At 45.4% G+C, this 136,968-nt stretch overlaps 64 non-coding genes and 3 pseudogenes across 64 annotated transcripts; 47 read left to right on the top strand and 20 right to left on the bottom strand.

The window, feature by feature from the left end:
• The first annotated feature begins 40,754 nt into the window (after positions 1–40,754).
• LOC135020326 (U1 spliceosomal RNA) lies at positions 40,755–40,919 on the top strand. Its single transcript, XR_010217763.1, has one exon. It is a non-coding gene; the product is annotated as a U1 spliceosomal RNA (small nuclear RNA).
• Positions 40,920–73,538: 32,619 nt separating this feature from the next.
• TRNAR-CCU (transfer RNA arginine (anticodon CCU)) lies at positions 73,539–73,612 on the bottom strand. The gene has a single exon. It is a non-coding gene; the product is annotated as a tRNA-Arg (tRNA).
• Positions 73,613–78,215: 4,603 nt separating this feature from the next.
• TRNAR-CCU (transfer RNA arginine (anticodon CCU)) lies at positions 78,216–78,289 on the bottom strand. The gene has a single exon. It is a non-coding gene; the product is annotated as a tRNA-Arg (tRNA).
• Positions 78,290–84,059: 5,770 nt separating this feature from the next.
• Positions 84,060–84,133, bottom strand: TRNAR-CCU (transfer RNA arginine (anticodon CCU)). The gene has a single exon. It is a non-coding gene; the product is annotated as a tRNA-Arg (tRNA).
• A 6,421-nt stretch (positions 84,134–90,554) lies between these two features.
• Positions 90,555–90,718, bottom strand: LOC135020323 (U1 spliceosomal RNA). The gene has a single exon (XR_010217760.1). It is a non-coding gene; the product is annotated as a U1 spliceosomal RNA (small nuclear RNA).
• Positions 90,719–91,389: 671 nt separating this feature from the next.
• On the bottom strand, positions 91,390–91,552 carry LOC135020306 (U1 spliceosomal RNA). Its single transcript, XR_010217748.1, has one exon. It is a non-coding gene; the product is annotated as a U1 spliceosomal RNA (small nuclear RNA).
• Positions 91,553–91,704: 152 nt separating this feature from the next.
• On the bottom strand, positions 91,705–91,868 carry LOC135020341 (U1 spliceosomal RNA). The gene has a single exon (XR_010217777.1). It is a non-coding gene; the product is annotated as a U1 spliceosomal RNA (small nuclear RNA).
• Positions 91,869–92,538: 670 nt separating this feature from the next.
• Positions 92,539–92,701, bottom strand: LOC135020302 (U1 spliceosomal RNA). Its single transcript, XR_010217744.1, has one exon. It is a non-coding gene; the product is annotated as a U1 spliceosomal RNA (small nuclear RNA).
• Positions 92,702–92,853: 152 nt separating this feature from the next.
• LOC135020265 (U1 spliceosomal RNA) lies at positions 92,854–93,017 on the bottom strand. Its single transcript, XR_010217708.1, has one exon. It is a non-coding gene; the product is annotated as a U1 spliceosomal RNA (small nuclear RNA).
• Positions 93,018–93,713: 696 nt separating this feature from the next.
• LOC135020312 (U1 spliceosomal RNA) lies at positions 93,714–93,855 on the bottom strand (annotated as a pseudogene).
• Positions 93,856–94,007: 152 nt separating this feature from the next.
• LOC135020259 (U1 spliceosomal RNA) lies at positions 94,008–94,171 on the bottom strand. Its single transcript, XR_010217703.1, has one exon. It is a non-coding gene; the product is annotated as a U1 spliceosomal RNA (small nuclear RNA).
• Positions 94,172–94,842: 671 nt separating this feature from the next.
• LOC135020272 (U1 spliceosomal RNA) lies at positions 94,843–95,005 on the bottom strand. Its single transcript, XR_010217715.1, has one exon. It is a non-coding gene; the product is annotated as a U1 spliceosomal RNA (small nuclear RNA).
• A 152-nt stretch (positions 95,006–95,157) lies between these two features.
• On the bottom strand, positions 95,158–95,321 carry LOC135020266 (U1 spliceosomal RNA). Its single transcript, XR_010217709.1, has one exon. It is a non-coding gene; the product is annotated as a U1 spliceosomal RNA (small nuclear RNA).
• A 671-nt stretch (positions 95,322–95,992) lies between these two features.
• On the bottom strand, positions 95,993–96,155 carry LOC135020269 (U1 spliceosomal RNA). Its single transcript, XR_010217712.1, has one exon. It is a non-coding gene; the product is annotated as a U1 spliceosomal RNA (small nuclear RNA).
• Positions 96,156–96,307: 152 nt separating this feature from the next.
• LOC135020343 (U1 spliceosomal RNA) lies at positions 96,308–96,471 on the bottom strand. Its single transcript, XR_010217779.1, has one exon. It is a non-coding gene; the product is annotated as a U1 spliceosomal RNA (small nuclear RNA).
• A 671-nt stretch (positions 96,472–97,142) lies between these two features.
• On the bottom strand, positions 97,143–97,305 carry LOC135020271 (U1 spliceosomal RNA). Its single transcript, XR_010217714.1, has one exon. It is a non-coding gene; the product is annotated as a U1 spliceosomal RNA (small nuclear RNA).
• A 152-nt stretch (positions 97,306–97,457) lies between these two features.
• LOC135020267 (U1 spliceosomal RNA) lies at positions 97,458–97,621 on the bottom strand. Its single transcript, XR_010217710.1, has one exon. It is a non-coding gene; the product is annotated as a U1 spliceosomal RNA (small nuclear RNA).
• A 671-nt stretch (positions 97,622–98,292) lies between these two features.
• On the bottom strand, positions 98,293–98,455 carry LOC135020313 (U1 spliceosomal RNA). Its single transcript, XR_010217752.1, has one exon. It is a non-coding gene; the product is annotated as a U1 spliceosomal RNA (small nuclear RNA).
• Positions 98,456–98,608: 153 nt separating this feature from the next.
• Positions 98,609–98,772, bottom strand: LOC135020335 (U1 spliceosomal RNA). The gene has a single exon (XR_010217771.1). It is a non-coding gene; the product is annotated as a U1 spliceosomal RNA (small nuclear RNA).
• Positions 98,773–99,443: 671 nt separating this feature from the next.
• Positions 99,444–99,606, bottom strand: LOC135020310 (U1 spliceosomal RNA). Its single transcript, XR_010217750.1, has one exon. It is a non-coding gene; the product is annotated as a U1 spliceosomal RNA (small nuclear RNA).
• Positions 99,607–99,758: 152 nt separating this feature from the next.
• LOC135020263 (U1 spliceosomal RNA) lies at positions 99,759–99,922 on the bottom strand. The gene has a single exon (XR_010217707.1). It is a non-coding gene; the product is annotated as a U1 spliceosomal RNA (small nuclear RNA).
• Positions 99,923–102,677: 2,755 nt separating this feature from the next.
• LOC135020315 (U1 spliceosomal RNA) lies at positions 102,678–102,841 on the top strand. The gene has a single exon (XR_010217753.1). It is a non-coding gene; the product is annotated as a U1 spliceosomal RNA (small nuclear RNA).
• A 671-nt stretch (positions 102,842–103,512) lies between these two features.
• On the top strand, positions 103,513–103,676 carry LOC135020327 (U1 spliceosomal RNA). Its single transcript, XR_010217764.1, has one exon. It is a non-coding gene; the product is annotated as a U1 spliceosomal RNA (small nuclear RNA).
• A 152-nt stretch (positions 103,677–103,828) lies between these two features.
• LOC135020285 (U1 spliceosomal RNA) lies at positions 103,829–103,991 on the top strand. Its single transcript, XR_010217728.1, has one exon. It is a non-coding gene; the product is annotated as a U1 spliceosomal RNA (small nuclear RNA).
• Positions 103,992–106,618: 2,627 nt separating this feature from the next.
• On the top strand, positions 106,619–106,782 carry LOC135020262 (U1 spliceosomal RNA). The gene has a single exon (XR_010217706.1). It is a non-coding gene; the product is annotated as a U1 spliceosomal RNA (small nuclear RNA).
• A 152-nt stretch (positions 106,783–106,934) lies between these two features.
• LOC135020311 (U1 spliceosomal RNA) lies at positions 106,935–107,097 on the top strand. Its single transcript, XR_010217751.1, has one exon. It is a non-coding gene; the product is annotated as a U1 spliceosomal RNA (small nuclear RNA).
• Positions 107,098–107,768: 671 nt separating this feature from the next.
• Positions 107,769–107,932, top strand: LOC135020340 (U1 spliceosomal RNA). Its single transcript, XR_010217776.1, has one exon. It is a non-coding gene; the product is annotated as a U1 spliceosomal RNA (small nuclear RNA).
• Positions 107,933–108,084: 152 nt separating this feature from the next.
• Positions 108,085–108,247, top strand: LOC135020303 (U1 spliceosomal RNA). Its single transcript, XR_010217745.1, has one exon. It is a non-coding gene; the product is annotated as a U1 spliceosomal RNA (small nuclear RNA).
• A 320-nt stretch (positions 108,248–108,567) lies between these two features.
• LOC135020270 (U1 spliceosomal RNA) lies at positions 108,568–108,731 on the top strand. Its single transcript, XR_010217713.1, has one exon. It is a non-coding gene; the product is annotated as a U1 spliceosomal RNA (small nuclear RNA).
• Positions 108,732–108,883: 152 nt separating this feature from the next.
• Positions 108,884–109,046, top strand: LOC135020299 (U1 spliceosomal RNA). The gene has a single exon (XR_010217742.1). It is a non-coding gene; the product is annotated as a U1 spliceosomal RNA (small nuclear RNA).
• Positions 109,047–109,717: 671 nt separating this feature from the next.
• Positions 109,718–109,881, top strand: LOC135020256 (U1 spliceosomal RNA). The gene has a single exon (XR_010217700.1). It is a non-coding gene; the product is annotated as a U1 spliceosomal RNA (small nuclear RNA).
• A 152-nt stretch (positions 109,882–110,033) lies between these two features.
• Positions 110,034–110,196, top strand: LOC135020298 (U1 spliceosomal RNA). Its single transcript, XR_010217741.1, has one exon. It is a non-coding gene; the product is annotated as a U1 spliceosomal RNA (small nuclear RNA).
• Positions 110,197–110,867: 671 nt separating this feature from the next.
• LOC135020258 (U1 spliceosomal RNA) lies at positions 110,868–111,031 on the top strand. Its single transcript, XR_010217702.1, has one exon. It is a non-coding gene; the product is annotated as a U1 spliceosomal RNA (small nuclear RNA).
• Positions 111,032–111,183: 152 nt separating this feature from the next.
• Positions 111,184–111,346, top strand: LOC135020297 (U1 spliceosomal RNA). The gene has a single exon (XR_010217740.1). It is a non-coding gene; the product is annotated as a U1 spliceosomal RNA (small nuclear RNA).
• Positions 111,347–112,017: 671 nt separating this feature from the next.
• Positions 112,018–112,181, top strand: LOC135020349 (U1 spliceosomal RNA). The gene has a single exon (XR_010217785.1). It is a non-coding gene; the product is annotated as a U1 spliceosomal RNA (small nuclear RNA).
• Positions 112,182–112,333: 152 nt separating this feature from the next.
• On the top strand, positions 112,334–112,496 carry LOC135020291 (U1 spliceosomal RNA). The gene has a single exon (XR_010217734.1). It is a non-coding gene; the product is annotated as a U1 spliceosomal RNA (small nuclear RNA).
• Positions 112,497–113,169: 673 nt separating this feature from the next.
• LOC135020329 (U1 spliceosomal RNA) lies at positions 113,170–113,333 on the top strand. The gene has a single exon (XR_010217766.1). It is a non-coding gene; the product is annotated as a U1 spliceosomal RNA (small nuclear RNA).
• Positions 113,334–113,485: 152 nt separating this feature from the next.
• LOC135020290 (U1 spliceosomal RNA) lies at positions 113,486–113,648 on the top strand. Its single transcript, XR_010217733.1, has one exon. It is a non-coding gene; the product is annotated as a U1 spliceosomal RNA (small nuclear RNA).
• A 671-nt stretch (positions 113,649–114,319) lies between these two features.
• Positions 114,320–114,483, top strand: LOC135020255 (U1 spliceosomal RNA). Its single transcript, XR_010217699.1, has one exon. It is a non-coding gene; the product is annotated as a U1 spliceosomal RNA (small nuclear RNA).
• Positions 114,484–114,634: 151 nt separating this feature from the next.
• Positions 114,635–114,797, top strand: LOC135020305 (U1 spliceosomal RNA). The gene has a single exon (XR_010217747.1). It is a non-coding gene; the product is annotated as a U1 spliceosomal RNA (small nuclear RNA).
• A 669-nt stretch (positions 114,798–115,466) lies between these two features.
• Positions 115,467–115,630, top strand: LOC135020254 (U1 spliceosomal RNA). Its single transcript, XR_010217698.1, has one exon. It is a non-coding gene; the product is annotated as a U1 spliceosomal RNA (small nuclear RNA).
• A 152-nt stretch (positions 115,631–115,782) lies between these two features.
• Positions 115,783–115,945, top strand: LOC135020282 (U1 spliceosomal RNA). The gene has a single exon (XR_010217725.1). It is a non-coding gene; the product is annotated as a U1 spliceosomal RNA (small nuclear RNA).
• Positions 115,946–116,616: 671 nt separating this feature from the next.
• On the top strand, positions 116,617–116,780 carry LOC135020348 (U1 spliceosomal RNA). The gene has a single exon (XR_010217784.1). It is a non-coding gene; the product is annotated as a U1 spliceosomal RNA (small nuclear RNA).
• A 152-nt stretch (positions 116,781–116,932) lies between these two features.
• On the top strand, positions 116,933–117,095 carry LOC135020295 (U1 spliceosomal RNA). The gene has a single exon (XR_010217738.1). It is a non-coding gene; the product is annotated as a U1 spliceosomal RNA (small nuclear RNA).
• Positions 117,096–117,769: 674 nt separating this feature from the next.
• Positions 117,770–117,933, top strand: LOC135020328 (U1 spliceosomal RNA). Its single transcript, XR_010217765.1, has one exon. It is a non-coding gene; the product is annotated as a U1 spliceosomal RNA (small nuclear RNA).
• Positions 117,934–118,085: 152 nt separating this feature from the next.
• On the top strand, positions 118,086–118,248 carry LOC135020283 (U1 spliceosomal RNA). Its single transcript, XR_010217726.1, has one exon. It is a non-coding gene; the product is annotated as a U1 spliceosomal RNA (small nuclear RNA).
• Positions 118,249–118,919: 671 nt separating this feature from the next.
• Positions 118,920–119,083, top strand: LOC135020261 (U1 spliceosomal RNA). The gene has a single exon (XR_010217705.1). It is a non-coding gene; the product is annotated as a U1 spliceosomal RNA (small nuclear RNA).
• Positions 119,084–119,235: 152 nt separating this feature from the next.
• On the top strand, positions 119,236–119,398 carry LOC135020289 (U1 spliceosomal RNA). The gene has a single exon (XR_010217732.1). It is a non-coding gene; the product is annotated as a U1 spliceosomal RNA (small nuclear RNA).
• Positions 119,399–120,069: 671 nt separating this feature from the next.
• LOC135020253 (U1 spliceosomal RNA) lies at positions 120,070–120,233 on the top strand. Its single transcript, XR_010217697.1, has one exon. It is a non-coding gene; the product is annotated as a U1 spliceosomal RNA (small nuclear RNA).
• A 152-nt stretch (positions 120,234–120,385) lies between these two features.
• LOC135020288 (U1 spliceosomal RNA) lies at positions 120,386–120,548 on the top strand. The gene has a single exon (XR_010217731.1). It is a non-coding gene; the product is annotated as a U1 spliceosomal RNA (small nuclear RNA).
• A 671-nt stretch (positions 120,549–121,219) lies between these two features.
• LOC135020252 (U1 spliceosomal RNA) lies at positions 121,220–121,383 on the top strand. Its single transcript, XR_010217696.1, has one exon. It is a non-coding gene; the product is annotated as a U1 spliceosomal RNA (small nuclear RNA).
• Positions 121,384–121,535: 152 nt separating this feature from the next.
• Positions 121,536–121,698, top strand: LOC135020287 (U1 spliceosomal RNA). The gene has a single exon (XR_010217730.1). It is a non-coding gene; the product is annotated as a U1 spliceosomal RNA (small nuclear RNA).
• Positions 121,699–122,367: 669 nt separating this feature from the next.
• Positions 122,368–122,531, top strand: LOC135020334 (U1 spliceosomal RNA). The gene has a single exon (XR_010217770.1). It is a non-coding gene; the product is annotated as a U1 spliceosomal RNA (small nuclear RNA).
• A 152-nt stretch (positions 122,532–122,683) lies between these two features.
• LOC135020281 (U1 spliceosomal RNA) lies at positions 122,684–122,846 on the top strand. The gene has a single exon (XR_010217724.1). It is a non-coding gene; the product is annotated as a U1 spliceosomal RNA (small nuclear RNA).
• A 671-nt stretch (positions 122,847–123,517) lies between these two features.
• On the top strand, positions 123,518–123,681 carry LOC135020260 (U1 spliceosomal RNA). Its single transcript, XR_010217704.1, has one exon. It is a non-coding gene; the product is annotated as a U1 spliceosomal RNA (small nuclear RNA).
• A 152-nt stretch (positions 123,682–123,833) lies between these two features.
• On the top strand, positions 123,834–123,996 carry LOC135020279 (U1 spliceosomal RNA). Its single transcript, XR_010217722.1, has one exon. It is a non-coding gene; the product is annotated as a U1 spliceosomal RNA (small nuclear RNA).
• Positions 123,997–124,666: 670 nt separating this feature from the next.
• On the top strand, positions 124,667–124,830 carry LOC135020339 (U1 spliceosomal RNA). Its single transcript, XR_010217775.1, has one exon. It is a non-coding gene; the product is annotated as a U1 spliceosomal RNA (small nuclear RNA).
• A 152-nt stretch (positions 124,831–124,982) lies between these two features.
• Positions 124,983–125,145, top strand: LOC135020304 (U1 spliceosomal RNA). Its single transcript, XR_010217746.1, has one exon. It is a non-coding gene; the product is annotated as a U1 spliceosomal RNA (small nuclear RNA).
• A 663-nt stretch (positions 125,146–125,808) lies between these two features.
• On the top strand, positions 125,809–125,972 carry LOC135020331 (U1 spliceosomal RNA). Its single transcript, XR_010217768.1, has one exon. It is a non-coding gene; the product is annotated as a U1 spliceosomal RNA (small nuclear RNA).
• A 152-nt stretch (positions 125,973–126,124) lies between these two features.
• LOC135020307 (U1 spliceosomal RNA) lies at positions 126,125–126,269 on the top strand (annotated as a pseudogene).
• A 689-nt stretch (positions 126,270–126,958) lies between these two features.
• On the top strand, positions 126,959–127,122 carry LOC135020338 (U1 spliceosomal RNA). Its single transcript, XR_010217774.1, has one exon. It is a non-coding gene; the product is annotated as a U1 spliceosomal RNA (small nuclear RNA).
• A 152-nt stretch (positions 127,123–127,274) lies between these two features.
• LOC135020292 (U1 spliceosomal RNA) lies at positions 127,275–127,437 on the top strand. Its single transcript, XR_010217735.1, has one exon. It is a non-coding gene; the product is annotated as a U1 spliceosomal RNA (small nuclear RNA).
• Positions 127,438–128,108: 671 nt separating this feature from the next.
• LOC135020322 (U1 spliceosomal RNA) lies at positions 128,109–128,272 on the top strand. Its single transcript, XR_010217759.1, has one exon. It is a non-coding gene; the product is annotated as a U1 spliceosomal RNA (small nuclear RNA).
• Positions 128,273–128,424: 152 nt separating this feature from the next.
• On the top strand, positions 128,425–128,587 carry LOC135020277 (U1 spliceosomal RNA). Its single transcript, XR_010217720.1, has one exon. It is a non-coding gene; the product is annotated as a U1 spliceosomal RNA (small nuclear RNA).
• Positions 128,588–129,258: 671 nt separating this feature from the next.
• Positions 129,259–129,422, top strand: LOC135020347 (U1 spliceosomal RNA). The gene has a single exon (XR_010217783.1). It is a non-coding gene; the product is annotated as a U1 spliceosomal RNA (small nuclear RNA).
• Positions 129,423–129,574: 152 nt separating this feature from the next.
• LOC135020280 (U1 spliceosomal RNA) lies at positions 129,575–129,737 on the top strand. Its single transcript, XR_010217723.1, has one exon. It is a non-coding gene; the product is annotated as a U1 spliceosomal RNA (small nuclear RNA).
• Positions 129,738–130,408: 671 nt separating this feature from the next.
• LOC135020314 (U1 spliceosomal RNA) lies at positions 130,409–130,540 on the top strand (annotated as a pseudogene).
• The last annotated feature ends 6,428 nt before the right edge of the window (positions 130,541–136,968 follow it).

The raw sequence follows: 136,968 nt of genomic DNA, 5'->3' as shown, positions 1-136,968 counted from the left end.
ATAGGTTTGAATCCTGGGTATGGTAGTTTGAGGTGTTATTCAATAAAGTGTGTTTATATATTAGTCACACATGGCTTACTTGTACAAATGGCATGTCACCAGTTAGTGCTGACTGCTGATATGCCATTTGCACAAGCAAGCCATGTGTGACTGTATATGCATTTAAGGAGGGCCCCGCGGCAATACCACAAACCATTGAGTGTCAAGTATACTAGATATATCTTCATATCTCATGTGCTTTCTCTGAGACCAATCTTGTTATGCCCCTTCCCCACGAGGCATGCGCCTTTTGTCCATATTGCAAAAATAGTGGGGGGGGGGGCATATAATTCTCTGTCACAGGGCACTAAAAAGTCTAGTTATGGCTCTGGTATGCATTATGTAATCTGGCAGACCATCTCTCCAACACTGGCTGATTGGAATAGAAATCCGGTTATCTATGTGAGCAAATGACCATCAACGATTTACTCTCAAACACTAGAAAATGGACAAAAATGGTCCCCTAAACAAATTGGTTAAATTTTGGGTTTAACCAATTTGTGTAATGACCATTTTTGACCACTTTTCTAGTGTTTGGGAGCAAATGGTTAATCGACATTTGCTCCTATACATTACCAGATTTTTATTCCATCCATCCAGACTGGATAGATAGCCTGACAGATAATTGTGTAGTGTATGCCCAGGATAACTGTCAGTTATGCTTTCTTTTATGATGGCACACAAATGGGTGGGCAGATCCAGGGCAAGCACTGCCCACTCATGCATAGTTGTCAACTGATGTGAAGTTCCAGGGGGCAATCTCAGTTATAAATAAAAGTATCTGGAAATTGTCCCTAGTTTAATAAAAAAAAAAAAAAAATTGATCAACTCCATTTATTTAGTATGATATTCCAGGTGATAGGATGCCAGCAGTCAGAATAACATGCTTTATTAAATAACACATCTCAAACTACAATACCCAGGATTCAAACCTATAACCTGTTGAATTCTAATCAAACACCCTACCCATTGAGCTATTTGATCTTGCATAAAAATTGTGAACATTATATGAAGCTATTGGTACTTTGCAAAAAAAAAGTATCAGCATTGCAACGCAGCAGATCCATGCAGTTTGCAGCCACACACTACATGTATCTGCTCAGCCACAATGCTGATTATTTCTTCACAAAGTACAAGGTGAGCTCCAAATAGAATTCTCTATCTTAGAATTATACCTTTCTATGCCAAACCTAGAAGTCGGGGCCCCCACCCTGGGATCCCCCAGAGGGAGGCCCGCCCCGTCATGCGGCAGGCTTGTCCGTTTTGGAAGCAGGCTGACGGGCAGCCCAGGCTTGCTTCAGTCTGGGCTTGGCAGGTCTGGAAGCATGAGCTTGCTTTGGGTATGCCTGACCATGGGTACGCTTTACCTGGAGGATGAAAGGGCCAAGGAAAAGTACTTTTAGCCTTCTGCGTGGTAGGAGTCATACTAGGTAGGCAAGTTGTTTTAGCAGTAGCCAGATCAGCTACAATCTTATTGAGGTCTTCTCCAAAGAGAGTGTCTCCCTTGAAAGGAAGCACCTCCAGGGTTTTCTTGGAATCCATATCCACCGACCAGGATCTCAACCAGCTGTATAAAGTATTACCTTGGAACTGGCTCTCCACTCCCCATTATCTGGTTATCATGACTTCCTCCGCCAGTTTCCAGACTCGCTTGCTGAAGCTCGGCCACTTCTTCCTAGCAGCAGGCTCCTGGATCACTGGGCAGCAGAGGTGCTTGGGAGCCGGATGGGGGAGGAGCAATAAGGCAGGCAGCCTTTGACACACACACACACACACACACACACACACACACACACACAAAAAAGAACATATCCCAGTTTAACATAACGCTATGTGGTGCAAGGTATGGAGCTGGTCACTTGTATCAGACCTCTGACATTTGCCTTTTCACCCATATTGCATACTTTTTCTTGCAGGTTGTGTCTTAATTCAAGAAGTGTTCTAAGTACTTCAGCTTAGTATCTTTACTGGCCCCTCTTTACCCCACACTACATAACTGACCCCTCTATACCCTACACTACATCACTGACCTTTCTATAACCATCACTGCATTACTGACCCCTCTTTACAGTACACTGACCTCTATATACCTGCTAGTACATCCCTGATGCCTCTATTCCCTACGCCACATCCCTGATGCCTCTATTCCCTACGCCACATCCCTGACGCCTCTATTCCCTACGCCACATCCCTGATGCCTCTATTCCCTACGCCACATCCCTGACGCCTCCATTTCCTACGCCACATCCCTGACTCCTCTATTCCCTACGCCACATCCCTGACGCCTCTATTCCCTACGCCACATCCCTGACGCCTCTATTCCCTACGCCACATCCCTGACGCCTCTATTCCCTACGCCACATCCCTGACGCCTCTATTCCCTACGCCACATCCCTGACGCCTCTATTCCCTACGCCACATCCCTGACGCCTCTATTCCCTACGCCACATCCCTGACGCCTCTATTCCCTACGCTACATCCCTGACGCCTCTATTCCCTACGCTACATCCCTGACGCCTCTATACAGTACAATGCATTACTGATCCCTCTAGACCATACATCCTCATTACATCAGAGAGTTAGTGAAACACTGGAAAAAATAAGGGTATAAGTGGACTACAGAAACTGATGCTCTAAACAAAGGAGAGAGAGAGTAAAGCACAAGGGAAAGTGGGCAATTGGAACACCATAGAGAGAGGAGAGATAGAAATGCCTGAAAAAGTAAAGGGGGTTGGGTATGGCATCCGGCGCTCGGGATTCCAGAGGTCACATGATCCCCAATCCTAATACTAACCCTCTGGGGGGGTGGCGGATAGGGCTAACCCTCAGGGGGTGGCAGCTAGGGCTACCCCCCCCTCCTAGTGCCTTCCCTTACACCACCTCCCCTGGTCCGACTCCTAACCCTCCCTCCAATACTCACCTTCGGGATGTTGGCTGTCTGTGTGCCGGCACCAGTCTCCCAAGTGGTGTCAGGATTCCAACATCGGTCAAATGACCGCCGGTATACCGTCTGCCAGGATGGTAAATGTATCCTGAGGACGGGTAGTGAGTGTGGAGGGATAGGTGGTTCAGTAAAATGTAACGGCTCAAACTGCGATCATTCACTGATAAATTTATTTATAGCTCTCCCTTTTTAACCATTGCATTTATAAAAGCAATGTTTTTTAAACTTTTAAATAAAGCTTGTTAGCATCCCCAGCACACTGTATATGCTGGGAGATGTAGTTCTCAATATGAAAACATTTAATTACTGTATGAACTCTAATCCCCGAACTGAAACCTGGATGGTGCTCCTGGCAAGTGACATCCTGGCCAAGGGGTAGATACGCCCCTGAGGGTCAGGGCCAGCAACAGAAATCTTGGGCCCCAGTACACTGATATCTCTGGGGCCCCCTTAAGCCCCCCTTAACTTGGCAGAGGGATCTTTAAAAAAAAAATGGAGCCTTTGACTCGGACCGTCAGTGAGGCCGGCAGGTGGTTTTCATACTGGGCTATCCAGCTCTTCGGTGGCGGTGGCAGGGACATTCAGAAAAGGGCCAGCACAGCAACATGCATAATAATGGCAATACAGTATGGACCACAGGGACTGGACAAAGTGATGGGGTAAAAGGAGGGGGGAGGGTTTAGTTGGCCTGTTGACACTGAAGCATACTTACGACTGCAAGGGATATAGGACTCTTGAGTTCACGGGCCAATTTCATGGCAGTCTCGGATAGGAGGGCATTGTGGATTCACCAAGGGAATGCTGATGCTGACTCCAAGAAGAAAGGGAGTCTCTTCCCTATGAAGGTGAAGCCTTGTTTGGCGACGGCCTAGTTAATTTGATCTCGGCAGCTCCCGCAGGTAAGTCAACCTTCTTGCCCTATGTTCCCTCTCAACGGATGAAGACGCATCATTATCTACCGCAGTCATTTTGGCCCAATAGATATGCAAGAAGTTAAGATTCCCCTTTCTTTGCAGGTAGAGGAAGGAGAAGGAAGAGGTCTGTAGCCTCTTCAAGATCGCAGGAGCAGAGATTGTCCTCTGCTTCTGCCAAATCCACTGCATGACGCTGGGGCTTTCTTGCAGGAGCCCACACCAGTGGGGGCACGTCTAATGTCACAACTGAGGGCCTGAGCTGACGGGAGGCAGCCTCAGTTGTAGGGGCTGAGATGTAACGGAACCTGGGAGGTTGTATCAGACCCCTAGACATGTAAGTAACATGTAGAATAACTGCCCGAAGGCGTGACCACGACAACCAGGATAAAAGTCAATGATGTTTATTATGACATGCTCTGTAACACAGCAGCAAATAAGAAAACATAAAACTCAGCAGGGAAATAATACAGTTCCTGGGTACTACAGGGTGGCAAGTGCCACAGGGCTCTGGTAGTATGAGATAGTTCTTATAATCTTCTAGTTGGAAAGTCCTTACCAGGCCCGACTGTAGCAATGGAGATAGCCCAGGATCGTACCAGCTGGTGTTCCAGGAAGAGCTGGGCTGCTGTGGATAAAACGGCTGCTGTGGATACTGGCTGGAACCAGACTGATGTTGGCACGGAGTGGATACTGGCTGGAACCAGTTAAATAATAAATGTAGCTTGAGAGCGATGAAATATGAAATGATATATGGAGCTTGAGAGCGGTGAAATAATAATACCGGTGATAAATGGTAATCTGTAGAAAAGGGTACCGGCACTTTAAGAAGAGCTGACCTCTGCTGGAAGCTGATTGCTGTAAGCAGGTGGATCTATGGCTTGAAGCAGATGAATCCAAGAGGATAGGAGAGTCAGGCTACACCGCAGGTGGAATGCTGGTGCGGGTCTCTTTAGTGGAGGTTTGGAGATAGGAACTGGAACCTGGAAAACAACCACAGGAGAGAGACAAACTGGAACTAGGTTTGACAACCAAAGCACTGACGCCTTCCTTGCTCAGGCACAGATTACTTATACCTGCAGCAAGGAAGGGATTGGCTAGGCAATTATGCAGATTAACATTGCAAACAGCAGATTGGTGGAAATGAACAGATGACAGAATCCAAGATGGCTGCGCCCATGCAGACACTTGGAGGGAAGTTTGGTTTGTAATCCATGTGGGAATTAAAACAGTAATGGCGGCGCCGGCCACAGGAGACAGGAGACGCCAGACTGATAAGTGCACATTTAACCACGCGGGCACAGCGGAGGCCGCGGGAGACGCCATTCCGGATGTAACAGGCGTTGCGGTGACCGCGTCTCAGAGTGACAGGAGAGGAGGCAGGAATGTGGACATCAGTATAACAGATGGGATCCGGTCCTGGAACGCTGAGCCAGCCTTAGGAGGCATCTGAAGGGTAAGTAATGGCGTCCAGATACCCGGATCGTGACATCTAAAACTCTTCATTCAGTTCTGGATTCATTCGGACCTGGACTCGTGGGTTTTACAAATAGTGTCCCAAGGGTACAAACTGGGGTTTCAAGACGTTCCCCCTCACCGATTGTTCAAATTGGCCTTAGTCAGCAGGGAGAAGGTTTTTATTCAAGCCTCTTCGTGGTCCCGAAGCCGGACGGCTCAGTCAGACCAATCTAAAATCTGAAATCCCTCAATTTCTTCCTAAAGAAATTCAATTTCAAGATGGAATCTCTCAGGGTAGTGATCTCCAGTCCGGAGGAAAGAGATTTCATGGTTTTGGTAGACATAAAGGATGCCTACTTACATGTTCCCATTTAGCCACTGCATCAAGCTACCTAAGGTTTGCAATTCAGGATTGTCATTACCAATTTCAGACATTGCCGTTTGGTCTGTCCACGGCTCCGAGGATTTTCACCAGGGTGATGGCGGAAATGATGGTTCTCCTTCGCAAACAAGGAGTCACAATTATCCCGTACTTGGATGATCTCCTGATAAAGGCGAGATCCAGGGACCAGTTGGTGCAAAACATTGCACTCTCCCTGACAGTTCTTCAACAACATGGTTGGCTCCTACACTTGCCAAAATCGCAGTTGGTCCCAATGACGCGGTAGTTGTTTTTGGGAGTCATACTGGACACAGAAGAGGTTTTCTTCCAGGGGAAAGGCTATGGAGATCCAGAGTCTGGTCAAACAAATTCTGAAACCAGCAAGAGTGTTAATCCATCAATGCATTCGGTTGCTGGGGAAGATGGTTGTGGCCTACGAGGCCATTCAGTTTGGCAGGTTCCATGCCAGAGTGTTCCAGTGGGACCTGTTGGACAAGTGGTCCGGATCCCACCTACACATGCACCGGAGGATAATCCTGTCTTCCAAGACCAGAATCTCACTCCATTGGTGGCTGCACAGTTCTCACCTCCTAGAGGGGCGATGGTTCGGGATCCAGCACTGGATCCTAGGGACCACGGATGCAACCCTCCGAGGCTGGGGAGCAGTCACACAGGGGGAAAACGTCCAAGGAAGATGGTCAAGTCGGGAAAGTTGTCTCCACATAAATGTTCTGGAGTTAAGGGCCATTTAATAACTGCAGACACAGTACACACTGGGACGGGTGCCCAGCATCCTCTACAGACTAAGAGAAAAGGATTTACCGGTAGGTATTAAAATCCTAGTTTCTCTAACGTCCTAGAGGATGCTGGGGACTCCGTAAGGACCATGGGGATAGACGGGCTCCGCAGAGTTCATGATCTTCACTGAGGTAACGCACAGCACTGCAGCTGTGCGCCATTGCTCCCATACACCTCACATACTCCGGTCACTGTAAGGGTGCAGGGCGCAGGGGGGGCACCCTGGGCAGCAATATAAACCTCTTTTTGGCAAAAATATAACATATATACAGCTGGGCACTGTATATATGTATGAGCCCCCGCCAATTTTACAGTTTAAGCGGGACAGAAGCCCGCCGCTGAGGGGGCGGGGCTTCTCCCTCAGCACTCACCAGCGCCATTTTTTCTCCACAGCACTGCTGAGAGGAAGCTCCCCGGACTCTCCCCTGCTTATACCACGGTAGAGAAGATGGTTGAAAAGAGGGGGGCACAAAATTCGGCGCAAATTACATACAGCAGCGCTACTGGACAAACATTAAGTTACTGTGTTATTCCTGGGTTATATAGCGCTGGGGTGTGTGCTGGCATACTCTCTCTCTGTCTCTCCAAAGGGCCTTGTGGGGAAACTGTCTTCAGAAAAAGCATTCCCTGTGTGTGTGGTGTGTCGGTACACGTGTGTCGACATGTCTGAGGAAGAAGGCTATATTAGAGAGGAGCGGGAGCAAATGAATGTGGTGTCCTCGCTGACACCTGATTGGATGGATATGTGGAATGCTTTAAATGCTAGTGTAAACTCATTGTACAAAAGATTAGACAAGGCTGAAGCTTTGGGACAGTCACGGTCTCAACCCATGCCTGATCCTATGTTGCAGGGACTGTCAGGGTCTCATAAGCGCCCACTATCCCAGATTGTTGACACAGATACCGACATGGATTCTGACTCCAGTGTCGATTACGATGATGCAAAGTTACAGCCAAAATTGGCAAAATCCATTCGATATATGATTATGGCAATAAAAGATGTTTTGCACATCACAGAGGAACCCCCTGTCCCTGACAAGAGGGTACATATGTACAAGGGAAAGAAGCCTGAGGTAACCTTTGAGGGGGTCACACGAGCTGAACGAGTTATGTGAAAAAGCTTGGGAATCTCCAGATAAAAGACTGCAGATTTCCAAAAGGATTCTTATGGCGTATCCTTTTCCATCAACTGATAGGTTACGATGGAAATCCTCCCCTAGGATGGACAAAGCATTAACACGCACAGCTACAGTTGGAAAATCAAATTTTTACCTTATGTTCCCTCACAGCATAAGAAAGCTCCGCATTATCAAATGCAGTCCTTTCGGTCACAAAGAAACAAGAAAGTGCGAGGTGCGTCCTTTCTTGCCAGAGGTAGGGGCAGAGGAATAAAGCTGCACAACACAGCTAGTTCCCAGGAACAGAAGTCCTCCCCGGCCTCTACAAAATCTATTTCATGACGCTGGGGCTCCACTGGCAGAGTCCGGCCCATGTGATGTCATGCAGCTGCTCTGACCACACCTCCTGTTTCTCCGTTGCCGACCCCATTTTGAAACCGTGCCCCCGCACCGCTCCATCTCCGACTTGGAAATGGAGTGTTGTTGACCCCCCTCCCCCCCCCCCCCACCCCCTTCACCGATTCACGGGCTGAGGCGATCGCATTATCTGCGGGGTGCCGCAGAAAATGCATGCGGATGCGTATGCTCTTAGCAGTTTTTGCAGTTGGATTGCGATCCAACCTGAATCAGGCCCCATTACCTATCACAATGCACTGCGGGTAGTACAAAATGGGGTTAATATAGGAGAAAAAACCCCAGAGCTGTGCTCCTTAACTGTCCCTGGTGGCTAGTGGAGCGGCTGCCCAGTAATCAGTGTCCACGCCAGTGCGCACACGGCCCGCCCCCATCAGCGGCCTCGTGATCCCGGAGGGTGGTGTGTGTGTGACTGACCTTAGGAAGAAACCGGAGCCTCCGCTGCAGTGACCCAGCAACCGGGGCACGGGAGTATACTGCGCCACTGGGAGTGATGGAGCTGCAGTAAAGAAGTCTATTAGACCTAGCCTGCTGCAGCCCTTGTAGATTCTTATAAAAAAAGTTCTTCTTTTCTTGCCAAAATTAATAGCTAAGAATAGGCTGCCTGAGGCAGCCCCCTGTTAAGTGGCCTGCTACTGAAGGCACCAACTACAAACTGAGCTCCCTGTTCATTGAAGCGAGGTTATAGAGGAGGGGGCGCTGAGCATCTTGGGAACAGTCAAAAGCTTTGAGCCTGTTGGTGCCTCAGATCAAGATCCTACTCTACACCCCAATGTGAATCCTTGTGGAGTCCAGTGTACCCCACAGAAGAAATTAATGTGTCACACCCATTGGCAGCAACATTAGAATAGCTGCTGATGGGCACAATTGAGAAAGGAAGGGGGGGAAAACATTTGAATCCAGCACATATATGTAATTTGAATATGTAATTTGTACCTTCCTACTTTAAAATGTAATGGATGAACCTCACCCTGTGAGAACTATCTTCATGATCAAGAGATCTCATATGCAAGATAAGTATGTGTTGGGATAGGGCTGTGGAGGGCGGCTGCTCGGGCACACCCCTGTCAAGTTAAGGAGATTCAACTGAGGCAGCACAAGGGAACTCTCATCTGGGGACAACAACTGCAGGGAGAACACATTTTCAGACGAATGTGGGAGGGCAGAAGGCTGCCTAATACTGAAGCACCCCCAAACAACAAACCAAATGCAACAACTAGTGCAAGCATTCCTGGGGGAAGGCCTGCAGCAGATGGATTTGCATATGGTGATGTCATCCAAGCAGTGGGCATAGTTGGCTGCAACCCTCGTCTGCATATGAAAAGAGAAAAGGGTCACGCAGGGCATGGCGGCCTTTGTGGGGTTGCGCTTGGATGACACCTAAATCGCTTTATACACCCCCATCAGTGTGGGCTCATGTTGGCCATGCCCCAGCCCCTGAAGCATTCAAGCTGATTTCTTGCAGCAGCTGGACCCAGTAACAGCTCCAGAGTTGCTCTACAAGACAAGTAAAAGGGTGTGAGCCCTGCAGCACCACCTGTACTTTGCATACACACATATATAGGACAGCATCTCTTATATGCCCCAGGGTCAATAAAATAGTATCCTTATCTATGGTATCCATCCCCTCAGATAAGGTAACCGTCCATGCCGCTACAGCACTACACACCCAGGCCGACGCAATTGCCGGTCTGAGTAAGGTACCTGAATGTGTATAAATGGACTTCAGGGTAATCTCCTGTTTGTGGTCAGCAGACTCTTTGAGGGTAGCCGTATACTTGGACGGGAGGGCTACCTTCTTGGATAAGCGTGTTAATGCTTTGTCCACCCTAGGGGAGGATTCCCATCGTAACCTATCCATTGATGGGAAAGGATACGCCATAAGAATCCTTTTGGAAATCTGCAGTCTTTTATCTGGAGATTCCCAAGCTTTTTCACATAACTCGTTCAGCTCGTGTGACCCCCTCAAAGGTTACCTCAGGCTTTTTTCCCTTGTACATATGTAACCCTACCCTCAATACCTTGAACGAGAGCTGTCTATGTATTCTATTAAAGGATGGTTACCTAATAGCTGTGCCTCCACTCAAGCTATGTGTAGTATTTAACTACCGTTAAGGCTTGCTTGAGTAAGCCTGATCTCTATCCTTAGGGGATGATTCCCTTATATCATAGATATATTATCTAATATACCTGTCTCTTTCTTCCAGGATCTTCAGATCAACTTCCAGACGGACCAGACACACATGGAAAGTATAACACTTTAATGACCAGCACCAAATGGATTAAGTATACATTAACATTTCATCAATTACACATTCCCCTTTAAGTCATTAATCCATGCTAACCCCCTGTCAATTAGGCCTATACACAGTACCTGCATGCAATACAACAAATCCTTTTTCTTTTCAAGACACCCTTAGGTGTTAGAGTGACCCGGGTACTCTTAATATGATAGTGCACTATAAGGGCCCATAAACTTCCTAAAAATAACAGCAGTTAATAGTTAATACAGAATGTCTGACACTATGTTTTAGTATCAACTATCAGTTCTCCCTTCAGTTAAAGAGAAAGATGTTTGGCTCAGTCTACTTATGGTAGCGATTACTTTCTCCTATAAGGTTACTTATAGTTCCTCCTTGGCAGATAACAGAAAGTATCTATTTAGCTCATAGATAGTAACATCAACAGTTGATTACCAAGGAATCTGTATCCTTTCCTCAGTAAAAATGTTACCGTAGTTGTCCAGTATTAAACTAAACTCCTAAGAAGCTGGTATGATAAACCTTTGTTCTGCTGCGTCCTTGTGTCCATTTGAAGTAGCTGATGCTTTCTATATTTCAGAGCATATATAGCTTTTCGATTCCTGTATGCCTCAAATTATTGTTGTCTCTTAGGATGAGTCTATATTAAATATATCTGCAAAAGATGGTTTCTCTTATCATAGTCACAGCGAGCTCAAATCCTTTAACTTTAAAACTTATAGTCTCTTACGTGTCAGTCCTTCTTACGGGTTCACGAATATACATATAACACAGTTGTATTAAATGGCCACAAGTTAGTCCTTGAATCGGGATGATATTCTAATCCTTTGTGGCTAAGAGGCTTTAACATCCATCCAATGTCACTGTAGTATGGCTACCTTTTAATGTCCTTGACTCTAATTCTGCTAATTCAGGGGCATAAATACACACATTAGGTGGCAGCTTTAGGGTGTTACTTTCTATTTAGCGCTGCGGAACAATGTCTCTGGCTCTCCTTTGACTGATGTGATGCTGATATATGGGGGAGCTTTAAAACTATTTATGAAGCGTTAAACAGTTCAAGTTTCACTCCACTCCTCCTGTTACATATATATACCCAGTGCTTTCTACTTTCTCCTTAGCACTATGATTAAGCCATACATGGAACTGTAATTATAGGTCACTCTGACTACTGTGACCCATTACTATCCTCCTGCTTAATAGCCATTATTGCGGCCTAGCCCTGGAGTCCTTAGTCCCAATATGAAATTGACTATGTACCATAGTCACCTATGGCTTGCTGTGCTTAGTGTAGGGGTAATATAAATGGCTGGATTATGCACTCACACTTCTACGATCTAGTGATGCTGCTGCAGACACTCCCCCGACTCCTCCCTTACACTTACAGCCACACAGAATGGAGCCTCTGCTGCTGCTCAGTCTCCGCCTCCTGCAGACACTCCCCCGACTCCTCCCTTACACTGACAGCCACACAGAATGGAGCCTCTGCTGCTGGTCCTGGCTTCTTTGTTGTGGCTGTCAGAGTCTGTGCCGGTAATAGGTAGGAAGGAACCCTCTCTGTCTCCCTGTCATAGATGCGCCCTTCCAATACTGCTGGGTGAGTTGACTAGCGCTGATGCCGGGTTCTATGAACAGTGCTGAGTCTCAATGCTGCTGTCACCACCTTTACAGTAAGGAAGCCTGTTCTGGCTACACACACTAAGCCCCCTCCGGCCGCCGCAATGTATACCGCTCAGCTCTAATGCGGGCGACGGCCGGAGCAGCAAAAAACTATGTCCTCTCACCAAGGGATATGCAGTCTCTCCCTCAGCTACACTCACAGCACCTCTCCACCCCTCTCTAGTAGTCACATGACCCACTCTGAGGTGATGCCCCGCCCACTGGCAATCACCCCACTAGGTGATTGACAGTTATGAGCACAAGGACATTAACCCTTTAGATACACTGTGAAACCATAAAATAAGCCTAATTGTATTCACCACTACATTTACATCAATGTACATACAATTACATATATGTGAACTGTATTATTTACCTCAAAACATGCATACAGTATTACAACATCCATTAACTTTTATATGAATAATATATATGCTTATACTCCATTTTAGTCACCATATTATAACTACCTCAGTATAAGTGTTGTTTAAACCCTAAATCAGGGTTACACATATGTACCCTCTTGTCAGGGACAGGGGGTTCCTCTCTGATGTGCAAAACATCTTTTATTGCCATAATCATATATCGAATGGATTTTGCCAATTTTGGCTGTAACTTTGCATCATCGTAATCGACACTGGAGTCAGAATCCGTGTCGGTATCTGTGTCAACAATCTGGGATAGTGGGCGCTTATGAGACCCTGACAGTCCCTGCAACATAGGATCAGGCATGGGTTGAGTCCCTGACTGTCCCAAAGCTTCAGCCTTGTCTAATCTTTTGTACAATGAGTTTACACTAGCATTTAAAACATTCCACATATCCATCCAATCAGGAGTCAGCGGAGACACCACATTCATTTGCTCCCGCTCCTCTCTAATATAGCCTTCTTCCTCAGACATGTCGACACACGTGTACCGACACACCACAAACACAGGGAATGTTTTTTCTGTAGACAGTTTCCCCACAAGGCCCTTTGGAGAGACAGAGAGAGAGTATGCCAGCACACACTCCAGCGCTATATAACCCAGGAATACACAGTAACTTAATGTTTGCCCAGTAGTACTGCTGTATGTAATTTGCGCCGAATTATGTGCCCCCCCCTCTTTTCAACTCTCTTGTCTACTATGGTATAAGCAGGGGAGAGTCCGGGGAGCTTCCTCTCAGCGGTGCTGTGAAGAAAAAATGGCGCTGGTGAGTGCTGAGGGAGAAGCCCCGCACCCTCGGCGGCGGGCTTCTGTCCCGCTTAAACTGTAAAATTGGTGGGGGCTCATACATATATACAGTGCCCAGCTGTATATGTGTTATAGTTTTGCCAAAAAGAGGTTTATATTGCTGCCTAGGTGCCCCCCCCTGCGCCCTGCACCCTTACAGTGACTGGAGTGTGTGAGGTGTATGGGAGCAATGGCGCACAGCTGCAGTGCTGTGCGTTACTTCAGTGAAGATCATGAAGTCTTTTGCCACCTCTGAAGTCTTCTTTTCTTCTCATACTCACCCGGCTTCTATCTTCCGGCTCTGCAAGGGGGACGGACGGCGATGGTGAGATCCTGCGTACCAATCCCTCTGGAGCTAATGGTGTCCAGTAGCCTAAGAAGCAGGACCTTGCAACTCAGAGAGTAGGGCTGCTTCTCTCCCCTCAGTCCCTCGATGAGGGAGTCTGTTGCCAGCAGTGCTCCCTGAAAATTAAAAACCTAACAAAATACTTTCTGTCAGAAAGCTCAGGAGAGCTCCTGAAAAGCACCCAGTCTCCACTGGGCACAGTATCAAACTGAGGTCTGGAGGAGGGGCATAGAGGGAGGAGCCAGTGTACACCCAGAACTAAAGTCTTTCTTAAAGTACCCATGTCTCCTGCGGAGCCTGTCTATCCCCATGGTCCTTACGGAGTCCACAGCATCCTCTAGGACGTTAGAGAAAATAGGATTTTAATACCTACCGGTAAATCCTTTTCTCTTAGTCCGTAGAGGATGCTGGGCACCCGTCCCAGTGCGTACTGTGTCTGCAGTTATTAAATGGCCCTTAACTCCAGAACATTTATGTGGAGACAACTTTCCTGACTTGAGCATCTTCCTTGGATGTTTTCCCCCTGTGTGACTGCTCCCCAGCCTCGGAGGGTTGCATCCGTGGTCCCTAGGATCCATCGCCCCTCTAGGAGGTGAGAACTGTGCAGCCACCAATGTAGTGAGATTCTGGTCTTGGAAGACAGGATTATCCTCCGGTGCATGTGTAGGTGGGATCCGGACCACTTGTCCAACAGGTCCCACTGGAACACTCTGGCATGGAACCTGCCAAACTGAATGGCCTCGTAAGCCGCAACCATCTTCCCCAGCAACAGAATGCATTGATGGATTAACACTCTTGCTGGTTTTAGAATTTGTTTGACCAGACTCTGGATCTCCATAGCCTTTCCACTGGAAGAAAGCCTCTTCTGTTTCCAGTATGACTCCCAAAAACTACAACCGCGTCATTGGGACCAACTGCGATTTTGGCAAGTTTAGGAGCCAACCATGTTGTTGAAGAACTGTCAGGGAGAGTAGATGTTTTGCACCAACTGGTCCCTGGATCTCGCCTTTATCAGGAGATCATCCAAGTACGGGATAATTGTGACTCCTTGCTTGCGAAGGAGAACCATCATTTCCGCCATCACCCTGGTGAAAATCCTCGGAGCCGTGGACAGACCAAACGGCAACGTCTGAAATTGGTAATGACAATCCTGAATTGCAAACCTCAGGTAGCTTTATGCAGTGGCTAAACGGGAACATGTAATTAGGCATCCTTATGTCTACCAAAACCATGAAATCTCCTTCCTCCGGACTGGAGATCCCTACCCTGAGAGATTCCATCTTGAAATTGAATTTCTTTAGGTTGAAATTGAGGGATTTCAGATTTAAGATTGGTCTGACTGAGCCGTCTGGCATCGGGACCACGAAGAGGCTTGAATAAAAACCTTCTCCCTGCTGACTAAGGCCGATTTGAACAATCGGTGAGGGGGAACGTCTTGAAACCCCAGTTTGTACCCTTGTGACACTATTTGTAAAACCCACGAGTCCAGGTCTAAATTAATCCAGAACTGACTGAAGTGTTTTAGACGTGTCCCCACTGGTGCGGGCTCCAGCAAGAAAGCCCTAGCGTCATGCAGTGGATTTGGCAGAAGCAGAGGACGATCTCTGCTCCTGCGATCTTGAAGAGGCTACAGACCTCTTCCCTCTTTTCCTTCCTCTACCTGCAAAGAAAGGGGAATCTTAACTTCTTGCATATCTATTGGGCCAAAATGACTGCGTTAGACAATGATGCGTCTTCATCCGTTGAGAGGGAACATAGGGCAAGAAGGTTGACTTACCTGCGGGAGCTGCCAAGATCAAATTAACTAGGCCGTCACCAAACAAGGCTTCACCTTCATAGGGAAGAGACTCCCTTTCTTCTTGGAGTCAGCATCAGCATTCCCTTGGTGAATCCACAATGCCCTCCTATCCGAGACTGCCATGAAATTGGCCCGTGAACTCAAGAGTCCTATATCCCTTGCAGTCGTAAGTATGCTGCAGTGTCCTTGATATGATCCAACGTAAGGAGTATCCCATCTCTCCAAGATATCTATATCGGATGACGAGGTATTCGACCAATTCTTGAATACTACTACTCACCCATGCGCATGTAATGGCAGGTCTAAGTAATGTACCCGTGGTTACATAACTAGAAATAATGTAGCTTCCTGCATACGATCCGCTGGATTTGTGACAGGGCCCCGTGCAGAAGAGGGGGTGACTCCCACTTTATTCTGTCCGCAGCAGGAAATGAATAAACAACCGGAAACCTTTTGGGGATTTGAAACCATCTTGTCGAGCTGGCCCAGACTTTCTCAAACAGAGATGGAGGAACGTTACATCAGCTTTCATTATATATCTATATATACATACATATATACCCCTTTGTCAGGAACAGCAGGGTCCTCAGTGATGTTAACATGTCCTTAATATCCACAATCATGTACTGAATGCTCCTTGCCAATATTGGATCTAATCAGGAAATATTATGGCCGACATAGGAATCAGTATCCGAGTCAGTATCGATGTGTAGTAACATTTTTGCGGGCCTGAGTGAAAAGAAGCATAGCCATGAACATCACATCTTTTCTCTACGTCTGTGTCTGGGACACAGATTTATCCAACTCACTCTGATATTACTGAAACTTTCACCCAGTCAGTTATTGGTGGTGCCAACAGGGCCACCATCATATGTCTGCATTCCTAATATAGTTTCCTCTTGGGAAAAACATTCAGCCACCGACATGTTGACACACATGTACCAAGTACCCACAGACACATCGGCTTATGGGGGATAGACCTACAGTAAATCTGTCAGAGGGACAGAGAGGATTTTTCAGCTCACAATCCAGCGCCAAAAGTACACAGTCTGGGAAATAATAAACTCTACAGTGATAGACTTGTTACGCTCTAGAGATGTGCTGGTGAGGTGAGGACGAAGCCCCGCCGCTGTAATGGCACGCTTCTGTCCCGCTCAGAACCAAATAATTAATTACGCTGGCGGGGTAAGTACAGTGCCCAGGCACTAATGTCCACTTTTGCCAGCCTTTTGTGAGGAATTTATGCTGCCCAGGGTTCCCCCCTTCCCCACCCACACGCCCTGCACCCTGCAGTGCCTGTGTTTGTGTGGGAGCATGGCGCACAGCATTCCGCTCGCTGCGTGGTACCTTAGAATGCCGTCACTGGAGAAGAAGTCTTCTGTTCTTCTGCTACTCGCCTGTCTTCTGACTTCTGGCTCTGTAAGGGGGTGATGGCAGGCTACGGGAGTGGGCATCTAGGCGTACCTAGCGATCAGCACCCTCAGGAGCTAATGGTGTCCTGTCAGCCAGAAGCAGAGCCATTGAACTCACTAGAAGTTGGTCATACTTCTCTCCCCTAAGTTCCACGAAGCAGGGAGACTGTTGCCAGCAGCCTCCCTGAAAATAAGAAAAACTAACATAAGTCTTTTCAAAGAAACTCAGTAGAGCTCCCCTGTAGTGCATCCAGTCTCACTGGGCACAATTCTAAAACTGGAGTCTGGAGGAGGGCAGAGCCGAAACTAGGGAGGGGCTAGGGGGGGCATGTGACCCGGGCGTGGGATTTGATAGGGCGCTGGGATCAGCTGGGTCTGACACAGCAGAGAATCTATTGAAGAAAAATGGGATTTGTGGTCATGTGTGCTACTGCTTAGACTTTATGCAGTAGCATAGAGACTACAAATCCCATGAGGCATTGCAGAAAGCTGGCCACGGCTGCTGGAGCTAGGGAGTCAGGGTAACGTCTAGTTTCCCTTCCTAAGCAGCGGCGGCAAGCCCAAAAAAGTATACTGCCCGCCCGCACGAGCTACGAATGTGGTCAGCTACTGACCTTTTTCTGACCCCACACAGCATTGCATTCAGCCCGACAGCACAGTGATGGATGGAAGCAGGACAGCGAGAGACGGAGGTAAAACACACACACATATTCACTGTGACTGGTGTTAACCCCTGCAGCTCATTCAAACTACTGCTCATTTTCACCACTGCGACAGCTACAGATATACAGATATATACAGATATATAATATATATATATAATATATGTATGTGGCTGTGTACATATATACACGCGTGTGTGTGTGTGTGTGTGTGTGTGTGTGTGTGTATGTATATATATATATATATATATATATAATCATGTGTGTATTACTGGTGTCTGCTGGTCTGAGGGATATCTGTGTTGAATTTGTTTTGTTTCTTATTTTTTTATTTTTATTTTTCTATTTTATTATATATATATATATATATATATATATATATATATATATATATATATATATATATATTATATATTATTTTATTTTGGGGGGGGGGCGCAAAATTTCTGTCTTGCCCCGGGTGCCGTTAGTCCTAGTTTCGGCCCTGAGGAGGGGCATAGAGGGAGGAGACAGTTCACACCCTTTGATAGTCTTAAAGTGCCCATGTCTCCTGCGGATCCCGTCTATACCCCATGGTTCTTAATGTGATCCCAGCATCCTCTAGGACGTATGAGAAAACAAATAACGCACACACGAGGAGGAGAGAACAAAGGAAGCTATAAGGAGGGGAGGGGAGGGGGGGGGGGGGAAGGTAAGGTAGTAAAGGGATATTGGATAAACTACAACCTTATACATATTCATTAATGTACCAGTAGTTAGAAGTAGAAGAGCTCTAACAGAAACCACAAAGCTTATCTAAAGCCACACCACACTGGATATGCCCAATCTCATTTGATCTTTGAAGCAAAGCAGTATTGGACTTTGTTACTACCAAGCAGTCTCCCATCCATGTATTATCAGATTATTTAGGTGTTTTTAAACTACCAACACCCTTTTCTTGGTACTGTACATTTAATTTTTACACATATTCTTTTATGTACCAGAAGTTAGAAGTAGAAGAGCTCTAACAGAAACCACGAGCTCATCTACAGCCACAGCACACTGGATTTGCCCAATCTCTCCTGATCATGGAAGCTGAGCAGTGTTGGTCCTGGTTTTAGTACTTGGATGGGAGACCACCAGGAAATACCAGGAGCTGTGTGTATTTTTACAATACCAACACCATTCTCTTGATGCATTCCATTTTGAAACATTGGGGCAGATCTATTAAGCCTGGTGAACTGATAAAGTAAAAAAATACAAAAGAATATAACCAGGCGCTAATACATCATCACCATATTCTGGTGATCAAATTACTGGTATTAAAAATTATGTACAAATAATACTGCAATTAATGTATACTTAAGCTGCAGGAGAGAGCTTGACTTGGGGTAAATCAAGTCAAAAAGAACCGGCACTTTAAAGTCTCCGGTAACACTGGAACACTGAACTAATCTCCTCTTGCGCTATAAATAGTATGATATGGCTCAAAGTTCAATAAAAACAAATAAATAATTTCATATATTCTATATTTTTTATTACATATAAATAAATATATATATATATATATATATATATATTACAATAAACTATTAGACCGGTCAAATATAATCACTAACAATATATTTGCATAGCTATAGGAGGTGGATCTTAGATAAACTCTGTGCACAGATAAATTTTCAAAAATAAAAATCAGTCCATATATTGGATTAAAAAATCAATTTACCAGCTGTAATTCGCACCCATGTAGTAGATAACATATTTATAAGTTGTTATATATTGGAATTCCTCAATATGCTGCCACTTGGCAAAGGAGATGATATTGTGCAAAATAACCGCTCCACACTGGAGCCTTACGTGTAGCTTGCACCAGTTGTTATAACACGGGAGAGTCCAATGACAGAAGAGACGGTCTCGGGCTGCGGGAACGGCGCTTCACTGGCGCCTGCTGTGCTGAATAATTACCCGACTTCCAAGCTCTATGAGTCCACGCCTCCAAGTGCCGTATGCAGACACCACAGTCACAGTTGTGTTCTCCCGATCTCCGTTTAGTCCACGGATATTACCGCTAGATGATGGTATATTTTGGGGGTGCAAATAAGGCTGGTATAAGGGTCCAATGACTCTCCCGTGTTATAACAACTGGTGCAAGCTACACGTAAGGCTCCAGTGTGGAGCGGTTATTTTGCACAATATCATCTCCTTTGCCAAGTGGCAGCATATTGAGGAATTCCAATATATAACAACTTATAAATATGTTATCTACTACATGGGTGCGAATTACAGCTGGTAAATTGATTTTTTAATCCAATATATGGACTGATTTTTATTTTTGAAAATTTCTCTGTGCACAGAGTTTATCTAAGATCCACCTCCTATAGCTATGCAAATATATTGTTAGTGATTTTATTTGACCGGTCTAATAGTTTATTGTAAAGTATATATATATATATATATATATATATGTAATAAAAAATATAGAATATATGAAATTATTTATTTGTTTTTATTGAACTTTGAGCCATATCATACTATTTATAGCGCAAGAGGAGATTAGTTCAGTGTACTGATAAAGTGCAAGGTGATAAAGTACAAGCCAGTCTGCTCCTAGCTGTCATTTTTCAAACCCAGCCTGTGACATGGCAATTAGGAGCTGATTGGCTGGTACTTTATCACCATGCAAATTATCATTTCACCAGGTTTAATAAATCGTCCGCTTATTCATTTATGTACGAGTAGTTAGAAGTAGAAGAACTCTAACAGAAACCACTAAGCTCATCTACAGCCACACCACACTGTATATGCCCAATATCACCTGATTTTAGGCCTGGTTTGTTCTTGGATGTGAGACCACCTGGGAATACCAGGTGCTGTAGGTAGTTTTATACTACCAACAACGTTCTCTTGATGCATTCTATTTTGAAACTTATTCATTGATGTTGAAGTTAGAAACAGCAAAAATTATCTACAGCCGCATCACACTGGATATGTCCAATCTCATCTGATGATGGAAGCTAAGCAGTGTTGTGCCTGGTTTGTTTTTGGATTTCAAGTCCTGCCTTCTGGTTTGGCCACGGCACCTCGGATATTCACCAAGGTCATGGCCGTGATGACGACCCTTCACCATCAGAGAATCAGGATCCTGCCAAATCTGGACGACTTGCTGATCCTGGTGAACTCCCAAGAGGTTCTCCACAGTTATCTGGAACTGGCGGTCCAATTCCTACAAGTCCACGGGTGGCTCATCAACTGAAAAAAGTCCTCGCTGGTCCCTGCTCGGAACATGGTGCACCTAGGGGCACTGCTGGACACACACAGCCAACAATTGTTTCTGTCTCCAGAGAAAATCCTGAAAATTCAGGACAGTATCTTTCTCTCTCGCCCAAGAGTGTTGATACACACGGCGATGCAAGTACTAGACCTCATGGTGTCGGCTTTCGATATGGTAGAGTACGCTCAATTTCATTACCGCCCTCTGCAGAGGTTAATCCTCTCCAAGTGGGACGGCCTGCCTCATCGGATAATGTCTCAAATGATCTCCTTGACTCCGGAGATTCGTCTGACACTGAGCTGGTGGCTACAGGACCAACAGTTGAGCAGGGGCCATCCCTTCTGGATCTCCAACTGTGTCCTCCTGACAATGGATGCCAGTCTTTTGGGCTGGGCCACGGTGTTGGAGCAACACTTTCTCCAGGGTCGGTGAACCAGGGAGGAATCTCTCCTCCTGATATACATTCTGGAATTGCAGGCAGTGTTCAATTAATTGACACTGGCCCTGCCTCTAGTACAGAACAGGCCTGTTCAAGTACAATCTGACAACGCCACCACGGTAGTGTACACAAATCATCAAGGCGGCACTCGAAACTAGGCGGCACTCGAAACTGCATGGCAAAGCTGGAAGTATCAAAAATCCTCTGTTGGGTAGAATGTCATCTGACAGCAATATCGTCAGTGTTCATTCCCGGAGTCCTCAACTGGGAAGCGGATTTCCTCAGTCGTCAGGACGTTCACGCTGGAGAGTGGAGAGGCCGCAGCAGAAATGTCTGCACTGGTGTCAGTAGGTGACTGAGGCAGGGATGACTGGGAGATAGTGGGTGACTGAAGCATGTATGAGTGGGAGATAGTGGGTGACTGAGGCCGGGGTGACTGGGAGATAGTGGGTTACTGAGGGAGGGGTGATAGGAAGGGGTTGGGTAAGTATGGGAAGAAAGTGGGTGACAGGGATAATAAATGACTAAGGCAGGGGTGATAGGGAGATAGTGGATGATTGTGGCAGGGGTGACAGGGACAGTAAGAGACTGAGGCAGGGGTGACAGGGATAGTGGCTGACTGAGGCAGGGGTGACTGGGAGATAGTGGGTGACTGAGGCAGGGTTGACAGGGATAGTGGGTGACTGAAGCAGGGGTGATAGGGTGACAGTGGGTGACTAAAGCAGGGGTGACTGGTATAGTGGGTGACTGAGGCAGGGATCGCAGGTATAGTGGTTGACTGAGGCAGCGGTGACTGGGAGATAGTGGGTAACTGAGGCAGGGGTGACAGGGAAAGTGTGTGACTCAGGCAGGGGTGACAGGGAGATAGTGGGCAGCATATCTCTGCCTCACTGCAGCAGCACATTCCTGCTTCAATGACAGCAGCACATCCCTGCTTCAATGACAGCAGCACATCCCTGCCTCGCTGACAGCAGCACATCCCTGCCTCGCTGACAGCAGCACATCCCTGCCTCGCTGACAGCAGCACATCCCTGCCTCGCTGACAGCAGCACATCCCTGCTTCGCTGACAGCAGCACATCCCTGCTTCGCTGACAGCAGCACATCCCTGCTTCGCTGACAGCAGCACATCCCTGCCTCGCTGACAGCAGCACATCCCTGCCTCGCTGACAGCAGCACATCCCTGCCTCGCTGACAGCAGCACATTTCTGCCTCGCTGACAGCAGCACAGCACTGCTTCGCTGACAGCAGCACATCACTGCTTCACTACCAGCAGCACATCCCTGCCTCACTGGCAGCAGCACATCCCTGCCTTACTGACAGCTGTGTATAGGGCCTAATTCAGACCTGATCCCTGCTGTGCATATTCACACAACAGGAGATCAGGTCTGAAGTGCGTGTGTGCTGGTGCCGCAGTGCACCGGCACATGCCAGAGATGCGATCAGCATCTCTGCCCAGTGAGCGCCACTGCCTGATTGACAGGCATAGGCGGTCACTGGGCAGGAGGAGTCGGGCCAGCGGCGTTGTGCCGCCATTTTGGGGGCACAGTCAGGACAACGCAGACATGACCGGACCGTATGGGGGCGGGCCATGACGGCTGCATGACCCGGACAGCAACGGGCCTTATTTACTAAAATCTCAGATAAATTTTATGGCATTTATGTGCAGTCTAGTTTGCACAGTTGATAGAGTGTTGATCTTGCACTATCAATGTAAGCCTCACATAGGTTTGATACACATGTAAGTTTGTTTTTATTTTACTACATTGTGGTTTGTGGCTCTATACCATGTAATGCATGTCTTTTAACAGTAGTCAAGTCTTCCAATGTGCTTGTTAGTGAAACCCAATAGATAGCTTTATTTTATTTTGTTTCTTCAAATATTGAATGCATATGTCTTATAACTTTTTTTTTTTTTAATATATATATATACATTTTTATTATAAGATTTTCAATGACACAAAACCATCCAAGTTGCAGATTATGGATTGTGAAGGACAAATCAACCATATAAACAATTTAAGCAATTTAAATTGCATGCAGGTAGTAGAATATCAAACTCCTTGGATGAGAGTTGGTCGTAATAAACTAGGATAGAAAAGAATACAGTAGAAAATAAGATTTTAAACCTACCGGTAAATCTTTTTCTCGTAGTCCGTAGAGGATGCTGGGGACTCCGTAAGGACCATGGGGATAGACGGGCTCCACAGGAGACATGGGCACTTTAAGAAAGACTTTAGTTCTGGGTGTGCACTGGCTCCTCCCTCTATGCCACAGTTAGAGAAACTGTGCCCAGAGGAGACGGACAGTATGAGGAAAGGATTTTGTTAATCCAGGGTAAGATTCATACCAGCCACACCAATCACACCGTATAACTTGTGATAAACTACCCAGTTATCAGTATGAAAAAACAACATAGCATCAGTGCAGGACCGATGCAACTATAACATAACCCTTATTGAAGCAATAACTATATACAAGTATTGCAGAAGTAGTCCGCACTTGGGACGGGCGCCCAGCATCCTCTACGGACTACGAGAAAAAGATTTACCGGTAGGTTTAAAATCTTATTTTCTCTAACGTCCTAGAGGATGCTGGGGACTCCGTAAGGACCATGGGGATTATGCCAATGCTCCAAAACGGGCGGGAGAGTGCGGATGACTCTGCAGCACCGATTGAGCAAACATGAGTTCCTCCTCAGCCAGGGTATCAAACTTATAGTATTTTGCAAAGGTGTTTGAACCCGACCAAGTAGCAGCTTGACACAGCTGTAGTGCCGAGACCCCTCGGGCAGCCGCCCAAGAAGAGCCCACTTTCCTCGTGGAATGGGCCTTGACCGATTTCAGTAACTGCAATCCAGCCATAGAATGCGCTTGCTGAATCGTGTTACAAATCCGGCGAGCAATAGCCTGCTTTGAAGCAGGGGCACCAATCTTGTTGGTTGCATACAGGACAAACAGCGCTTCAGTTTTCCTGACTCTAGCCGTCCTGGCCACGTAAATTTTCAAAGCCCTGACCACATTAAGTAACTCGGAATCCTCCAAGTCACGCGTAGCCACAGGCACCACAATAGGTTGGTTCATATGAAAAGATGAGACCACTTTTGGTAGGAATTGAGGACGGGTCCGCAATTCCGCTCTATCCACATGGAATACCAAATATGGGCTTTTATGTGACAAAGCCGCTAATTCCGACACTCGCCTAGCCGAAGCCAAGGTTAATAACATGACCACCTTCCACGTGAGATAATTTAACTCCACTGTGGTTCAAACCAGTGTGATTTTAGAAAACTGAACACCACGTTAAGGTCCCAAGGTGCCACCGGAGGCACAAAAGGAGGCTGAATATGCAGCACTCCTTTTACAAAAGTCTGAACTTCTGGAGGAGAAGCCAATTCTTTTTGAAAGAAAATGGATAAGGCCGAAATCTGGACCTTAATAGAGCCTAATTGTAGGCCCAAATTCACTCCAGTTTGTAGGAAGTGAAGGAAACGGCCCAGATGGAATTCTTCCGTAGGAGCATTCCTGGCCTCACACCAAGAAACATAATTTCGCCATATATGGTGTAATGTTTTAACGTTACATCCTTCCTAGCCTTTATCAGCGTAGGGATGACCTCAACCGGAATGCTAGGATCCGGCATTCAACCGCCATGCCGTCAAACGCAGCCGCGGTAAGTCTTGGAACAGACAGGGCCCCTGATGCAACAGATCCTGTCTTAGAGGGAGAGGCCACAGATCTTCTGTGAGCATTTCCTGCAGATCCGGATACCAGGTCCTCCGTGGCCAATCTGGAACAATGAGGATTGTTCTCACTTTTCTTTGTCTTATTATCCTCAACACCTTGGGTATGAGAGGAAGAGGAGGAAATACATAGACCGACCGGAACACCCACGGTGTCACTAGGGCGTCTACAGCTACTGCCTGAGGGTCTCTTGACCTTGCGCAATACCTCTGTAGCTTTTTGTTGAGCCGGGACGGCATCATGTCTATCTGTGGCAGTTCCCACTGACTTGTAATCTGTGCAAAGACTTCCTGATGAAGTCCCCACTCTCCCGGATGTAGGTGGTGTCTGCTGAGGAAGTCTGCTTCCTAGTTGTCCACTCCCGGAATGAACACTGCTGACAGTGCGCTTGCGTGATTCTCCACCCAGCGAAGAATTCTGGTGGCTTGTGCCATCGCCACTCTGCTCCTTGTGCCGCCTTGGCGGTTTACATGAGCCACTGCGGTGACGTTGTCTGACTGGATCAGAACCGGTTGGTCGCAAAGTAAGGTCTCCGCTTGACGTAGGGCATTGTATATGTTGATGTGAAGACAAGTCTCTTGACTTGACCAAAGACCTTGGAAATTTCTTCCCTGTGTGACTGCTCCCCAACCTTGGAGGCTTGCGTCTGTGGTCACCAGGATCCAGCCCTGAATGCTGAATCTGCGTCCCTCGAGAAGGTGAGCACTCTGCAGCCACCACAGGAGTGATACCCTGACCTTGGGGGACAGGGTGATCAACCAATGCATCTGTAAATGTGACCCGGACCACTTGTCCAGTAGGTCCCATTGGAAAGTCCTCGCATGGAACCTGCCGAATGGAATGGCCTCGTATGATGCCACCATCTTTCCCAGGACTCGAGTGCAGTGATGCACTGACACAAGTTTTGGTTTCAATAGGTTCCTGACAAGAGTCATGAGTTCCTGGGCCTTTTCTATCAGGAGATAAACCCTCTTCTGGTCCGTGTCCAGAATCATGCCCAAGAAAGACAGACGAGTAGTAGGAATCAACTGCGACTTCGGGATATTGAGAATCCAGCCGTGTTGCTGTAACACTTTCAGTGAAAGTGATACGCTGTTCAGCAACTGCTCTCTTGATCTCGCTTTTATGAGATCGCCCAAGTACGGGATAATTGTGACACCTTGCTTGCACAGGAGCACCATCATTTCCGCCATTACCTTGGTGAAAATTCTCAGGGCCATGGAGAGACCAAACAGCAACGTCTGAAATTGGCAATGACAGTCCTGTACCGCAAATCTGAGGTACGCCTGATGAGGTGGATAAATGGGGACATGAAGGTATGCATCCTGTACACAAATGCGGACAACAGGTGTCAAGCCGTGTGTTGCCTTTGTCAAGCTGTAATAAGTAGGGATAAGGACGTTAACCACCTCGGAACATCCTCCCTTATACGACACCTGCAGCGCATTCATCATAAGTCAGTGACAAGTTCAAAAACTTTGGATGACAGCGGAAGCAGTCCACTGACCACTAAATCCCTTCCTCTTGTAACCAAGCTCCTGCAAACCACACCACCAACTCCCTCAGTGTCAATTTCCTCCTTAGACAGGAGAGCCAATAGTCCTGCAGGCCATGTCACTGGCAAGTCTGACGAGTCCTCTCCTGCCTGGGATTCCTCCGATGCATCCTTGAGTGTAACGCCTACTGCTGCTGGCGCTGCTGTTGTTGCTGCTGGGAGTCGATCGTCATCCCAGAGGGGAAGTCGGAAGACCACTTGTACTACTTCCAGTAAGCAATTGACTGTCCAACAGTCCTTTGCGAGGAAGATGAAATATCACAGCAGTCATCCTGCTGCAAAGCGGATAACTCAGGTCTTGTCAGCCTGGGTGGTGAGAAACGTGGTTCCGGTATCCATCGTTAATTTAGAGGCAACTAGAGACTTGATTGAGGTACTGTGTCCCCGGTACCAAATACCCTCTAGGTTCCATTTCTCTAGGCAGGCGATACCGAAAATGTACACAGACCTCAGAAAAAGAATCACCAGTGTCCTAAAAAATGCAGTTGTACCCAATGTCCACTTGTCTGTGGTTAAGTGGAGCAGGGCAGACTCAGGACTATATGACTGTGACCGCCCACTGGGTAGATGTATTGCCCCCCGCAGCAAGAACAGCAGCGGCGGCACCAGTAGCAGCATCTTGCAATTGCCAACTCGTTCCTAGGCAGGCTACGCTTTGTATCACCGCTTTCCATAAGAGGCACACAGCTGACAACCTCTTACGGAAACTGAGGAACATCATCGCAGAATGGCTTACCCCAATTGGACTCTCCTGGGGATTTGTGACATCGGACAACGCCACCAATATTGTGTGTGCATTACATCTGGGCAAATTCCAGCACGTCCCATGTTTTGCACATACATTTAATTTGGTGGTGCAGAATTATTTATAAAACAACAGGGGCGTGCAAGCGATGCTGTCAGTGGCCCGAAGAATTGCGGGCCACTTTCTGCCTTCAGCCACCGCATGTCGAAGACTGGAGCACCACCAAACATTCCTGAACCTGTCCTGCCATCATCTGAAGCAAGAGGTGGTAACGAGGTGGAATTCAACCCTCTATATGCTTCAGAGGATGAAGGAGCAGCAAAAGGCCATTCAAGCCTATACATCTGCCCACGAAATAGGCAAAGGAGGGGGAATGCACCTGACTCAAGCGCAGTGGAGAATGATTTCAACGTTGTACAAGGTTCTGCAACCCTTTGAACTTGCCACACGTGAAGTCCGTTCAGACACTGCCAGCCTGAGTCAGGTCATTCCCCTCATCAGGCTTTTGCAGAAGAAGCTGGAGACATTGAAGGAGGAGCTAAAACAGAGCGATTCCACTAGGCATGTGGGACTTGTGGATGGAGCCCTTAATTCGCTTAACCAGGATTCAATCTGTTGAAATCAGAGCACTACATTTTGGCCACCGTGCTCGATCCTAGATTTAAAACCTACATTGTATCTCTCTTTCCGGCAGAAACAAGTCTGCAGAGGTTCAAAGACCTGCTGGTGAGAAAATTGTCAAGTCAAGCGGAACGTGACCCGTCAACAGCTCCTCCTTCACATTCTCCCGCAACTGGGGGTGCGAGGAAAAGGCTAAGAATTCCGAGCCCACCCGCTGGCGGTGATGCAGGGCAGTCTGGAGTGAGTGCTGACATCTGGTCCGGACTGAAGGACCTGGCAACGATTACTGACATGTCGTCTACTGTCACTGCATATGATTCTGTCACCTTTGAAAGAATGGTGGAGAATTTATATGAGTGACTGCATCCAGGTAGGCACGTCAGTATGTATACTGGCAGGAAAAAGAGGCAATTTGGAGGCCCTTGCACAAACTGGCTTTATTCTACCTAAGTTGCCCTCCCTCCAGTGTGTACTCCAAAAGAGTGTTTAGTGCAGCCGCTCACCTTGTCAGCAATCGGCGTACGAGGTTACTTCCAGAAAATGTGGAGAAGATGATGATCATCAAAATGAATTATAATCAATTCCTCCGTGGAGACATTCACCAGCAATTGCCTCCAGAAAGTACACAGGGATCTGAGATGGTGGATTCCAGTGGGGACGAATTAATAATCTGTGAGGAGGGGGATGTACACAGTGAAAGGGGTGAGTAATCGGAGGATGATGAGGTGGACATCTTGCCTCTGTAGAGCCAGTTTGTGCAAGGAGAGATTGATTGATTGATTCTTTTTTGGTGGGGGCACAAACCAACCAGTCATTTCAGTCAGTCGTGTGGCAGACCCTGTCGCTGAAATGATGGGTTCATCAATGTTTTTCTTTTCAATCTAAGCCCCTGCAGTTTTCTGTAAGCATCTGCTTCGCTATGATGATCAACAAGTCACATGGGCAAACACTCAGGGCTGGAGGCGTAGATCTTGGGACCAGCTGCTACAAGCATGGCAGAGGTGTCACTATCACTGGTGACACCCAGAGAGGTGGCGAAGGAGATTGTAATGCAGTGCGCGCAGATAAGCAGCGCAATGGTAAAAAGGAGGCATGGTCTCATAGGTAGGGGCGTGGCCTGAATCACCATTTTGTTGCTCCGGGTATCCCGGGGGTTGGGGGCTGCACCCGGGGACTAGTGTGTGAGTGGTGCTGGCTCCTGCACAGTGACAGAAACTGGGTATTGCACGTAATGTCACAGTGAAACACCCATATTCTGTCACTGAAGAAGAGCCGGCACTTTGGTGTCACCCCCCTTGGCGGGTGACACTTGGGTGTGTGCCGCAACCCTGTTGTGATGCCACTGACCCATGGGAAGCTTTACGTGGCTTACCCATGTGTTAGTAGCCCCAAGCATCTTTTGTGTTAGTCCCTGAAGAAAAACTTCAAATATTGTTTACAATTTTGTAATCAATGGGCCTAATTCAGTAAGGATTGCAAATTCTGCTAAGTAACAGAATTTGCAATCCTTTGGTTCGCATGCTGGGGCCACCCATCACAGGGCATGGCCACCCAACATGCCGCCTCCCTTCTTGACCACGCTGAAATTGCAGTCTCAGTGCAGTTCAGCATGATCATAAAAAATGGGTTAGCCTCCTGTTGGTGCAGACTGTACGTGTGCGCAGGAAGCCGCCACCATTTTTGTGATCGCAGCGGCTGCATGTGATGTCATGCAGCCGCTCTGACCACGCCTCCTGTTTCTCCGTTGCCGACCCCATTTTGTAGCCCTGCCCCTGCACCGCTCCATCTCCGACTTTGAAATGGATTGTTGCTGACCCCCCCCCCGCACCGATTGACAGTCAGAGGCGATCGCATTATCTGCGGGGTGCCACAGAAAATGCAGGCGCATGCATATGCTCTTAGCAATTTTTGCAGTTGGATTGCTTATTGGGATTACAATCCAACCTGAATCAGGCTCTATTACCTATCACAATGCACTGCAGGTAGTACAAAATGGGGTTAATATAGGAGAAAAAACCCCAGAGCTGTGCTCCTTAACTGTCCCTGGTGGCTAGTGGAGCGGCTGCCCAGTAATCAGTGTCCACGCCAGTGCGCACACGGCCCGCCCCCTACAGCCACGCTGGATCTCGGTATAGTGTGGGCACTGAAGCCCCTTACCTCCCTTTCATCAGCGGCCTCGTGATCCCGGAGGGCGGTGTGTGTGTGACTGACCTTAGGAAGAAACCGGAGCCTCCGCTGCAGTGACCCAGCAACCAGGGCACGGGAGTATACTGCGCCGCTGGGAGTGATGGAGCTGCAGTAAAGATGTCTATTAGACCTAGCCTGCTGCAGCCCTTGTAGATTCTTATAAAAAAAGTTCTTCTTTTCTTGTCAAAATTAATAGCTAAGAATAGGCTGCCTGAGGCAGCCCCCTGTTAAGTGGCCTGCTACTGAAGGCACCAACTACAAACTGAGCTCCCTGTTCATGGAAGCGAGGTTATAGAGCAGGGGGCGCTGAGCATCTTGGGAACAGTCAAAAGCTTTGAGCCTGTTGGTGCCTCAGATCAAGATCCTACTCTACACCCCAATGTGAATCCTTGTGGAGTCCAGTGTACCCCACAGAAGAAATGAATTTGTCACACCCATTGGCAGCAACATTAGAATAGCTGCTGATGGGCACAATTGAGAAAGGAAGGGGGGAAAACATTTGAATCCAGCACATATATGTAATTTGAATATGTAATTTGTACCTTCCTACTTTAAAATGTAATGGATGAACCTCACCCTGTGAGAACTATCTTTATGATCAAGAGATCTCATATGCAAGATAAGTATGTGTTGGCAGAGGCGCTCACTGGGCAGAGATGCTGATCGCATCTCTGGCATGTGCCGGTGCACTGCGGCACCAGCACACACACACACACACACACACACACACACACACACACTTCAGACCTGATCTCCTGTTGTGTGAATATGCACAGCAGAGATCAGGTCTGAATTAGGCCCTATAAACAGCTGTCAGTAAGGCAGGGATCTGCTGCTGCCAGTGAGGCAGGGATGTGCTGCTGCCAGTGAGGCAGGGATGTGCTGCTGCCAGTGAGGCAGGGATCTGCTGCTGCCAGTGAGGCAGGGATCTGCTGCTGCCAGTGAGGCAGGGATCTGCTGCTGCCAGTGAAGCAGTGATCTGCTGCTGTCAGTGAGGCAGTGATCTGCTGCTGTCAGTAAGGCAGGGATGTGCTGCTATAAGTGAGGCAGGTATGTGCTGCTGTCAATGAGGCAGGGATGTGCTGCTGTCAGCAAGGCAGTGATCTGCTGCCCACTATCTCCCTATCACCCCTGCCTGAGTCACACACTTTCCCTGTCACCCCTGCCCCAGTTACCCACTATCTCCCAGTCACCGCTGCCTCAGTTAACCACTATACCTGCGACCCCTGCCTCAGTCACCCACTATACCAGTCACCCCTGCTTTAGTCACCCACTATCTCTGTCACCCCTTCCTCAGTCAACCACTATCTCCATATCACCCCTACCTCAGTCACCCACTATCCCTGTCACCCCTGCCTCAGTCTCCTACTGTCCCTGTCACCCCTGCCACAGTCATCCACTATATCTCTATCACCCCTGCCTTAGTCACTGACTATCTCCGAGTCACCCCGGCCTCAGTCACCCACTATCTCCCACTCATACATGCTTCAGTTACCCACTATCTCCCAGTCATCCCTGCCTCAGTCACCTACTGACACCAGTGCAGACATTTCTGCTGCGGCCTCTCCACTCTCCAGCGTGAACGTCCTGACGACTGAGGAAATCCGCTTCCCAGTTGAGGACTCCGGGAATGAACACTGCCGATAATGCTGGCAGATGACGTTCTACCCAACTGAGGATTTTTGATACTTCCAGCTTTGCTATGCAATTTCGAGTGCCGCCTTGATGATTTGTGTACACTACCGTGGTGGCGTTGTCCGATTGTACTTGAACAGGCCTGTTCTGTACTAGAGGCAGGGCCAGTGTCAATGAATTGAACACTGCCTGCAATTCCAGAATGTTTATCGGGAGGAGAGATTCCTCCCTGGTCCACCGATGGTGAAGGGTCGTCATCACGGCCATGACCTTGGTGAATTTCCGAGGTGCCGTGGCCAAACCAGAAGGCAGGACCTGAAATCCAAAAACTAACCAGGCACAACACTGCTTAGCTTCCAACATCAGATGAGATTGGACATATCCAGTGTGATGCGGCTGTAGATGATTTTTGCTGTTTCTAACTTCTACTTCTAACTACTGGTACATCAATGAATAAGTTTCAAAATAGAATGCATCAAGAGAACGGTGTTGGTAGTATAAAACTACCTACAGCACCTGGTATTCCCAGGTGGTCTCACATCCAAGAACAAACCAGGCCTAAAATCAGGTGATATTGGGCATATACAGTGTGGTGTGGCTGTAGATGAGCTTAGTGGTTTCTGTTAGAGTTCTTCTACTTCTAACTACTCGTACATAAATGAGTAAGCGGACGATTTATTAAACCTGGTGAAATGATAATTTGCATGGTGATAAAGTACCAGCCAATCAGCTCCTAATTGCCATGTCACAGGCTGGGTTTGAAAAATGACAGTTAGGAGCTGACTGGCTGGTACTTTATCACCTTGCACTTTATCAGTTCACCAGGCTTAATAGATCTGCCCCAATGTTTCAAAATGGAATGCATCAAGAGAACGGTGTTAGTATTGTAAAAATACACACAGCTCCTGGTATTTCCTGGTGGTCTCCCATCCAAGTACTAAAACCAGGACCAACACTGCTCAGCTTCCATGATCAGGAGAGATTGGGCAAATCCAGTGTGCTGTGGCTGTAGATGAGCTGGTGGTTTTTATTACAGCTCTTCTACTTCTAACTTCTGGTACATAAAAGAATACATGTAAAAATTAAATGTACCAAGAAAATGGTGTTGGTAGTTTAAAAACACCTAAAGAATCTGATACTACCAAGCAGTCTCCCATCCATGTATTAACAAAGTCCAATACTGCTTTGCTTCAAAAATCAAATGAGATTGGGCATATCCAGTGTGGTGTGGCGTTAGATAAGCTTTGTGGTTTCTGTTAGAGCTCTTCTACTTCTAACTACTGGTACATTAATGAATATGTATAAGGTTGTAGTTTATCCAATATGCCTTTACTACCTTACCTTTCAACCCCCCCTCCCTCCCCTCTTCTCCTTATAGCTTCCTTAGTTCTCTTCTCCTCATGTGTGCGTTATTTGTTTTCTCATACGTCCTAGATGATGCTGGGGTCACATTAAGAACCATGGGGTATAGACTGGATCCGCAGGAGACATGGGCACTTTAAGACTTTCAAAGGGTGTGAACTGTCTCCTCCCTCTATGCCCCTCCTCCAGACTCCAGTTTTAGTATTGTGCGCAGTGATACTGGATGCACTACAGGGGAGCTCTACTGAGTTTCTCTGAAAAGACTTGTTAGTTTTTTTTATTTTCAGGGAGGCTGCTGGCAACAGTCTCCCTGCTTCGTGGGACTTAGGGGAGAGAAGTATGACCAACTTCTAGTGAGTTCAATGGCTCTGCTTCAGGCTGACAGGACACCATTAGCTCCTGAGGGTGCTGATCGCTGGGTACGCCTAGATGCACACTCCCGCAGCCTGCCGTCACCCCCTTACAGAGCCAGAAGACAGGTGAGTAGCAGAAGAACAGAAGACTTCTTCTCCAGTGATGGCATTCTGAGGTACCGAGCAGCGAGTGGAACGCTGCGCACCATGCTCCCACACAAACACAGGCACTGCAGGGTGCAGGGCACGGGGGGGGCACCCTGGGCAGCATAAATTCCTCACAAAAGGCTGGAAAAAGTGGACATTAGTGCCTGGGCACTGTCCTTACCCCGCTAGCGTAATTAATTAATCTGAGCGGGACAGATATGCGCCATTACAGTAGCGGGGCTTCTTCCTCACCTCACCAGAACATCTTTAGAGCATTACAAGTCTATCACTATAGAGTTTATTATTTCCCAGACTGTGTACTTTTGGCGCTGGATTGTGAGCTGAAAAATCCTCTGTGTCCCTCTGACAGATTTACTGACGGTCTGTCCCCCATAAGCCAATGTGTCTGTGGGTACTTGGTACATGTGTGTCAACATGTCGGTGGCTGAATGTTTTTCCCAAGAGGAAACTATATTAGGAATGCAGACATATGATGGTGGCCCTGTTGGCACCACCAATAACTGACTGGGTAAAAGTTTCAGTAATATCAGAGTAAGGTTGGATAAATCTGTGTCCCAGACACAGACGTAGAGAAAAGATGTGATGTTCATGGCTATGTTTCTTTTCCCTCAGGCCCCGCAAAAATGTTATTTTGCCCAGTTACTACACACTGATACTGACACGGATACTGATTCCTATGTCGACCATAATGTTTCCTGATTAGATCCAATATTGGCAAGGAGCATTCAGTACATGATTGTGGATATTAAGGACATATTAAAATCACTGAAGACCCTGCTGTTCCTGACAAAGGGGTCTATATGTATGTGTATATATAGATATATAATGAAAGCTGATGTAACGTTCCTCCATCTCTGTTTGAGAAAGTCTGGGCCAGCTCGACAAGATGGTTTCAAATCCCCAAAAGGATTCTGGTTGTTTATTCATTTCCCGCCGCGGACAGAATAAAGTGGGAGTCACCCCCTGTTCTGCACGGGGCCCTGTCACAAATCCAGCAGATCGTATGCAGGAAGCTACATTATTTCTAGTTATGTAACCAAGGGTACATTACTTAGACCTGCCATTACATGTGCATGGGTGAGTAGTAGTATTCAAGAATTGGTCGAATACCTTGTCATCCGATATAGATACCTTGGAGAGATGGGATACTCCTTACGTTGTATCATATCAAGGACACTGCAGCATACTTACGTGAGACTGCAAGGGATATAGGACTCTTGAGTTCACGGGCCAATTTCATGGCAGTCTCGGATAGGAGGGCATTGTGGATTCACCAAGAGAATGCTGATGCTGACTCCAAGAAGAAAGGGAGTCTCTTCCCTATGAAGGTGAAGCGTTGTTTGGTGACTGCCTAGTTAATTTGATCTCTGCAGCTCCCGCAGGTAAGTCAACCTTCTTGCCCTATGTTCCCTCCCAACGGATGAAGACGCATCATTATCTGATGCAGTCATTTCGGCCCAATAGATATGCAAGAAGTTAAGATTCCCCTTTCTTTGCAGGTAGAGGAAGGAGAAGAGGGAAGAGGTCTGCATCCTCTTCAAGATCGCAGGAGCAGAGATCATCCTCTGCTTCTGCCAAATCCACCGCATGACGCTGGGGCTCTCTTGCAGGAGCCCGCACCAGTGGGGGCACATCTAAAACTCTTCAGTCAGTTCTGGATTCATTCGGACATGGACTGGTGTGTTTTACAAATAGTGTCCCAAGGGTACAAACTGGGGTTTCAAGACGTTCCCCCTCACCGATTGTTCAAATCGGCTTTAGTCAGCAGGGAGAAGGTTTTTATTCAAGCCTCTTCGTGGTCCCTAAGCTGGACAGCTCAGTCAGACCAATCTGAAATCCCTCAATTTCTACCTAAGGAAATTAAATTTCAAGATGGAATCTCTCAGTGCAGTGATCTCCAGTCCGGAGGAAGGAGATTTCATGGTTTTGGTAGACATAAAGGATGCCTACTTACATGTTCCCATTTAGCCTCTGCATCAAGCTACCTGAGGTTTGCAATTCAGTATTGTCATTACCAATTTCAGACATTGCCGTTTGGTCTGTCCACGGCTCTGAGGATTTTCACCAGGGTGATCGCAAGCAAGGAGTAACAATTATCCCGTACTTGGATGATCTTTTGATAAAGGCGAAATCCAGGGACCAGTTAGTGCAAAACATTGCACTCTCCCTGACAGTTCTTCAACAACATAGTTGGCTCCTAAACTTGCCAAAATCGCAGTTGGTCCCAATGACGCGGTTGTTGTTTTTGGGAGTGATACTGGACACAGAAGAGGTTTTCTTCCAGTGGAAAGGCTCTGGAGATCCAGAGTCTGGTCAAACTAATTCTGAAACCAGCAAGAGTGTTAATCCATCAATGCATTTGGTTGCTGGGTAAGATGGTTGCGGCCTACGAGCCCATTCAGTTTGGCTGGTTCCATGCCAGAGTGTTCCAGTGGGACCTGTTGGACAAGTGGTCCGGATCCCACCTACACACGCACCGGAGGATAATCCTGTCTTCCAAGACCAGAATCTCACTCCATTGGTGGCTGCACAGTTCTCACCTCCTAGAGGGGCGAAGGTTCGGGATCCAGGACTGGATCCTAGGGACCATGGATGCAATCCTCCGAGGCTGGGGAGCAGTCACACAGGGGGAAAACGTCCAAGGAAGATGGTCAAGTCGGGAAATTTGTCTCCACATAAATGTTCTGGAGTTAAGGGCCATTTAATAACTGCAGACACAGTACGCACTGGGACGGGTGCCCAGCATCCTCTACGGACTAAGAGAAAAGGATTTACCGGTAGGTATTAAAATCCTATTTTCTCTAACGTCCTAGAGGATGCTGGGGACTCCGTAAGGACCATGGGGATAGACGGCTCCGCAGGAGACATGGGCACTTTAAGAAAGACTTTAGTTCTGGGTGTGCACTGGCTCCTCCCTCTATGCCCCTCCTCCATACCTCAGTTTGATACTGTGCCCAGTGGAGACTGGGTGCTTTTCAGGAGCTCTCCTGAGCTTTCTGACAGAAAGTATTTTGTTAGGTTTTTAATTTTCAGGGAGCACTGCTGGCAACAGACTCCCTGCATCGAGGGACTGAGGGGAGAGAAGCAGCCCTACTCTCCGAGTTGCAAGGTCCTGCTTCTTAAGCTACTGGACACCATTAGCTCCAAAGGGATTAGCTCCAAAGGGATTGGTACGCAGGATCTCACCCTCGCCGTCCGTCCCAGAGCCGCGCCGCCGTCCCCCTCGCAGAGCCGGAAGATAGAAGCCGGGTGAGTATGAGAAGAAAAGAAGACTTCAGAGGCGGCAGAGGACTTCATGATCTTCATTGAGGTAACGCACAGCACTGCAGCTGTGCGCCATTGCTCCCATACACCTCACATACTCCGGTCACTGTAAGGGTGCAGGGCGCAGGGGGGGGTGCCCTGGGCTGCAATATAAACCTCTTTTTAGCAGAAATATAACATATATACAGCTGGGCACTGTATATATGTATGAGCCCCCGCCAATTGTACAGTTTAAGCGGGACAGAAGCCCGCCGCCGAGGGGGCGTGGCTTCTCCCTCAGCACTCACCAGCGCCATTTTTTCTCCACAGCACCGCTGAGAGGAAGCTCCCCGGACTCTCCCCTGCTTATACCACGGTAGACAAGAGGGTTGAAAAGAGAGGGGGGGGGGCACATAATTTGGCGCAAATTACATACAGCAGCGCTACTGTGCAAACATTAAGTTGCTGTGCTATTCCTGGGTTATATAGCGCTGGGGTATGTGCTGGCATACTCTCTCTCTCTGTCTCTCCAAAGGGCAGAGCCGGGCATAGGCAAACTAGGCAATTGCCTAGGGCATTTGATATTCCTAGGGCCATCAGCAACTTCTGCTGATTAAAATGATATGCGGCATGCCTATATTCTGTGTGTAGCATTTCATATGCAGATACAGCCACAGTCTCACACAGTATATAGGCGTGCTGCATATCATTTTAATCAGCAGAAGCTGCGTGTGCATCCTAACAACATAGCAATGCAAATAAGATGCATTTTAATAAAAAAAAGGTGCCCCAACGTTAGCATTGAGGCAAGATTTATGAGGACACATCTGTATCCAAGCAGAGGCAGAGGTCACAGTGTTAGTGGCAGTGTGAGTGCTGTGCTGTGTGCATGTGAGTGGGTTGATTGTGCAGTAGTGTTCGGAATATGAGTAAGGAGCATTATGTGTGTCATGTAAAAATGCATTAATAATGTGCAACATATGTGTAAGGGGCACTATGTGTGTCATTATGTGTATAAGGGCATTAATAATGTGCGGCATATGTGTAAGGGACATTGGTGGTCATTCCGAGTTGTTCGCTCGGTAATTTTCTTCGCATCGCAGCGATTTTCCGCTAATTGCGCATGCGCAAGGGTGGTCATTCCGAGTTGTTCGCTCTGTAATTTTCTTCGCATCGCAGCGATTTTCCGCTAATTGCGCATGCGCAATGTTCGCTCTGCGACTGCGCAAAGTAAATTTGCTATGCAGTTAGGTATTTTACTCACGGCATTACGAGGTTTTTCTTTGTTCTGCTGATCGTAGTGTGATTGACAGGAAGTGGGTGTTTCTGGGCGGAAACTGGCCGTTTTATGGGTGTGTGTGAAAAAACGCTGCTGTTTCTGGGTAAAACGCGGGAGTGTCTGAAGAAACGGGGGAGTGTCTGGGCGAACGCTGGGTGTGTTTGTGACGTCAAACCAGGAACGAAACTGACTGAACTGATCACAGTTGTCGAGTAAGTCTGGAGCTACTCAGAAACTGCTAAGAAGTGTCTATTCGCAATTCTGCTAATCTTTCGTTCGCAATTTTGATAAGCTAAGAGTCACTCCCAGTAGGCGGCGGCTTAGCGTGTGCAATGCTGCTAAAAGCAGCTTGCGAGCTAACAACTCGGAATGAGGGCCATTATGTGTAAAAGGGCATTAATAAAGGTTGTCATAATGTGTAAGACGCATTATGTTTATAAGGACATTAATGATATGTCTCATATGTGTAAGGGGCATTACTGTGTGGAATTATGTGTATAAATGCATTACTAATGTGTGGCATTATGTGTATAAGGTGCTCTAATATGTAGCGTTGCGTATATAAAGGGCATTTACTGTGTCGTCTAATGTGAATAAAGAGCAATAGGGTGTGGTGTAATGTAAATAAGGAGCAATTCAGTGTGATGTAATGTGAATAAGGAGCACTACTGTGAGAAGTAACGTTTATAAGGTAAAGTGATACTACTGTGGGATGTAATGTGAATTATGGACACTATCGTGTGATCAAATGTGAATAAAATTGCAGTACATTGTGGCGGAATTTTAATTGGGGGTACTATTGTGTGGACATGCCCATTGCCAGCAAAAACACACCCCTTTTTGGACTGTGCGCCAAATGTGCGAACTGTTCCTGTTTAAAATATAGGGGGTACAAACACCAAAATAAGTACTGTTATGGGTGAGGGTTGATGGAGCTGGGAAAGAGGTGCAAGGTCAGAGGCGGAACCAGCGGTGGTGCTAGGGGGCACCAGGCAAAATCTTGCCTAGGGCATCATATTGGTTAGGGCCAGCTCTGCCAAAGGGCCTTGTGGGGGAAATGTCTTCAGTAAAAGCATTCCCTGTGTGTGTGTGGTGTGTCGGTACGGGGCTTCTCCCTCAGCACTCACCAGCGCCATTTTTTCTCCACAGCACCGCTGAGAGGAAGCTGCCCGGACTCTCCCCTGCTTATACCATGGTAGACAAGAGGGTTGAAAAGAGAGGGGGGGCACATAATTCGGCGCAAATGACATACAGCAGCGCTACTGGACAAACATTAAGTTACTGTGTTATTCCTGGGTTATATAGCGCTGGGGTGTGTGCTGGCATACTCTCTCTCTCTCTGTCTCTCCAATGGGCCTTGTGGGGAAACTGTCTTCATAAAAAGCATTCCCTGTGTGTGGTGTGTCGGTACACGTGTGTCGACATGTCTGAGGAAGAAGGCTATATTAGAGAGGAGCGGGAGCAAATGAATGTGGTGTCTCCGCCGACACCTGATTGGATGGATATGTGGAATGTTTTAAATGCTAGTGTAAACTCATTGCACAAAAGATTAGACAAGGCTGAAGCTTTGGGACAGTCAGGGTCTCAACCCATGCCTGATCCTATGTCGCAGGGACTGTCAGGGTCTCATAAGTGCCCACTATCCAGATTGTTGACACAGATACCGACACGGATTCTGACTCCAGTGTCGATTACGATGATGCAAAGTTACAGCCAAAATTGGCAAAATACATTTGATATATGATTATGGCAATAAAAGATGTTTTGCACATCACAGAGGAGCCCCCTATCCCTGACAAGAGGGTACATATGTACAAGGGAAAGAAGCCTGAGGTAACCTTTTCCCCTCACACGAGCTGAACGAGTTATGTGAAAAAGCTTGGGAATCTCCTGCAGATTTCCAAAAGGATTCTTATGGCGTATCCTTTCCCATCAACGGATAGGTTATGATGGGAATCCTCCCCTTGGGTGGACAAAGCATTAACACGCTTATCCAAGAAGTTAGCCCTCCCGTCCCAGGATACGGCTACCCTCAAAGAGTGTGCTGACCGCAAACAGGAGATTACCCTGAAGTCCATTTATACACATTCAGGTACCTTACTCAGACCGGCAATTGCGTCGGCCTGGGTGTGTATGTGTAGTGCTGTAGCGGCATGGACGGATACCCTAGATAAGGATACTATTTTATTGCCCCTGGGGAATATAAGAGATGCTGCCCTATATATGTGTGTATGCAAACTACAGGTGGTGCTGCATGGCTCACACCCTTTTACTTGTCTTGTAGAGCAACTCTGGAGCTGTTACTGGGTCCAGCTGCTGCAAGAAATCAGCTTGAATGCTTCAGGGGCTGGGGCATGGCCAACATGAGCCCCACACTGATGGGGGTGTATAAAGCGATCTAGGGGTCATCCAAGCGCAACCCCACAAAGGCCGCCATGCCCTGCGTGACCATTTTCTCTTTTCATATGCAGACGAGGGTTGCAGCCAACTATACCCATTGCTTGGATGACATCACCATATGCGAATCCATCTGCTGCAGGCCTTCCCCCAGGAATGCTTGCACTAGTTGTTGCATTTGGTTTGTTGTTTGGGGAGTGCTTCAGTATTAGGCAGCCTTCTGCCCTCACACATTCGTCTGAAAATGTGTTCTCCCTGCAGTTGTTGTCCCCAGATGAGAGTTCCCTTTTACTGCCTCAGTTGAATCTCCTTTACTTGACGGAGGTGTGCCTGAGCAGCGGCCCTCCCCAGCCCTATCTCAAATCATACTTATTTTGCTTAGGTGAGACCATGGTCATGAAGATTGTTTTCCCAGGGTGAGGTTCATTCATTGCATTCTGGATATGCTGACCTCTGTGATTTCCCCAAATGTGGGAATCTCGACAGCATAATTTGTGGTAGGGGGGGGACTGCATTTGTGCTTTCCCCTGGTTGGCTCTGGTATAATTTAGATCTTTTTGTCTCAGGTCTCTCTCCAGCCTAGTTTGCTGTCTGTTTCCACTTCTCTTTTCTTGAGCCCCTCCCTTCTATGCCCTTGCGCACTATCCTGACTTCTCCCGTCTGCTTACTTTGTGCCTTCCAACGCACAATGCGAACTTTCAGGTGGTGTTGCAGGGCCCACACCCTTTTATTTGCCTTACAGAGCAGCTCTGGAGCTGTTACAGTGCCCAGCTGCTGCAAGAAATCAGCTTGAATGCTTCAGGGGCTGGGGCATGGCCAACATGAGCCCCACACCAAAGGAGGGTGGGGGGTGTTCAATGCGAACTAGGGGTCATCCAAGCGCCCCTTTTCTCTTTTTCATATGCAGATGAGGGTTCCAGCCAACTTTGGCCCACTGCTTGGATGACATCACCGTATGCAAATCCGTCTGCTGCAGACCTTTCCCCAGGAATGCTTGTACTAGTTGTTGCATATGGTTTGATGTTTGAGGGTGCTTCAGTATTAGGCAGCCTTCCGCTCTCTCATTTTCATCTGAAAAGATGTGGTCTCCCTGCAGTTGTTGTCCCCAGACAAGAGTTCCCTTGTGCTTCCTCAGTTGAATCTCCTTAACTTGACGGGGGTGTGCTCGAGCAGCCGCCCTTCACAGCCCTATCCCAACACATGCTTTTCTTGCGTATGAGATCTCTTGATCATAAAGAGAGTTCTCACAGGGTGAGGTTCATCCATTACATTTTAAAGTAGGAAGGTACAAATTACATATTCAAATTACATATATGTGCTGGATTCAAATGTTTTCCCCCCTTCCTTTCTCAATTGTGCCCATCAGCAGCTATTCTAATGTTGCTGCCAATGGGTGTGACACATTCATTTCTTCTGTGGGGTACACTGGACTCCACAAGGATTCACATTGGGGTGTAGAGTAGGATCTTGATCTGAGGCACCAACAGGCTCAAAGCTTTTGACTGTTCCCAAGATGCTCAGCGCCCCCTGCTCTATAACCTCGCTTCCATGAACAGGGAGCTCAGTTTGTAGTTGGTGCCTTCAGTAGCAGGCCACTTAACAGGGGGCTGCCTCAGGCAGCCTATTCTTAGCTATTAATTTTGACAAGAAAAGAAGAACTTTTTTTTCATAAGAATCTACAAGGGCTGCAGCAGGTTAGGTCTAATAGACATCTTTACTGCAGCTCCATCACTCCCAGCGGCGCAGTATACTCCCGTGCCCTGGTTGCTGGGTCACTGCAGCGGAGGCTCCGGTTTCTTCCTAAGGTCAGTCACACACACACCGCCCTCCGGGATCACGAGGCCGCTGATGAAAGGGAGGTAAGGGACTTCTGTGCCCACACTATACCGTGATCCAGCGTGGCTGTAGGGGGTGGGCCATGTGCGCACTGGCGTGGACACTGATTACTGGGCAGCCGCTCCACTAGCCACCAGGGACAGTTAAGGAGCACAGCTCTGGGGGGGTTTTCTCTTATATTAACCCCATTTTGTACTACCCGCAGTACATTGTGATAGGTAATAGAAAAAGAAAGAACTTAGCGCTTGGGTGAGAAACACTGCACTGAGATTGTCAGCAGCCTCCTGTTATAGGGAATTGCCAATCCCTAACATAAACCACTAACCAAACAAATTAACAGGTGGCGCTTGTCAATCAGTTGAAATAAAAAAACATTTATTTGAGCACAATGAATAAGATTACAACACACTCCCGGGAGAATAAAAGAATGTAACAGAGTTCACAATAATAAAAATGTGCCCTATAATAAGGCTGCTTATTTCATTCCTCAGGAAACCAGTTATAATTTGATGAACTTAAATGCACATGTTAAATAGATAACTGCGCCCAGAGGATTTGCACTATCAGTAATATATTTTTGATGCAAACAAATTAAAATATAAAATATATATGTGTAAATAATTAATTGATTGATATACTATCATAACAAAAGTCACTCACGTCTTGGTATACCAAAAGGTACTGAATGAGTCACAAATCCACTGCAGTTGGTATTTTAATTGTAAAGACACTTTGTTGAATTACCTCCGCTGGGCAGGAGCCTATTCTATCCTTGCTCCCTGGTGTCGTCCCGCTGTGCTGTCAGGGAAACGCACCAGAGCCTCAGCGGGTAAAGTGTGCTGCGCCGTGCAGTGTGCCTCACCGAGCTGTGCAGGTAGATTACACTGCCTCCGGTACCTCCGCACTTGCAGACAGGAGGCTGTTTGAGCTGATATTCCGGAGTGCGCCGGTCTGCGCCGGGTTGCAGGGAAACAGCACCGATGGTGACCACTTCCCCAGATGGCGTGGTTGGCCGTAGCAACGGGGATGGGAAATGCAGTGCAGATGCAGGTGCTCCCGGTGGTGATGCTGTAAGAGTGGGCTACTCTGCACGGACAATGCTTTGGTGCAGCGGCTGATGGGAGTGTGAATCCTTCCAAGTAGAACCTGTGTCCTTATAGAGGGATATAGGGATAGACTGTGTGGCAAAAAGTCTGTGTAAAGATATGGGTATCTCAGAGGGGAAACGCCAATTTATTCTTTCTGCAATTTCCTTTATTTTGTCTCACAATTATTTTTTATTTGATCACTGTCACTACCTTCAGGTCCTCGGTACGGCGATGGGGACCAGGTTCGCACCCAGTTTCGCGAATATTTACATGGGCGACTTCGAAGAAACCCACATTTGGGGGGGCGCCCACAGTGCGAACCTGGTCCTCTATGGTCGCTATATCGACGACCTGTTTTTTGTTTGGAAGGGGGATTCTGCTTCAGTTATTGAATTTGTTAGAGATTTAAATATTAACACTTATGGTTTAACCCTCACATACACCCACCATCCTTCACAGATGAATTTTTTAGACGTAATAGTGGAGGTGGTAGAGGACATTGTCACAGTATCACCTTATAAAAAATCAGTAGATGTATGTAATTATATTCCTTATTCAAGTAACCATAATAAAAACTGGCTTAAGAATGTACCAAAAAGCCAGGTACATAGAATCAGGAGAAACTGTACCTTTGATAAAAAATTTCATGAACAAGTGAATGAATTGGTGGATACATTCAAGGGCTGTGAATATCCACAAGTGGTGTTGGATGAGGCCTTAGACTATGCCTCCAAACTTGTAAGAAAAGAAACACTTGTCACACATAATAAGAACTATATGAATACACAAGAATCTGGTCATCGTAGTGATGAAAGTATGGAGGGTACAAACAAAAATAAAAATAAAAATAAAAATAAAAATAAAACAATGAAGATAAATAAAGATAAATATAGTTTGGTATTTAAGTCAAAATTTAATATAGCAGCTAGTAAAATCAAGGGTATAATCAACAAAAATTATAGATTATTATTTACCGATCCAGTCCTTAAGGAACATCTAGATAAAACACCTATGATTGTTTTTAAGAAAGCAAAAAATCTGCGTAATATTCTAGCCCCTAGTTTTTTCAAAGGACAATCAGATCGATCTTTAAAAAATACACAAAGAACACTCATTGGACCAGCGGTCACAGGTTTTTTTCGTTGCAACCACAGAAAGTGCACAACATGTTCGTTTGTTCTGAACAAAACTAAAAAAGTAGTATCAAGTGTCTCGAAAAAAGAATACTCAATTGATACATTTATCAACTGTAGTACTCAATACGTTATTTATTTATTAATTTGCCCCTGCCATTTATATTATGTGGGTCGTACGATACGGTCCTTGAAGCTCAGATTTATGGAACACAGAAGGAACATTCTCAATAACATCATAAATCACAGTGTACCTCGCCATTTCTCTGAGCTACATGGAGGTGATCCAACAGGCCTTCAGCTAATTGGGCTTGAACATATTCCAGCAACCAGTAGAGGTGGTGATCGATTTAGAGCCCTATGTAGACAGGAGGCAGCATGGATTCTTAAACTGCAGACATTAAACCCCCAGGGTTTGAATGAAACCATTGATTTAGAGTTCATTTGAGTGGTTGGTTGTTGGATTGCATTTTTCTGCCAGTTCTACAACAATATATTGCCCATTTGTGTCTACGTGTCAATGTGGATACGGATGTGTAAAACTATTTATGGCAACATACATTCAATCAGTATCAACTAATATGATTACCTAGATCTGGTAGTTCGGGTTCATTAGTAAAGGAATTTTTTGTATAACATGCATCTCATATTGCATATAATCACGTAGTTCCCATGGAATGGCTCTGTTAGTTTTTTGAGCTATTCTCATGAGAACACATGGAAAGCTTAATTTATGCAGATGTGTGTGGGTGTGCACAGTTCATTTGTAACTAGTGTCAGTGCACGCACACACACATATATGTATACCTTCTTTGTATTTCTTCTTTTCTTTTCCTCTGTTCTCTTTTTGTTAAGAAATATTGCTAAAAAATACCTTTTAGGAGTTTTTTAAAATGAAATATTTTTCATAATCATCTCATAAATTATGCAGTGTCGATGAAATTGGTTAAATTAGTACAAAATATATGAAACACTTGCTGTATCCCCTTTTCGGTTTCTTGCTTGCTCGTTTTTCTTTGAAAAAACTTGCATCTTTAAAGGTTTATTTGTATCATATAAATAAGTTTCACTATACGTCTCTTCCTCTATATATCTTTTTCTGTTTGTTTCCCTGTCTTCGTTTCCTAGGGCCCAAAATCATTCAAGTAGTAGGGCCATTGGGGTTTTTTTGGATGTTTCAAACATTCCAATATAAATTCTGAGTATAAATACAAGCAAAGAAAATATATACAAAACAAAAAAGAAAAAGAATTCCCTCATTATAGCTCTGTAAATCAATAATCAGAGTAAATCTATTTGCATATACGAAAAAATATGCAATTGGTATGACGCCATAATTGCATGGGTAATTTCTTTTTAAAAACCTTATTAAAAAATTATGATAAGTATTCCCAGTCTCATATATTATAATGCACTTGCATGTATTACTATTTAGTTTCTATGCATTAAATGTACGTTATAATATGCATTAGATGGAGTCACCTAAGTTATATTAATATAGTGATGTCTTTTTTAATATATGCACTGATTTGATGATGTTAGAAGTGTATTAGACTATGCACTAATTAACGATATAAGAGACAGCTGGTATCTAATTACCAAAGAATAGCTGCACCTGAGGAACAGGTATAAAATTAAGAACACTCCTACCCTCTGACATACCTGCCTTTGGAAAAAGACGCCCTGCTGGCGTTGAAACGCGTTAAAAAAAGGACACAGGTTCTACTTGGAAGGATTCACACTCCCATCAGCCGCTGCACCAAAGCATTGTCCGTGCAGAGTAGCCCACTCTTACAGCATCACCACCGGGAGCACCTGCATCTGCACTGCATTTCCCATCCCCGTTGCTACGGCCAACCACGCCATCTGGGGAAGTGGTCACCATCGGTGCTGTTTCCCTGCAACCCGGCGCAGACCGGCGCACTCCGGAATATCAGCTCAAACAGCCTCCTGTCTGCAAGTGCGGAGGTACCGGAGGCAGTGTAATCTACCTGCACAGCTCGGTGAGGCACACTGCACGGCGCAGCACACTTTACCCGCTGAGGCTCTGGTGCGTTTCCCTGACAGCACAGCGGGACGACACCAGGGAGCAAGGATAGAATAGGCTCCTGCCCAGCGGAGGTAATTCAACAAAGTGTCTTTACAATTAAAATACCAACTGCAGTGGATTTGTGACTCATTCAGTACCTTTTGGTATACCAAGACGTGAGTGACTTTTGTTATGATAGTATATCAATCAATTAATTATTTACACATATATATTTTATATTTTAATTTGTTTGCATCAAAAATATATTACTGATAGTGCAAATCCTCTGGGCGCAGTTATCTATTTAACATGTGCATTTAAGTTCATCAAATTATAACTGGTTTCCTGAGGAATGAAATAAGCAGCCTTATTATAGGGCACATTTTTATTATTGTGAACTCTGTTACATTCTTTTATTCTCCCGGGAGTGTGTTGTAATCTTATTCATTGTGCTCAAATAAATGTTTTTTTATTTCAACTGATTGACAAGCGCCACCTGTTAATTTGTTTTGATAGGTAATAGAGCCTGATTCAGGTTGGATTGCAATCGCAATAAGCAATCCAACTGCAAAAATTGCTAAGAGCATACGCATGCGCCTGCATTTTCTGCGGCACCCCGCAGATAATGCGATCGCTTCTGACTGTCAATTGGTGCTGGGGGGGGGGGGGGGGGGTCAGCAACAATCCATTTCCAAGTCGGAGATGGAGTGGTGCATGGGCAGGGCTACAAAATGGGGTCGGCAACGGAGAAACAGGAGGCGTGGTCAGAGCTGCTGCATGACATCACATGCAGCAGCTGCGATCACAAAAATGGTGGCGGCTTCCTGCGCACACATACAGTCTGCACCAACAGGAGGCTAACCCATTTTTTATGATCACGCTGAACTGCACTGAGACTGCAATTTCAGCGTGGTCAAGAAGGGAGGAGGCATGCTGGGTGGCCCCAGCATGCGAACCAAAGGATTGCAAATTCTGTTACTTAGCAGAATTTGCAATCCTTACTGAATTAGGCCCATTGATTACAAAATGTATTTGTAAATATTTGAAGTTTTTCTTCAGGGACTAACACAAAAGATGCTTGGGGCTACTAACACATGGGTAAGCCACGTAAAGCTTCCCATGGGTCAGTGGCATCACAACGGGGTTGCGGCCCACACCCGAGTGTCACCCGCCAAGAGGGGTGACACCAAAGTGCCGGCTCCTCTTCAGTGACAGAATATGGGTGTTTCACTGTAACATTACGTGCAACACCCAGTTTCTGTCACTGTGCAGGAGCCAGCACCACTCACACACTAGTCCCCGGGTGCAGCACTCAACCCCCGGGATACCCGGAGCAACAAAATGGAGATTCAGGAAAACAGGCCACACCCCTACCTATGAGACCATGCCTCCTTTTTACCATTGCGCTGCTTATCTGCGCGCACTGCATTACAATCTCCCTCGCTGCCTCTCTGGGTGTCACCAATGATAGTGACACCTTTGCCATGCTTGTAGCAGCTGGTCCTAAGATCTACGCCTCCAGCCCTGAGTGTTTGCCCTTGTGACTTGTTGATTATCATAGCGAAGCAGATTCTTACAGAAAACTGCAGGGGCTTAGATTGAAAAGAAAAACATTGACGAACCCATCATTTCAGCAACAGGGTCTGCCACACGGCTGACTGAAATGACTGGTTGGTTTGGGCCCCCACCAAAAAAGAAGCAATCAATCTCTCCTTGCACAAACTGGCTCTACAGAGGCAAGATGTCCACCTAATCATCCTCCGATTCCTCACCCCTTTCACTGTGTACATCGCCCCCCTCACATATTATTAATTCGTCCCCACTGGAATCCACCATCTCAGATCCCTGTGTACTTTCTGGAGGCAATTGCTGGTAAATGTCTCCACGGAGGAATTGATTATAATTCATTTTGATGATCATCATCTTCTCCACATTTTCTGGAAGTAACCTCGTACGCCGATTGCTGACAAGGTGAGCGGCTGCACTAAACACTCTTTTGGAGTACACACTGGAGGGAGGGCAACTTAGGTAGAATAAAGCCAGTTTGTGCAAGGGCCTCCAAATTGCCTCTTTTTCCTGCCAGTATACATACGGACTGTCTGACGTGCCTACCTGGATGCGGTCACTCATATAATCCTCCACCATTCTTTCAAAGGTGACAGAATTATATGTAGTGACAGTAGACGACCTGTCAGTAATCATTGCCAGGTCCTTCAGTCCGGACCAGATGTCAGCACTCACTCCAAACTGCCCTGCATCACCGCCAGCGGGTGGGCTCGGAATTCTTAGCCTTTTCCTTGCACCCCCAGTTGCGGGAGAATGTGAAGGAGGAGCTGTTGACGGGTCACGTTCCGCTTGACTTGACAATTTTCTCACCAGCAGGTCTTTGAACCTCTGCAGACTTGTGTCTGCCGGAAAGAGAGATACAATGTAGGTTTTAAATCTAGGATCGAGCACGGTGGCCAAAATGTATTGCTCTGATTTCAACAGATTGAATCCTGGTTAAGCGAATTAAGGGCTCCATCCACAAGTCCCACATGCCTAGCGGAATCGCTCTGTTTTAGCTCCTCCTTCAATGTCTCCAGCTTCTTCTGCAAAAGCCTGATGAGGGGAATGACCTGACTCAGGCTGGCAGTGTCTGAACTGACTTCACGTGTGGCAAGTTCAAAGGGTTGCAGAACCTTACACAACGTTGAAATCATTCTCCACTGCGCTTGAGTCAGGTGCATTCCCCCTCCTTTGTCTATATCGTGGGTAGATGTATAGGCTTGAATGGCCTTTTGCTGCTCCTCCATCCTCTGAAGCATATAGAGGGTTGAATTCCACCTCGTTACCACCTCTTGCTTCAGAGGATGGCAGGGCAGGTTCAGGAATGTTTGGTGGTGCTCCAGTTTTCGGCACGCGGTGGCTGAATGCAGAAAGTGGCCCGCAATTCTTCGGGCCACCGACAGCATCTCTTGCACGCCCCTGTCGTTTTTTTAAATAATTCTGCACCACCAAATTCAATGTATGTGCAAAACATGGGACGTGCTGGAATTTGCCCAGATGTAATGCACGCACAATATTGGCGGTATTGTCCGATGTCACAAATCCCCAGGAGAGTCCAATTGGGGTAAGCCATTCTGCGATGATGTTCCTCAGTTTCCGTAAGAGGTTGTCAGCTGTGTGCCTCTTATGGAAAGCGGTGATACAAAGCGTAGTCTGCCTAGGAACGAGTTGGCATTTGCGAGATGCTGCTACTGGTGCCGCCGCTGCTGTTCTTGCTGCGGGAGGCAATACATCTACCCAGTGGGCTGTCACAGTCATATAGTCCTGAGTCTGCCCTGCTCCACTTAACCACGGACATGTGGACTAGTGGACCTTGGGTACAACTGCATTTTTTAGGACACTGGTGACTCTTTTTCTGAGGTCTGTGTACATTTTCGGTATCGCCTGCCTAGAGAAATGGAACCTAGATGGCATTTGGTACCGGGGACACAGTACCTCAATCAAGTCTCTAGTTGCCTCTGAATTAACGATGGATACCGGAACCACGTTTCTCACCACCCAGGCTGACAAGACCTGAGTTATCCGCTTTGCAGCAGGATGACTGCTGTGATATTTCATCTTCCTCGCAAAGGACTGTTGGGCAGTCAATTGCCTACTGGAAGTAGTACAAGTGGTCTTCCGACTTCCCCTCTGGGATGACGATCGACTCCCAGCAGCAACAACAGCAGCGCCAGCAGCAGTAGGCGTTACACTCAAGGATTCATCGGAGGAATCCCAGGCAGGAGAGGACTCGTCAGACTTGCCAGTGACATGGCCTGCAGGACTATTGGCTTTCCTGTCTAAGGAGGAAATTGACACTGAGGGAGTTGGTGGTGTGGTTTGTAGGAGCTTGGTTACAAGAGGAAGGGATTTAGTGGTCAGTGGACTGCTTCCGCTGTCATCCAAAGTTTTTGAACTTGTCACTGACTTATGATTAATGCGCTGCAGGTGACGTATAAGGGAGGATGTTCTGAGGTGGTTAACGTCCTTACCCCTACTTATTACAGCTTGACAAAGGCAACACACGGCTTGACACCTGTTGTCCGCATTTGTGTACAGGATGCATACCTTCATGTCCCCATTTATCCATCTCATCAGGCGTACCTCAGATTTGCGGTACAGGACCGTCATTGCCAATTTCAGACGTTGCTGTTTGGTCTCTCCACTGCCCAGAGAATTTTCACCAAGGTAATGGCGGAAATGATGGTTCTCCTGCGTAAGCAAGGTGTCACAATTATCCCGTACTTGAGCGATCTCATAAAAGCGAGATCAAGAGAGCAGTTGCTGAACAGCGTATCACTTTCACTGAAAGTGTTACAGCAACACGGCTGGATTTTCAATATCCCAAAGTCGCAGTTGGTTTCTACGACTCGTCTGTCTTTCTTGGGCATGATTCTGGACACAGACCAGAAGAGAGTTTATCTCCCGATAGGAAAGGCCCAGGAATTCATGACTCTTGTCAGGAACCTATTGAAACCAAAACTTGTGTCAGTGCATCACTGCACTCGAGTCCTGGGAAAGATGGTGGCATCATACGAAGCCATTCCATTCGGCAGGTTCCATGTGAGGACTTTCCAATGGGACCTACTGGACAAGTGGTCTGGGTCACATTTGCAGATGCATTGGTTGATCACCCTGTCCCCCAGGGTCAGGGTATCACTCCTGTGGTGGCTGCAGAGTGCTCACCTTCTCGAGTGACGCAGATTCGGCATTCAGGACTGGATCCTGGTGACCACAGAGGCAAGCCTCCAAGGTTGGGGAGCAGTCACACAGGGAAGAAATATCCAAGGTCTTTGGTCAAGTCAAGAGACTTGTCTTCACATCAACATCCTGAAACTAGTGGCCATATACAATGCCCTACGTCAAGCGGAGACCTTACTTCGCGACCAACCGGTTCTGATCCAGTCAGACAACGTCACCGCAGTGGCTCATGTAAACCGCCAAGGCGGCACAAGGAGCAGAGTGGCGATGGCACAAGCCACCAGAATTCTTCGCTGGGTGGAGAATCACGCAAGCGCACTGTCAGCAGTGTTCATTCTGGGAGTGGACAACTGGGAAGCAGACTTCCTCAGCAGACACGACCTACATCCGGGAGAGTGGGGACTTCATCAGGAAGTCTTTGCACAGGTTACAAGTCGGTGGGAACTGCCACAGATAGACATGATGGCGTCCCGGCTCAACAAAAAGCTACAGAGGTATTGTGCAAGGTCAAAAGACCCTCAGGCAGTAGCTGTAGACACCCTAGTGACACCGTGGGTGTTTCGGCTGGTCTATGTATTTCCTCCTCTTCCTCTCATACCCAAGGTGTTAAGGATAATAAGACAAAGAGGAGTGAGAACAATCCTCATTGTTCCAGATTGGCCACGGAGGACCTGGTATCCGGATCTGCAGGAAATGCTCACAGAAGATCCGTGGCCTCTTCCTCTAAGACAGGACCTGTTGCATCAGGGGCCCTGTCTGTTCCAAGACTTACCGCGGCTGCGTTTGACGGCATGGCGGTTGAATGCCGGATCCTAGCAGTGAAAGGCATTCCGGTTGAGGTCATCCCTACGCTGATAAAAGCTAGGAAGGATGTAACGTCAAAACATTACACCGTATATGGCGAAATTATGTTTCTTGGTGTGAGGCCAGGAATGCTCCTACGGAAGAATTCCATCTGGGCCGTTTCCTTCACTTCCTACAAACTGGAGTGAATTTGGGCCTAAAATTAGGCTCTATTAAGGTCCAGATTTCGGCCTTATCCATTTTCTTTCAAAAAGAATTGGTTTCTCTTCCAGAAGTTCAGACTTTTGTAAAAGGAGTGCTGCATATTCAGCCTCCTTTTGTGCCTCCGGTGGCACCTTGGGACCTTAACGTGGTGTTAAGTTTTCTAAAATCACACTGGTTTGAACCACTTAAAACGGTGGAGTTAAAATATCTCACATGGAAGGTGGTCATGTTATTAGCCTTGGCTTCGGCTAGGCGAGTGTCGGAATTAGCGGCTTTGTCACATAAAAGCCCATATTTGGTGTACCATGTGGATAGAGCGGAATTGCGGACCCGTCCTCAATTCCTACCAAAAGTGGTCTCATCTTTTCATATGAACCAACCTATTGTGGTGCCTTTAGCTACGCGTGACTTGGAGGATTCCGAGTTACTTGATGTGGTCAGGGCTTTGAAAATTTACGTGGCCAGGACGGCTAGAGTCGGAAAACTGAAGCGCTGTTTGTCCTGTATGCAACCAACAAGATTGGTGCCCCTGCTTCAAAGCAGGCTATTGCTCGCTGGATTTGTAACACGATTCAGCAAGCGCATTCTATGGCTGGATTGCAGTTACCGAAATCGGTCTAGGCCCATTCCACGAGGAAAGTGGGCTCTTCTTGGGCAGCTGCCCGAGGGGTCTCGGCACTACAGCTGTGTCGAGCTGCTACTTGGTCAGGTTCAAACACCTTTTCAAAATACTATAAGTTTGATACCCTGGCTGAGGAGGAACTCATGTTTGCTCAATCGGTGCTGCAGAGTCATCCGCACTCTCCCGCCCGTTTTGGAGCTTTGGTATAATCCCCATGGTCCTTACGGAGTCCCCAGCATCCTCTAGGACGTTAGAGAAAATAAGATTTTAAACCTACCGGTAAATCTTTTTCTCGTAGTCCGTAGAGGATGCTGGGCGACCGTCCCAAGTGCGGACTACTTCTGCAATACTTGTATATAGTTATTGCTTCAATAAGGGTTATGTTAGAGTTGCATCGGTCCTGCACTGATGCTACAGTATGTTGTTTTTTCGTACTCATAACTGGGTAGTTTATCACAAGTTATACGGTGTGATTGGTGTGGCTGGTATGAATCTTGCCCTGGATTAACAAAATCCTTTCCTCATACTGTGTCTCCTCTGGGCACAGTTTCTCTAACTGTGGCATAGAGGGGCATAGAGGGAGGAGCCAGTGCACACCCAGAACTAAAGTCTTTCTTAAAGTGCCCATGTCTCCTGCGGAGCCTGTCTATCCCCATGGTCCTTACGGAGTCCCCAGCATCCTCTACGGACTACGAGAAAAAGATTTACCGGTAGGTTTAAAATCTTATTTTCTACTTTATTCTTTTCTATCCTAGTTTATTACGACCAACTTTCATCCAAGGAGTTTGATATTCTACTACCTGCATGCAATTTCAATTGCTTAAATTGTTTATATGGTTGATTTGTCCTTCACAATCCATAATCTGCAACTTGGATGTACTTGTGTCATTGAAAATCTTATAATAAAAATGTTTATATATTGAAAAAAAAAGTTATAAGACATATGCCTACCTACTAAATGGGGTAAAATTAGGGGATTCTGTACTGGAAAAGGACTTAGGTGTCCTCATAGATAGCAAGCTAAGCAGTAGTACCCAAAGTAGGACTGCAGCAAAGAAGGCTAATAAGATATTAGCATGCATAAAACGGGATATTGATGCTAGGGACGAGAGTATTATACTCCCGTTATATAAATCACTAGTGAGGCCACACCTTGAATACTGTGTACAGTTCTGGGCACCGTACTACAAAAAGGATATCCTGGAGCTTGAAAAGGTACAGAGGAGGGCGACCAAACTAATTAAGGGCATGGAGATGATGGAATACAAGGAAAGGCTTGAAAGACTAGGCATGTTTACATTGGAAAAGCGGAGACTAAGAGGGGATATGATCAACATCTACAAATATATAAGGGGACAATACACAGAGCTTGCGCGGGACCTGTTTCTGGTTAGATCAACAAGGAGGACTCGTGGACACTCGCTCAGGTTAGAGAAGAGGAGATTCCGCACAATACAGCGTAAAGGCTTTTTCACGGTAAGGACAATACGTGTTTGGAATTCCCTGCCCGAGGGAGTTGTAATGGCGGAATCTGTCAACACCTTTAAGAATGGGTTAGATAAATTCCTATTGGATAAGGATATCCAGGGGTATGGTGCATAGTCATGCATTATAGTTACTATAAATAGGGATAAAATGCAATGGCTGACAGCAGCATCAGTCAGAAATTTTAGTAAAATCATCATGCATAGGACACCACAAATAGGTTGAACTCGATGGACAATTGTCTTTTTTCAACCTCAGATACTATGTTACTATGTTACTATGTAATATTTGAAGAAACAAAATAAAATAAAGCTATGTATTGGGTTTCACTAACAAGCACATTGGAAGACTTGACTACTGTTAAAAGACATGCATTACATGGTATAGAGCCACAAACCACAATGTAGTAAAATAAAAACAAACTTACATGTGTATCAAACCTATGTGAGGCTTACATTGATAGTGCAAGATCAACACTCTATCAACTGTGCAAACTAGACTGCACATAAATGCCATAAAATTTATCTGAGATTTTAGTAAATAAGGCCCGTTGCTGTCCGGGTCACACAGCCGTCACGGCCCCGCCCCCATACGGTCCGGTCATGTCTGCGTTGTCCTGACTGTGCCCCCAAAATGGCGGCACAACGCCGCTGGCCCGACTCCTCCTGCCCAGTGACCGCCTCTACCTGTCAATCAGGCAGAGGCGCTCACTGGGCAGAGATGCTGATCGCATCTCTGGCATGTGCCGGTGCACTGTGGCACCAGCACACACGCACTTCAGACCTGATCTCCTGTTGTGTGAATATGCACAGCAGGGATCAGGTCTTAATTAGGCCCTATATACAGCTGTCAGTAAAGCAGGGATGTGCTGCTGCCAGTGAGGCAGGGATGTTCTGCTGTCAGTGAAGCAGTGATGTGCTGCTGTCAGTGAAGCAGTGATGTGCTGCTGTCAGCGAGGCAGTGATGTGCTGCTGTCAGCGAGGCAGGGATGTGCTGCTATAAGTGAGGCAGGGATGTGCTGCCGTCAATGAGGCAGGGATGTGCTGCCGTCAATGTTGCAGGGATGTGTTGCTGTCAACGTTGCAGGGATGTGCTGCTGTCAGTGAAGCAGGAATGTGCTGCTGCAGTGAGGCAGAGATATGCTGCCCACTATCTCCCTATCACCCCTGCCTGAGTCGCACACTTTCCCTGTCACCCCTGCCTCAGTTATCCACTATCTCCCAGTCACCGCTGCCTCAGTCAACCACTATACCTGCGACCCCTGCCTCAGTCACCCACTGTCACTCTATCACCCCTGCTTCAGTCACCCACTATCCCTGTCAACCCTGCCTCAGTCTCTTACTGTCCCTGTCACCCCTGCCACAGTCATCCACTATCTCCCTATCATCCCTGCCTTATTCATTTATTATCCCTGTCACCCACTTTCTTCCCATACTTACCCAACCCCTTCCTATCACCCCTCCCTAAGTAACCCACTATCTCCCTGTCACCCCTGCTTAAGTCACCCACTATCACTGTCACCCCTGCATCAGTCACCCACTATCTCCCTGTCACCCCGGCTTCAGTCACCCACTATATCCCAGTCATCCCTGCCTCAGTCACCTACTGACACCAGTGCAGATATTTCTGCTGCAGCCTCTCCACTCTCCAGCGTGAACGTCCTGACGACTGAGGAAATCCGCTTCCCAGTTGAGGACTCCGGGAATGAACACTGCCGATATTGCTGGCAGATGACGTTCTACCCAACTGAGGATTTTTTTATACTTCCAGCTTTGCCATGCAGTTTCGAGTGCCGACTTGATGATTTGTGTACACTACCTTGGTGGCGTTGTCCGATTGTACTTGAACAGGCCTGTTCTGTACTAGAGGCAGGGCCAGTATCAATGAATTGAACACTGCCCGCAATTCCAGAATGTTTATCGGGAGGAGAGATTCCTCCCTGGTCCACCGATGGTGAAGGGTCGTCATCACGGCCATGACCTTGGTGAATTTCCGAGGTGCCGTGGCCAAACCAGAAGGCAGGACTTGAAATCCAAAAACTAACCAGGCACAACACTGCTTAGCTCCAACATCAGATGAGATTGGACATATCCAGTGTGATGCGGCTGTAGATGATTTTTGCTGTTTCTAACTTCTACATCAATGAATAAGTTTCAAAATAGAATGCATCAAGAGAACGGTGTTGGTAGTATAAAACTACCTACAGCACCTGGTATTCCCAGGTGGTCTCACATCCAAGAACAAACCAGGCCTAAGATCAGGTGATATTGGGCATATACAGTGTGGTGTGTCTGTAGATGAGCTTAGTTGTTTCTGTTAGAGTTCTTCTACTTCTAACTACTAGTACATAAATGAATAAGCGGCCGATTTATTAAACCTGGTGGAATGATAATTTGCATGGTGATAAAGTACCAGCCAATCAGCTCCTAATTGCCATGTCACAGGCTGGGTTTGAAAAATGACAGTTAGGAGCTGACTGGCTGGTACTTTATCACCTTGCACTTTATCAGTTCACCAGGCTTAATAGATCTGCCCCAATGTTTCAAAATGGAATGCATCAAGAGAACGGTGTTGGTATTGTAAAAATACACACAGCTCCTGGTATTTCCTGGTGGTCTCCCATCCAAGTACTAAAACCAGGACCAACACTGCTCAGCTTCCATGATCAGGAGAGATTGGGCAAATCCAGTGTGCTGTGGCTGTAGATGAGCTGGTGGTTTCTGTTAGAGCTTTTCTACTTCTAACTTCTGGTACATAAAAGAATACGTGTAAAAATTCAATGTACCAAGAAAAGGGTGTTGGTAGTTTAAAAACACCTAAAGAATCTGATAATACATGGATGGGAGACTGCTTGGTAGTAACAAAGTCCAATACTGCTTTGCTTCAAAGATCAAATGAGATTGGGCATATCCAGTGTGGTGTGGCTTTAGATAAGCTTTGTGGTTTCTGTTAGAGCTCTTCTACTTCTAACTACTGGTACATTAATGAATATGTATAAGGTTGTAGTTTATCCAATATGCCTTTACTACCTTACCTCCCCCCCACCCTCCCCTCCCCTCCCCTCCTTATAGCTTCCTTTGTTCTCTCCTCGTGTGTGCGTTATTTGTTTTCTCATACGTCCTAGAGGATGCTGGGATCACATTAAGAACCATGGGGTATAGACGGGATCCGCAGGAGACATGGGCACTTTAAGACTTTCAAAGGGTGTGAACTGTCTCCTCCCTCTATGCCCCTCCTCCAGACTCCAGTTTTAGAATTGTGCCCAGTGAGACTGGATGCACTACAGGGGAGCTCTACTGAGTTTCTCTGAAAAGACTTATGTTAGTTTTTCTTATTTTCAGGGAGGCTGCTGGCAACAGTCTCCCTGCTTCGTGGGACTTAGGGGAGAGAAGTATGACCAACTTCTAGTGAGTTCAATGGCTCTACTTCTGGCTGACAGGACACCATTAGCTCCTGAGATTGCTGATCGCTGGGTACGCCTAGATGCCCACTCCCGTAGCCTGCCGTCACCCCCTTACAGAGCCAGAAGTCAGAAGACAGGCGAGTAGCAGAAGAACAGATGGCATTCTGAGGTACCACGCAGCGAGCGGAATGCTGTGCGCCATGCTCCCACACAAACACAGGCACTGCAGGGTGCAGGGCGTGGGGGGCGGGGACCCTGGGCAGCATAAATTCCTCACAAAAGGCTGGCAAAAGTGGACATTAGTACCTGAGCACTGTCCTTACCCCACCAGCGTAATTAATTATTTGTTTCTGAGCGGGACAGAAGCGTGCCATTACAGCGGCGGGGCTTCTTCCTCACCAGCACATCTATAGAGCGTTACAAGTCTATCACTATAGAGTTTATTATTTCCCAGACTGTGTACTTTTGACGCTGGGTTGTGAGCTGAAAAATCCCATCTGTCCCTCTGACAGATTTACTGTAGGTCTATCCCCCATAAGCCGATGTGTCTGTGGGTACTTGGTACATGTGTGTCAACATGTCGGTGGCTGAATGTTTTTCCCAAGAGGAAACTATATTAGGAATGCAGACATATGATGGTGGCCCTGTTGGCACCACCAATAACTGACTGGGTGAAAGTTTCAGTAATATCACAGTGAGGTTGGATAAATCTGTGTCCCAGACACAGACGTAGAGAAAAGATGTGATGTTCATGGCTATGCTTCTTTTCCCTCAGGCCCCGCAAAAATGTTATTTTGCCCAGTTACTACACACTGATACTGACTCGGATACTGATTCCTATGTCGACCATAATATTTCCTGATTAGATCCAATATTGGCAAGGAGCATTCAGTACATGATTGTGGATATTAAGGACATATTAACATCACTGAGGACCCTGCTGTTCCTGACAAAGGGGTCTATATGTATGTATATATAGATATATAATGAAAGCTGATGTAACGTTCCTCCATCTCTGTTTGAGAAAGTCTGGGCCAGCTCGACAAGATGGTTTCAAATCCCCAAAAGGTTTCCGGTTGTTTATTCATTTCCTGCCGCGGACAGAATAAAGTGGGAATCACCCCCTGTTCTGCACGGGGCCCTGTCACAAATCCAGAGGATCGTATGCAGGAAGCTACATTATTTCTAGTTATGTAACCACGGGTACATTACTTAGACCTGCCATTACATGCGCATGGGTGAGTAGTAGTATTCAAGAATTGGTCGAATACCTTGTCATCCGATATAGATATCCTGGAGACATGGGATGCTCCTTACGTTGGATCATATCAAGGACACTGCAGCATACTTACGACTGCAAGGGATATAGGACTCTTGAGTTCACGGGCCAATTTCATGGCAGTCTCGGATAGGAGGGCATTGTGGATTCACCAAGGGAATGCTGATGCTGACTCCAAGAAGAAAGGGAGTCTCTTCCCTATGAAGGTGAAGCCTTGTTTGGCGACGGCCTAGTTAATTTGATCTCGGCAGCTCCCGCAGGTAAGTCAACCTTCTTGCCCTATGTTCCCTCTCAACGGATGAAGACGCATCATTATCTAACGCAGTCATTTTGGCCCAATAGATATGCAAGAAGTTAAGATTCCCCTTTCTTTGCAGGTAGAGGAAGGAGAAGAGGGAAGAGGTCTGTAGCCTCTTCAAGATCGCAGGAGCAGAGATCGTCCTCTGCTTCTGCCAAATCCACTGCATGACGCTGGGGCTCTCTTGCAGGAGCCCACACCAGTGGGGGGCACGTCTAAAACACTTCAGTCAGTTCTGGATTAATTTGGACCTGGACTCGTGGGTTTTACAAATAGTGTCCCAAGGGTACAAACTGGGGTTTCAAGACGTTCCCCCTCACCGATTGTTCAAATCGGCCTTAGTCAGCAGGGAGAAGGCTTTTATTCAAGCCTCTTCGTGGTCCCGAAGCCGGAAGGCTCAGTCAGACCAATCTGAAATCTGAAATCCCTCAATTTCTACCTAAAGAAATTCAATTTCAAGATGGAATCTCTCAGGATAGGGATCTCCAGTCCGGAGGAAGGAGATTTCATGGTTTTGGTAGACATAAGGATGCCTACTTACATGTTCCGTTTAGCCACTGCATCAAGCTACCTGAGGTTTGCAATTCAGGATTGTCATTACCAATTTCAGACGTTGCCGTTTGGTCTGTCCACGGCTCCGAGGATTTTCACCAGGGTGATGGCGGAAATGATGGTTCTCATTCGCATGCAAGGAGTCACAATTATCCCGTACTTGGATGATCTCTTGATAAAGGCGAGATCCAGGGACCAGTTGTTGCAAAACATTGCACTCTCCCTGACAGTTCTTCAACAACATGGTTGGCTCCTAAACTTGCCAAAATCGCAGTTGGTCCCAATGACGCGGTTGTTGTTTTTGGGAGTGATACTGGACACAGAAGAGGTTTTCTTCCAGTGGAAAGGCTATGGAGATCCAGAGTCTGGTCAAACAAATTCTGAAACCAGCAAGAGTGTTAATCCATCAATGCATTCGGTTGCTGGGGAAGATGGTTGCGGCCTACGAGGCCATTCAGTTTGGCAGGTTCCATGCTAGAGTGTTCCAGTGGGACCTGTTGGACAAGTGGTCCGGATCCCACCTACACATGCACCGAAGGATAATCCTGTCTTCCAAGACCAGAATATCACTCCATTGGCGGCTGCACAGTTCTCACCTCCTAGAGGGGCGATGGTTCGGGATCCAGGACTGGATCCTAGGGACCACGGATGCAACCCTCCGAGGCTGGGGAGCAGTCACACAGGGGGAAAACATCCAAGGAAGATGGTCAAGTCGGGAAAGTTGTCTCCACATAAATGTTCTGGAGTTAAGGGCCATTTAATAACTGCAGACACAGTACGCACTGGGACGGGTGCCCAGCATCCTCTACGGACTAAGAGAAAAGGATTTACAGGTAGGTATTAAAATCCTATTTTCTCTAACGTCCTAGAGGATGCTGGGGACTCCGTAAGGACCATGGGGATAGACGGGCTCCGCAGGAGACATGGGCACTTTAAGAAAGACTTTAGTTCTGGGTGTGCAGTGGCTCCTCCCTCTATGCCCCTCCTCCATACCTCAGTTTGATACTGTGCCCAGTTGAGACAGGAAGACAGGATTATCCTGTAAGTGGGATCCGGACCACTTGTCCAACAGGTCCCACTGGAACACTCTGGCATGGAACCTGCCAAACTGAATGGCCTCGTAGGCCAAAACCATTTTCCCCAGCAACCGAATGCATTGATGGATTAGCACTCTTGCTGGTTTTAGAATTTGTTTGACCAGACTCTGGATCTCCATAGCCTTTCCACTGGAGGAAAACCTCTTCTGTGTCCAGTATCACTCCCAAAAACAACAACCGCGTCATTGGGACCAACTGCGATTTTGGCAAGTTTAGGAGCCAACCATGTTGTTGAAGAACTGTCAGGGAGAGTGCAATGTTTTGCACCAACTGGTCCCTGGATCTCGCCTTTATCAGGAGAACATCCAAGTACGGGATAATTGTGACTCCTTGCTTGCGAAGGAGAACCATAATTTCCGCCATCACCCTGGTGAAAATCTTTGGAGCCGTGGACAGACCAAATGGCAACGTCTGAAATTAGTAATGACAATCCTGAATTGCAAACCTCCGGTAGCTTGATGCAGTGGCTAAATGGGAACATGTAAGTAGGCATCCTTTAAGTTTACCAAAACCATGAAATCTCCTTCCTCCGGACTGGAGATCACTACCGTGAGAGATTCCATCTTGAAATTGAATTTCTTTAGGTAGAAATTGAGGGATTTCAGATTTCAGATTGGTCTGACTGAGCCTTCCGGCTTCGGGACCACGAAGCGGCTTGAATAAAAACCTTCTCCCTGCTGACTAAGGCTGATTTGAACAATCGGTGAGGGGGAATGTCTTGAAACCCCAGTTTGTACCCTTGGGACACTATTTATAAAACCCACGAGTCCAGGTCCGAATGAATCCAGAACTGACTGAAGAGTTTTAGACGTGCCCCCACTGGTGCGGGCTCCTGCAAGAAAGCCCTAGCGTCATGCAGTGGATTTGGCAGAAGCAGAGGACAATCTCTGCTCCTGCAATCTTGAAGAGGCTACAGACCTCTTCCCTCTTCTCCTTCCTCTACCTGCAAAGAAAGGGGAATCTTAACTTCTTGCATATCTATTGGGCCGAAATGACTGCATCAGATAATGATGCGTCTTTATCCGTTGAGAGGGAACATAGTGCAAGAAGGTTGACTTACCTGCGGGAGCTGCCGAGATCAAATTAACTAGGCCGTCGCCAAACAAGGCTTCACCTTCATAGGGAAGAGACTCTTTTTCTTCTTGGAGTCAGTATCAGCATTTTCTTGGTGAATCCAGATATACAGGGAATGGGGGGAAGGGGATGTGTTCTGCACCAGCTATTAAATTCTAAATATTTGTATGAAGAGGCCCCAATAAATGTCCACCAGTTATATTAAATATTAATTGTAGGACGTTCGGGGGTGCTACCAGAGACAAGCAATGTTATGCAGGAAAGGAGAAGAGAAAAGAATGTCTCTTTTGCTGGCGCACAAATGATGATTTAAAAATTAACTTTTAATAAATTCGTTAAAATTGTCTAAACACGAAATAAAGTACAATAAGTTTGTATAATGTAATTACCATATATAATAAATGGAAATACATTTATTAATATCAAGGTTCGCTACCTGTGTTGTGTCTTTATTATTGATCCAAATTGACTATATCAATTAGTCTGATACTGAATTACTGGACACTATGTAATATTAGTTGAATGTATATTAGTAATTCACTTGACAAATGTCAGAACCTGGCAATAGTTCTACATATCATACACTTACAGCACTCTTTCCACAATATTTTCCCTTTATTCCAGATCAAATGGTATAATCCCCCACAGTAATTATTCCTGTTGTAGTATAGTACAGTATGGTTGCTGGGGACGTCTTTAATGAAAAGAGAGGGAACATCTAATGTGTCTCCTTATGGGTAAAATACTTGCAAGCTAAGTGCTATGAATAGCATCAGCATGTAGATAAATGCTGAGTGTTAGGTGAGTAATGCAGATAAATAGGGATATCTAATAATTCTATAGAATAGTGGGTGAATTATTAGATATCCCTATTTATCTGCACCTCTAAGCACACTATTTGACTGTCCACACCCTGCTGTGCCTATTACCCATCTCCTCCACCACCCTCAACACTGACCCACACATCATTCACCCACAAAGATACAATAAAGGTAGTTTGGATAAATTAGCTAAATGAAATGGATTTAACCAATTTATCTAAATGACCATTTTTGGATGTTTTCCAGTGTTTGGGAGCAAATGGTCAATTGTCATTTGCTGCCACATATTAGCATAATTTTGTTTCAACTAGAAAAAAAAATTGGACAGATAATCTAAGTGTGGATCCAGTTTAATGCTGATTTCAGAGCCAACTACAGGTTGAGTATCCCTTATCCAAAATGCTTGGGACCAGAGGTATTTTGGATATCGGATTTTTCCGTATTTTGGAATAATTGCATACCATAATGAGATATCATGGTGATGGGACCTAAATATAAGCACAGAATGCATTTATGTTACATATACACCTTATACACACAGCCTGAAGGTCATTTTAGCTAATATTTTTTATAACTTTGTGCATTAAACAAAGTGTGTCTACAGTCACACAATTCATTTATGTTTCACATACACCTTATACACACAGCCTGAAGGTCATTTAATACAATATTTTTAATAACTTTGTGTATTAAACAAAGTTTATGTACATTGAGCCATCAGAAAACAAAGGTTTCACTATCTCACTCTCACACAAAAAAGTCTGTATTTCGGAATATTCCGTATTTCGGAATATTTGGATATGGGATACTCAACCTGTATAAACTTGATTGAGGTACTGTGTCCCCGGTACCAAATACCAATTAAAATAATATTGTGAGGTGTGAGGTGTTCAAAAAAGACTGAAATGAGTGGAAATTATGGTTATTGAGGTTAATAATACTATGGGATCAAAATGACCCCCAAATTCTATGATTTAAGCTGTTTTTTAGGGTTTTTTGAAAAAAACACCCGAATCCAAAACACACCCGAATCCGACAAAAAAATTTCGGTGAGGTTTTGCCAAAACGCGTCTGAACCCAAAACACGGCCGCGGAACCGAACCCAAAACCCGAAAAATTTCCGGTGCACATCACTACTTAATTAGAACTTCGGTCAATGTGAATTAACCATTGGACTCAACCATGGTTATCCTTAAAACCCAGGGGTCTATTTAAGATCGATCTTAATCGATGTTGGGCTTCCAGGTTGAAAAAAACACACATTTACTAACATTTTAAAATTTATATAAAAATCATCTGTTCGTAAATGCAGTGCACATGGTTTTGCCCAACTGCTAACAAAATTCCTGCTGCGATCAACTTGGAATTACCCCCATCGATTGATGTTTTCACACTGCTCGTTCCAATCCCAAAAACTATGAAGAGGATGGGGGCATATACGCAGGGTCCATCCTGTGCATGTGCCTACATTTTCTCCGGGTGCCCCGCAGAAAATGCGAATGCCTCTGCCTGTCGATCAGTAGAGGGCGTACCTTTGCAGGTATATCGCGATCATGAGCCATGTCTCCCATTTTTGTCATTATAGGTGCTCTGTGAGCTGCTGACCATGACCCAGCCCCTCTGTCTCCCGTGAATAGACATTGGGGCTTATTCAGACCAGATCGCTTCAATTTATTTTCACCCAGCGGGCAATCAGGTCTGCACTGCACATGCGTATGCGCCACAATGCGTAGGTGCGACGGTCCGGAGATCACAAGAAGATTGACAAGAAGAGGGTGTTTGTGTGGGTGGCAACTGAATGTTTCTAGGGAGTGTCCGGAAAAACACTGGAGGGACCCGGCGTTTTGTGGGAGGATTTGTGACATCACCTCAATGGCTGAGTAAGTGCTGAGCTGTGCAGCTCTTGTGCACATGTGATCACACACCTGCACAGCAAATTTTCCCTTTCGCTGTAGGCGGCAACCACCTGATCACAGGGATGCAAAAAACACACCCTAGCGATCAGGTCTGAATTACCCACAATGTGCATATTTGCAGAGCAACAAGCTACAGGGAGCCTTCCACCCCCCCATTCCCCATGACTATGGGACACTGGGGGGGGGGGGTTGTTTGGGTTAGCTGGACATTCCCAAAAAAAGTGACTGTCCTGCAAAAATTGGGTTAGGTGGGAGGTATGTGCAAATACATTTATTGTTTTGCATGCAGGGTAAATACTGGCTTCTTTGACATTTAGCCACAAATGCTGCACAGTTGAATTACAGTATTACACTGCAATTAACAGTTATGCTAGGACATTCCTTCTCCCAAAATCTACCTCTCTCTGCATGTTACATCTGTCCCACAGTGGCGTGCGGTGAGGTCAGTGGCTAGTGAGGCACTACAGCCATAATGTCCGCCGAATCCTGCCGATGACCCTTAGCCAATGCCCGCTACTGCCTCTGAGCCGATACCCACTGCCACCGCCAATGGCTTACAAACTCTCCCACAATCAACTGACCCAGCCCTCCACCACTAATTTCTATCTCAGTCCGATGCCGCCAATGCCCGCTGCCTGCCCGCTCATTGTTCTTGTGATATATTATACATTTTTAAAGAAAAAAATGAGTGTTTGGGACTGGGAAGGGTGAGGGAGGAGGACATCAATGCAATTTTGTTGTCCAGGGCTTCCAGTAACTTAAAGGAGAAGGGTCTGAATGGGTTAAAAAAAATGTGTGAGGTCCCCCCTCCTTAGTATAACCAGCCTCTTTGAGCCGGTCCTGGTTATTTAAATACTGGGGGGAAAATTGGACAGAGGTTCCCCGTATTTAGACAACCAGCACCGGGCTCTTAGACGGGTCCTGGTTCCAAAAATACGTGGGACAAAAGATGTAGGGGTCCCCCATATTTTTAAAACCAGCACCGGGCTCCACTAGCCAGAGAGATAATGCCACAGCCAGGGGACACTTTTATGTAGGTCCCTGCGGCCCTGGCATTACCCCTCCAACTAGTCACCCCTGGCCGGGGTTCCCTGGAGGAGTGGGGACCCCTTAAATCGAGAGGTTCCTCCCCTCGAGGCACCCAAGGGCCAGGGGTGAAGCCCGAGGCTGTCCCCAGCACCCCTGGTGGTGGGTGCCGGGCTGATAGCCATATGTGTAAAAAAAGAATATTGCGTTTTTGTTGTGGAACTACAAGGCCCAGCAAGCCTCCCCCACTTGCTGGTACTTGGAGAACCTCAAGTACCAGCAGGCGGGGAAATAACGGGCTCGCTGGTACCTGTAGTTCTACAACAACAAAAAAATACCCAAATAAAAACACAAACACACACACCGTGACAGTAAAATTATTGAGACAGGCTGTAGCATGTGGATGCATGTAACCCTATAAAAGTGATGGATTGGGTGACTATTACAATACCCACTGTTGCTGTCTGAAAAATGATGGATTTATAGATTGCTCTGCCGAGATATGTTTTTTTTCTAAAATGCACCACAGGTATGGATGGATAGTATACTTGACGACACAGAGGTAGGTAGAGCAGTGGCCTACTGTACCGTACTGCTATATATTATATTATTTATTATTATTATCCTTTATTTATATGGCGCCACAAGGGTTCCGCAGCACCAAATTACAGAGTACATAAACAAATAATCAAACAGGAAAACAGCAACTTACAGTTGATGACAATATAGGACAAGTACAGGGTAAATAAACATAGCTACATCAGCAGATGACACTGGAATAAGTATCAGGTGGCAGAAGACTGCTGGATTTGGTGCAGCTGAAGATTATTAAAGTAAGAAAGAGTAAGCACATGAGGGAAGAGGGCCCTGCTCATGAGAGCTTACATTCTAAAGGGGAGGGGTAGACAGACAGGGGTGAGACAGATGGGGTACATAGAGAGCGTGGAACAGAGGTTTAGGATGAGATTTGGCTGGGTTTGGTGAAGAAGTGGGTCTTGAGAACCCATTTGAAGTTTTGTAGAGAGGTGGAGAGTCTGAGGGGGAGAGGTAGGGAATTCCAGAGAAGTGGTGCAGCACGTGAAAAATCTTGGAGGTAGGAGTAGGAGGAAGTAATCCGTAGGCAGGAGAGTCGGCGTGCATTAGCAGAGCGAAGAGGACGGGTGGGAGTGTAAAGCGAGATAAGATCAGAGATGTAGATGGGAGAGGAGTGGGTGAGGGTTTTGTAAGCAAGTGTGAGAAGCTTGAAATGGATTCTGAAAGGGAAGGGGAGCCAGTGAAGGACTAGTAAGAGAGGAGAGGTGGACGTAGTGCATTTGGTGAGGAAAATGAGCCGGGCAGCAGCATTGAGGATAGATTGGAGTGGAGAGAGGTATTTGTCAGGAATGCCAGTCAGGAGGAGATTACAGTAGTCCAGTCTGGAGATGACCAGTGAGTGGATAAGAGTCTTAGTAGCATCCTGGGTAAGAAAGGGTCTGATCCTGGAAATATTTTTTAGATGAAAACGGCAGGTTTGTGAGAGGTGCTGAATGTGTGGTTTGAAGGAGAGGGAGGAGTCAAGGATTACTCCAAGACAGCGCACTTGGGGGGTAGAGGAGATAGTAGTGCCATCAATAGATAATGAGATTGTAGGAGGTGAGGTTATGCGGGAGGGAGGGAAGATGATCAGCTCGGTCTTAGACATGTTAAGTTTAAGAAAGCGCTGGGACATCCAGGAAGAGATAGCAGAGAGACAGTTGGAGATACGAGTGAGTAGAGTAGGGGAGAGGTCTGGAGAGGAAAGATAGATTTGAGTGTCATCAGCATAGAGATGATATTGGAAACCAAAAGAACTAATGAGCTCACCTAGTGAGGACGTATAGAGAGAGAAGAGGACCAAGGACAGAACCTTGGGGTACCCCTACAGTTAGTGGAAGTGAGGGGGAGGTGGAGTCATGAGAGGAGACAGAGAATGAACAGTCAGAAAGGTAGGACGACAACCAAGAGAGGGCAGTGTTACGCAGACCAATGGAGTGAAGGATTTGCAGTAGGAGAGGATGATCCACAGTGTCAAAAGCAGCAGAGAGATCAAGTAGAATAAGTAGAGAGTAGTGTCCCTTAGATTTAGCAGCATGGAGGTCATTGCATACTTTTGTAAGGGCAGTTTCAGTGGAGTGGAGAGGACGGAAGCCAGACTGGAATGGGTCAAGCAGTGAGTGTGAGGAAAGAAAGGAAGTAAGGCGGTTGTAGACAATACGCTCAAGGAGTATGGAGGCAAAAGGGAGAAGAGAGATGGGTCGGTAGTTGGAGAGAGTGTTTGGATCAAGGGTAGGTTTTTTAAGAATAGGAGAGATGAGAGCGTGCTTGAAGGCAGAGGGGACAGTGCCTGATGAGAGGGAGAGATTGAGAAGGTGGGAAAGATGGGAACAAGCAGAAGAAGAGATGTGGCAGAGGAGGCGGGAGGGGATAGGGTCAAGTGGGGAGGTGGTGAGGGGACAGGAACGAATGAGGGCCATGACTTCCTCTCCAGATGCATGGGAGAAAGATGACAGAGTTGGTGCGAGGGATGGGGAGGGTTGGTAAGGGATGGGAGAAGGCTGGTTACTGATAGTCTGGTGTGATGTGATGTCCTGACGTATGGAGTCAATTTTGGATGTGAAGTAAGTGGCAAAGTCAAGAGCAGAGAGTGAGGAAGGGAGACGAGGTGGAGGTGGGCAGAGGAGTGAGTTGAGAGTGGCAAAGAGGCACCGGGGGTTGGAAGTCTGGGAGGAGATGAGGTTCTTGAAGTATGACTGTTTAGCAAGAGAAAGGGCAGCACTGAAGGATAAGAGCATAAGTTTGAAATGGAGGAAGTCTGCCTTAGAGCGTGATTTCCTCCAGTGTCGCTCAGCAGTACGTGAGCATTTTTGCAGATATCTGGTGCATTTGGTGTGCCAGGGTTGAGGTGTTAATTTGCGAGGGTGAACAGTGGTTGGTGGAGCAACAGAGTCAAGAGCAGAAGTAAGGGAAGCATTGTATGTGGAAGTGGCTTGTTCAGGGCATGAGAGAGAGAGAGAATAGGAGAGAGAAGTGAGTCAAACAGGGAGGAAAGGAATGTGGTGTCAATAGCTTCAATGTTACGCTTAGTGATGGTAGCCTTAGGAGGTTGAGATGGGGAAGTCGAGAGATATAGGTTGAAGGAGAGCAGGTGGTGGTCAGAGAGGGGAAATGGGGAGTTGGAAAAATCAGAAATATCACAGCGGTGAGTGAAGACCAGATCCAGTGAGCTCCCATTCACATGGGAGGGTGAGGAGGTCCACTGGGAGAGACCAAGTGAAGAGGTGAGGTTAAGGAGTTTAGAGGCAGGGGATTGTGTGGGGATGTCAATAGGGATGTTGAAATCGCCTAGGATAATGGTGGGAATGTCAGAAGAGAGGAAGTGAGGAAGCCAGGAAGCAAAGTTGTCGATGAATTTGGAAGCAGTGCCAGGGGGGCGGTAAATGACAGCTACTCTAAGATGGACTGGTTGGAAGTGACATATGGAGTGGACCTCAAATGTAGATAATATAAGGGATGGTTCTGGTGGTATGAGTTGGTAGGAGTAACTAGAAGGTAAAAGGACCCCAACACCACCCCCATGGCGACCCCCAGGTCGGGGGGTGTGTGTGAATGTAAGGCCCCCAGCAGAGAGAGCAGCAGCAGAAGTAGTGTCAGAGGGCGTAATCCAAGTTTCAGTAATGGCTAGTAGGTGTAGGGAGTTGGAAATGAAAAGGTCATGAGTGGGGACCAGTTTGTTACAAACGGATCTGGCATTCCAGAGGGCACAGGATAGGGGGTATGAGTTTGTGGGAGAGATGTGAATTAGATTTTCAGGGTTGCTGTAGCGATGAGGTGGGATTAACTTTGAGGGCAGGGATGATGAGAGAGTAGTGATGGTACGGGTGCCTGAGCTAGGAGGGGAAACTGCAGGAGGTGGGCAGGGAGGGAGGTCAGTGTGATGTGGATGGGGGTGTGGGGAGGTGACAGGGAAGGGAGAGAGGGAGCAGGGCTGAGATGTGGGGTAGCAGGACCATGGGGCAGAGGTGAATGAAAGTGGGGTAACAGGAAAGGTGGGGGAAGGAAACAGAGGGGAGACAGAGGAGGAGGTGGAGGAGACTAGGGGGGAAGGATAAAGATACATTATTAGGTAGACACTGAGTGATGTGGGGAGTATAAGAAAGCATTGACATAGTGTTAAGTAGGTAAATAGGTTGAGGGAAAGTGGAAGTAGGAGAGGAGACTGTAAGGGAATCCGAGCAGAAGAATTGTAGAAATGCAGGTGAGAAAAGCAGTGTAGGCTCAAGGGGTGTAGATTTAGTATGAAATGAGTCAAAAGCGTAGATAAAGTGGGTGCAGAAATGTATTTGGAGTGTAAGAAATGAAAGGATTGTGAGAGGTTTAAGAAGCAATGGTAATTATGTTAGATGTTTTAAGTGTTTGCAGGTAAAATTGCATTGGGGCAGCTGTGCTTAAAAAACAAAATTACAATAATACAGATACAGGCATTTGTAGGTGAAATGGATGGTTTATGAAATGTCCAAGTAAGGTAGTTCTGTGCTATGTAATCAGATGCAACAATCAGGAGGTGAGTGATCTGAGGAGTAAGTGACTCACATTTGTTATTAATTCTTCAGTTTTCTTTGTTTTGTTAGATTGGTGTGCTTCTGTTTTCCTTCTTTTTCACTTCGATTGAACGCTAATTGAACACTGCTGTTATGTGTCAATTTTATCACGCTATTATAAAAATGCACGCTTAGATCAATAAATGCACAGCCAAATGGCTTTGCACAGCCTACACCATTGGACTTTAGTAGAAGACTATTACAAGTGAAACCAATAATTGAAATCTGTAACCACACCCCACCCCCTCAAATGCCAGGCAATAAATTACCTTAAAAACAACAACCAGGCATTCCACAAAGATTAAACTGGGTCTATATCATTCAAAACTTTAAAAAAGTACTTCAAAATCACATACTATGCAATAATGTTTCAATTTGCATTACCCAGCAGAATTAGCTTTGCATATATAGATATAGTGCAGCAGAATAGATTGGTGGTTGTAGTCAATTGTAATTACCCAGCAGAATTAGCTTTGCATATATAGATATAGTGCAGCAGAATATATTGGTGGTTGTAGTCAATTGTAATTACCTGTAGGTGACAAGAAGAGAAGAAACGTCAATTCACAATCGATATCAGATGAAGATAAATTAACGCTGATTGAACGCTGCGTTATGTGTCAATTTTATCACGCTTTGATAAAAATGCATGCTTAGATCAATAAATGCACAGCCAAACAGCTTTGCACATCCTACACCATTGGACTTAAGTAGAAGTCTGGTGGTCAGCAAAATTTTGCACTGTCCTCCTACTATATATAGTGCGCACAACTACTAAAATACACCACAGGTATGGATGGATAGTATACTTGACGACACAGAGGTAGGTAGAGCAGTGGCCTACTGTACCGTATTGCTATATATTATATACTGGTGGTCAGCAAAATTCTGCCCTGTCCTCCTACTATATATACTGCGCACAACTACTAAAATACACCACAGGTATGGATGGATAGTATACTTGACGACACAGAGGTAGGTAGAGCAGTGGCCTACTGTACCGTACTGCTATATATTATATACTGGTGGTCAGCAAAATTCTGCCCTGTCCTCATACTATATAATACAATGCAGCACAGATATGGAGCATTTTTCAGGCAGAGAACGTAGATATTTTCAGCACACTGAGCACAGATATTTGCAAGCACACTGAGCACAGATATTTGCAGCACACTGAACACAGAAACTGAGAAAACGCTGCACGTCCTCTCCCTATCATCTCCAATGCACAAGTGAAAATGGCGGCGACGCGTGGCTCCTTATATAGAATAGAATAGCTGCTGACGGGCACGATTGATGGAGGAAAGGGACATTTGAATCCAGCCCATAGATGCAATGTGAATATGTAATTTGTACCTTCCTATCTTAAAATGTATATACAGTGTATATGTCACAACTGAGGGCCTGAGCTGACTGGAGGCAGCCTCAGTTGTAGGGGCTGAGGTGTAGTGGAACCTGGGAGGTTGTATCAGACCCCTGGACATGTAAGTTAAATGTAGAAGAATTGCCCGAAGGCGTGCCCACGACAACCAGGATAAAAGTCAATGATGTTTATTTTGACAAACTCCATGCATCACAGCAGTAATAAAAGAGAAACATAAAATCAGCAGAGAAATAATACAGTTCCTGGGTACTACAGGAGGGCAAGGACCACAGGGCTCTGGTAGTATGAGACAGTTCTTATTATCTTCTAGTTGGAAAGTCCTTACCAGGCCCGACTGTAGCAATGGAGATAGCCCAGGATCATACTAGCTGGTGTTCCAGGAAAAGCTGGGCTGCTGTGGATAAAATGGCTGCTGTGGGTACTGGCTGAAACCAGACTGATGTAAGCACGGAGTGGATTGCTGGATGGAACCAGCCAAATAATAAATGAAGCTTGAGAGCGATGAAATATGATTGATATATGGAGTTTGAGAGCGGTGAAATAATAGTGCCGGTGGTGAGTGGTAATCTGCGGAAATGATACCAGCACTTTAAGAAGAGCTGATCTCTGCTGGAAGCAGGTAAATCTGTAACTGGAAACAGATGAGTCCCAGAGGACTGGAGAGTCAGGCTGCACCGCAGGTGGTAGACTAGAGCGGGTCTCTTTAGTGGAGGTTTGGAGATGGTAACTGGAACCTGGAAAACAACCACGGGAGAGAGACAAACTGGAACTAGGTTTGACAACCAAATCACTGACGCCTTCCTTGCTCAGGCACAGAATACTTATACCTGCAGCAAGGAAGGGATTGGCTAGGCAATTATGCAGATTACAATGGAAACAGCGGATCGGTGGAAATGAACAGGTGACAGAATCCAACATGGCTGCGCCCATGCAGACACTTGGAGGGAAGATTGGTTTGATAATCCATGTGGGAACTTTAACAGCAATGGCGGCGCCGGCCACAGTAAACAGGAGACGCCAGACTGATGAGTGCACATTTGAACCACGCGGGCAACAGCGGAGGCCGCGGCTGACATAAGCGCCACTCTGACATCCTGCATGCAGAAACTCAGGGACGGCGGCGGAGGCCGCGGGAGATGCCATTCAAGATTTAACATGGCGCCGCTGTGACAGCGTCTCAGAGTGACAGGAGAGGAGGCAGGAATGGGGACATCAGAATAACAGATGGGATCCGGTCCTGGAGCGCTGAGCCAGCCTTAGGAGGCATCTGAAAGGTAAGTTATGGCGTCCAGATACCCGGATCGTGACAGTATACACTAGAGGTCTTTCCGAACCCCCTAATCCTAACATTGTAATTTGCTTTAGGGCGCACCTCCAATTAGTCTAGTGTTTCTTGCTGCCTTTCCAATGAAGCAAGTTTAATTTAGTAATAGGTGAAAAACCATCCCTACAAAGGTGTTAATCAGAGACTTGGCTTTGTGGAAACTTTTCAGAGAACAACTTTGTTAGCATAAAAGTAAAGCCAGAAAATGAAGAGCTGTTTAATCACTCAATTGGATTTTTTTGCCAGCATATTTCTTTTTCTCTGCAACCCACTGCTAAATTGTGCTTCCTAGCTGTTTTTATAAAATCACTTAATCAAATCTAACTCTGATTACATCAGAGAAGGCCAGGTACCCTACACCATAACAGGGGGTTTGAAATTTTGACTTGTCTACTTAAAGATCACCAAAATCTGATAACAAGGTCAATTACGTCCCTGGGTGGGATTGAACCACCAACCTTTTGGTTAGGAGCCGGACACACTAACCGATTGCGCCACAGAGACACTTTGCAAAAAGTCCATACTGACAAAGGCTAATAAGCATACATCTAGAACGTTTCCTAGAAAAACTTTAAAAAGTCAATAATCTGGAGAGTTTTTGTAAGATGTTTCTTCCATCAACCAACGAAGAAACACATTGGTACTTTCCCATGATGAGTGAGTGCTTCAGGATCTCTTGCACTTACATGTGCAGCAGAGTACTGCAATGGAAGCATGCTGTGCCCATAACCCAGAGGTAGGCAGATTGAAACTATCCTTTGCTATATGCATTTTTTTTTGTTAATTTAAGTAATCAAAACTGGGATTGATATTTTTGCTCTTTTATTTTTACTTAAAGTACAATAACTTTTACCATTTTAATTTGTTTTAATAGTATATTGACAGTATAGTTTTCTTTAAAAAATCCACTTAATTTTCTTTACCCTATTATTAAAAGGGTAATTGACAAAAACAAACTACATTGTCACCAGAAGAGCAATACAAAATGTACAAGTGATATATTAAAATCATCTTTCCAGCTTGAATTTCAATGATGCATTGGGGCAACGATTTTGTGAGAAACATCTTCACCCTTAAATAAAGATTTTCTTAATTCCTTACCTGTGTGCTAATTAGATATCACCTTGTTTTCACATTAAACAGACTTCTACATGAGAAAGCAGCAAGGATGCAGTGGCGTTAATGTTTCCTGGTGTCAACCTGTATTATTTCAGTAGACATTTAAATGAGGATGCATCTTGCTGCCTTTCCAATTAAGCAAGTTTAATTTAGTTATAGGTGAAAAACCATCCCTACAAAGGTGTTAATCAGAGACTTGGCTTTGTGGACACTTTTCAGAGAACAAATTTGTTAGCATAAAAATAAATCCAGAAAATGAAGAGCTGTTTAATCACTCAATTGGATTTTTCTGCCAGCATATTTTTTTTCTCTGCAACCCACTGCTAAATTGTGCTTCCTAGCTGTTTTTTATAAAATCACTTAATCAAATCTAACTCTGATTACATCAGAGAAGGCCAGGTACCCTACATCATAAGAGGGGGTTTGAAATTTTGACTTGTCTACTTAAAGATCACCAAAACCTGATCACAAGGTCACTTTCATCCCTGGGTGGGATTGAACCACCAACCTTTTGGTTAGTAGCCAAACACACTAACTGATTGCACCACAGAGACACTTTGCAAAAGTGGATACTGACAAAGGCTAATAAGCATTCATCTAGAACGTTTCCTAGAAAAACTTTAAAAAGTCAATAATCTGGAGAGTTTTTGTAAGATGTTTCTTAGATCAACCAACGAAGAAACACATTGGTACTTTCCCATGATGAGTGAGTGCTTCAGGATCTCTTGCACTTACATGTGCAGCAGAGTACTGCAATGGAAGCATGCTGGGCCCATAACCCAGAGGTAGGCAGATTAAAACTATCCTCTGCTATATGCATTTTTTTTTTTAATTAAAGTAATCCAAAACTGGGATTGATATTTTAGCTCTTTTATTTTTACTTAAAGTACAATAACTTTTACCATTTTAATTTGTTTTAATAGTATATTGACAGTATTGTTTTCTTTCAAAAATCCACTTAATTTTCTTTACCCTATTATTAAAATGGTAATTGACAAAAACAAACTACATTGTCACCAGAAGAGCAATACAAAATGTACAAGTGATATATTAAAATCATCTTTCCAGCTTGAATTTCAATGATGCATTGGGGCAACGATTTTGTGAGAAACATCTTCACCCTTAAATAAAGATTTTCTTAATTCCTTACCTGTGTCCTAATTAGATATCACCTTGTTTTCACATTAAACAGACTTCCACATGAGAAAGCAGCAAGGATGCAGTGGCGTTAATGTTTCCTGGTATCAACCCGTATTATTTCAGTAGACATTGAAATGAGGATGCATCTTGCTGCCTTTCCAATGAAGCAAGTTTAATTTAGTAATAGGTGAAAAACCATCCCTACAAAGGTGTTAATCAGAGACTTGGCTTTGTGGACACTTTTCAGAGAACAAATTTGTTAGCATAAAAATAGAGCCAGAAAATGTAGAGCTGTTTAATCACTCAATTGGATTTTTTTGCCAGCATATTTCTTTTTCTCTGCAACCCACTGCTAAATTGTGCTTCCTAGCTGTTTTTATAAAATCACTGAATCAAATCTAACTCTTATTACATCAGAGAAGGCCAGGTACCCTACACCATAAGAGGGGGTTTGAAATTTTGACTTGTCTACTTAAAGATCACCAAAATCTGATAACAAGGTCAATTACGTCCCTTGGTGGGATTGAACCACCAACCTTTTGGTTAATAGCCATACACACTAACTGATTGCGCCACAGAGACACTTTGCAAAATTACATACTGACAAAGGCTAATAAGCATTCATCTAAAACGTTTCCTAGAAAAACTTTAAAAAGTCAATAATCTGGAGAGTTTTTGTAAGATGTTTCTTCCATCAACCAACGAAGAAACACATTGGTACTTTCCCATGATGAGTGAGTGCTTCAGGATCTCTTGCACTTACATGTGCAGCAGAGTACTGCAATGGAAGCATGCTGGGCCCATAACCCAGAGGTAGGCAGATTAAAACTATCCTCTGCTATATGCATTTTTTTTTGTTAATTTAAGTAATCCAAAACTGGGATTGATATTTTTGCTCTTTTATTTTTCATTAAAGTACAATAACTTTTACCATTTTAATTTGTTTTAATAGTATATTGAAAGTATTGTTTTCTTTTAAAAATCCACTTAATTTTCTTTACCCTATTATTAAAATGGTAATTGACAAAAACAAACTACATTGTCACCAGAAGAGCAATACAAAATGTACAAGTGATATATTAAAATCATCTTTCCAGCTTGAATTTCAATGATGCATTGGGGCAACGATTTTGTAAGAAACATTTTCACCCTTAAATAAAGATTTTCTTAATTCCTAACCTGTGTGCTAATTAGATATCACCTTGTTTTCACATTAAACAGACTTCCACATGAGAAAGCAGCAAGGATGCAGTGGCGTTAATGTTTCCTGGTGTCAACCTGTATTATTTCAGTAGACATTGAAATGAGGATGCATCTTGCTGCCTTTCCAATGAAGCAAGTTTAATTTAGTAATAGGTGAAAAACCATCCTTACAAAGGTGTTAATCAGAGACTTGGCTTTGTGGACACTTTTCAGAGAACAAATTTGTTAGCATAAAAATAAAGCCAGAAAATGAAGAGCTGTTTAATCACTCAATTGGATTTTTTTGCCAGCATATTTCTTTTTCTCTGCAACCCGCTGCTAAATTGTGCTTCCTAGCTGTTTTTATAAAATCACTGAATCAAATCTAACTCTGATTACATCAGAGAAGGCCAGGTACCCTACACCATAACAAGGGGTTTGAAATTTTGACTTGTCTACTTAAAGATCACCAAAATCTGATAACAAGGTCAATTACGTCCCTGGGTGGGATTGAACCACCAACCTTTTGGTTAATAGCCTTACACACTAACTGATTGCGCCACAGAGACACTTTGCGAAAGTCCATACTGACAAAGGCTAATAAGCATTCATCTAAAACGTTTCCCAGAAAAACTTTAAAAAGTCAATAATCTGGAGAGTTTTTTTAAGATGTTTCTTCCATCAACCAACGAAGAAACACATTGGTACTTTCCCATGATGAGTGAGTGCTTTAGGATCTCTTGCACTTACATGTGCAGCAGAGTACAGCAATGGAAGCATGCTGGGCCCATAACCCAGCGGTAGGCAGATTGAAACTATCCTCTGCTATATGCATTTTTTTTTTGTTAATTAAAGTAATCCAAAACTGGGATTGATATTTTGGCTCTTTTATTTTTACTTAAAGTACAATAACTTTTACCATTTTAATTTGTTTTAATAGTATATTGACAGTATAGTTTTCTTTAAAAAATCCACTTAATTTTCTTTACCCTATTATTAAAAGGGTAATTGACAAAAACAAACTACATTGTCACCAGAAGAGCAATACAAAATGTACAAGTGATATATTAAAATCATCTTTCCAGCTTGAATTTCAATGATGCATTGGGGCAACGATTTTGTGAGAAACATCTTCACCCTTAAATAAAGATTTTCTTAATTCCTTACCTGTTTGCTAATTAGATATCACCTTGTTTTCACATTAAACAGACTTCTACATGAGAAAGCAGCAAGGATGCAGTGGCGTTAATGTTTCCTGGTGTCAACCTGTATTATTTCAGTAGACATTGAAATGAGGATGCATCTTGCTGCCTTTCCAATGAAGCAAGTTTAATTTAGTAATAGGTGAAAAACCATCCCTACAAAGGTGTTAATCAGAGACTTGGCTTTGTGGACACTTTTCAGAGAACAAATTTGTTAGCATAAAAATAAAGCCAGAAAATGAAGAGCTGTTTAATCACTCAATTGGAGTTTTTTTGCCAGCATATTTCTTTTTCTCTGCAACCCACTGCTAAATTGTGCTTCCTAGCTGTTTTTATAAAATCACTTAATCAAATCTAACTCTGATTACATCAGAGAAGGCCAGGTACCCTACACCATAACAGGTGGTTTGAAATTTTGACTTGTCTACTTAAAGATCACCAAAATCTGATAACAAGGTCAATTACGTCCCTGGGTGGGATTGAACCACCAACCTTTTGGTTAGGAGCCGGACACACTAACCGATTGCGCCACAGAGACACTTTGCAAAAAGTCCATACTGACAAAGGCTAATAAGCATACATCTAGAACGTTTCCTAGAAAAACTTTAAAAAGTCAATAATCTGGAGAGTTTTTGTAAGATGTTTCTTCCATCAACCAACGAAGAAACACATTGGTACTTTCCCATGATGAGTGAGTGCTTCAGGATCTCTTGCACTTACATGTGCTGCAGAGTACTGCAATGGAAGCATGCTGGGCCCATAACCCAAAGGTAGGCAGATTGAAACTATCCTTTGCTATATGCATTTTTTTTTGTTAATTTAAGTAATCAAAACTGGGATTGATATTTTTGCTCTTTTATTTTTACTTAAAGTACAATAACTTTTACCATTTTAATTTGTTTTAATAGTATATTGACAGTATAGTTTTCTTTAAAAAATCCACTTAATTTTCTTTACCCTATTATTAAAAGGGTAATTGACAAAAACAAACTACATTGTCACCAGAAGAGCAATACAAAATGTACAAGTGATATATTAAAATCATCTTTCCAGCTTGAATTTCAATGATGCATTGGGGCAACGATTTTGTGAGAAACATCTTCACCCTTAAATAAAGATTTTCTTAATTCCTTACCTGTGTGCTAATTAGATATCACCTTGTTTTCACATTAAACAGACTTCTACATGAGAAAGCAGCAAGGATGCAGTGGCGTTAATGTTTCCTGGTATCAACCTGTATTATTTCAGTAGACATTGAAATGAGGATGCATCTTGCTGCCTTTCCAATTAAGCAAGTTTAATTTAGTTATAGGTGAAAAACCATCCCTACAAAGGTGTTAATCAGAGACTTGGCTTTGTGGACACTTTTCAGAGAACAAATTTGTTAGCATAAAAATAAAGCCAGAAAATGAAGAGCTGTTTAATCACTCAATTGGATTTTTCTGCCAGCATATTTTTTTTCTCTGCAACCCACTGCTAAATTGTGCTTCCTAGCTGTTTTTTATAAAATCACTTAATCAAATCTAACTCTGATTACATCAGAGAAGGCCAGGTACCCTACATCATAAGAGGGGGTTTGAAATTTTGACTTGTCTACTTAAAGATCACCAAAACCTGATCACAAGGTCACTTTCATCCCTGGGTGGGATTGAACCACCAACCTTTTGGTTAGTAGCCAAACACACTAACTGATTGCACCACAGAGACACTTTGCAAAAGTTGATACTGACAAAGGCTAATAAGCATTCATCTAGAACGTTTCCTAGAAAAACTTTAAAAAGTCAATAATCTGGAGAGTTTTTGTAAGATGTTTCTTAGATCAACCAACGAAGAAACACATTGGTACTTTCCCATGATGAGTGAGTGCTTCAGGATCTCTTGCACTTACATGTGCAGCAGAGTACTGCAATGGAAGCATGCTGGGCCCATAACCCAGAGGTAGGCAGATTAAAACTATCCTCTGCTATATGCATTTTTTTTTTAATTAAAGTAATCCAAAACTGGGATTGATATTTTAGCTCTTTTATTTTTACTTAAAGTACACTAACTTTTACCATTTTAATTTGTTTTAATATTATATTGACAGTATTGTTTTCTTTCAAAAATCCACTTAATTTTCTTTACCCTATTATTAAAATGGTAATTGACAAAAACAAACTACATTGTCACCAGAAGAGCAATACAAAATGTACAAGTGATATATTACAATCATCTTTCCAGCTTGAATTTCAATGATGCATTGGGGCAACGATTTTGTGAGAAACATCTTCACCCTTAAATAAAGATTTTCTTAATTCCTTACCTGTGTGCTAATTAGATATCACCTTGTTTTCACATTAAACAGACTTCTACATGAGAAAGCAGCAAGGATGCAGTGGCGTTAATGTTTCCTGGTGTCAACCTGTATTATTTCAGTAGACATTGAAATGAGGATGCATCTTGCTGCCTTTCCAATTAAGCAAGTTTAATTTAGTTATAGGTGAAAAACCATCCCTACAAAGGTGTTAATCAGAGACTTGGCTTTGTGGACACTTTTCAGAGAACAAATTTGTTAGCATAAAAATAAATCCAGAAAATGAAGAGCTGTTTAATCACTCAATTGGATTTTTCTGCCAGCATATTTTTTTTCTCTGCAACCCACTGCTAAATTGTGCTTCCTAGCTGTTTTTTATAAAATCACTTAATCAAATCTAACTCTGATTACATCAGAGAAGGCCAGGTACCCTACATCATAAGAGGGGGTTTGAAATTTTGACTTGTCTACTTAAAGATCACCAAAACCTGATCACAAGGTCACTTTCATCCCTGGGTGGGATTGAACCACCAACCTTTTGGTTAGTAGCCAAACACACTAACTGATTGCACCACAGAGACACTTTGCAAAAGTGAATACTGACAAAGGCTAATAAGCATTCATCTAGAACGTTTCCTAGAAAAACTTTAAAAAGTCAATAATCTGGAGAGTTTTTGTAAGATGTTTCTTAGATCAACCAACGAAGAAACACATTGGTACTTTCCCATGATGAGTGAGTGCTTCAGGATCTCTTGCACTTACATGTGCAGCAGAGTACTGCAATGGAAGCATGCTGGGCCCATAACCCAGAGGTAGGCAGATTAAAACTATCCTCTGCTATATGCATTTTTTTTTTTAATTAAAGTAATCCAAAACTGGGATTGATATTTTAGCTCTTTTATTTTTACTTAAAGTACACTAACTTTTACCATTTTAATTTGTTTTAATAGTATATTGACAGTATTGTTTTCTTTCAAAAATCCACTTAATTTTCTTTACCCTATTATTAAAATGGTAATTGACAAAAACAAACTACATTGTCACCAGAAGAGCAATACAAAATGTACAAGTGATATATTAAAATCATCTTTCCAGCTTGAATTTCAATGATGCATTGGGGCAACGATTTTGTGAGAAACATCTTCACCCTTAAATAAAGATTTTCTTAATTCCTTACCTGTGTCCTAATTAGATATCACCTTGTTTTCACATTAAATAGACTTCCACATGAGAAAGCAGCAAGGATGCAGTGGCGTTAATGTTTCCTGGTATCAACCCGTATTATTTCAGTAGACATTGAAATGAGGATGCATCTTGCTGCCTTTCCAATGAAGCAAGTTTAATTTAGTAATAGGTGAAAAACCATCCCTACAAAGGTGTTAATCAGAGACTTGGCTTTGTGGACACTTTTCAGAGAACAAATTTGTTAGCATAAAAATAAAGCCAGAAAATGTAGAGCTGTTTAATCACTCAATTGGATTTTTTTGCCAGCATATTTCTTTTTCTCTGCAACCCACTGCTAAATTGTGCTTCCTAGCTGTTTTTATAAAATCACTGAATCAAATCTAACTCTGATTACATCAGAGAAGGCCAGGTACCCTACACCATAAGAGGGGGTTTGAAATTTTGACTTGTCTACTTAAAGATCACCAAAATCTGATAACAAGGTCAATTACGTCCCTTGGTGGGATTGAACCACCAACCTTTTGGTTAATAGCCATACACACTAACTGATTGCGCCACAGAGACACTTTGCAAAAGTACATACTGACAAAGGCTAATAAGCATTCATCTAAAACGTTTCCTAGAAAAACTTTAAAAAGTCAATAATCTGGAGAGTTTTTGTAAGATGTTTCTTCCATCAACCAACGAAGAAACACATTGGTACTTTCCCATGATGAGTGAGTGCTTCAGGATCTCTTGCACTTACATGTGCAGCAGAGTACTGCAATGGAAGCATGCTGGGCCCATAACCCAGAGGTAGGCAGATTAAAACTATCCTCTGCTATATGCATTTTTTTTTGTTAATTTAAGTAATCCAAAACTGGGATTGATATTTTTGCTCTTTTATTTTTCATTAAAGTACAATAACTTTTACCATTTTAATTTGTTTTAATAGTATATTGAAAGTATTGTTTTCTTTTAAAAATCCACTTAATTTTCTTTACCCTATTATTAAAATGGTAATTGACAAAAACAAACTACATTGTCACCAGAAGAGCAATACAAAATGTACAAGTGATATATTAAAATCATCTTTCCAGCTTGAATTTCAATGATGCATTGGGGCAACGATTTTGTAAGAAACATTTTCACCCTTAAATAAAGATTTTCTTAATTCCTAACCTGTGTGCTAATTAGATATCACCTTGTTTTCACATTAAACAGACTTCCACATGAGAAAGCAGCAAGGATGCAGTGGCGTTAATGTTTCCTGGTGTCAACCTGTATTATTTCAGTAGACATTGAAATGAGGATGCATCTTGCTGCCTTTCCAATGAAGCAAGTTTAATTTAGTAATAGGTGAAAAACCATCCTTACAAAGGTGTTAATCAGAGACTTGGCTTTGTGGACACTTTTCAGAGAACAAATTTGTTAGCATAAAAATAAAGCCAGAAAATGAAGAGCTGTTTAATCACTCAATTGGATTTTTTTGCCAGCATATTTCTTTTTCTCTGCAACCCGCTGCTAAATTGTGCTTCCTAGCTGTTTTTATAAAATCACTGAATCAAATCTAACTCTGATTACATCAGAGAAGGCCAGGTACCCTACACCGTAACAGGGGGTTTGAAATTTTGACTTGTCTACTTAAAGATCACCAAAATCTGATAACAAGGTCAATTACGTCCCTGGGTGGGATTGAACCACCAACCTTTTGGTTAATAGCCTTACACACTAACTGATTGCGCCACAGAGACACTTTGCGAAAGTCCATACTGACAAAGGCTAATAAGCATTCATCTAAAACGTTTCCCAGAAAAACTTTAAAAAGTCAATAATCTGGAGAGTTTTTTTAAGATGTTTCTTCCATCAACCAACGAAGAAACACATTGGTACTTTCCCATGATGAGTGAGTGCTTTAGGATCTCTTGCACTTACATGTGCAGCAGAGTACAGCAATGGAAGCATGCTGGGCCCATAACCCAGCGGTAGGCAGATTGAAACTATCCTCTGCTATAGGCATTTTTTTTTTGTTAATTAAAGTAATCCAAAACTGGGATTGATATTTTGGCTCTTTTATTTTTACTTAAAGTACAATAACTTTTACCATTTTAATTTGTTTTAATAGTATATTGACAGTATAGTTTTCTTTAAAAAATCCACTTAATTTTCTTTACCCTATTATTAAAAGGGTAATTGACAAAAACAAACTACATTGTCACCAGAAGAGCAATACAAAATGTACAAGTGATATATTAAAATCATCTTTCCAGCTTGAATTTCAATGATGCATTGGGGCAACGATTTTGTGAGAAACATCTTCACCCTTAAATAAAGATTTTCTTAATTCCTTACCTGTTTGCTAATTAGATATCACCTTGTTTTCACATTAAACAGACTTCTACATGAGAAAGCAGCAAGGATGCAGTGGCGTTAATGTTTCCTGGTGTCAACCTGTATTATTTCAGTAGACATTGAAATGAGGATGCATCTTGCTGCCTTTCCAATGAAGCAAGTTTAATTTAGTAATAGGTGAAAAACCATCCCTACAAAGGTGTTAATTAGAGACTTGGCTTTGTGGACACTTTTCAGAGAACAAATTTGTTAGCATAAAAATAAAGCCAGAAAATGAAGAGCTGTTTAATCACTCAATTGGAGTTTTTTTGCCAGCATATTTCTTTTTCTCTGCAACCCACTGCTAAATTGTGCTTCCTAGCTGTTTTTATAAAATCACTTAATCAAATCTAACTCTGATTACATCAGAGAAGGCCAGGTACCCTACACCATAACAGGTGGTTTGAAATTTTGACTTGTCTACTTAAAGATCACCAAAATCTGATAACAAGGTCAATTACGTCCCTGGGTGGGATTGAACCACCAACCTTTTGGTTAGGAGCCGGACACACTAACCGATTGCGCCACAGAGACACTTTGCAAAAAGTCCATACTGACAAAGGCTAATAAGCATACATCTAGAACGTTTCCTAGAAAAACTTTAAAAAGTCAATAATCTGGAGAGTTTTTGTAAGATGTTTCTTCCATCAACCAACGAAGAAACACATTGGTACTTTCCCATGATGAGTGAGTGCTTCAGGATCTCTTGCACTTACATGTGCTGCAGAGTACTGCAATGGAAGCATGCTGGGCCCATAACCCAGAGGTAGGCAGATTGAAACTATCCTTTGCTATATGCATTTTTTTTTGTTAATTTAAGTAATCAAAACTGGGATTGATATTTTTGCTCTTTTATTTTTACTTAAAGTACAATAACTTTTACCATTTTAATTTGTTTTAATAGTATATTGACAGTATAGTTTTCTTTAAAAAATCCACTTAATTTTCTTTACCCTATTATTAAAAGGGTAATTGACAAAAACAAACTACATTGTCACCAGAAGAGCAATACAAAATGTACAAGTGATATATTAAAATCATCTTTCCAGCTTGAATTTCAATGATGCATTGGGGCAACGATTTTGTGAGAAACATCTTCACCCTTAAATAAAGATTTTCTTAATTCCTTACCTGTGTGCTAATTAGATATCACCTTGTTTTCACATTAAACAGACTTCTACATGAGAAAGCAGCAAGGATGCAGTGGCGTTAATGTTTCCTGGTGTCAACCTGTATTATTTCAGTAGACATTGAAATGAGGATGCATCTTGCTGCCTTTCCAATTAAGCAAGTTTAATTTAGTTATAGGTGAAAAACCATCCCTACAAAGGTGTTAATCAGAGACTTGGCTTTGTGGACACTTTTCAGAGAACAAATTTGTTAGCATAAAAATAAAGCCAGAAAATGAAGAGCTGTTTAATCACTCAATTGGATTTTTTTGCCAGCATATTTTTTTTCTCTGCAACCCACTGCTAAATTGTGCTTCCTAGCTGTTTTTTTTAAAATCACTTAATCAAATCTAACTCTGATTACATCAGAGAAGGCCAGGTACCCTACATCATAAGAGGGGGTTTGAAATTTTGACTTGTCTACTTAAAGATCACCAAAACCTGATCACAAGGTCACTTTCATCCCTGGGTGGGATTGAACCACCAACCTTTTGGTTAGTAGCCAAACACACTAACTGATTGCACCACAGAGACACTTTGCAAAAGTGGATACTGACAAAGGCTAATAAGCATTCATCTAGAACGTTTCCTACAAAAACTTTAAAAAGTCAATAATCTGGAGAGTTTTTGTAAGATGTTTCTTAGATCAACCAACGAAGAAACACATTGGTACTTTCCCATGATGAGTGAGTGCTTCAGGATCTCTTGCACTTACATGTGCAGCAGAGTACTGCAATGGAAGCATGCTGGGCCCATAACCCAGAGGTAGGCAGATTAAAACTATCCTCTGCTATATGCATTTTTTTTTAATTAAAGTAATCCAAAACTGGGATTGATATTTTAGCTCTTTTATTTTTACTTAAAGTACACTAACTTTTACCATTTTAATTTGTTTTAATATTATATTGACAGTATTGTTTTCTTTCAAAAATCCACTTAATTTTCTTTACCCTATTATTAAAATGGTAATTGACAAAAACAAACTACATTGTCACCAGAAGAGCAATACAAAATGTACAAGTGATATATTAAAATCATCTTTCCAGCTTGAATTTCAATGATGCATTGGGGCAACGATTTTGTGAGAAACATCTTCACCCTTAAATAAAGATTTTCTTAATTCCTTACCTGTGTCCTAATTAGATATCACCTTGTTTTCACATTAAACAGACTTCCACATGAGAAAGCAGCAAGGATGCAGTGGCGTTAATGTTTCCTGGTATCAACCCGTATTATTTCAGTAGACATTGAAATGAGGATGCATCTTGCTGCCTTTCCAATGAAGCAAGTTTAATTTAGTAATAGGTGAAAAACCATCCCTACAAAGGTGTTAATCAGAGACTTGGCTTTGTGGACACTTTTCAGAGAACAAATTTGTTAGCATAAAAATAAAGCCAGAAAATGAAGAGCTGTTTAATCACTCAATTGGATTTTTTTGCCAGCATATTTCTTTTTCTCTGCAACCCACTGCTAAATTGTGCTTCCTAGCTGTTTTTATAAAATCACTGAATCAAATCTAACTCTGATTACATCAGAGAAGGCCAGGTACCCTACACCATAAGAGGGGGTTTGAAATTTTGACTTGTCTACTTAAAGATCACCAAAATCTGATAACAAGGTCAATTACGTCCCTTGGTGGGATTGAACCACCAACCTTTTGGTTAATAGCCATACACACTAACTGATTGCGCCACAGAGACACTTTGCAAAAGTACATACTGACAAAGGCTAATAAGCATTCATCTAAAACGTTTCCTAGAAAAACTTTAAAAAGTCAATAATCTGGAGAGTTTTTGTAAGATGTTTCTTCCATCAACCAACGAAGAAACACATTGGTACTTTCCCATGATGAGTGAGTGCTTCAGGATCTCTTGCACTTACATGTGCAGCAGAGTACTGCAATGGAAGCATGCTGGGCCCATAACCCAGAGGTAGGCAGATTAAAACTATCCTCTGCTATATGCATTTTTTTTTGTTAATTTAAGTAATCCAAAACTGGGATTGATATTTTTGCTCTTTTATTTTTCATTAAAGTACAATAACTTTTACCATTTTAATTTGTTTTAATAGTATATTGAAAGTATTGTTTTCTTTTAAAAATCCACTTAATTTTCTTTACCCTATTATTAAAATGGTAATTGACAAAAACAAACTACATTGTCACCAGAAGAGCAATACAAAATGTACAAGTGATATATTAAAATCATCTTTCCAGCTTGAATTTCAATGATGCATTGGGGCAACGATTTTGTAAGAAACATTTTCACCCTTAAATAAAGATTTTCTTAATTCCTAACCTGTGTGCTAATTAGATATCACCTTGTTTTCACATTAAACAGACTTCCACATGAGAAAGCAGCAAGGATGCAGTGGCGTTAATGTTTCCTGGTGTCAACCTGTATTATTTCAGTAGACATTGAAATGAGGATGCATCTTGCTGCCTTTCCAATGAAGCAAGTTTAATTTAGTAATAGGTGAAAAACCATCCTTACAAAGGTGTTAATCAGAGACTTGGCTTTGTGGACACTTTTCAGAGAACAAATTTGTTAGCATAAAAATAAAGCCAGAAAATGAAGAGCTGTTTAATCTCTCAATTGGATTTTTTTGCCAGCATATTTCTTTTTCTCTGCAACCCGCTGCTAAATTGTGCTTCCTAGCTGTTTTTATAAAATCACTGAATCAAATCTAACTCTGATTACATCAGAGAAGGCCAGGTACCCTACACCATAACAGGGGGTTTGAAATGTTGACTTGTCTACTTAAAGATCACTAAAATCTGATAACAAGGTCAATTACGTCCCTGGGTGGGATTGAACCACCAACCTTTTGGTTAATAGCCTTACACACTAACTGTTTGCGCCACAGAGACACTTTGCAAAAGTCCATACTGACAAAGGCTAATAAGCATTCATCTAAAACGTTTCCCAGAAAAACTTTAAAAAGTCAATAATCTGGAGAGTTTTTTTAAGATGTTTCTTCCATCAACCAACGAAGAAACACATTGGTACTTTCCCATGATGAGTGAGTGCTTTAGGATCTCTTGCACTTACATGTGCAGCAGAGTACAGCAATGGAAGCATGCTGGGCCCATAACCCAGCGGTAGGCAGATTGAAACTATCCTCTGCTATATGCATTTTTTTTTGTTAATTAAAGTAATCCAAAACTGGGATTGATATTTTGGCTCTTTTATTTTTACTTAAAGTACAATAACTTTTACCATTTTAATTTGTTTTAATAGTATATTGACAGTATTGTTTTCTTTCAAAAATCCACTTAATTTTCTTTACCCTATTATTAAAATGGTAATTGACAAAAACAAACTACATTGTCACCAGAAGAGCAATACAAACTGTACTAGTGATATATTAAAATCATCTTTCCAGCTTGAATTTCAATGATGCATTGGGGCAACGATTTTGTAAGAAACATTTTCACCCTTAAATAAAGATTTTCTTAATTCCTTACCTGTGTGCTAATTAGATATCACCTTGTTTTCACATTAAACAGACTTCCACATGAGAAAGCAGCAAGGATGCAGTGGCGTTAATGTTTCCTGGTGTCAACCTGTATTATTTCAGTAGACATTGAAATGAGGATGCATCTTGCTGCCTTTCCAATGAAGCAAGTTTAATTTAGTAATAGGTGAAAAACCATCCTTACAAAGGTGTTAATCAGAGACTTGGCTTTGTGGACACTTTTCAGAGAACAAATTTGTTAGCATAAAAATAAAGCCAGAAAATGAAGAGCTGTTTAATCACTCAATTGAATTTTTTTTGCAAGCATATTTCTTTTTCTCTGCAACCCACTGCTAAATTGTGCTTCCTAGCTGTTTTTATAAAATCACTGAATCAAATCTAACTACATCAGAGAAGGCCAGGTACCCTACACCATAACAGGGGGTTTGAAATTTTGACTTGTCTACTTACAGATCACCAAAATCTGATAACAAGGTCAATTACGTCCCTGGGTGGGATTGAACCACCAACCTTTTAGTTAATAGCCGTTCACACTAACTGATTGTGCCACAGAGACACTTTGAAAAATTCCATACTGACAAAGGCTAATAAGCATTCATCTAAAACGTTTCCTAGAAAAACTTTAAAAAGTCAATAATCTGGAGAGTTTTTGTAAGATGTTTCTTCCATCAACCAACGAAGAAACACATTGGTACTTTCCCATGATGAGTGAGTGCTTCAGGATCTCTTGCACTTACATGTGCAGCAGAGTACTGCAATGGAAGCATGCTGGGCCTATAACCCAGAGGTAGGCAGATTGAAACAATCCTCTGCTATATGCATTTTTTTTAGTTAAAGTAATCCAAAACTGGGATTGATATTTTAGCTCTTTTATTTTTACTTAAAGTACAATAACTTTTACCATCTTAATTTGTTTTAATAGTATATTGACAGTATTGTTTTCTTTCAAAAATCCACTTAATTTTCTTTACCCTATTATTAAAATGGTAATTGACAAAAACAAACTACATTGTCACCAGAAGAGCAATACAAAATGTACAAGTGATATATTAAAATCATCTTTCCAGCTTGAATTTCAATGATGCATTGGGGCAACAATTTTGTGAGAAACATCTTCACCCTTAAATAAAGATTTTCTTAATTCCTTACCTGTGTGCTACTTAGATATCACCTTGTTTTCACATTAAACAGACTTCCACATGAGAAAGCAGCAAGGATGCATTGGCGTTAATGTTTCCTGGTGTCAACCCGTATTATTTCAGTAGACATTGAAATGAGGATGCATCTTGCTGCCTTTCCAATGAAGCAAGTTTAATTCAGTAATAGGTGAAAAACCATCCCTACAAAGGTGTTCATCAGAGACTTGGCTTTGTGGACACTTTTCAGAGAACAAATTTGTTAGCATAAAAATAAAGCCAGAAAATGAAGAGCTGTTTAATCACTCAATTGGATTTTTCTGCCAGCATATTTTTTTTTCTCTGCAACCCACTGCTAAATTGTGCTTCCTAGCTGTTTTTTTATAAAATCACTTAATCAAATCTAACTCTGGTTACATCAGAGAAGGCCAGGTACCCTACATCATAAGAGGGGGTTTGAAATTTTGACTTGTCTACTTAAAGATCACCAAAACCTGATCACAAGGTCAATTACATTCCAGGGTGGGATTGAACCATCAACCTTTTGGTTAGTAGCCAAACACACTAACTGATTGCGCAACAGAGACACTTTGCAAAAGTGCATACTGACAAAGGCTAATAAGCATTCATCTAGAACGTTTCCTAGAAAAACTTTAGAAAGTCAATAATCTGGAGAGTTTTTGTAAGATGTTTCTTAGATCAACCAACGAAGAAACACATTGGTACTTTCCCATGATGAGTGAGTGCTTCAGGATCTCTTGCACTTACATGTGCAGCAGAGTACTGCAATGGAAGCATGCTGGGCCCATAACCCAGAGGTAGGCAGATTGAAACTATCCTCTGCTATATGCATTTTTTTTGTTAATTAAAGTAATCCAAAACTGGGATTGATATTTTAGCTCTTTTATTTTTACTTAAAGTACAATAACTTTTACCATTTTAATTTGTTTTAATAGTATATTGACAGTATTGTTTTCTTTCAAAAATCAACTTAATAGTATCTCACCTGGCAGGTAAGTAGGAGTTGGGCTAGAGCTGGGGAGGGTCGCTGCTCGGGCACCCCCCTGTCAAGTGAAGGAGATCCAACTGAGGCAGCACAAGGGAACTCTCGAAAGAAGAACAAGGCTAGAGGAAGATCTGAGACAAAGAAATCTGACTTTTACCAGAGCTGACCAGAGGAAAGCACAAACACAGTCCCCCACTACCACAAATAATGCAGTCGAGTTTCCCACATTTGGGGAAATCACAGGGGTCAGCATACCCAGAATGCAATGAATGAACCTCACCCTGGGAGAACAATCTTCATGACCATGGTATCTCCTATGCAAAATAAGTATGATTTGGGATAGGGCTGGGGAGGGCCGCTGCTCAGGCACATCTCTGTCAAGTAAAGGAGATTCAACTGAGGCAGCACAAGGGAACTCTCATCTGGGGACAACAACTGCAGGGAGAACACATATTTTCAGATGAACATGGGAGGGCAGAAGGCTGCCTAATACTGAAGAACCCCCAAACAACAAACCAAATGCAACAACTTGTGCAAGCATTCCTGGGGGAAGGTCTGCAGAAGACGGATTTGCATACGGTGATGTCATCCAAGCAGTGGGCCAAAGTTGGCTGGAACCCTCATCTGCATATGAAAAGAGAAAAGGGGTATGCAGGGCATGGCGGCCTTTTGCGGCGCTTGGATGACCCCTAGTTCGCATTAAACACCTCCACCCTCCTTCGGTATGGGGCTCATGTTGGCTATGCCCCAGCCCCTGAAGCATTCAAGCTGATTTGTTGCAGCAGCTGGGCACTGTAACAGCTCCAGAGCTGCTCTGTAAGGCAAGTAAAAGGGTGTGGGCCCTGCAGCACTACCTGTAGTTCGCATTGTGTGTTGGAAGGCACAAATTAAGCATACGGGAGAAGTCAGGATAGTGCGCAAGGGCATAGAAGGGAGCGGCTCAAGAAAAGAGAAGTGGAAACAGACAGCAAACTAGGCTGGAGAGAGACCTGAGACAAAGAGATCTGAATTATACGAGAGCCGACCAGGGGAAACACAAATTATGCAGTCAAGTTTCCCACATTTGGGGAAATCGCAGGAGCAGCACACCCAGAGTGCATTGGGTGAGCCTTGCCCTGGAAGAAGCAACTTCATGATCATAGTATCTCACCTGGCAGGTAAGTAGGAGTTGGGCTAGAGCTGGGGAGGGTCGCTGCTCAGGCACCCCCCTGTCAAGTGAAGGAGATCCAACTGAGGCAGCACAAGGAAACTCTCGAAAGAAGAACAAGGCTAGAGGAAGATCTGAGACAAATAAATCTGACTTTTACCAGAGCTGACCAGAGGAAAGAACAAACACAGTCCCCCACTACCACAAATAATGCAGTCGAGTTTCCCACATTTGGGGAAATCATAGGGGTCAGCATACCCAGAATGCAATGAATGAACCTCACCCTGGGAGAACAATCTTCATGACCATGGTATCTCCTATGCAAAATAAATATGATTTGGGATAGGGCTGGGGAGGGCCGCTGCTCAGGCACATCTCTGTCAAGTAAAGGAGATTCAACTGAGGCAGCACAAGGGAACTCTCATCTGGGGACAACAACTGCAGGGAGAACACATATTTTCAGATGAACATGGGAGGGCAGAAGGCTGCCTAATACTGAAGCACCCCCAAACAACAAACCAAATGCAACAACTAGGCAAGCATTCCTGGGGGAAGGCCTGCAGCAGATGGATTTGCATATGGTGATGTCATCCAAGCAGTGGGTCAAAGTTGGCTTCAACCCTCGTCTGCATAAGAAAAGAGAAAAGGGGCGTGCAGGGCATGGCGGCCTTTTGCAGCGCTTGGATGACCCCTAGTTCGCATTAAACACCTCCACCCTCCTTCGGTGTGAGGCTCATGTTGGCTATGCCCCAGCCCCTGAAGCATTCAAGCTGATTTCTTGCAGCAGCTGGGCACTGTAACAGCTCCAGAGCTGCTCTGTAAGGCAAATAAAAGGGTGTGGGACCTGCAGCACTACCTGTAGTTCGCATTGTGCGTTGGAAGGCACAAAGTAAGCAGACGGGAGAAGTCAGGATAGTGCGCAAGGGCATAGAAGGGAGCGGCTCAATAAAAGAGAAGTGGAAACAGACAGCAAACTAGGCTGGAGAGAGACCTGAGACAAAGAGATCTGAATTATACGAGAGCCGACCAGAGGAAACACAAATTATGCAGTCAAGTGTCCCACATTTGGGGAAATCAGAGGAGCAGCACACCCAGAGTGCAATGGGTGAGCCTTGCCCTGGGAGAAGCACCTTCCTGATCATAGTATTTCACCTGGCAGGTAAGTAGGAGATGGGCTAGAGCTGGGGAGGGTCGCTGCTCGGGCACCCCCCTGTCAAGTGAAGGAGATCCAACTGAGGCAGCACAAGGGAACTCTCGAAAGAAGAACAAGGCTAGAGGAAGATCTGAGACAAAGAAATCTGACTTTTACCAGAGCTGACCAGAGGAAAGCACAAACACAGTCCCCCACTACCACATTAAATGCAGTCGAGTTTCCCACATTTGGGGAAATCACAGGGGTCAGCATTCCCAGAATGCAATGAATGAACCTCACCCTGGGAGAACAATCTTCATGACCATGGTATCTCCTATACAAAATAAGTATGTTTTGGGATAGGGCTGGGGTGGGCCGCTGCTCAGGCACATCTCTGTCAAGTAAAGAAGATTCAACTGAGGCAGCACAAGGGAACTCTCATCTGGGGACAACAACTGCAGGGAGAACACATATTTTCAGATGAACATGGGAGGGCAGAAGGCTGCCTAATACTGAAGCACCCCCAAACAACAAACCAAATACAACAACTAGTACAAGCATTCCTGGGGGAAGGTCTGCAGAAGACGGATTTGCTTACGGTGATGTCATCCAAGCAGTGGGCCAAAAGTGGCTGGAACCCTCATCTGCATATGAAAAGAGAAAAGGGGTATGCAGGGCATGGCGGCCTTTTGCGGCGCTTGGATGACCCCTAGTTCGCATTAAACACCCCCACCCTCCTTCGGTGTAGGGCTCATGTTGGCCATGCCCATGCCCCTGAAGCATTCAAGCTGATTTCTTGCAGCAGCTGGGCACTGTAATAGCTCCAGAGCTGCTCTTTAAGGCAAGTAAAAGGGTGTGGGCCCTGCAGCACTACCTGTAGTTTGCATTATGCATTGTAAGGCACAAAGTAAGCAGACGGGAGGAGAAGTCAGGTTAGTGCACAAGGGTATTGAAGGGAGGGGCTCAAGAAAAAAAGAAGTGGAAACAGACAGCAAACTAGGCTGGAGAGAGACCTGAGACAAAGAGATCTGAATTATATGAGAGCCGACCAGGGGAAACACAAATTATGCAGTCAAGTTTCCCACATTTGGGGAAATCGTATGGGCAGCACACCCAGAGTGCAATGGGTGAGCCTTGCCCTTGGAGAAGCATTTTCATGATCATAGTATCTCACCTGGCAGGTAAGTAGGAGTTGGGCTAGAGCTGGGTAGGGTCGCTGCTCGGGCACCCCCCTGTCAAGTGAAGGAGATCCAACTGAGGCAGCACAAGGGAACTCTCGAAAGAAGAACAAGGCTAGAGGAAGATCTGAGACAAAGAAATCTGACTTTTACCAGAGCTGACCAGAGGAAATCACAAACACAGTACCCCCTTACCACAAATAATGCAGTCGAGTTTCCCACATTTGGGGAAATCATAGGGGTCAGCATACCCAGAATGCAATGAATGAACCTCACCCTGGGAGAACAATCTTCATGACCATGGTATCTCCTATGCAAAATAAGTATGATTTGGGATAGGGCTGGGGAGGGCCGCTGCTCAGGCACATCTCTGTCAAGTAAAGGAGATTCAACTGAGGCAGCACAAGGGAACTCTCATCTGGGGACAACAACTGCAGGGAGAACACATATTTTCAGATGAACATGGAAGGGCAGAAGGCCGCCTAATACTGAAGCACCCCCAAACAACAAACCAAATGCAACAACTAGTGCAAGCATTCCTGGGGGAAGGCCTGCAGCAGATGGATTTGCATATGGTGATGTCATCCAAGCAGTGGGTCAAAGTTGGCTTAAACACTCGTCTGCATATGAAAAGAGAAAAGGGGTATGCAGGGCATGGCGGCCTTTTGCGGCGCTTGGATGACCCCTAGTTCACATTAAACACCTCCACCCTCCTTCGGTGTGGGGCTCATGTTGGCTATGCCCCAGCCCCTGAAGCATTCAAGCTGATTTCTTGCAGCAGCTGGGCACTGTAACAGCTCCAGAGCTGCTCTGTAAGGCAAGTAAAAAGGTGTGGGCCCTGCAGCACTACCTGTAGTTCGCATTGTGCGTTGGAAGGCACAAATTAAGCAGACGGGAGAAGTCAGGATAATGCGCAAGGGCATAGAAGGGAACGGCTCAAGAAAAGAGAAGTGGAAACAGACAGCAAACTAGGCTGGAGAGAGACCTGATACAAAGAGATCTGAATTATACGAGAGCTGACCAGAGGAAACACAAATTATGCAGTCAAGTGTCCCACATTTGGGGAAATCGCAGGAGCAGCACACCCAGAGTGCAATGGGTGAGCCTTGCCCTGGGAGAAGCACCTTCATGATCATAGTATCTCACCTGGCAGGTAAGTAGGAGTTGGGCTAGAGCTGGGGAGGGTCGCTGCTCGGGCACCCCCCTGTCAAGTGAAGGGGATCCAACTGAGGCAGCACAAGGAAACTCTCGAAAGAAGAACAAGGCTAGAGGAAGATCTGAGACAAATAAATCTGACTTTTACCAGAGCTGACTAGTGGAAAGAACAAACACAGTCCCCCACCACCACAAATAATGCAGTCGAGTTTCCCACATTTGGGGAAATCATACGGGTCAGCATACCCAGAATGCAATGACTGAACCTCACCCTGGGAGAACAATCTTCATGACCATGGTATCTCCTATGCAAAATAAGTATGATTTGGGATAGGGCTGGGGAGGGCCGCTGCTCAGGCACATCTCTGTCAAGTAAAGGAGATTCAACTGAGGCAGCACAAGGGAACTCTCAGCTTGGGACAACAACTCCAGGGAGAACACATATTTTCAGATGAACATGGGAGGGCAGAAGGTTGCCTAATACTGAAGCACCCCCAAACAACAAACCAAATGCAACAACTTGTGCAAGCATTCCTGGGGGAAGGCCTGCAGCAGATGGATTTGCATATGGTGATGTCATCCAAGCAGTGGGTCAAAGATGGCTTCAACCCTCGTCTGCATATGAAAAGAGAAAAGGGGCGTGCAGGGCATGGCGGCCTTTTGCGGCGCTTGGATGACCCCTAGTTCGCATTAAACACCTCCACCCTCCTTCGGTGAGGGGCTCATGTTGGCTATGCCCCAGCCCCTGAAGCATTCAAGCTGATTTCTTGCAGCAGCTGGGCACTGTAACAGCTCCAGAGCTGATCTGTAAGGCAAGTAAAAGGGTGTGGGCCCTGCAGCACTACCTGTAGTTCGCATTGTGCGTTGGAAGGCACAAAGTAAGCAGACGGGAGAAGTCAGGATAGTGCGCAAGGGCATAGAAGGGAGCGGCTCAAGAAAAGAGAAGTGGAAACAGACAGCAAACTAGGCTGGAGAGAGACCTGAGACAAAGAGATCTGAATTATACGAGAGCCGACCAGGGGAAACACAAATTATGCAGTCAAGTTTCCCACATTTGGGGAAATCGCAGGAGCAGCACACCCAGAGTGCAATGGGTGAGCCTTGCCCTGGGAGAAGCACCTTCATGATCATAGTATCTCACCTGGCAGGTAAGTAAGATTTGGGATAGAGCTGGGGAGGGTCGCTGCTCTGGCACCCCCCTGTCAAGTGAAGGAGATCCAACCGAGGCAGCACAAGGAAACTCTCGAAAGAAGAACAAGGCTAGAGGAAGATCTGAGACAAAGAAATCTGACTTTTACCAGAGCTGACCAGAGGAAATCACAAACACAGTCCCCCACTACCACAAATAATGCAGTCGAGTTTCCCACATTTGGGGAAATCATAGGGGTCAGCATACCCAGAATGCAATGAATGAACCTCACCCTGGGAGAACAATCTTCATGACCATGGTATCTCCTATGCAAAATAAGTATGATTTGGGATAGGGCTGGGGAGGGCCGCTGCTCTGGCACATCTCTGTCAAGTAAAGGAGATTCAACTGAGGCAGCACAAGGGAACTCTCATCTGGGGACAACAACTGCAGGGAGAACACATATTTTCAGATGAACATGGAAGGGCAGAAGGCCGCCTAATACTGAAGCACCCCCAAACAACAAACCAAATGCAACAACTAGTGCAAGCATTCCTGGGGGAAGGCCTGCAGCAGATGGATTTGCATATGGTGATGTCATCCAAGCAGTGGGTCAAAGTTGGCTTAAACACTCGTCTGCATATGAAAAGAGAAAAGGGGTATGCAGGGCATGGCGGCCTTTTGCGGCGCTTGGATGACCCCTAGTTCACATTAAACACCTCCACCCTCCTTCGGTGTGGGGCTCATGTTGGCTATGCCCCAGCCCCTGAAGCATTCAAGCTGATTTCTTGCAGCAGCTGGGCACTGTAACAGCTCCAGAGCTGCTCTGTAAGGCAAGTAAAAAGGTGTGGGCCCTGCAGCACTACCTGTAGTTCGCATTGTGCGTTGGAAGGCACAAATTAAGCAGACGGGAGAAGTCAGGATAATGCGCAAGGGCATAGAAGGGAACGGCTCAAGAAAAGAGAAGTGGAAACAGACAGCAAACTAGGCTGGAGAGAGACCTGATACAAAGAGATCTGAATTATACGAGAGCTGACCAGAGGAAACACAAATTATGCAGTCAAGTGTCCCACATTTGGGGAAATCGCAGGAGCAGCACACCCAGAGTGCAATGGGTGAGCCTTGCCCTGGGAGAAGCACCTTCATGATCATAGTATCTCACCTGGCAGGTAAGTAGGAGTTGGGCTAGAGCTGGGGAGGGTCGCTGCTCGGGCATCCCCCTGTCAAGTGAAGGGGATCCAACTGAGGCAGCACAAGGAAACTCTCGAAAGAAGAACAAGGCTAGAGGAAGATCTGAGACAAATAAATCTGACTTTTACCAGAGCTGACTAGTGGAAAGAACAAACACAGACCCCCACCACCACAAATAATGCAGTCGAGTTTCCCACATTTGGGGAAATCATACGGGTCAGCATACCCAGAATGCAATGAATGAACCTCACCCTGGGAGAACAATCTTCATGACCATGGTCTCTCCTATGCAAAATAAGTATGATTTGGGATAGGGCTGGGGAGGGCCGCTGCTCAGGCACATCTCTGTCAAGTAAAGGAGATTCAACTGAGGCAGCACAAGGGAACTCTCATCTGGGGACAACAACTGCAGGGAGAACACATATTTTCAGATGAACATGGGAGGGCAGAAGGCTACATAATACTGAAGCACCCCCAAACAACAAACCAAATGCAACAACTAGTGCAAGCATTCCTGGGGGAAGGCCTGCAGCAGATGGATTTGCATATGGTGATGTCATCCAAGCAATGGGTCAAAGTTGGCTTCAACCCTCGTCTGCATATGAAAAGAGAAAAGGGGCGTACAGGGCATGGCAGCCTTTTGCGGCGCTTGGATGACCCCTAGTTCGCATTAAACACCTCCACCCTCCTTCGGTGTGGGGCTCATGTTGGCTATGCCCCAGCCCCTGAAGCATTCAAGCTGATTTCTTGCAGCAGCTGGGCACTGTAACAGCTCCAGAGCTGCTCTGTAAGGCAAGTAAAAGGGCGTGGGCCCTGCAGCACTACCTGTAGTTTGCATTGTGCGTTGGAAGGCACAAAGTAAGCAGACGGGAGAAGTCAGGATAGTGCGCAAGGGCATAGAAGGGAGCGGCTCAAGAAAAGAGAAGTGGAAACAGACAGCAAACTAGGCTGGAGAGAGACCTGAGACAAAGAGATCTGAATTATACGAGAGCCGACCAGGGGAAACACAAATTATGCAGTCAAGTTTCCCACATTTGGGGAAATCACAGGAGCAGCACACCCAGAGTGCAATGGGTGAGACGTGCCCTGGGAGAAGCACCTTCATGATCATAGTATTTCACCAGGCAGGTAAGTAGGAGTTGGGCTAGAGCTGGGGAGGGTCGCTGCTCGGGCACCCCCCTGTCAAGTGAAGGAGATCCAACTGAGGCAACACAAGGGAACTCTCGAAAAGAAGAACAAGGCTAGAGGAAAATCTGAGACAAAGAAATCTGACTTTTACCAGAGCTGACCAGAGGAAAGCACAAACACAGTCCCCCACTACCACAAATAATGCAGTCGAGTTTCCCACATTTGGGGAAATCACAGGGGTCAGCATACCCAGAATGCAATGAATGAACCTCACCCTGGGAGAACAATCTTCATGAAAATGGTATCTCCTATGCAAAATAAGTATGATTTGGGATAGGGCTGGGGAGGACCGCTGCTCAGGCACATCTCTGTCAAGTAAAGGAGATTCAACTGAGGCAGCATAAGGGAATTCTCATCTGGGGACAACAACTGCAGGGAGAACACATATTTTCAGATGAACATGGTAGGGCAGAAGGCTGCCTAATACTGAAGCACCCCCAAACAACAAACCAAATGCAACAACTAGTGCAAGCATTCCCGGGGGAAGGCATGCAGCAGATGGATTTGCATATGGTGATGTCATCCAAGCAGTGGGTCAAAGTTGGCTTCAACCCTCGTCTGCATATGAAAAGAGAAAAGGGGCGTGCAGGGCATGGCGGCCTTTTGCGGCGCTTGGATGACCCCTAGTTCGCATTAAACACCTCCACCCTCCTTCGGTGTAGGGCTCATGTTGGCTATGCCCCAGCCCCTGAAACATTCAAGCTGATTTCTTGCAGCAGCTGGGCACTGTAACAGCTCCAGAGCTGCTCTGTAAGGCAAGTAAAAGGGCGTGGGCCCTGCAGCACTACCTGTAGTTTGCATTGTGCGTTGGAAGGCACAAAGTAAGCAGACGGGAGAAGTCAGGATAGTGCGCAAGGGCATAGAAGGGAGCGGCTCAAGAAAAGAGAAGTGGAAACAGACAGCAAACTAGGCTGGAGAGAGACCTGAGACAAAGAGATCTGAATTATACGAGAGCCGACCAGGGGAAACACAAATTATGCAGTCAAGTGTCCAACATTTGGGGAAACCGCAGGAGCAGCACACCCAGAGTGCAATGGGTGAGCCTTGCCCTGGGAGAAGCACCTTCATGATCATAGTATCTCACCTGGCAGGTAAGTAGGCGTTGGGCTAGAGCTGGGGAGGGTCGCTGCTCGGGCACCCCCCTGTCAAGTGAAGGAGATCCAACTGAGGCAGCACAAGGGAACTCTCGAAAGAAGAACAAGGCTAGAGGAAGATCTGAGACAAAGAAATCTGACTATTACCAGAGCTGACCAGAGGAAAGCACAAACACAGTCCCTCACTACCACAAATAATGTAGTCCAGTTTCCCACATTTGGGGAAATCACAGGGATCAGCATACCCAGAATGCAATGAATGAACCTCACCCTGGGAGAACAATCTTCATGACCATGGTATCTCCTATGCAAAATAAGTATGATTTGGAATAGGGCTGGGGAGGGCTGCTGCTCAGGCACATCTCTGTCAAGAATTTATAAAGTCTATACATATATATAACCAAATGTCAATATATATATATATATATATATATATATATATAGAACCCAGCGCTCCTATCAAAACGTATCTATTTCACCAATTTGTTGCTTATTTAATCTTTATACATCTATTAATTTTCACCATATATTATAAAATGCTGCTCCCATAGGTAGTACTGTTCTACCAATAATAAACCAAATTTTAAAGATAATCACACTTGTTATCAAGGGAGCGCAAAAAATAAAATATACAAGCTCTTTATTTAAAAAAAATATATATAGACAGAAGAAACCCACATTCAATAAAATACAATGGAGTCAACATATATAGGCACCACTATCCATATCGAAATGTAATCAGTATCTATTTCATATTGCCCTTGATGACAACGGAATGTCTATTAAAGTGTCCAAAAAATCCTCCTGGATACAGCTGTTGTAATTTAATCGTTACTTTCCAATTGTAATTGATACATTAAATTCCTTCTTGTGGATGAACAGCAACAGTTGTAACCAACGCCTCTTATTTACTGCAGTTAAAGTTCATATGTAACTCACGTGAGTAATGAAAGAAAACAGGGGGAGAGCGCTGTGATGGTTGGTGAAACACAGCGATATGCTACGACCCCCGTTAACCGTGGCTGGATCTTATTGGCACTCGCGGTCGGGATATTTCTCCCTGCCGTGGGGTAGAGACCTCCTTTTGCTCGGTCTCAAATTGCTTTTTCCCCTTCACCGCTGTCTTTACATCAGACGTCCACCATGATGTAGCTCGTTCATGAACGGGCTTATATCTCAGCAATCAGAGTGTCCGGTAGTCACCTTGCTTACGCGTTTCTCCGCTGTTATCCAAGAGCGGTTTCGTCAGAGGATACATCAGCAGCCTAGCAGGCTCTTTTTAAAATGCACCGGACCAATAGCATTACTAATTAGTTGATTGGATACATACATATACTAATTGGATGCATACATGTAATGACTCATATATGGAACAACTTTCTAATTGCAATTGCACATATAAATGCATTTCATAATATAAAAATAAGCAACATGGTGATTAAAAATAATAATAAAATAAGCAACAAGGTGGTTTAAAAAAATAACAGAAAATATATCATCTATATACAGATTAACCTCTAATCTTTCAATCAATACCTCATATCTATAATCACATATACATTATTCAGAAACTCAGCACTAAGGATCCCCATTTACTTATATAAAACCTTTTAGGGTAACATAAATCCATGCCACTTCTAAAGCTGCTCTCGTGGCGCAGGGGAAACATCACCTGCACTCTATGCAGCGAGTCCCATGTTCGAATCCAACCTGCTAAGCTTAACATCCATATTATTTATTTACTTTTAATGGGATCATTCTATCAATTCATTTTTACCTTTAATTTTTGTTAATATTATTTCTATATTTCATTATTTTAACCCCTGGAATAATTACATTGCTGCTTAAACAACAAAAAGAATTGAATAAAAAATAAATATTAAACAGACAATTTAAGGATTCGAAGATTTAAAGATTTAAAGATTTTAAAATTTAAAACAGGGAGGGGGGGAGGGAGGGGGGGCCTTTTGGGAGAAGGAGGGGGGAAAAAATAAAATAAAAATAAAAATATATATATATATAGAACCAAGAGAAAGTGTAAAAAGAGGATGGAGGAAGAAATCTGATGTTCATCATTACTAGTGGATTTTACTAAAGAACTTTAAAGGAACACACACAACAGGATTATACAGTTTCATCCTAAGAGGAAAGCTGTTCCCAAAATAGCTACTTCTAATAATTTTGTTTATTTATTAAACATACAATAAATGGATATTCAATAAATAATATATTAGGTAAATCAATAGATAAAATCTTCAGAGACTGCCAATGTTGTTCAGTTCGATGCTCTCATTCAGACCATCAGGAGTAAGGGTACCCAAAGAAAAAATCCCAAATGCCTCCCTTGTCAAGTAAAGGAGATTCAACTGAGGCAGCACAAGGGAACTCTCATCTGGGGACAACAACTGCAGGGAGAACACATATTTTCAGATGAACATGGGAGGGCAGAAGGCTGCCTAATACTGAAGCACCCCCAAACAACAAACCAAATGCAACAACTAGTGCAAGCATTCCTTGGGGAAGGTCTGCAGAAGATGGATTTGCATACGGTGATGTCAGCCAAGCAGTGGGCCAAAGTTGGCTGGAACCCTCATCTGCATATGAAAAGAGAAAAGGGGTATGCAGGGCATGGCGGCCTTTTGCGGCGCTTGGATGACCCCTAGTTTGCATTAAACACCCCCACCCTCCTTCGGTGTGGGGCTCATGTTGGCCATGCCCCAGCCCCTGAAGCATTCAAGCTGATTTCTTGCAGCAGCTGGGCACTGTAACAGCTCCAGAGCTACACTGTAAGGCAAGTAAAAGGGCGTGGGCCCTGCAGCACTACCTGTAGTTCGCATTGTGCGTTGGAAGGCACAAAGTACGCAGACGGGAGAAGTCAAGATAGTGCGCAAGGGCATAGAAGGGAGCGGCTCAAGAAAAGAGAAATGGAAACAGACAGCAAACTAGGCTGGAGAGAGACCTAAGACAAAGAGATCTGAATTATACGAGAGCCAACCAGGGGAAACACAAATTATGCAGCCAAGTTTACCACATTTGGGGAAATCGCAGGAGCAGCACACTCAGAGTGCAATAGGTGAGCCTTGCCCTGGGAGAAGCACCTTCATGATCATGAAGGTGCTTCTCCCAGGGCAAGGCTCATCCATTGCACTCTGGGTGTGCTGCTCCTGCGATTTCCCCAAATGTGGGAAAGTTGACTGCATAATTTGTGTTTCCCCTGGTCGGCTCTCGTATAATTCAGATCTCTTTGTCTCAGGTCTCTCTCCAGCCTAGTTTGCTGTCTGTTTCCACTTCTCTTTTCTTGAGCCGCTCCCTTCTATGCCCTTGCGCACTATCTTGACTTCTCCCGTCTGCTTACTTTGTGCCTTCCAACGCACAATGCGAACTACAGGTAGTGCTGCAGGGCCCACACCCTTTTACTTGCCTTACAGAGCAGCTCTGGAGCTATTACAGTGCCCAGCTGCTGCAAGTAATCAGCTTGAATGCTTCAGGGGCTGGGGCATAGCCAACATGAGCCCCACACCGAAGTAGGGTGGAGGTGTTTAATGCGAACTAGGGGTCATCCAAGCGCCGCAAAAGGCCGCCATGCCCTGCACGCCCCTTTTCTCTTTTCATATGCAGACGAGGGTTGAAGCCAACTTTGACCCACTACTTGGATGACATCACCATATGCAAATCCATCTGCTGCAGGCCTTCCCCCAGGAATGCTTGTACTAGTTGTTGCATTTGGTTTGTTGTTTGGGGGTGCTTCAGTATTAGGCAGCCTTCTGCCCTCCCATGTTCATCTGAAAATATGTGTTCTCCCTGCAGTTGTTGTCCCCAGATGAGAGTTCCCTTGTGCTGCCTCAGTTGAATCTCCTTTACTTGACAGAGATGTGCCTGAGCAGCGGCCCTCCCCAGCCCTATCCCAAATCATACTTATTTTGCATAGGAGATACCATGGTCATGAAGATTGTTCTCCCAGGGTGAGGTTCATACATTGCATTCTGGGTATGCTGACCCCTGTGATTTCCCCAAATGTGGGAAACTCGACTGCATTATTTGTGGTAGTGGGGGACTGTGTTTGTGCTTTCCTCTGGTCAGCTCTGGTAAAAGCCAGATTTCTTTGTCTCAGATCTTCCTCTAGCCTTGTTCTTCTTTCGAGAGTTCTCTTGTGCTGCCTCAGTTGGATCTCCTTCACTTGACAGGGGGGTGCCCGAGCAGCGACCCTCCTCAGCTCTTGCCCAACTCCTGCTTACCTGCCAGGTGAGATACTATGATCATGAAGATGCTTCTCCCAGGGCAAGGCTCACCCATTGCACTCTGGGTGTGCTGCTCCTGCGATTTCCCCAAATGTGGGAAACTTGACTGCATAATTTGTGTTTCCCCTGGTCGGCTCTCGTATAATTCAGATCTCTTTGTCTCAGGTCTCTCTCCAGCCTAGTTTGCTGTCTGTTTTCTACTTCTCTTTTCTTGAGCCGCTCCCTTCTATGCCCTTGCGCACTATCCTGACTTCTCCTGTCTGCATACTTTGTGCCTTCCAACGCACAATGCGAACTACAGGTAATGCTGCAGGGCCCACACCCTTTTAGTTGCCTTACAGAGCAGCTCTGGAGCTGTTACAGTGCCCAGCTGCTGCAAGAAATCAGCTTGAATGCTTCAGGGGCTGCGGCATGGCCAACATGAGCCCCTCACCGAAGGAGGGTGGGGGTGTTTAATGCGAACTAGGGGTCATCCAAGCGCCGCAAAAGGCTGCCATGCCCTGCATACCCCTTTTCTCTTTTCATATGCAGATGAGGGTTCCAGCCAACTTTGGCCCACTGCTTGGCTGACATCACCGTATGCAAATCCATCTTCTGCAGACCTTCCCCAAGGAATGCTTGTACTAGTTGTTGCATTTGGTTTGTTGTTTGGGGGTGCTTCAGTATTAGGCAGCCTTCTGCCCTCCCATGTTTATCTGAAAATATGTGTTCTCCCTGCAGTTGTTGTCCCCAGATGAGAGTTCCCTTGTGCTGCCTCAGTTGAATCTCCTTTACTTGACAATGGAGGCATTTTGGATTTTCTCTTTGGGTACCCTTACACCTGATGGTCTGAATGAGAGCATCGAACTGAACAACATTGGCAGTCTCTGAAGATTTTATCTATTGATTTACCTAATATATTATTTATTGAATATCCATTTATTGTATGTTTAATAAATAAACAAAATTATTAGAAGTAGCTATTTTGGGAACAGCTTTCCTCTTAGGATGAAACTGTATAATCCTGTTGTGTGTGTTCCTTTAAAGTTCTTTAGTAAAATCCACTAGTAATGATGAACATCAGATTTCTTCCTCCATCCTCTTTTTACACTTTCTCTTGGTTCTATATATATATATATTTATTTTTATTTTATTTTTTTCCCCTCCTTCTCCCAAAAGGCCCCCCTCCCTTCCCCCCCTCCCTGTTTTAAATTTTAAAATCTTTAAATCTTTAAATCTTCGAATCCTTAAATTGTCTGTTTAATATTTATTTTTATTCAATTCTTTTTGTTGTTTAAGCAGCAATGTAATTATTCCAGGGGTTAAAATAATGAAATATAGAAATAATATTAACAAAAATTAAAGGTAAAAATGAATTGATAGAATGATCCCATTAAAAGTAAATAAATAATATGGATGTTAAGCTGAGCGGGTTGGATTCGAACATGGGACTCGCTGCATAGAGTGCAGGTGATGTTTCCCCTGCGCCACAAGAGCGACTTTAGTAGTTGCATGGATTTATGTTACCCTAAAAGGTTTTATATAAGTAAATGGGGATCCTTAGTGCTGAGTCTCTGAATTATGTATATGTGATTATAGATATGAGGTATTGATTGAAAGATTAGAGGTTAATCTGTATATAGATGATATATTTTCTGTTATTTTTTAAACCACCTTGTTGCTTATTTTATTATTATTTTTAATCACCATGTTGCTTATTTTTATATTATGAAATGCCTTTATATGTGCAATTGCAATTAGAAAGTTGTTCCATATGTGAGTCATTACATGTATGCATCCAATTAGTACATGTATGTATCCAATCAACTAATTAGTAATGCTATTGGTCCGGTGCATTTTAAAAAGAGCCTGCTAGGCTGCTGATGTATCCTCTGACGAAACCGCTCTTGGATAACAGCGGAGAAACGCGTAAGCAAGGTGACTACCGGACACTCTGATTGCTGAGATATAAGCCCGTTCATGAACGAGCTACATCACGGCGGACGTCTGATGTAAAGACAGCGGTGAAGGGGAAAAAGCAATTTGAGACCGAGCAAAAGGAGGTCTCTACCCCATGGCAGGGAGGAATATCCCAACCGCGAGTGCCAATAAGATCCAGCCACGGTTAACGGGGGTCGTAGCATATCGCTGTGTTTCACCAACCATCACAGCGCTCTCCCCCTGTTTTCTTTCATTACTCACGTGAGTTACATATGAACTTTAACTGCAGTAAATAAGAGGCGTTGGTTACAACTGTTGCTGTTCATCCACAAGAAGGAATTTAATGTATCAATTACAATTGGAAAGTAACGATTACATTACAACAGCTGTATCCAGGAGGATTTTTTGGACACTTTAATAGACATTCCGTTGTCATCAAGGGCAATATGAAATAGATCCTGATTACATTTAGATATGGATAGTGGTGCCTATATATGTTGACACCATTGTATTTTATTGAATGTGGGTTTCTTCTGTCTATATATATTTTTTAAAAATAAAGAACTTGTATATTTTATTTTTTGCGCTCCCTTGATAACAAGTGTGATTATCTTTAAAATTTGGTTTATTATTGGTAGAACAGTACTACCTATGGGAGCAGCATTTTATAATATATGGTGAAAATTAATAGATGTATAAAGATGAAATAAGCAACAAATTGGTGAAATAGATAAGTTTTGATAGGAGCGCTGGGTTCTATATATATATATTGACATTTGGTTATATATATGTATAGACTTTATAAATTCTTGACAGAGATGTGCCTGAGCAGCGGCCCTCCCCAGCCCTATCCCAAATCATACTTATTTTGCATAGGAGATACCATGGTCATGAAGATTGTTCTCCCAGGGTGAGGTTCATTCATTGCATTCTGGGTATGCTGATCCCTGTGATTTCCCCAAATGTGGGAAACAGGACTGCATTATTTGTGGTAGTGAGGGACTGTGTTTGTGCTTTCCTCTGGTCAGCTCTGGTAAAAGTCAGATTTCTTTGTCTCAGATCTTCCTCTAGCCTTGTTCTTCTTTCGAGAGTTCCCTTGTGCTGCCTCAGTTGGATCTCCTTCACTTGACAGGGGGGTGCCCGAGCAGCGACCCTCCCTAGCTCTAGCCCAACTCCTACTTACCTGCCAGGTGAGATACTATGATCATGAAGGTGCTTCTCCCAGGGCAAGGCTCACCCATTGCACTCTGGGTGTGCTGCTCCTGCGGTTTCCCTAAATATTGGACACTTGACTGCATAATTTGTGTTTCCCCTGGTCGGCTCTCGTATAATTCAGATCTCTTTGTCTCAGGTCTCTCTCCAGCCTAGTTTGCTGTCTGTTTCCACTTCTCTTTTCTTGAGCCGCTCCCTTCTATGCCCTTGCGCACTATCCTGACTTCTCCCGTCTGCTTACTTTGTGCCTTCCAACGCACAATGCAAACTACAGGTAGTGCTGCAGGGCCCACGCCCTTTTACTTGCCTTACAGAGCAGCTCTGGAGCTGTTACAGTGCCCAGCTGCTGCAAGAAATCAGCTTGAATGCTTCAGGGACTGGGGCATAGCCAACATGAGCCCCTCACCGAAGGAGGGTGGAGGTGTTTAATGCGAACTAGGGGTCATCCAAGCGCCGCAAAAGGCCGCCATGCCCTGCACGCCTCTTTTCTCTTTTCATATGCAGACGAGGGTTGAAGCCAACTTTGACCCACTGCTTGGATGACATCACCATATGCAAATCCATCTGCTGCAGGCCTTCCCAAGGGAATGCTTGCACTAGTTGTTGCATTTGGTTTGTTGTTTGGGGGTGCTTCAGTATTAGGCAGCCTTCTGCCCTACCATGTTCATCTGAAAATATGTGTTCTCCCTGCAGTTGTTGTCCCCAGATGAGAGCTCCCTTGTTCTGCCTCAGTTGAATCTCCTTTACTTGACAGAGATATGCCTGAGCAGTGGCCCTCCCCAGCCCTATCCCAAATCATACTTATTTAGCATAGGAGATACCATGGTCATGAAGATTGTTCTACCAGGGTGAGGTTCATTCATTGCATTCTGGGTATGCTGACCCCTGTGATTTCCCCAAATGTGGGAAACTCGACTGCATTATTTGTGGTAGTGGGGGACTGTGTTTGTGCTTTCCTCTGGTCAGCTCTGGTAAAAGTCAGATTTATTTGTCTCAGATCTTCCTCTAGCCTTGTTCTTCTTTCGAGAGTTTCCTTGTGCTGCCTCAGTTGGATCTCCTTCACTTGACAGGGGGGTGCCCGAGCAGCGACCCTCCCCAGCTCTAGCCCAACTCCTACTTACCTGCCAGGTGAGATACTATGATCATGATGGTGCTTCTCCCAGGGCAAGGCTCACCCATTGCACTCTGGGTGTGCTGCTCCTGTGATTTTCCCAAATGTGGGACACTTGACTGCATAATTCGTGTTTCCTCTGGTCGGCTCTCGTATAATTCAGATCTCTTTGTCTCAGGTCTCTCTCCAGCCTAGTTTGCTGTCTGTTTCCACTTCTCTTTTCTTGAGCCGCTCCCTTCTATGCCCTTGCGCACTATCCAGGTCTTCCCCCAGGAATGCTTTCACTAGTTGTTGCATTTGGTTTGTTGTTTGGGGGTGCTTCAGTATTAGGTAGCCTTCTGCCCTCCCATGTTCATCAGAAAATATGTGTTCTCCCTGCAGTTGTTGTCCCCGGATGAGAGTTCCCTTGTGCTGCTTCAGTTGAATCTCCTTTACTTGAAAGAGATGTGCCTGAGCAGCGGCCCTCCCCAGCCCTATCCCAAATCATACTTATTTTGCATAGGAGATACCATGGACATGAAGATTGTTCTACCAGGGTGAGGTTCATTCATTGCATTCTGGGTATTCTGACCCGTATGATTTCCCCAAATGTGGGAAACTCGACTGCAATATTTGTGGTAGTGGGGGACTGTGTTTGTTCTTTCCTCTGGTCAGCTCTGGTAAAAGTCAGATTTATTTGTCTCAGATCTTCCTCTAGCCTTGTTCTACTTTCGAGAGTTTCCTTGTGCTGCCTCAGTTGGATCTCCTTCACTTGACAGGGGGGTGCCCGAGCAGCGACCCTCCCCAGCTCTAGCCCAACTCCTACTTACCTGCCAGGTGAGATACTATGATCATGATGGTGCTTCTCCCAGGGCAAGGCTCACCCATTGCACTCTGGGTGTGCTGCTCCTGTGGTTTCCCCAAATGTGGGAAACTTGACTGCATAATTTGTGTTTCCCCTGGTCGGCTCTCGTATAATTCAGATCTCTTTGTCTCAGGTCTCTCTCCAGCCTAGTTTGCTGTCTGTTTCCACTTCTCTTTTCTTGAGCCGCTCCCTTCTATGCCCTTGCGCACTATCCTGACTTCTCCCCTCTGCTTACTTTGTGCCTTCCAACGCACAATGCAAACTACAGGTAGTGCTGCAGGGCCCACGCCCTTTTACTTGCCTTACAGAGCAGCTCTGGAGCTGTTACAGTGCCCAGCTGCTGCAAGAAATCAGCTTGAATGCTTCAGGGGCTGGGGCATAGCCAACATGAGCCCCACACCGAAGGAGGGTGGAGGTGTTTAATGCGAACTAGGGGTCATCCAAGCGCCGCAATAGGCCGCCATGCCCTGCACGCCCCTTTTCTCTTTTCATATGCAGACGAGGGTTGAAGCCAACTTTGACCCACTGCTTGGATGACATCACCATATGCAAATCCATCTGCTGCAGGCCTTCCCCCAGGAATGCTTGCACTAGTTGTTGCATTTGGTTTGTTGTTTGGGGGTGCTTCAGTATTAGGCAGCCTTCTGCCCTACCATGTTCATCTGAAAATATGTGTTCTCCCTGCAGTTGTTGTCCCCAGATGAGAGTTCCCTTGTGCTGCCTTAGTTGAATCTCCTTTACTTGACAGAGATGTGCCTGAGCAGCGGCCCTCCCCAGCCCTATCCCAAATCATACTTATTTTGCATAGGAGATACCATGGTCATGAAGATTGTTCTCCCAGGATGAGGTTCATTCATTGCATTCTGGGTATGCTGACCCCTATGATTTCCCCAAATGTGGGAAACTCGACTGCATTATTTGTAGTAGTGGGGGACTGTGTTTGTTCTTTCCTCTGGTCAGCTCTGGTAAAAGTCAGATTTATTTGTCTCAGATCTTCCTCTAGCCTTGTTCTTCTTTCGAGAGTTTCCTTGTGCTGCCTCAGTTGGATCTCCTTCACTTGACAGGGGGGTGCCCGAGCAGCGACCCTCCCCATCTCTAGCCCAACTCCTACTTACCTGCCAGGTGAGATACTATGATCATGATGGTGCTTCTCCCAGGGCAAGGCTCACCCATTGCACTCTGGGTGTGCTGCTCCTGTGGTTTCCCCAAATGTGGGAAACTTGACTGCATAATTTGTGTTTCCCCTGGTCGGCTCTCGTATAATTCAGATCTCTTTGTCTCAGGTCTCTCTCCAGCCTAGTTTGCTGTCTGTTTCCACTTCTCTTTTCTTGAGCCGCTCCCTTCTATGCCCTTGCGCACTATCCTGACTTCTCCCCTCTGCTTACTTTGTGCCTTCCAACGCACAATGCAAACTACAGGTAGTGCTGCAGGGCCCACGCCCTTTTACTTGCCTTACAGAGCAGCTCTGGAGCTGTTACAGTGCCCAGCTGCTGCAAGAAATCAGCTTGAATGCTTCAGGGGCTGGGGCATAGCCAACATGAGCCCCACACCGAAGGAGGGTGGAGGTGTTTAATGCGAACTAGGGGTCATCCAAGCGCCGCAATAGGCCGCCATGCCCTGCACGCCCCTTTTCTCTTTTCATATGCAGACGAGGGTTGAAGCCAACTTTGACCCACTGCTTGGATGACATCACCATATGCAAATCCATCTGCTGCAGGCCTTCCCCCAGGAATGCTTGCACTAGTTGTTGCATTTGGTTTGTTGTTTGGGGGTGCTTCAGTATTAGGCAGCCTTCTGCCCTACCATGTTCATCTGAAAATATGTGTTCTCCCTGCAGTTGTTGTCCCCAGATGAGAGTTCCCTTGTGCTGCCTTAGTTGAATCTCCTTTACTTGACAGAGATGTGCCTGAGCAGCGGCCCTCCCCAGCCCTATCCCAAATCATACTTATTTTGCATAGGAGATACCATGGTCATGAAGATTGTTCTCCCAGGATGAGGTTCATTCATTGCATTCTGGGTATGCTGACCCCTATGATTTCCCCAAATATGGGAAACTCGACTGCATTATTTGTAGTAGTGGGGGACTGTGTTTGTTCTTTCCTCTGGTCAGCTCTGGTAAAAGTCAGATTTATTTGTCTCAGATCTTCTTCTAGCCTTGTTCTTCTTTCGAGAGTTTCCTTGTGCTGCCTAGGTTGGATCTCCTTCACTTGACAGGGGGGTGCCCGAGCAGCGACCCTCCCCAGCTCTAACCCAACTCCTACTTACCTGCCAGGTGAGATACTATGATCATGAAGGTGCTTCTCCCACGGCAAGGCTCACCCATTGCACTCTGGGTGTGCTGCTCCTGTGATTTCCCCAAATGTGGGAAACTTGACTGCATAATTTGTGTTTCCCCTGGTCGGCTCTCGTATAATTCAGATCTCTTTGTCTCAGGTCTCTCTCCAGCCTAGTTTGCTGTCTGTTTCCACTTCTCTTTTCTTGAGCCGCTCCCTTCTATGCCCTTGCGCACTATCCTGACTTCTCCCGTCTGCTTACTTTGTGCCTTCCAACGCACAATGCGAACTACAGGTAGTGCAGCTTGTCCCACACCCTTTTATTTGCCTTATAGAGCAGCTCTGGAGCTGTTACAGTGCCCAGCTGCTGCAAGAAATCAGCTTGAATGCTTCAGGGGCTGGGGCATAGCCAACATGAGCCCCACACCGAAGGAGGGTGGAGGTGTTTAATGCGAACTAGGGGTCATCCAAGCGCCGCAAAAGGCTGCCATGCCCTGCACGCCCCTGTTCTCTTTTCATATGCAGACGAGGGTTGAAGCCAACTTTGACCCACTGCTTGGATGACATCACCATATGCAAATCCATCTGCTGCAGGCCTTCCCCCAGGAATGCTTGCACTAGTTGTTGCATTTGGTTTGTTGTTTGGGGGTGCTTCAGTATTAGGTAGCCTTCTGCCCTCCCATGTTCATCTGAAAATATGTGTTCTCCCTGCAGTTGTTGTCCCCAGATGAGAGTTCCCTTGTGCTGCCTCAGTTGAATCTCCTTTACTTGACAGAGATGTGCCTGAGCAGCGGCCCTCCCCAGCCCTATCCCAAATCATACTTATTTTGCATAGGAGATACCATGGTCATGAAGATTGTTCTCCCAGGGTGAGGTTCATTCATTGCATTCTGGGTATGCTGACCCGTATGATTTCCCCAAATGTGGGAAACTCGACTGCATTATTTGTGGTAGTGGGGGACTGTGTTTGTTCTTTCCTCTGGTCAGCTCTGGTAAAAGTCAGATTTATTTGTCTCAGATCTTCCTCTAGCCTTGTTCTTCTTTCGAGAGTTTCCTTGTGCTGCCTCAGTTGGATCTCCTTCACTTGACAGGGGGGTGCCCGAGCAGCGACCCTCCCCAGCTCTAGCCCAACTCCTACTTACCTGCCAGGTGAGATACTATGATCATGATGGTGCTTCTCCCAGGGCAAGGCTCACCCATTGCACTCTGGGTGTGCTGCTCCTGTGATTTCCCCAAATGTGGGAAACTTGACTGCATAATTTGTGTTTCCCCTGGTCGGCTCTCGTATAATTCAGATCTCTTTGTCTCAGGTCTCTCTCCAGCCTAGTTTGCTGTCTGTTTCCACTTCTCTTTTCTTGAGCCGCTCCCTTCTATGCCCTTGCGCACTATCCTGACTTCTCCCGTCTGCTTAATTTGTGCCTTCCAACGCACAATGCGAACTACAGGTAGTGCTGCAGGGCCCACGCCCTTTTACTTGCCTTACAGATCAGCTCTGGAGCTGTTACAGTGCCCAGCTGCTGCAAGAAATCAGCTTGAATGCTTCAGGGGCTGGGGCATAGCCAACATGAGCCCCACACACTGAAGGAGGGTGGAGGTGTTTAATGCGAACTAGGGGTCATCCAAGCGCCGCAAAAGGCTGCCATGCCCTGCACGCCCCTTTTCTCTTTTCATATGCAGACGAGGGTTGAGGCCAACTTTGACCCACTGCTTGGATGACATCACCATATGCAAATCCATCTGCTGCAGGCCTTCCCCCAGGAATGCTTGCACAAGTTGTTGCATTTGGTTTGTTGTTTGGGGGTTCTTCAGTATTAGGCAACCTTCTGCCCTCCCATGTTCATCTGAAAATATGTGTTCTCCCTGGAGTTGTTGTCCCCAGATGAGAGTTCCCTTGTGCTGCCTCAGTTAAATCTCCTTTACTTGACAGAGATGTGCCTGAGCAGCGGCCCTCCCCAGCCCTATCCCAAATCATACTTATTTTGCATAGGAGATACCATGGTCATGAAGATTGTTCTCCCAGGGTGAGGTTCAGTCATTGCATTCTGGGTATGCTGACCCCTGTGATTTCCCCAAATGTGGGAAACTCGACTGCATTATTTGTGGTAGTGGGGGACTGTGTTTGTGCTTTCCTCTGGTCAGCTCTGGTAAAAGTCAGATTTCTTTGTCTCAGATCTTCCTATAGCCTTGTTCTTCTTTCGAGAGTTTCCTTGTGCTGCCTCAGTTGGATCTCCTTCACTTGACAGGGGGGTGCCCGAGCAGCGACCCTCCCCAGCTCTAGCCCAACTCCTACTTACCTGCCAGGTGAGATACTATGATCATGATGGTGCTTCTCCCAGGGCAAGGCTCACCCATTGCACTCTGGGTGTGCTGCTCCTGTGATTTCCCCAAATGTGGGAAACTTGACTGCATAATTTGTGTTTCCCCTGGTCGGCTCTCGTATAATTCAGATCTCTTTGTCTCAGATGTCTCTCCAGCCTAGTTTGCTGTATATTTTCACTTCTCTTTTCTTGAGCCGCTACCTTCTATGCCCTTGCGCACTATCCTGACTTCTCCCCTCTGCTTAATTTGTGCGTTCCAACGCACAATGCAAACTACATTTAGTGCTGCAGGGCCCACGCCCTTTTACTTGCCTTACAGAGCAGCTCTGGAGCTGTTACAGTGCCCAGCTGCTGCAAGAAATCAGCTTGAATGCTTCAGGGGCTGGGGCATAGCCAACATGAGCCCCACACCGCAGGAGGGTGGAGGTGTTTAATGCGAACTAGGGGTCATCCAAGCGCCGCAATAGGCCGCCATGCCGTGCACGCCCCTTTTCTCTTTTCATATGCAGACGAGGGTTGAAGCCAACTTTGACCCACTGCTTGGATGACATCACCATATGCAAATCCATCTGCTGCAGGCCTTCCCCCAGGAATGCTTGCACTAGTTGTTGCATTTGGTTTGTTGTTTGGGGGTGCTTCAGTATTAGGCAGCCTTCTGCCCTACCATGTTCATCTGAAAATATGTGTTCTCCCTGCAGTTGTTGTCCCCAGATGAGAGTTCCCTTGTGCTGCCTTAGTTGAATCTCCTTTACTTGACAGAGATGTGCCTGAGCAGCGGCCCTCCCCAGCCCTATCCCAAATCATACTTATTTTGCATAGGAGATACCATGGTCATGAAGATTGTTCTCCCAGGATGAGGTTCATTCATTGCATTCTGGGTATGCTGACCCCTATGATTTCCCCAAATGTGGGAAACTCGACTGCATTATTTGTAGTAGTGGGGGACTGTGTTTGTTCTTTCCTCTGGTCAGCTCTGGTAAAGTCAGATTTATTTGTCTCAGATCTTCCTCTAGCCTTGTTCTTCTTTCGAGAGTTTCCTTGTGCTGCCTCTGTTGGATCTACTTCACTTGACAGGGGGGTGCCCGAGCAGCGACCCTCCCCAGCTCTAGCCCAACTCCTTCTTACCTGCCAGGTGAGATACTATGATCATGATGGTGCTTCTCCCAGGGCAAGGCTCACCCATTGCACTCTGGGTGTGCTGCTCCTGTGATTTCCCCAAATGTGGGAAACTTGACTGCATAATTTGTGTTTCCCCTGGTCGGCTCTCGTATAATTCAGATCTAATTGTCTCAGGTCTCTCTAGCCTAGTTTGCTGTCTGTTTCCACTTCTCTTTTCTTGAGCCGCTCCCTTCTATGCCCTTGCGCACTATCCTGACTTCTCCCCTCTGCTTACTTTGTGCCTTCCAACGCACAATGCAAACTACAGGTAGTGCTGCAGGGCCCACGCCCTTTTACTTGCCTTACAGAGCAGCTCTGGAGCTGTTACAGTGCCCAGCTGCTGCAAGAAATCAGCTTGAATGCTTCAGGGGCTGGGGCATAGCCAACATGAGCCCCACACCGAAGGAGGGTGGAGGTGTTTAATGCGAACTAGGGGTCATCCAAGCGCCGCAATAGGCCGCCATGCCCTGCACGCCCCTTTTCTCTTTTCATATGCAGACGAGGGTTGAAGCCAACTTTGACCCACTGCTTGGATGACATCACCATATGCAAATCCATCTGCTGCAGGCCTTCCCCCAGGAATGCTTGCACTAGTTGTTGCATTTGGTTTGTTGTTTGGGGGTGCTTCAGTATTAGGCAGCCTTCTGCCCTACCATGTTCATCTGAAAATATGTGTTCTCCCTGCAGTTGTTGTCCCCAGATGAGAGTTCCCTTGTGCTGCCTTAGTTGAATCTCCTTTACTTGACAGAGATGTGCCTGAGCAGCGGCCCTCCCCAGCCCTATCCCAAATCATACTTATTTTGCATAGGAGATACCATGGTCATGAAGATTGTTCTCCCAGGATGAGGTTCATTCATTGCATTCTGGGTATGCTGACCCCTATGATTTCCCCAAATGTGGGAAACTCGACTGCATTATTTGTAGTAGTGGGGGACTGTGTTTGTTCTTTCCTCTGGTCAGCTCTGGTTAAAGTCAGATTTATTTGTCTCAGATCTTCTTCTAGCCTTGTTCTTCTTTCGAGAGTTTCCTTGTGCTGCCTAGGTTGGATCTCCTTCACTTGACAGGGGGGTGCCCGAGCAGCGACCCTCCCCAGCTCTAGCCCAACTCCTACTTACCTGCCAGGTGAGATACTATGATCATGAAGGTGCTTCTCCCAGGGCAAGGCTCACCCATTGCACTCTGGGTGTGCTGCTCCTGTGATTTCCCCAAATGTGGGAAACTTGACTGCATAATTTGTGTTTCCCCTGGTCGGCTCTCGTATAATTCAGATCTCTTTGTCTCAGGTCTCTCTCCAGCCTAGTTTGCTGTCTGTTTCCACTTCTCTTTTCTTGAGCCGCTCCCTTCTATGCCCTTGCGCACTATCCTGACTTCTCCCGTCTGCTTACTTTGTGCCTTCCAACGCACAATGCGAACTACAGGTAGTGCAGCTTGTCCCACACCCTTTTATTTTCCTTACAGAGCAGCTCTGGAGCTGTTACAGTGCCCAACTGCTGCAAGAAATCAGCTTGAATGCTTCAGGGGCTGGGGCATAGCCAACATGAGCCCCACACCGAAGGAGGGTGGAGGTGTTTAATGTGAACTAGGGGTCATCCAAGCGCCGCAAAAGGCTGCCATGCCCTGCACGCCTCTGTTCTCTTTTCATATGCAGACGAGGGTTGAAGCCAACTTTGACCCACTGCTTGGATGACATCACCATATGCAAATCCATCTGCTGCAGGCCTTCCCCCAGGAATGCTTGCACTAGTTGTTGCATTTGGTTTGTTGTTTGGGGGTGCTTCAGTATTAGGTAGCCTTCTGCCCTCCCATGTTCATCTGAAAATATGTGTTCTCCCTGCAGTTGTTGTCCCCAGATGAGAGTTCCCTTGTGCTGCCTCAGTTGAATCTCCTTTACTTGACAGAGATGTGCCTGAGCAGCGGCCCTCCCCAGCCCTATCCCAAATCATACTTATTTTGCATAGGAGATACCATGGTCATGAAGATTGTTCTCCCAGGGTGAGGTTCATTCATTGCATTCTGGGTATGCTGACCCGTATGATTTCCCCAAATGTGGGAAACTCGACTGCATTATTTGTGGTAGTGGGGGACTGTGTTTGTTCTTTCCTCTGGTCAGCTCTGGTAAAAGTCAGATTTCTTTGTCTCAGATCTTCCTCTAGCCTTGTTCTTCTTTCGAGAGTTTCCTTGTGCTGCCTCAGTTGGATCTCCTTCACTTGACAGGGGGGTGCCCGAGCAGCGACCCTCCCCAGCTCTAGCCCAACTCCTACTTACCTGCCAGGTGAGATACTATGATCATGATGGTGCTTCTCCCAGGGCAAGGCTCACCCATTGCACTGTGGGTGTGCTGCTCCTGTGATTTCCCCAAATGTGGGAAACTTGACTGCATAATTTGTGTTTCCCCTGGTCGGCTCTCGTATAATTCAGATCTCTTTGTCTCAGGTCTCTCTCCAGCCTAGTTTGCTGTCTGTTTCCACTTCTCTTTTCTTGAGCCGCTCCCTTCTATGCCCTTGCGCACTATCCTGACTTCTCCCGTCTGCTTAATTTGTACCTTCCAACGCACAATGCGAACTACAGGTAGTGCTGCAGGGCCCACGCCCTTTTACTTGCCTTACAGATCAGCTCTGGAGCTGTTACAGTGCCCAGCTGCTGCAAGAAATCAGCTTGAATGCTTCAGGGGCTGGGGCATAGCCAACATGAGCCCCACACACTGAAGGAGGGTGGAGGTGTTTAATGCGAACTAGGGGTCATCCAAGCGCCGCAAAAGGCTGCCATGCCCTGCACGCCCCTTTTCTCTTTTCAAATGCAGACGAGGGTTGAGTCCAACTTTGACCCACTGCTTGGATGACATCACCATATGCAAATCCATCTGCTGCAGGCCTTCCCCCCAGGAATGCTTGCACAAGTTGTTGCATTTGGTTTGTTGTTTGGGGGTGCTTCAGTATTAGGCAACCTTCTGCCCTCCCATGTTCATCTGAAAATATGTGTTCTCCCTGGAGTTGTTGTCCCCAGATGAGAGTTCCCTTGTGCTGCCTCAGTTAAATCTCCTTTACTTGACAGAGATGTGCCTGAGCAGCGGCCCTCCCCAGCCCTATCCCAAATCATACTTATTTTGCATAGGAGATACCATGGTCATGAAGATTGTTCTCCCAGGGTGAGGTTCAGTCATTGCATTCTGGGTATGCTGACCCCTGTGATTTCCCCAAATGTGGGAAACTCGACTGCATTATTTGTGGTAGTGGGGGACTGTGTTTGTGCTTTCCTCTGGTCAGCTCTGGTAAAAGTCAGATTTCTTTGTCTCAGATCTTCCTATAGCCTTGTTCTTCTTCCGAGACTTCCCTTGTGCTACCTCAGTTGGATCTCCTTCACTTGACAGGGGGGTGCCCGAGCAGCGACCCTCCCCAGCTCTAGCTCCACTCCTACTTACCTGCCAGGTGAGATACTATGATCAGGAAGGTGCTTCTCCCAGGGCAAGGCTCACCCATTGCACTCTGGGTGTGCTGCTCCTGTGATTTCCCCAAATGTGGGACACTTGACTGCATAATTTGTGTTTCCTCTGGTCGGCTCTCGTATAATTCAGATCTCTTTGTCTCAGGTCTCTCTCCAGCCTAGTTTGCTGTATGTTTCCACTTCTCTTTTTTTGAGCCGCTCCCTTCTATTCCCTTGCGCACTATCCTGACTTCTCCCGTCTGCTTACTTTGTGCCTTCCAACGCACAATGCGAACTACAGGTAGTGCTGCAGGTCCCACACCCTTTTATTTGCCTTACAGAGCAGCTCTGGAGCTGTTACAGTGCCCAGCTGCTGCAAGAAATCAGCTTGAATGCTTCAGGGGCTGGGGCATAGCCAACATGAGCCCCACACCGAAGGAGGGTGGAGGTGTTTAATGCGAACTAGGGGTCATCCAAGCGCCGCAAAAGGCTGCCATGCCCTGCACGCCTCTGTTCTCTTTTCATATGCAGACGAGGGTTGAAGCCAACTTTGACCCACTGCTTGGATGACATCACCATATGCAAATCCATCTGCTGCAGGCCTTCCCCCAGGAATGCTTTCACTAGTTGTTGCATTTGGTTTGTTGTTTGGGGGTGCTTCAGTATTAGGTAGCCTTCTGCCCTCCCATGTTCATCAGAAAATATGTGTTCTCCCTGCAGTTGTTGTCCCCGGATGAGAGTTCCCTTGTGCTGCTTCAGTTGAATCTCCTTTACTTGACAGAGATGTGCCTGAGCAGCGGCCCTCCCCAGCCCTATCCCAAATCATACTTATTTTGCATAGGAGATACCATGGTCATGAAGATTGTTCTCCCAGGGTGAGGTTCTTTTATTGCATTCTGGGTATTCTGACCCGTATGATTTCCCCAAATGTGGGAAACTCGACTGCATTATTTGTGGTAGTGGGGGACTGTGTTTGTGCTTTCCTCTGGTCAGCTCTGGTAAAAGTCAGATTTCTTTGTCTCAGATCTTCCTATAGCCTTGTTCTTCTTCCGAGACTTCCCTTGTGCTACCTCAGTTGGATCTCCTTCACTTGACAGGGGGGTGCCCGAGCAGCGACCCTCCCCAGCTCTAGCTCCACTCCTACTTACCTGCCAGGTGAGATACTATGATCATGATGGTGCTTCTCCCAGGGCAAGGCTCACCCATTGCACTCTGGGTGTGCTGCTCCTGTGATTTCCCCAAATGTGGGAAACTTGACTGCATAATTTGTGTTTCCCCTGGTCGGCTCTCGTATAATTCAGATCTCTTTGTCTCAGGTCTCTCTCCAGCCTAGTTTGCTGTCTGTTTTCACTTCTCTTTTCTTGAGCCGCTCCCTTCTATGCCCTTGCGCACTATCCTGACTTCTCCCCTCTGCTTAATTTGTGCGTTCCAACGCACAATGCAAACTACAGGTAGTGCTGCAGGGCCCACGCCCTTTTACTTGCCTTACAGAGCAGCTCTGGAGCTGTTACAGTGCCCAGCTGCTGCAAGAAATCAGCTTGAATGCTTCAGGGGCTGGGGCATAGCCAACATGAGCCCCACACCGAAGGAGGGTGGAGGTGTTTAATGCGAACTAGGGGTCATCCAAGCGCCGCAATAGGCCGCCATGCCCTGCACGCCCCTTTTCTCTTTTCATATGCAGACGAGGGTTGAAGCCAACTTTGACCCACTGCTTGGATGACATCACCATATGCAAATCCATCTGCTGCAGGCCTTCCCCCAGGAATGCTTGCACTAGTTGTTGCATTTGGTTTGTTGTTTGGGGGTGCTTCAGTATTAGGCAGCCTTCTGCCCTACCATGTTCATCTGAAAATATGTGTTCTCCCTGCAGTTGTTGTCCCCAGATGAGAGTTCCCTTGTGCTGCCTTAGTTGAATCTCCTTTACTTGACAGAGATGTGCCTGAGCAGCGGCCCTCCCCAACCCTATCCCAAATCATACTTATTTTGCATAGGAGATACCATGGTCATGAAGATTGTTCTCCCAGGATGAGGTTCATTCATTGCATTCTGGGTATGCTGACCCCTATGATTTCCCCAAATGTGGGAAACTCGACTGCATTATTTGTAGTAGTGGGGGACTGTGTTTGTTCTTTCCTCTGGTCAGCTCTGGTAAAAGTCAGATTTATTTGTCTCAGATCTTTCTCTAGCCTTGTTCTACTTTCGAGAGTTTCCTTGTGCTGCCTCAGTTGGATCTCCTTCACTTGACAGGGGGGTGCCCGAGCAGCGACCCTCCCCAGCTCTAGCCCAACTCCTACTTACCTGCCAGGTGAGATACTATGATCATGATGGTGCTTCTCCCAGGGCAAGGCTCACCCATTGCACTCTGGGTGTGCTGCTCCTGTGATTTCCCCAAATGTGGGAAACTTGACTGCATAATTTGTGTTTCCCCTGGTCGGCTCTCGTATAATTCAGATCTCTTTGTCTCAGGTCTCTCTCCAGCCTAGTTTGCTGTCTGTTTTCACTTCTCTTTTCTTGAGCCGCTCCCTTCTATGCCCTTGCGCACTATCCTGACTTCTCCCCTCTGCTTAATTTGTGCGTTCCAACGCACAATGCAAACTACAGGTAGTGCTGCAGGGCCCACGCCCTTTTACTTGCCTTACAGAGCAGCTCTGGAGCTGTTACAGTGCCCAGCTGCTGCAAGAAATCAGCTTGAATGCTTCAGGGGCTGGGGCATAGCCAACATGAGCCCCACACCGAAGGAGGGTGGAGGTGTTTAATGCGAACTAGGGGTCATCCAAGCGCCGCAATAGGCCGCCATGCCCTGCACGCCCCTTTTCTCTTTTCATATGCAGACGAGGGTTGAAGCCAACTTTGACCCACTGCTTGGATGACATCACCATATGCAAATCCATCTGCTGCAGGCCTTCCCCCAGGAATGCTTGCACTAGTTGTTGCATTTGGTTTGTTGTTTGGGGGTGCTTCAGTATTAGGCAGCCTTCTGCCCTACCATGTTCATCTGAAAATATGTGTTCTCCCTGCAGTTGTTGTCCCCAGATGAGAGTTCCCTTGTGCTGCCTTAGTTGAATCTCCTTTACTTGACAGAGATGTGCCTGAGCAGCGGCCCTCCCCAACCCTATCCCAAATCATACTTATTTTGCATAGGAGATACCATGGTCATGAAGATTGTTCTCCCAGGATGAGGTTCATTCATTGCATTCTGGGTATGCTGACCCCTATGATTTCCCCAAATGTGGGAAACTCGACTGCATTATTTGTAGTAGTGGGGGACTGTGTTTGTTCTTTCCTCTGGTCAGCTCTGGTAAAAGTCAGATTTATTTGTCTCAGATCTTCCTCTAGCCTTGTTCTTCTTTCGAGAGTTTCCTTGTGCTGCCTCAGTTGGATCTCCTTCACTTGACAGGGGGGTGCCCGAGCAGCGACCCTCCCCAGCTCTAGCCCAACTCCTACTTACCTGCCAGGTGAGATACTATGATCATGATGGTGCTTCTCCCAGGGCAAGGCTCACCCATTGCACTCTGGGTGTGCTGCTCCTGTGATTTCCCCAAATGTGGGAAACTTGACTGCATAATTTGTGTTTCCCCTGGTCGGCTCTCGTATAATTCAGATCTCTTTGTCTCAGGTCTCTCTAGCCTAGTTTGCTGTCTGTTTCCACTTCTCTTTTCTTGAGCCGCTCCCTTCTATGCCCTTGCGCACTATCCTGACTTCTCCCGTCTGCTTAATTTGTGCCTTCCAACGCACAATGCGAACTACAGGTAGTGCTGCAGGGCCCACACCCTTTTACTTGCCTTACAGTACAGCTCTGGAGCTGTTACAGTGCCCAGCTGCTGTAAGAAATCAGCTTGAATGCTTCAGGGGCTGGGGCATAGCCAACATGAGCCCCACACCGAAGGAGGGTGGAGGTGTTTAATGCGAACTAGTAGTCATCCAAGCACCGCAAAAGGCTGCCATGCCCTGCACGCCCCTGTTCTCTTTTCATATGCAGACGAGGGTTGAAGCCAACTTTGACTCACTGCTTGGATGACATCACCATATGCAAATCCATCTGCTGCAGGCCTTCCCCCAGGAATGCTTGCACTAGTTGTTGCATTTGGTTTGTTGTTTGCGGGTTCTTTAGTATTAGGCAGCCTTCTGCCCTCCCATGTTCATCTGAAAATATGTGTTCTCCCTGGAGTTGTTGTCCCCAGATGAGAGTTCCCTTGTGCTGCCTCAGTTGAATCTCCTTTACTTGACAGAGATGTGCCTGAGCAGCGGCCCTCCCCAGCCCTATCCCAAATCATACTCATTTTGCATAGGAGATACCATGGTCATGAAGATTGTTCTCCCAGGGTGAGGTTCATTCATTGCATTCTGGGTATGCTGACCCCTGTGATTTCCCCAAATGTGGGAAACTCGACTGCATTATTTGTGGTAGTGGGGGACTGTGTTTGTGCTTTCCTCTGGTCAGCTCTGGTAAAAGTCAGATTTATTTGTCTCAGATTTTCCTCTAGCCTTGTTCTTCTTTTGAGAGTTCCCTTGTGCTGCCTCAGTTGGATCTCCTTCACTTGACAGGGAGTTGCCCGAGCAGCGACCCTCCCCAGCTCTAGCCCAACTCCTACTTACCTGCCAGGTGAGATACTATGATCATGAAGGTGCTTCTCCCAGGGCAAGGCTCACCCATTGCACTCTGGGTGTGCTGCTCCTGTGATTTCCCCAAATGTGGGAAACTTGACTGCATAATTTGTGTTTCCCCTGGTCGGCTCTCGTATAATTCAGATCTCTTTGTCTCAGGTCTCTCTCCAGCCTAGTTTGCTGTCTGTTTCCACTTCTCTTTTCTTGAGCCGCTCCCTTCTATGCCCTTGCGCACTATCCTGACTTCTCCCGTCCGCTTACTTTGTGCGTTCCAACGCACAATGCAAACTACAGGTAGTGCTGCAGGGCCCACGCCCTTTTACTTGCCTTACAGAATAGCTCTGGAGCTGTTACAGTGCCCAGCTGCTGCAAGAAATCAGCTTGAATGCTTCAGGGGCTGGGGCATAGCCAACATGAGCCCCACACCGAAGGAGGGTGAAGGTGTTTAATGCGAACTAGGGGTCATCCAAGCGCCGCAAAAGGCTGCCATGCCCTGCACACCCCTTTTCTCTTTTCATATGCAGACGAGGGTTGAAGCCAACTTTGACCCACTGCTTGGATGACATCACCATATGCAAATCCATCTGCTGCAGGCCTTCCCCCAGGAATGCTTGCACTAGTTGTTGCATTTGGTTTGTTGTTTGGGGGTGCTTCAGTATTAGGTAGCCTTCTGCCCTCCCATGTTCATCTGAAAATATGTGTTCTCCCTGCAGTTGTTGTCCCCAGATGAGAGTTCCCTTGTGCTGCCTCAGTTAAATCTCCTTTACTTGACAGAGATGTGCCTGAGCAGCGGCCCTCCCCAGCCCTATCCCAAATCATACTTATTTTGCATAGGAGATACCATGGTCATGAAGATTGTTCTCCCAGGGTGAGGTTCATTCATTGCATTCTGGGTATGCTGACCCGTATGATTTCCCCAAATGTGGGAAACTCGACTGCATTATTTGTAGTAGTGGGGGACTGTGTTTGTTCTTTCCTCTGGTCAGCTCTGGTAAAAGTCAGATTTATTTGTCTCAGATCTTCCTCTAGCCTTGTTCTTCTTTCGAGAGTTTCCTTGTGCTGCCTCAGTTGGATCTCCTTCACTTGACAGGGGGGTGCCCGAGCAGCGACCCTCCCCAGCTCTAGCCCAACTCCTACTTACCTGCCAGGTGAGATACTATGATCATGAAGGTGCTTCTCCCAGGGCAAGGCTCACCCATTGCACTCTGGGTGTGCTGCTCCTGTGATTTCCCCAAATGTGGGAAACTTGACTGCATAATTTGTGTTTCCCCTGGTCGGCTCTCGTATAATTCAGATCTCTTTGTCTCGGTCTCTCTCCAGCCTAGTTTGCTGTCTGTTTCCACTTCTCTTTTCTTGAGCCGCTCCCTTCTATGCCCTTGCGCACTATCCTGACTTCTCCCGTCTGCTTACTTTGTGCGTTCCAACGCACAATGCAAACTACAGGTAGTGCTGCAGGGCCGACGCCCTTTTACTTGCCTTACAGAGCAGCTCTGGAGCTGTTACAGTGCCCAGCTGCTGCAAGAAATCAGCTTGAATGCTTCAGGGGCTGGGGCATAGCCAACAAGAGCCCCACACCGAAGGAGGGTGGAGGTGTTTAATGCGAACTAGGGGTCATCCAAGCGCCGCAAAAGGCCGCCATGCCCTGCACGCCCCTTTTCTCTTTTCATATGCAGACGAGGGTTGAAGCCAACTTTGACTCACTGCTTGGATGACATCACCATATGCAAATCCATCTGCTGCAGGCCTTCCCCCAGGAATGCTTGCACTAGTTGTTGCATTTGGTTTGTTGTTTGGGGGTGCTTCAGTATTAGGCAGCCTTCTGCCCTCCCATGTTCACCTGATAATATGTGTTCTCCCTGGAGTTGTTGTCCCCAGATGAGAGTTCCCTTGTGCTGCCTCAGTTGAATCTCCTTTACTTGACAGAGATGTGCCTGAGCAGCGGCCCTCCCCAGCCCTATCCCAAATCATACTTATTTTGCATAGGAGATACCATGGTTATGAAGATTGTTCTCCCAGGGTGAGGTTCATTCATTGCATTCTGGGTATGCTGACCCCTGTGATTTCCCCAAATGTGGGAAACTCGACTGCATTATTTGTGGTAGTGGGGGACTGTGTTTGTGTTTTCCTCTGGTCAGCTCTGGTAAAAGTCAGATTTATTTGTCTCAGATTTTCCTCTAGCCTTGTTCTTCTTCCGAGACTTCCCTTGTGCTACCTCAGTTGGATCTCCTTCACTTGACAGGGGGGTGCCCGAGCAGCGACCATCCCCAGCTCTAGCTCCACTCCTACTTACCTGCCAGGTGAGATACTATGATCATGAAGGTGCTTCTCCCAGGGCAAGGCTCACCCATTGCACTCTGGGTGTGCTGCTCTTGTGATTTCTCCAAATGTGGGAAACTTGACTGCATAATTTGTGTTTCCCCTGGTCGGCTCTCGTATAATTCAGATCTCTTTGTCTCGGTCTCTCTCCAGCCTAGTTTGCTGTCTGTTTCCACTTCTCTTTTCTTGAGCCGCTCCCTTCTATGCCCTTGCGCACTATCCTGACTTCTCCCGTCTGCTTAATTTGTGCCTTCCAACGCACAATGCGAACTACAGGTAGTGCTGCAGGGCCTACACCCTTTTACTTGCCTTACAGAGCCGCTCTGGAGCTGTTACAGTGCCCAGCTGCTGCAAGAAATCAGCTTGAATGCTTCAGGGGCTGGGGCATAGCCAACATGAGCCCCACACCGAAGGAGGGTGGAGGTGTTTAATGCGAACTAGGGGTCATCCAAGCGCCGCAAAAGGCCGCCATGCCCTGCACGCCCCTTTTCATATGCAGACGAGGGTTGAAGCCAACTTTGACTCACTGCTTGGATGACATCACCATATGCAAATCCATCTGCTGCAGGCCTTCCCCCAGGAATGCTTGCACTAGTTGTTGCATTTGGTTTGTTGTTTGGGGGTGCTTCAGTATTAGGCAGCCTTCTGCCCTCCCATGTTCACCTGATAATATGTGTTCTCCCTGGAGTTGTTGTCCCCAGATGAGAGTTCCCTTGTGCTGCCTCAGTTGAATCTCCTTTACTTGACAGAGATGTGCCTGAGCAGCGGCCCTCCCCAGCCCTATCCCAAATCATACTTATTTTGCATAGGAGATACCATGGTCATGAAGATTGTTCTCCCAGGGTGAGGTTCATTCATTGCATTCTGGGTATGCTGACCCCTGTGATTTCCCCAAATGTGGGAAACTCGACTGCATTATTTGTGGTAGTGGGGGACTGTGTTTGTGTTTTCCTCTGGTCAGCTCTGGTAAAAGTCAGATTTATTTGTCTCAGATTTTCCTCTAGCCTTGTTCTTCTTCCGAGACTTCCCTTGTGCTACCTCAGTTGGATCTCCTTCACTTGACAGGGGGGTGCCCGAGCAGCGACCATCCCCAGCTCTAGCTCCACTCCTACTTACCTGCCAGGTGAGATACTATGATCATGAAGGTGCTTCTCCCAGGGCAAGGCTCACCCATTGCACTCTGGGTGTGCTGCTCTTGTGATTTCTCCAAATGTGGGAAACTTGACTGCATAATTTGTGTTCCCCTGGTCAGCTCTCGTATAATTCAGATCTCTTTGTCTCGGTCTCTCTCCAGCCTAGTTTGCTGTCTGTTTCCACTTCTCTTTTCTTGAGCCGCTCCCTTCTATGCCCTTGCGCACTATCCTGACTTCTCCCGTCTGCTTAATTTGTGCCTTCCAACGCACAATGCGAACTGCAGGTAGTGCTGCAGGGCCTACACCCTTTTACTTGCCTTACAGAGCCGCTCTGGAGCTGTTACAGTGCCCAGCTGCTGCAAGAAATCAGCTTGAATGCTTCAGGGGCTGGGGCATAGCCAACATGAGCCCCACACACCGAAGGAGGGTGGAGGTGTTTAATGCGAACTAGGGGTCATCCAAGCGCCGCAAAAGGCTGCAATGCCCTGCACGCCCCTTTTCTCTTTTCATATGCAGACGAGGGTTGAGGCAAACTTTGACCCACTGCTTGGATGACATCACCATATGCAAATCCATCTGCTGCAGGCCTTCCCCCAGGAATGCTTGCACAAGTTGTTGCATTTGGTTTGTTGTTTGGGGGTGCTTCAGTATTAGGCAACCTTCTGCCCTCCCATGTTCATCTGAAAATATGTGTTCTCCCTGGAGTTGTTGTCCCCAGATGAGAGTTCCCTTGTGCTGCCTCAGTTGAATCTCCTTTACTTGACAGAGATGTGCCTGAGCAGCGGCCCTCCCCAGCCCTATCCCAAATCATACTTATTTTGCATAGGAGATACCATGGTCATGAAGATTGTTCTCCCAGGGTGAGGTTCAGTCATTGCTTTCTGGGTATGCTGACCCCTGTGATTTCCCCAAATGTGGGAAACTCGACTGCATTATTTGTGGTAGTGGGGGACTGTGTTTGTGCTTTCCTCTGGTCAGCTCTGGTAAAAGTCAGATTTCTTTGTCTCAGATCTTCCTCTAGCCTTGTTCTTCTTCCGAGACTTCCCTTGTGCTGCCTCAGTTGGATCTCCTTCACTTGACAGGGGGGTGCCCGAGCAACGCCCCTTCCCAGCTCTAGCTCCACTCCTGCTTACCTGCCAGGTGAGATACTATGATCAGGAAGGTACTTCTCCCAGGGCAAGGCTCACCCATTGCACTCTGGGTGTGCTGCTCCTGTGATTTCCCCAAATGTGGGACACTTGACTGCATAATTTGTGTTTCCTCTGGTCGGCTCTCGTATAATTCAGATCTCTTTGTCTCAGGTCTCTCTCCAGCCTAGTTTGCTGTCTGTTTCCACTTCTCTTTTTTTGAGCCGCTCCCTTTTATGCCCTTGCGCACTATCCTGACTTCTCCCGTCTGCTTACTTTGTGCCTTCCAACGCACAATGCAAACTACAGGTAGTGCTGCAGGGCCCACGCCCTTTTACTTGCCTTACAGAGCCGCTCTGGAGCTGTTACAGTGCCCAGCTGCTGCACGAAATCAGCTTGAATGCTTCAGGGGCTGGGGCATAGCCAACATGAGCCCCACACCGAAGGAGGGTGGAGGTGTTTAATGCGAACTAGGGGTCATCCAAGCGCCGCAAAAGGCCGCCGTGCCCTGCACGCCCCTTTTCTCTTTTCATATGCAGACGAGGGTTGAAGCCAACTTTGACTCACTGCTTGGATGACATCACCATATGCAAATCCATCTGCTGCAGGCCTTCCCCCAGGAATGCTTGCACTAGTTGTTGCATTTGGTTTGTTGTTTGGTGGTGCTTCAGTATTAGGCAGCCTTCTGCCCTCCCATGTTCATCTGAAAATATGTGTTCTCCCTGGAGTTGTTGTCCCCAGATGAGAGTTCCCTTGTGCTGCCTCAGTTGAATCTCCTTTACTTGACAGAGATGTGCCTGAGCAGTGGCCCTCCCCAGCCCTATCCCAAATCATACTTATTTTGCATAGGAGATACCATGGTCATGAAGATTGTTCTCCCAGGGTGAGGTTCATTCATTGCATTCTGGGTATGCTGACCCCTGTGATTTCCCCAAATGTGGGAAACTCGACTGCATTATTTGTGGTAGTGGGGGACTGTGTTTGTGCTTTCCTCTGGTCAGCTCTGGTAAAAGTCAGATTTATTTGTCTCAGATTTTCCTCTAGCCTTGTTCTTCTTTCGAGAGTTCCCTTGTGCTGCCTCAGTTGGATCTCCTTCACTTGACAGGGGGGTGCCCGAGCAGCGACCCTCCCCAGCTCTAGCCCAACTCCTACTTACCTGCCAGGTGAGATACTATGATCATGAAGGTGCTTCTCCCAGGGCAAGGCTCACCCATTGCACTCTGGGTGTGCTGCTCCTGTAATTTCCCCAAATGTGGGAAACTTGACTGCATAATTTGTGTTTCCCCTGGTCGGCTCTCGTATAATTCAGATCTCTTTGTCTCAGGTCTCTCTCCAGCCTAGTTTGCTGTCTGTTTCCACTTCTCTTTTCTTGAGCCGCTCCCTTCTATGCCCTTACGCACTATCCTGACTTCTCCCGTCTGCTTACTTTGTGCCTTCCAACGCACAATGCGAACTACAGGTAGTGCTGCAGGTCCCACACCCTTTTATTTGCCTTACAGAGCAGCTCTGGAGCTGTTACAGTGCCCAGCTGCTGCAAGAAATCAGCTTGAATGCTTCAGGGGCTGGGGCATAGCCAACATGAGCCCCACACCGAAGGAGGGTGGAGGTGTTTAATGCGAACTAGGGGTCATCCAAGCGCCGCAAAAGGCTGCCATGCCCTGCACGACCCTTTTCTCTTTTCATATGCAGACGAGGGTTGAAGCCAACTTTGACCCACTGCTTGGATGACATCACCATATGCAAATCCATCTGCTGCAGGCCTTCCCCCAGGAATGCTTGCACTAGTTGTTGCATTTGGTTTGTTGTTTGGGGGTGCTTCAGTATTAGGTAGCCTTCTGCCCTCCCATGTTCATCTGAAAATATGTGTTCTCCCTGCAGTTGTTGTCCCCAGATGAGAGTTCCCTTGTGCTGCCTCAGTTGAATCTCCTTTACTTGACAGAGATGTGCCTGAGCAGCGGCCCTCCCCAGCCCTATCCCAAATCATACTTATTTTGCATAGGAGATACCATGGTCATGAAGATTGTTCTCCCAGGGTGAGGTTCATTCATTGCATTCTGGGTATGCTGACCCGTATGATTTCCCCAAATGTGGGAAACTCGACTGCATTATTTGTGGTAGTGGGGGACTGTGTTTGTTCTTTCCTCTGGTCAGCTCTGGTAAAAGTCAGATTTCTTTGTCTCAGATCTTCCTCTAGCCTTGTTCTTCTTTCGAGAGTTTCCTTGTGCTGCCTCAGTTGGATCTCCTTCACTTGACAGGGGGGTGCCCGAGCAGCGACCCTCCCCAGCTCTAGCCCAACTCCTACTTACCTGCCAGGTGAGATACTATGATCATGAAGGTGCTTCTCCCAGGGCAAGGCTCACCCATTGCACTCTGGGTGTGCTGCTCCTGTGATTTCCCCAAATGTGGGAAACTTGACTGCATAATTTGTGTTTCCCCTGGTCGGCTCTCGTATAATTCAGATCTCTTTGTCTCAGGTCTCTCTCCAGCCTAGTTTGCTGTCTGTTTCCACTTCTCTTTTCTTGAGCCGCTCCCTTCTATGCCCTTGCGCACTATCCTGACTTCTCCCGTCTGCTTAATTTGTGCCTTCCAACGCACAATGCGAACTACAGGTAGTGCTGCAGGGCCCACACCCTTTTACTTGCCTTACAGAGCAGCTCTGGAGCTGTTACAGTGCCCAGCTGCTGCAAGAAATCAGCTTGAATGCTTCAGGGGCTGGGGCATAGCCAACATGAGCCCCACACCGAAGGAGGGTGGAGGTGTTTAATGCGAACTAGGGGTCATCCAAGCGCCGCAAAAGGCCGCCATGCCCTGCACGCCCCTTTTCTCTTTTCATATGCAGACGAGGGTTGAAGCCAACTTTGACTCACTGCTTGGATGACATCACCATATGCAAATCCATCTGCTGCAGGCCTTCCCCCAGGAATGCTTGCACTAGTTGTTGCATTTGGTTTGTTGTTTGGGGGTGCTTCAGTATTAGGCAGCCTTCTGCCCTCCCATGTTCATCTGAAAATATGTGTTCTCCCTGGAGTTGTTGTCCCCAGATGAGAGTTCCCTTGTGCTGCCTCAGTTGAATCTCCTTTACTTGACAGAGATGTGCCTGAGCAGCGGCCCTCCCCAGCCCTATCCCAAATCATACTTATTTTGCATAGGAGATACCATTGTCATGAAGATTGTTCTCCCAGGGTGAGGTTCATTCATTGCATTCTGGGTATGCTGACCCCTGTGATTAACCCAAATGTGGGAAACTCGACTGCATTATTTAGCCCTGAATTTTCCAATGCGTAGCTCTTTGCAAAAGAGAGATATTGGCAAGGAAAAGCTGTCTTGTACCTTTGCATTTTTCTCCCAAACGAAGGACACTAGAAAGAAAATTTTAATGCCTCCTGTTAAGCCATCATCTACATGGCATAGCCCTGAATTTTCCAATGCGCAGCTCTCTGCAAAAGAGAGATATTGGCAAGGAAAAGCTGTCTTGTACCTTTGCATTTTTCTCCCAAATGAAGGACACTAGAAAGAAAATTTTAAAGCCTCCTGTTAAGCCATCATCTACATGGCATAGCCCTGAATGTTCCAATGCGCAGCTCTCTGCAAAAGAGAGATATTGGCAAGGAAAAGCTGTCTTGTACCATTGGATTTTTCTCCCAAACGAAGGACACTAGAATGAAAATTTTAAAGCCTCCTGTTAGTGCTTCATCTATACGGTATAGCCCTGAATTTTCCAATGCGTAGCTCTTTGCAAAAGAGAGATATTGGCAAGGAAAAGCTGTCTTGTACCTTTGCATTTTTCTCCCAAACGAAGGACACTAGAAAGAAAATTTTAAAGCCTCCTGTTAGGCCATCATCTACACGGCATAGCCCTGAATTTTCCAATGCGCAGCTCTTTGCAGCTCTTTGGCAAGGAAAAGCTGTCTTGTACCATTGGATTTTTCTCCCAATCGAAGGACACTAGAATGAAAATTTTAAAGCCTCCTGTTAGTGCTTCATCTACACGGCATAGCCCTGAATTTTCCAATGTGCAGCTCTTTGCAAAAGAGAGATATTGGCAAGGTAAAGCTGTCTTGTACCTTTGCATTTTTCTCCCAAACGAAGGACTCTAGAAAGAAAATTTTAAAGCCTCCTGTTAGGACATCATCTACACGGCATAGCCCTGAATTTTCCAATGCGCAGCTCTTTGCAAAAGAGAGATATTAGCAAGGAAAAGCTGTCTTGTACCTTTGCATTTTTCTCCCAAACGAAGGACACTAGAAAGAAAATTTTAAAGCCTCCTGTTAGGCCATCATCTACACGGCATAGCCCTGAATTTTCCAATGCGCAGCTCTTTGCAAAAGAGAGATATTGGCAAGGAAAAGCTGTCTTGTACCTTTGCATTTTTCTCCCAAACGAAGGACACTAGAAAGAAAATTTTAAAGCCTCCTGTTAGGACATCATCTACACGGCATAGCCCTGAATTTTCCAATGCGCAGCTCTTTGCAAAAGAGAGATATTGGCAAGGAAAAGCTGTCTTGTACCTTTGCATTTTTCTCCCAAACGAAGAACACTAGAAAGAAAATTTTAAAGCCTCCTGTTAGGCCATCATCTACACGGCATAGCCCTGAATTTTCCAATGCGTAGCTCTTTGCAAAAGAGAGATATTGGCAAGGAAAAGCTGTCTTGTACCTTTGCATTTTTCTCCCAAACGAAGGACACTAGAAAGAAAATTTTAAAGCCTCCTGTTAGGCCATCATCTACACGGCATAGCCCTGAATTTTCCAATGAGTAGCTCTTTGCAAAAGAGAGATATTGGCAAGGAAAAGCTGTCTTGTACCTTTGCATTTTTCTCCCAAACGAAGGACACTAGAAAGAAAATTTTAAAGCCTCCTGTTAGGACATCATCTACACGGCATAGCCCTGAATTTTCCAATGCGCAGCTCTTTGCAAAAGAGAGATATTGGCAAGGAAAAGCTGTCTTGTACCTTTGCATTTTTCTCCCAAACGAAGGACACTAGAAAGAAAATTTTAAAGCCTCCTGTTAGGCCATCATCTACACGGCATAGCCCTGAATTTTCCAATGCGCAGCTCTTTGCAAAAGAGAGATATTGGCAAGGAAAAGCTGTCTTGTACCTTTGCATTTTTCTCCCAAACGAAGGACACTAGAAAGAAAATTTTAAAGCCTCCTGTTAGGACATCATCTACACGGCATAGCCCTGAATTTTCCAATGCGCAGCTCTTTGCAAAAGAGAGATATTGGCAAGGAAAAGCTGTCTTGTACCTTTGCATTTTTCTCCCAAACGAAGGACACTAGAAAGAAAATTTTAAAGCCTCCTGTTAGGCCATCATCTACACGGCATAGCCCTGAATTTTCCAATGCGCAGCTCTTTGCAAAAGAGAGATATTGGCAAGGAAAAGCTGTCTTGTACCTTTGCATTTTTCTCCCAAACGAAGGACACTAGAAAGAAAATTTTAAAGCCTCCTGTTAGGCCATCATCTACACGGCATAGCCCTGAATTTTCCAATGCGCAGCTCTTTGCAAAAGAGAGATATTGGCAAGGAAAAGCTGTCTTGTACCTTTGCATTTTTCTCCCAAACGAAGAACACTAGAAAGAAAATTTTAAAGCCTCCTGTTAGGCCATCATCTACACGGCATAGCCCTGAATTTTCCAATCCGCAGCTCTTTGCAAAAGAGAGATATTGGCAAGGAAAAGCTGTCTTGTACCTTTGCATTTTTCTCCCAAACGAAGGACACTAGAAAGAAAATTCTAAAGCCTCCTGTTAGGACATCATCTACACGGCATAGCCCTGAATTTTCCAATGCGCAGCTCTTTGCAAAAGAGAGATATTGGCAAGGAAAAGCTGTCTTGTACCTTTGCATTTTTCTCCCAAACGAAGGACACTAGAAAGAAAATTTTAAAGCCTCCTGTTAGGCCATCATCTACACGGCATAGCCCTGAATTTTCCAATGCGCAGCTCTTTGCAAAAGAGAGATATTGGCAAGGAAAAGCTGTCTTGTACCTTTGCATTTTTCTCCCAAACGAAGGACACTAGAAAGAAAATTTTAAAGCCACCTGTTAGGACATCATCTACACGGCATAGCCCTGAATTTTCCAATGCGCAGCTCTTTGCAAAAGAGAGATATTGGCAAGGAAAAGCTGTCTTGTACCTTTGCATTTTTCTCCCAAACGAAGGACAATAGAAAGAAAATTTTAAAGCCTCCTGTTAGGCCATCATCTACACGGCATAGCCCTGAATTTTCCAATGCGCAGCTCTTTGCAAAAGAGAGATATTGGCAAGGAAAAGCTGTCTTGTACCTTTGCATTTTTCTCCCAAACGAAGGACACTAGAAATTTTTTTTTAAAGCCTCCTGTTAGGACATCATCTACACGGCATAGCCCTGAATTTTCCAATGCGCAGCTCTTTGCAAAAGAGAGATATTGGCAAGGAAAAGCTGTCTTGTACCTTTGCATTTTTCTCCCAAACGAAGGACACTAGAAAGAAAATTTTAAAGCCTCCTGTTAGGCCATCATCTACACTGCATAGCCCTGAATTTTCCAATGCGCAGCTCTTTGCAAAAGAGAGATATTGGCAAGGAAAAGCTGTCTTGTACCTTTGCATTTTTCTCCCAAACGAAGGACACTAGAAAGAAAATTTTAAAGCCTCCTGTTAGGACATCATCTACACGGCATAGCCCTGAATTTTCCAATGCGCAGCTCTTTGCAAAAGAGAGATATTGGCAAGGAAAAGCTGTCTTGTACCTTTGCATTTTTCTCCCAAACGAAGGACACTAGAAAGAAAATTTTAAAGCCTCCTGTTAGGCCATCATCTACACGGCATAGCCCTGAATTTTCCAATGCGCAGCTCTTTGCAAAAGAGAGATATTGGCAAGGAAAAGCTGTCTTGTACCTTTGCATTTTTCTCCCAAACGAAGGACACTAGAAAGAAAATTTTAAAGCCTCCTGTTAGGCCATCATCTACACGGCATAGCCCTGAATTTTCCAATGCGCAGCTCTTTGCAAAAGAGAGATATTGGCAAGGAAAAGCTGTCTTGTACCTTTGCATTTTTCTCCCAAACGAAGAACACTAGAAAGAAAATTTTAAAGCCTCCTGTTAGGCCATCATCTACACGGCATAGCCCTGAATTTTCCAATCCGCAGCTCTTTGCAAAAGAGAGATATTGGCAAGGAAAAGCTGTCTTGTACCTTTGCATTTTTCTCCCAAACGAAGGACACTAGAAAGAAAATTCTAAAGCCTCCTGTTAGGACATCATCTACACGGCATAGCCCTGAATTTTCCAATGCGCAGCTCTTTGCAAAAGAGAGATATTGGCAAGGAAAAGCTGTCTTGTACCTTTGCATTTTTCTCCCAAACGAAGGACACTAGAAAGAAAATTTTAAAGCCTCCTGTTAGGCCATCATCTACACGGCATAGCCCTGAATTTTCCAATGCGCAGCTCTTTGCAAAAGAGAGATATTGGCAAGGAAAAGCTGTCTTGTACCTTTGCATTTTTCTCCCAAACGAAGGACACTAGAAAGAAAATTTTAAAGCCTCCTGTTAGGACATCATCTACACGGCATAGCCCTGAATTTTCCAATGCGCAGCTCTTTGCAAAAGAGAGATATTGGCAAGGAAAAGCTGTCTTGTACCTTTGCATTTTTCTCCCAAACGAAGGACAATAGAAAGAAAATTTTAAAGCCTCCTGTTAGGCCATCATCTACACGGCATAGCCCTGAATTTTCCAATGCGCAGCTCTTTGCAAAAGAGAGATATTGGCAAGGAAAAGCTGTCTTGTACCTTTGCATTTTTCTCCCAAACGAAGGACACTAGAATTTTTTTTTTAAAGCCTCCTGTTAGGACATCATCTACACGGCATAGCCCTGAATTTTCCAATGCGCAGCTCTTTGCAAAAGAGAGATATTGGCAAGGAAAAGCTGTCTTGTACCTTTGCATTTTTCTCCCAAACGAAGGACACTAGAAAGAAAATTTTAAAGCCTCCTGTTAGGCCATCATCTACACTGCATAGCCCTGAATTTTCCAATGCGCAGCTCTTTGCAAAAGAGAGATATTGGCAAGGAAAAGCTGTCTTGTACCTTTGCATTTTTCTCCCAAACGAAGGACACTAGAAAGAAAATTTTAAAGCCTCCTGTTAGGACATCATCTACACGGCATAGCCCTGAATTTTCCAATGCGCAGCTCTTTGCAAAAGAGAGATATTGGCAAGGAAAAGCTGTCTTGTACCTTTGCATTTTTCTCCCAAACGAAGGACACTAGAAAGAAAATTTTAAAGCCTCCTGTTAGGCCATCATCTACACGGCATAGCCCTGAATTTTCCAATGCGCAGCTCTTTGCAAAAGAGAGATATTGGCAAGGAAAAGCTGTCTTGTACCATTGGATTTTTCTCCCAAACGAAGGACACTAGAATGAAAATTTTAAAGCCTCCTGTTAGTGCTTCATCTACACGGTATAGCCCTGAATTTTCCAATGCGTAGCTCTTTGCAAAAGAGAGATATTGGCAAGGAAAAGCTGTCTTGTACCTTTGCATTTTTCTCCCAAACGAAGGACACTAGAAAGAAAATTTTAAAGCCTCCTGTTAGGCCATCATCTACACGGCATAGCCCTGAATTTTCCAATGAGTAGTTCTTTGCAAAAGAGAGATATTGGCAAGGAAAAGCTGTCTTGTACCTTTGCATTTTTCTCCCAAACGAAGGACACTAGAAAGAAAATTTTAAAGCCTCCTGTTAGGCCATCATCTACACGGCATAGCCCTGAATTTTCCAATGCGCAGCTCTTTGCAAAAGAGAGATATTGGCAAGGAAAAGCTGTCTTGTACCTTTGCATTTTTCTCCCAAACGAAGGACACTAGAAAGAAAATTTTAAAGCCTCCTGTTAGGCCATCATCTACACGGCATAGCCCTGAATTTTCCAATGCGCAGCTCTTTGCAAAAGAGAGATATTGGCAAGGAAAAGCTGTCTTGTACCTTTGCATTTTTCTCCCAAACGAAGAACACTAGAAAGAAAATTCTAAAGCCTCCTGTTAGGACATCATCTACACGGCATAGCCCTGAATTTTCCAATCCGCAGCTCTTTGCAAAAGAGAGATATTGGCAAGGAAAAGCTGTCTTGTACCTTTGCATTTTTCTCCCAAACGAAGGACACTAGAAAGAAAATTTTAAAGCCTCCTGTTAGGCCATCATCTACACGGCATAGCCCTGAATTTTCCAATGCGCAGCTCTTTGCAAAAGAGAGATATTGGCAAGGAAAAGCTGTCTTGTACCTTTGCATTTTTCTCCCAAACGAAGGACACTAGAAAGAAAATTTTAAAGCCTCCTGTTAGGACATCATCTACACGGCATAGCCCTGAATTTTCCAATGCGCAGCTCTTTGCAAAAGAGAGATATTGGCAAGGAAAAGCTGTCTTGTACCTTTGCATTTTTCTCCCAAACGAAGGACAATAGAAAGAAAATTTTAAAGCCTCCTGTTAGGCGATCATCTACACGGCATAGCCCTGAATTTTCCAATGCGCAGCTCTTTGCAAAAGAGATATTGGCAAGGAAAAGCTGTCTTGTACCTTTGCATTTTTCTCCCAAACGAAGGACACTAGAAAATTTTTTTTAAAGCCTCCTGTTAGGACATCATCTACACGGCATAGCCCTGAATTTTCCAATGCGCAGCTCTTTGCAAAAGAGAGATATTGGCAAGGAAAAGCTGTCTTGTACCTTTGC

The sequence above is a fragment of the Pseudophryne corroboree genome, unplaced genomic scaffold (genome assembly GCF_028390025.1).
Source record: "Pseudophryne corroboree isolate aPseCor3 unplaced genomic scaffold, aPseCor3.hap2 scaffold_346, whole genome shotgun sequence".
In the NCBI taxonomy this organism is placed as follows: Eukaryota; Metazoa; Chordata; class Amphibia; order Anura; family Myobatrachidae; genus Pseudophryne; species Pseudophryne corroboree.
Note: the sequence above shows the minus strand (reverse complement) of the source record. Positions and strands in the feature narration are given on the sequence as shown.